This window comes from Microcaecilia unicolor, chromosome 9, assembly GCF_901765095.1.
Source record: "Microcaecilia unicolor chromosome 9, aMicUni1.1, whole genome shotgun sequence".
Taxonomy (NCBI): domain Eukaryota; kingdom Metazoa; phylum Chordata; class Amphibia; order Gymnophiona; family Siphonopidae; genus Microcaecilia; species Microcaecilia unicolor.
Genome location: NC_044039.1, coordinates 35931616 through 36075794, shown reverse-complemented (window position 1 = coordinate 36075794; position 144179 = coordinate 35931616). Strand labels below are relative to the sequence as shown.

The 144179-nt window shown below is 44.2% G+C and overlaps 1 protein-coding gene across 1 annotated transcript; it reads left to right on the top strand.

Annotated features, from left to right (window-relative positions):
• Nucleotides 1–33753: 33753 nt before the first annotated feature.
• Nucleotides 33754–121852, top strand: LOC115477651 (homeodomain-interacting protein kinase 2-like). Its single transcript, XM_030214668.1, has 2 exons — nt 33754–34321; nt 120762–121852. The coding sequence occupies exons 1-2, from the start codon at nt 34303–34305 to the stop codon at nt 121850–121852; spliced, it is 1110 nt and encodes a 369-aa protein (XP_030070528.1). The 5' UTR covers nt 33754–34302.
• The last annotated feature ends 22327 nt before the right edge of the window (nt 121853–144179 follow it).

Sequence of the window (144179 nt, the reverse complement as noted above, 5' to 3'; positions counted from 1 at the left end):
TCTATCTACAGTATCTAACTCTTGTTACTGTATCTTATCTGTCTATCACGTGTCCCACCTCTGCTTCCACCCTATACTGTCAATTAAAATGTTTTACTGTGCACTGTGTCAACACTGTAAGCAGAATACTGTACCAAAATGTGCATTATTATTTGAATATCTTCAGCTTAGTCTTGCTGTAAACCACCTTGGGAGAATTTCTTCAAAAAGACAGTGAATAAATACTAAGGATAGATAGAGAAATAATATATAGCAGACACCCTTTTATGAGAGCCTGATGGACTGGCAAGGCTCAGGGCAGTGGGAGGTTGGGAAAGAGTTTTCGGTGGATAGATCTAACCTCGCTGTTTTTTCTTGTTTTAGAGGGGTCCCTAGTCCTGTTCTAAGCAATCATTTCTCTGGAACCAGATCATAAGTGGAGGAGTGGCCAGATTGTAAGTGGGGGAGTGGCCTAGTGGTTAGGGTGGTGGACTTTGGTCCTGGGGAACTGAGGAACTGAGTTCAATTCCCACTTCAGGCACAGCTCCTTGTGACTCTGGGCAAGTCACTTAACCCTCCATTGCCCCAGGTACAAATAAGTACCTGTATATGTAAGCCGCATTGAGCCTGCCATGAGTGGGAAAGCGTGGGGTACAAATGTAACTAGAATAAGTGAGTTTTTAGACTGTATTTAAAAATGTGTGTTTTTTTGGTTCAGAATGTGATGGTGTTTCCTGATCTTTGCAAAACCACATGGATGAGGCGCAAAGCTTTTTTGGTCCACAAACTGCAGGTACTGGCTCTGGGATGGACATTCATCCTACAGTTTCCGTGCAAATATTTTCTAAAGAATGAGAGTAAATCACATGTTTTTTTAAAAAGATCTTGATCATGTGAAAAATGCTCTTGAAGTGAGGAAGCCTCCACCCCCCTTGGCAATGTCTACCTCATTACCCATGTTAGGACTGGATAATAAATAACTCATGGTATATTATTTATGGTTGCGGTACTATTTGTAAGAAATGTCCTTTCCTCAATACCAATGTCAATATCAATGCGTCTCTTATATATCGCATATTCCCGCTAAGATAGGTTTACATTTGTTCTGAAAACTCCTATAGTTCACTTCTGATTGTAAATTTCTTTTCTTGAGTAGGGGATTTTCACCCGTCATTCCTAGATTTCAAAATGGCCTCCTTCTGCTTTTTTACTTGGAATATAGAGGTTGAAAATATTTCTTGCTAATAATTTTGCCTTGTAATATTGACATTTGGGGGTCCTTTTAATAAGGTGCGCTAACAGAGTTAGTGTACGGTAAATGATAAGATGTCAATAGGAATATAATGGGTGTCTTACCATTCAGCGCATGCTAATCATTAGCGTGCACGAAATCCATTAGTGCACCTTAGTAAAAGGACCCCTCGATGTTTCAGTATTACTGCTTGTGTCCTTGATTTTGTTTTGTACAAGTTATATCTTTCTGTTTCAAGCTCATCCTTGATATTAAGTTAAAAATGTAATAAATAAAAAATAACAACAGCAACAAAAAAGTACATAAGTACATAAGTAATGCCACACTGGGAAAAGACCAAGGGTCCATCGAGCCCAGCATCCTGTCCACGACAGCGGCCAATCCAGGCCAAGGGCACCTGGCAAGCTTCCCAAACGTACAAACATTCTATACATGTTATTCCTGGAATTGTGGATTTTTCCCAAGTCCATTTAGTAGCGGTTTATGGACTTGTCCTTTAGGAAACCATCCAACCCCTTTTTAAACTCTGCCAAGCTAACCGCCTTCACCACTTTCTCTGGCAACGAATTCCAGAGTTTAATTACGCGTTGGGTGAAGAAAACTTTTCTCCGATTTGTTTTAAATTTACTACATTGTAGTTTCATCGCATGCCCCCTAGTCCTAGTATTTTTGGAAAGCGTGAACAGACGCTTCACATCCACCTGTTCCACTCCACTCATTATTTTATATACCTCTATCATGTCTCCCCTCAGCTGTCTCTTCTCCAAGCTGAATAGCCCTAGCCTCCTTAGTCTTTCTTCATAGGGAAGTCATTCCATCCCCGCTAGACTGGCGAGTAGCATTATCCCATGACCTAGAAATAGGAGGCAGATGACAAAAGTTCCTGATATTGTGATCTGAAGGGTCTTGCTGGAGCATAGAGAAATAAGATGATTAAATAAATACAAATGAAGAATAGTGACAAACACCTTATGAGTAAGCAAGAGAATTTCAAAGGGAAATTCTATAATTAACCAAGAGCCAGTGTTCCTTAGCCATAGATGAATGTCTCAGTAATAAAACACCTAATTGCAGACTATTAACTCATAAATATGTATATTGCTACACCAGTCACCACTGTGTAGTCATACATATTCCTAATTAAAAAGATTGTATTGTACCATCTAATGTAGAACTGGGTCTAAAATACAGAATATGAAGAAGAAGAAGAGATACCTGAGCAGGGGCAGACTGACCATTGGAACAATTACCTCAATATTGACTGGATAAATGTAACATCAGGGTATGCTATGGAGGTAAAGCTCCTAGATGAAATCAAGGACTGCTTTATGGAGCAGCTGGTTCAGGAACCAATAAGAGGGGGAACAATTCTAGACCTAGTCCTTTGTAGACCGCATGATCTAGTACATGTGGTAACGGTGCTGGACCCGAAAGCCTATAGTAGTAGGGGGACCCACTCTCCCCTAGCTTCCATCTAATTACTTTTGATAGGTGGTTAGGGGTCCGTGGCCCTTATTGCCTTAGGGCCCAACACACTGTCAGTCTGCCCCTGTACCTGAGAGAGACCATTGGAAGCTGGTTGTGGGATCCAAGAACAGTCTCTTCAAGGACCACAAGCAGAGATTTGACACTGTGAAGGGAGTTTGCATGAGTCTTACTTTAGGCTCCTTGGCCACATAAAAGGTAATTTTATAGCAGAGCACGTAATCAGCGAATAAGCACTCAAAGGGCACCTGATAGGTGCATATTGTATAAAGGAAAGTAGTCACCCACACTCCTTTGCTGGAGTGGAGTAGCCTAGTGGTTAGTGCAGTGGACACAGTGGACCTTTCTGTGGTTTTTGTAACTACATTCAAAGTGGTTTACATAGTATATACAGGTACTTATTCATACCTGGGGCAATGGAGGGTTGTGACTTGCCCAGAGTCACAAGGAGTTGCAGTGGGAATTGAATCCAGTTCCCCTGGAAGCAAGACAGGACAAGGTTAGCTGGAAGCAATGTAGGGCAAGGCTGGCAGAGGGCAAGGCAAGGCTGGCTGGAGGCAAGGCAAGGCTAGACTGGCTGGAGGCAGGACAAGGCAATACTGGCAGGAAGTAGGGCTATTCAGAAGACCTTTTACAAAGGCACTTGATGGAAATCAGGAGCTCCTTTAAATATCCCCTGAACAGGAAATGATGGCTTTGGCGGGCATCCTGGACTTCCTGTTTCTGGCCCTTTAAATGTACACCCTGAGCCCATGTGTGTGCCTAAGGAGACCAGCGTCAGCTGGCACAACATGGGGAGAGGTGCTGCAGACCACGGAGGTGCAGGAGACCATCGTGCAAGTGGCTCAGCGCAGCAAGGATGGCCGCCAGCGGCCTGAAGATGCCTCAGAGCCTGACCACCGGAGGCCAAGATGAGTAAGGACACGGGGACAGGGCCAAGGATGTGGAAAGTCTCTTAGTTCCAGTTTCCCAACCCCCTGGCACAATTTAAATCCTTCAGCTTCACCAGCAGTAAGCAGTGACACATACCCATTGCTCATGTTGGCCTTGAGCCTTCTCTCTGATGCAATTTCCTGTTCGTAGGACCAGGAAGTTGCATCAGACAGAAGGCTTAGGGCCGGCATCAGCTGCCAGCGAAGAACTGAAGGACTTAAAAGGTACTGGGGTTTGGGGCAGTGGAGTTAAGAGACCCCAATCACCTGGGGGGGGGGGAAGGAGGGAGAGAAGCCAGGCAGGTGGGGGTGGGGTGGGATGGGGTGCCCACCCACCTTGGGCTTAGGCCTGCCCAAAATTGAGTGGCTGGCTAAGCCCCTGCCTTGCACTAGTCCCTATATTGTATGACTAAATATTTTAAATTGATTGTTGTAATCTAGGTCTTCTTTTGTTCTGACCCCTCTGTCCCCTTGGTTTTTGGAAACCACTCAGCTAAGAGAAGTGATGGGTGGTATAACAAATAAAGGGGCCCTTAACACACAGTTAGCTCGCAAACTCAGGCTACCGCACAAACTCATTAAAGCGTTTTGTGGTATTTTTCCTGTTTCCATGCGCTAAACCATGCATTATTTAATTTTTAAGAATATTTCTCCTGAGGGTGCATGGCATAGGTGTAGCATGGGCACAGAAGCGTTAGCCAGCTAGCTAATGCATTATGATTAGTGCCCCGTCCTGCGTTCACTTTCTGCAGGTACCGTGTGCCAATAGGAAGAACATAAGAGTGGCCATACTGGGCTGAAACCCAAATTGTGGCAACAGTCCATACTATAAATCCCAGGGCAAGCAGTTGCTTCCCATGTCTGTCTCAATAGCAGACTATGGACTTTTCCTCCAGGAATTAGTCCAAACCTTTTTTAAACCCAGATACACTAACTGCTGTTACCACAACCTGCAAATAAAAAAAAAGAAAAAGCCCTACAAAGTGTCGCATTAAATACCACATTAAGGGGTCCTTTTACCAAGTCACACTACGAAGTGGCCGGCGCTGGTGTCAGATCGTGAGTTTTCCACTTGCTGCAGTCACTTTTAGCATGGTGGTAAAATGGCCGCCCTGCCATATTTATTTTGTAATGGCCATGCTCTAATTTCCTCATTAGTGTATGGCCATTACCGCAGGAGCCCTTATTGCCACCTATTTAAGAGGCGGTAAGGGCTCCCATGCTACTCCCATGTTTATTAGTTAGCGTGCGGTAATGTGCCCGCACTACGTGGTTAGCGCAGGCATGCCTACTCTCTGCCTATGTGCATGTTTCCCGCACTGGAAAATCAAAAAATATTTTCCAGCTTGGGATTAGCACGCGTTAAGAGGAACACTACTGCGGGATATCTCAGCGAGTCCCATGTCAGTGCCCTTTTAGCGCACAGTAGGCCCATGTTAGGCCTACCAGGCCTTAGTAAAAACCCAACATTTTATTAAAAGAGGTACTACTGACCAATGGAACAAATCTATTTAAAACCAGCACGTTCATCAGACTGATTTGATGAACCCCTTCTAAAGGACTGGCCGAACTCATGGACTCGGCTTGAATTTCTCCCAGAGTTGCTTGGGGAAATCAGATGGGAAAGATTCACATTTCCTGCCCAATTCAAAACGGCTGCAATCCACCTGGTTTGAGTTTCGATGCAGTTTGCATGTCTTTAGTGACATGGTAATGTTTAGATATGGCCGTATGGTGAAATGACCAACATCTGTGTGCTTTACACCAGTCCTGCCTTTAAAATAATGCTGTAATTTGTTCCCATTAGCAGCCAGTGAAAGCTGTTTACTTTCAGAATTATATGACAGAATTGGTAACGGGGGAAGGGAGGAGAGTGGGGTAAGACATGGAATGGATCTCAGCTCTGTGAGCAGGGTACTACGCAGGTTTGCACATTCTATCAATTGCTGAAACCTTAGCAATTCCAGCGTGTTTACCGAGGAGCGTCCTGAGCTGGAAACACAACCTGTGTAACGCGCCACTTAGTGCTCTCGCCCCGCCCACTATGTTGTGGCGAAGTAAGGGAGACAATGGAGAGGGCATAGTATTGGTGTCATCACCTCCCTTGTGTCCTGAATGGGGGTACTGGTTGCACATATCTCGCTTCGGCCCTGCATTTACTAGTGGGAATTATTAGCTTCCAAAAGATATTCTTGTCTATCGGCTGTTGCTGCCTTTGTAATGCACACAATGTTTACTTAGGAGTTGATATTCAAAGCGATTTAAAGGGCCAGAAATGGTTTTTGGCCATTTAAATGGATTGTCCAGAGCTAAGAAGACATATTCAACGGCATTTAACTGGATTCACTGGGCCCGATATTCAGACCGCAGAAGGTAGCCGGACTGCCTCCCGCGGTCAGTGCTGAACCTGTATACTCAATGCTAGGCTGCTTCTGGTGATCAACATTGAATATCTGGGTGTATTTTGGCTGGTTTACATTTAACTGGCCAAGCAGATAATTGGCGCTGGCCAATTAAGTCTAAACCAGTCATAGTAACATAGTAAATGATGGCAGATACAGACCTGAACGGTCCATCCAGTCTGCCCAACAAGATAAACTCATTTTACATGGTATGTAATACTTTATATGTATATCTGAGTTTTTGTTGTTGTTACATTTCTACCCTGCGCTTTCCCACTCATGGCAGGCTCAATGCGGCTTACATGGGGCAATGGAGCTGCCTGTGCCTGAAGTGGGAATTGAACTCAGTTCCTCAGTTCCCTAGGACCAAAGTCCACCACCCTAACCATTAGGCCACTCCTGACTTGTCCCTGCCTTTCTAAGGGCACAGACCGTAGAAGTCCACCCTGCACCAGTTTTATTCTCCAAATACCGGCATCGCCACCCAATGTCTGCTAAGATTCCATAGATCCATTCCTTCTAAACAGGATTCCTTTGTGTTTATCCCACGCGTGTTTGAATTCCATTACCGTTTTCATCTCCACCACCTCCTGCGGGAGGGCATTCCACGTATCTACCACCCTCTCCGTGAAAAAATACTTCCTGACATTACTCCTGAGTCTGCCCCCCTTCAACCTCAATTCATGTCCTCTAGTTCTACCACCTTCCCGTCTCCGGAAAAGGTTCCTATGCGGATTAATACCTTTCAAATATTTGAACATCTGTATCATGTCACGGTGTGATGATCACTATTACATAGGTGGGCACCCATATAGATATTGGAAACACTACCTCCATTCTTGAGCACTAGATCCAGCATTGACCCTTCCCTCGTGGGTTCCGTCACCATTTGTCTGAGCAAGGCACTTTGACAGGCGTCCACAATCTCCCTACTTCTTTCCGATTCCGCAGACGTCAAAGATATACCTGCTATTTTGCCAGCCAAATTTGGGGCCCTGTTTACTAAGGTATGCTAGAGATACCCATATATTCCTATGGGTGTCTCTAGCATTAGCGTGTGCTAATTTTTAGTGTGCTCTAAAAATGCTAGCATGCCTATAGCATGGTTTAGTAAACAGGGCCCTTAGCCAGCAATGCACTGAATATTGGTGGATAGCCAATGACATTGTGTGATATAACCGGTTATCCACTATAAGAGGTTGAGAAGAGCTAAGTATTCTTCTCCTTGTGCATTGCCTTCCCCTAAAGGAATAAAATGATTTAGTGTGTATACATAATTATTGGCCTACCAAGCCCTAGAGTTTGGAAGGATTTGGGTTTAAGTTTAGATTATTTCTATAATTATATGTTATTCAGAAAAAGGTAAAGACAACTCTTTTTAAAAGATTCCTATGTTAATTTTTGTTTGTATGAGTTTCCTGTAAATTCTACATTTGTTGTAATTCCCAAGGGATTGTCTCCGTTACTTAATATTCAATATTGAACATTTGGAAATCACTTAGAACTTGTTTTTGGTGCCACCACCATTTGAAAATCTACCCCTTAATGTTTTAGGGTTAACAGGTTTTTGTATCGGAATATTTTCTAAGTTCTTGATTATGCATGCAATTATAAACTTGTACAATGGATAGCTTTAGCAAAAATAAACCAAACACACTTAATTTCACAATAAAGACCCTTCCCTTTGCCTACAATTCTTCTAGAAGTGTTTTTTAAATCTCATGTTTGGCCTGGGACAGCTAACTTTCTGCTTTCTGTCAAGCAGAAGACCTGCAGCCATTGTACACTGTTTCACACCTTTTGCAAAATTAGTTTAAGCATTTTTCAGCATATCTGAAAAGAATGTAGCTGTGGTTCAATCCGTCTATCCTTGGGCAAGGCAGGGTCAATGGGCAGACGAACTAGACCCCAGTCCTCAGGACACACCTAGCCAGTCAGGATTTCAGGATACACACAATGAATATGCAAGAGAGAACTTTGCATGCACTACCTCCATTCGATGCAAATCTATTTCATGCATATTCATAGTGGATATCCTGAAACTGGGTTGAGAACTCCTGAACTAGGCACATACCCAGGACCCAAGGTCATGAGGGAACTCGTAGGCCTGCCAAGTCTCCCACCTAAGTATGGTAAACTTCTGACAAAGGTGGGATATTTCGGACCCAGTAACGGCGTTAATTAAGGGAGGCCAGTGGCTGGTACTGATAAACAAAAGGTCAGCATCCCTAGTAGTAGACATCCACTACTTCCATTTTCCCATCTATATGGCTCCAATCCATCCCTAGAATCCTTAAATCCGCATCTTCCCTCGCTGCTTGATTGTCCCTTCGCACTCTCCCTCCCCTCTTGCACAGAACTTCACACCATGCTCAGCTCCCCAGCTCATCTCTGCAAAGCAGCCCTGGGAAGCTGCAGGGGCTGGTCCTGAGTGTGGCAGCAGGTTGTGACAGAACGTACTTAACTCCAGAGCTGCCAAGATGCCCAGTTCCAAGAAGGAGAATTTGGGCCAGCCCTGGAGTTCTGACAATCCCATCTGGATGCAGAATAGGACCTGCAGAATCAATTTCAATGGATAGAATCAGAGACTACAAATGCTATACTACTTTGGGATATAAACTCAAAACCAGGGCTGACCAAAAAGTCTCTCTCCTAGAACTGGGATGTCCAAGCAGGCACTCGACCATAAACTGTGCAGTTCAGAAATAAAATATCCTAAGGCCGAAGGACTAAATAATTTATCATCTTTGTGGGTTCCAGCACTGCTTAAGTAATCCTAATCAGAGAGTAACCGTTTGGAGTTCAGCCCCCCTGGGTTTCAATCAACAGTATCAACCAACTGTAAGTGATAACTAACTGATAACTGCACTTATAACTATATTAAGGGAAATGCTAACCCTGTCTGCACCCTGCAGTGGGAGAAAGAACTGGAAAAACCATGTTTTAAAGGTAATGCGTTCCTTGATTGGGAGCCAGTGCAGTTTTAATTGAAGAGGTTTAGCGCTAGCGAATCGTGTTTTGCCGAATATCAGCCTGGCAGCTGTGTTTTGGGCTGTCTGGAGTTTCTTCATAAGCTGTACTTCTTCATAAGCTGCATATATTCCATTGCAGTAACCATAGAACTTATAGCACAAAAGGCCAAATTGACCCATTAGAATTTTGGCAACAGATATATGACAATGAATGGAAAGCTCGAACAGATTCTACACATTACCTTTCTGACTGGGATGATAAATGTAACATAGTAACATAGTAACATAGTAGATGACAGCAGAAAAAGACCTGCACGGTCCATCCAGTCTGCCCAACAAGATAAACTCATATGTGCTACTTTTTGTGTACACCTTACCTTGATTTGTACCTGTCCTTTTCAGGGCACAGACCGTATAAGTCTGCCCAGCACTATCCCAGCCTCCCAACCACCAGTCCCGCCTCCCACCACCGGCTCTGGCACAGACCGTATAAGTCTGCCCAGCACCATCCCCACCTCCCAACCACCAGTCCCACCTCCCACCACCGGCTCTGGCACAGACCATATAAGTCTGCTCAGCACCATCCCCGCCTCCCGCCACTGGCTCTGCCAAAGCGGGGTATAAATGTTCTGAAATAAATAAATAAATATCTTTATTCAATGATCAAACCTTTACAGTCAAATCTGAAACCAGAGTATTTAGGGGTCTTGCTTGATTCTTCACTCATCTTCTCTTCCCATACTAATCAGCTATGAAAGAAAACACTATTCAAAATGAGACTGCTACATTTAGTCAGACCATTCTTCGACCAAAAAGACTTCACACTACTTACTAGTCCAAATGTTAGTCCTACCTCACTTGGATTACTGTAACATTCTATTTCTAGGTATTAAGTGTCAATATCAGAAAAGAACTGTAAATCCTAGAGAATACAGCTGCAACACTAATATACAGATTGAATAGATATACTAGTGTTTCAACTCATCTAAACAAACTGCCCTGGCGTCCCATAGCAGAAGGGTTTAAAGCTGCCTGTTTAGTTTTTTTAAATCTTATAGGGCTTCACCTCTAACTACTGACTAAGACCACTTCACTATATCTGGTCCAGTCTAACAGACTGAAACAACAACTAATGCTAGCATCACCATTTCAAAAGACAATTCAAAATCAAAAGACTTTCTGCTCTGTATTCCCCGCACTTGGAGTCAAAATATGGAACTTTCTATCTATTCCCATCAGAACAGAGAACAGCTACCTCAACTTCAGGAACAGGCTAAAAACCTTTCTCTTCCCATGGACTAATTCATAATAATTCATTATGACTTCTACTTCCTAGTATCATCCATTATCCTTTCCTTTAATGTTTTTAGTCTCATGCATTACACCAAGTAGAGACCATTGGTCTCATACCTCATACTAACACTATCTGCTTTGGTCTCACCTACAATGTAAACCGCACTGAACTCTGGAAAGGGGATTATTAGCTGTATACAAGAATTGAATTTATTCTAATTAGAAGATGACTTCAGCTGGGCCCTCCTGGTCAATGCTCAGCTCGCACAGCTCCTTGGCAACATTCTAAGCTTTCCAATACCTCCTTGAAAAAAAGTGGGTGCTACCAGTTAAGAAAGATATCATTTTTATGATTCTGAATTGGTGACAATGATCAGTGCCACTGTTACCATCTGTGGCTAGAGCTTAACATTAAAAGACATAACTGCCAATTGCAGCAAATCATTTTTTTAGCTCAAAAAGTCATCGTTGATCTTCTAAATGCAAAATGTGTACATCATTTTGTTATGTTTTTTTTTCATGAACAGAGGTATATATAAAATTCAATAAAACAAAACCATAATCATATTACATTTTAACTAACTTTTCAAAAATAATATTCTCAATGTATGGGTTACGTATTAGACGAAATTGCTCCCCTTAATACAAGAATTTCACGAAGAGATAATGTTATCCATTGGTTCAATGATGAACTAAAAAAACTCAAAACACTAACCAGAAAACTCGAATGAGCATGGAAAAAAAAATCAAAGGACGAGCATACATTTAATGCATGGAAACAAACACAAAGAAAATACAAATATACAATAAGACAAACTAAAAGATCCTATTACAAATCTAAAATAGGACCAGACTACAAAAGATCTGCAGAAATTATTTCATCTAGTAAACAAGTTACTAAGATACCACTCAAATCACAACAAATAATACAGACATTTCCATCTGCAGATGAAATTGCCAACTACTTCAGGGAAAAAATAATAAAATTACGTAATACACTTCCTCAACACATCATTGACTTTGTTTACTTCATCAATGGTCTGAACCCAACCTATGAAGAATATCCAGCTGACCGCTACTGGTCTAAATTTGCTCTGATCACTGTTGAATCTGTAGCCTAAGCGATTCGGAAATTCTCCAATAAACATTGTAAATTGGATGCTTGCCCTAGTTACCTACTTAAATCTGCCCCGAAGTGCTTCATTGAAGACCTTACCTCTTATCTAAATTACATGCTCCAACAGGGTCTCTTTCCCCGAGGAACATGGCAACATCCTACTCACCCCAGTGCCTAAAGACACAAAGAAAAAATTGAAAACCTTACCAATTATCACCCAGTCGCATCCATCCCACTAGTAATTAAATTGATGGAGAGCATGGTGTCCAAACAGCTAATTGAATATATGGACAAGTTCTCATTACTACATGAATCACAGTCAGGATTCTGCCCCTTCCATAGTACTGAAACTGTACTAGTCACTCTTCTAGCTAAATTCAAACATGAAATTGCCATAGGTAAAAGTATATACCTCCTCCAATTCGACATGTCGAGCGCATTCGACATGATAAACCACAATATACCTTTGCATTTACTTGATCACCTCGAGATTGGAGGAAATATACTTAATTGGATCAAGGGTTTCTTAATCACTAGAACATACCAAGTTAAATAAAAAACCAAACATTTCATCAGTGTGGAATGCACATTGCGGAGTACCTCAAGGTTCTCCATTATCACCAATACTCTTCAATATAATGATGTCCCCTTTAGCCAACTTCTTATCCAGTCAAAGCCTTCACCCGTTCATTTACGCAGACGATGTCACAATTTATATCCCTTTCAGACATGACCTTTCTGAAATCTCCAATGAAATCATGCGTTGTCTGAACATCATCGATTCATGGGCTAACTCGTTTCCACTGAAGCTAAACACCGAAAAAACACATTGTCTTATCCTCTCATCCCCATACAATAATTATAAACCGACAACCCTAAACACTCCTGTTTATTCTCTTCCTATTTCTGATTGCCTCAAAATCTTAGGTATTACTATTGATAGCCATCTTACACTTGAGAGCCAAGTTAACTCCATTGTAAAGAAGATGTTTCATTCTATGTGGAAACTTAAACGTCTTAGACCTTATTTCCCCGAGGGAAATATTCCGTAACTTGATACAATCAATGGTTCTGAGTCACGCAGATTACTGCAATGGAATATATGATTCGATAGCGCTAAACCTCTCCGATTAAAACTGCACTGGCTCCCAATCAAGGAACGCATTACCTTTAAAATTTGCTCTTTAGTCCACAAGATTATCTATGGTGAAACCCCAAGATACATGGTTGACTTGATAGATCTTCTGACAAGAAACAGAACCAGAGCGTCACGTACCTATTTGAACCTCCACTATCCAATCTGCATTGGACTCAGATACAAATCAACCTATGCATCCAATTTCTCCTACTTAGGTACAAAAATGTGGAATGCACTACCAAAGAGTGTGAAAACGATCCATGACCATCTAAACTTCAGGCGATCATTAAAGACCTGTTTTGCAAGGCCTACCCTACTGACCCAACTTGAATGCCTCAGCTCTGCAATGCATCAAAACCTTACATTGTATTGGACATTATATATTCCTTATTTCCTTGACCCTTATTGTACTTGTATACCCTAACCTTACCTGACCCTTATTTTATACTGTATTTGTTTAACACCTACCGGACCTGGCGATCGCCTTTATGGTATTATGTAAGCCACATTGAGCCTGCTAATGGGTGGGAAAATGTGGGATACAAATGTTACAAATAAATAAATATTTGACCCCTGCTACCCTCAGTGGTAGGACATAGGATCTTACAGGAGCAAAGCACTGCTTAAATACTGAGGTGAAATACAGTTACTACCTTAAATATTACATGTTGATGCCTTGCCACAGTTGGTTATAATTGACTTTAAAGACATTAGTAAAATTCTGGTTCTGAACAAGCTTGCTGAGTTGACTGAGTTATTGAGTGTAAAGAGTTATAAAAGGCTGAACTGCTTATTTGGCCTATTGGCCCCAGCCTTGGTCCTGAAATCAATAAATTTGGTTGTGTACCTGGTTCCCATTCTATGGGCAAGCATTAGGCAGCCACCTATGCAGGAAATGTAAACCCAGGTTTACATTTGTATATCAAATGGGCATATGTGGGCCTGATCAGAACCCATCTCTATCTCTAGAGATGGTGAACGTGGCCCACCCCAAAGAGTGAGATTTACTCTTTGGGAAGATGCAAAGATTAATGAGGGAGAGAATGAAAATTTGCTTGCGAATCTTAGCTCTTCAGTTCGGTCCCACATGTTGCAGAAACCACTGAGAGGCTGATGCAGAAAGCTGCCACAAGACTAACTGTGTGGTTACTGCAGTACGCCCACGATACTTTCCAAATGCAGAGAGTGGTTGAGCATGGGTGTTAACTCACATGGAAGACATGACCACACACTCAAATAGATGGCAATAAGGAGGAGTGGCCTAATGGTTAGTGCAATGGGTTTTGGACTTGGGGAACTGGGTTTGATTGTTACCTAATGGTTGAGGTAGTGGGTTGAGACTCAGGGGAACTGGGTTCGATTTATTTATTTACATTTTTTATATACCACACAATCCCATGGCTCTCAGTGGTGTACAAATGTACGTACATAAAAAATCAAATACATATCATCATAAAATATAAGAACAAACATTAGCAACATAAAATTCTGGTTTAAATTGCAGAATATGACATATTAGCTTCCATTTTTTCAGTAAGTCCTTGTGACCCTGGGCAAGTCACTTAACCCTCCATTGCCCTGGAGTGGAGTAGCTTAGCGGTTAGTGCAGTGGATTGAGAACCTGGGAAACTGAGTTCAAATCCTGCTGCAGCCTAATAGTTAGTGCATTGGGTTGAGATCCTGGGGAAGCAGATTCAATTTCTACTGCAGTCCTTGTGATCCTGAGCAAGTCACTTAACCCCCCCCCCCCCCCCCCCCTCCATTGCCCCAGGTACAAAATAACATTAGATTGTGAGTCCTTTATGGACAGAAAAGTACCTGCAAAAATACTATATGTAAACCGCTTTGACTGTATTTACAGAAAGGTGGAAAAAACATAAAGCATTCTGCTGAAATGCATGGATGGAAGCAGTGGCTTTTGACACACTCCCAACAAAAGAAACATTCCTCCAGGTCCAGGGCAGCATAGAAGGGTTGGTGAGTGTCTAGCAGCCCCCTCCCTACCCAACAACTATATAAAACACAATTCCCTGGTATATATATATATATATATATATATATATATATATATATATATATATATATACACAATTCCCTCACCTCAATCCCTCAACTCTACCCCTCTCCCACCACTTAAAAAAAATCCTTGGTGTCTAGTGGCACCCCCCTCACCCATCTGACTCCAGGACTTAAATGAAAAGAGCCAGGAGCAACGCCCACTCACTCCTGCTTTCAGCACCACCATCTTGGCAAATAGTGACACCTGACCCTGCACAGTGCATCCTGGGATGAACTGAGTGGGATCAGTCTGCCATATAAGGAAAAAAATTCCCTTCTTTAATAGTGTGGTCAGAGACTTCTAAATAAAGGGAAACTTCACTGATATTGCAAACTGACCCCATTTGGTGCATCCCAGGATGCACTGCACAAAGTAAGGTGCTGCCATTTTCTAAGATGGCAGCATTGGAGGCAGGAGCAAGCAGTCATCACTCCTGCCTTTTTTAAGGTACACCCTGGGGCAGGGTCTGAGGGGTCTGGGGGTTGCGTTAGTTGGGTGGGGGTTCCACAAGACACCAAGTAATTTTTTTGTAAGTTGGGGAAGGGAAGGGGATCATGTCAGATTGGGTGATGGGGGGTTTGCCACCAGACACCAGGGATCGGGGACTCAGTTCACGAAGGGAGGCATTCTGATGCAGATTGCTTAGGTTTTTTTTAAATGTCAACCTTCTTATCAGTGCGTGAGTTAATCACTGCTCACGCACTTACAGGGAAGGGGACATTTGGCGACGAGCTGTGCATTACTTCCGTGTTTTTAATGCGGCAATAATTTGCATGCTCATTTCTTACTACGTAAGGCAGAATTTTCTTATCATTAATTTTGTAGTAGAATTCGCACACTGAGCTGGCTCTGTCACTGGGCTTTCTGCATTGGTCTCTGTGTAAAGCATGCTGGGATACTGGAGGAAAAGGCACTTATAGGACCAGTGCATAGTACACTGAGCTGTGCCCTGCTCCTTTTTCACTAAGGTACTGAAAGGCATGCAGTAACAAATTATTTCAGTACATTAAAAAGATTTCTTTCTTTCTGTGTTTTTCGTCTTTTGTTTCTGTGGCGCCGGATTCCCAGAAGCAGCTGCTTATGTCACAACAGTGAGGAGAGGTTGCAGAAAGAAGCTCTCAGCGATTTTACATGCTGGTGTCTTTTTAGGAATGAAACAATCAGAACACAAACAGTGTCATAAGTACATAAGTACATAAGTAGTGCCATACTGGGAAAGACCAAAGGTCCATCTAGCCCAGCATCCTGTCACCGACAGTGGCCAATCCAGGTCAAGGGCACCTGGCACGCTCCCCAAACGTAAAAACATTCCAGACAAGTTATACCTAAAAATGCGGAATTTTTCCAAGTCCATTTAATAGCGGTCTATGGACTTGTCCTTTAGGAATCTATCTAACCCCTTTTTAAACTCCGTCAAGCTAACCGCCCGTACCACGTTCTCCGGCAACGAATTCCAGAGTCTAATTACACGTTGGGTGAAGAAAAATTTCTCCGATTCGTTTTAAATTTACCACACTGTAGCTTCAACTCATGCCCTCTAGTCCTAGTATTTTTGGATAGCGTGAACAGTCGCTTCACATCCACCCGATCCATTCCACTCATTATTTTATACACTTCTATCATATCTCCCCTCAGCCGTGTCCTAATGGTTTCTGTGCTATAACTAACCAAAGTACCTTTTTGTCCTTGTTCTCTTGCTTTTATCTTTAGAAGTGTACACAGCTGTGTGTGACCAGAAAACACTAGAGTGATGCCAGTGTTTGGGAAACAGGTTTCAGTGATGGGGCCAAGGCGAGTGCAAACTCATTTGAGAAACTCTGCTTGCACAAATGGCTGAGCCCTTCACAGTTATGGTAAAGTTGATGGTGTAAGCCAGGGCTGGAGCTAGAAGTGACTGTGGGAGGTGATGGTAATGGTGGGGATGATGTTTCTACTGACAACAGCAGGGCTTCTGGAGCTACTGCCTTATACTCCAGCTTGGTAAGGCAGATCGAAACTTTCTAGTCCTAGGAGGGGCAGACTGTGGATATAGGACTCTGTGTCCGACTTCCAGCTAAACAACCTGAGTCACAGCAGCAGGAAAGGCTAGCTTAAACTAGCAACTTTTGTGAAGTTAACTGCAAGGATGGTAAAGCTGATCTTAAAATGGCCAGTGGTAAGGAGATCGAACAATCAATGTTTCAATCAATGTGGAAACTTAAACATGTAAAACCTTTCTTCCCGAGGGAAATATTCCATAACCTAATACAATCAATGGTACTAAGCCACGCAGACTACTGCAGTGGAATCTATGCGGGATGCAAAGAACAACTCACAAAGAAACTCCAGACAGCCCAAAACACAGCAGGCAGGCTGATATTCGGCAAAACACGATTCGAAAGTGCCAAACCCCTCCGAGAAAAACTGCATTGGCTCCCAATCAAAGAACGTATCACCTTCAAAATCTGCACCTTGGTCCACAGGATTATCTATGGTGAAGTCCCAGGATACATGATTGACCTGATAGATCTTCCAACCAGAAACAGAACCGGATCATCACGTACTTACCTGAATCTCCACTACCCAAACTGCAAAGGACTCAAATACAAAGCAACCTACGCATCCAACTTCTCCTACATAAGCACACAACTATGGAACGCACTGCCCTGTCAGTCTGCCCCTGGTCCTGTTGCAACTGTCTCATTCACTGTGCACTGCAAACTTCTCTGCAGCTCCAAGACTTCCCCCTTGATACTTGGGTCTCAGCAGAGGTGGGCAATCAAAGACCATGTTTTCTCAAAATCATCCTTCACATGTCCACCCACCAGAATAGCAATACCAGTCCCTGTTGTCTTAGTGACCCCCAGAAAGTCCTCCCACCTTCTGCCTGCAGCGAAGGCACTGTTTTTGGGGTGGGTGGGTGGGGGGGAATCACACTTTGGTGATTTTTGGAAATCTTTCTCTTTATGCATGTCCCTTGCTTGGTTTGTGGCTTGCCATTGCACAAAGACTTTGTGCATCAGTGATGCTTAACAGCTATGTCATTGGTAGGTTAACTACTGGTTGGGTTTCCAAGGTGGACAGGTCTCAGCTGAGATGCCAGCCCAAGACAAACCACCCATCTGGACAGTAGCCATATGGGATAGTGTTCATGCGCAAGGATCACATTTCTGTGACAACAGCAACAATGCTGCAATTACCTGCATGGGAAAAAAAACCTGGCAATCTTCTTCCCATATCTTGTCATGAAAACTCAATGGAAAGTTACAGCAAAACAAATTGTAATACAGTACTGGAAGATGAGCCTCTCAGGTTGGAAGGTATTCAATGGGCTACTGGGGAAGAGCTAAAGACTCTTCAGAATAAAACCAGCATTTATGAATTGACTGGAACACAGTCCTCAGACTGCTGATGTAGCTACACATGTAGTTAGTGTGAGAAGCTGCAAAGACACTTGACATATTAGGACATGGAACCTATGAATCATGAACCAAGCAAAGCTAGACATGATCAAGACTGGAGGAGTGGCCTAATTGTTAGTGTAGCAGACTTTGATTCCAACATCCTGGGTTCAATTCCCACTGCTTTTCCTTGTGACCCTGGGCAAGTCACTTAACCCTTCATTGCCTCAGGTACAAAAACCAAGATTGTGAGCCCTCTAGGGATTGTAAGCCACATTGAACCCAAACTCTGTTTGGGATAATATGGGATATAAATGTAATAAAAGAATACAATGGATGATCTATTTGGTGTCAGTGAACCGAAATGGACTGGCATCATACACTTTGTATCTGATGATCACATGGAGGCATATTTTCAAAGCACTTAGACTTTTTTACAAAGTTACATATTATATAGTAACCTATGAAACTTTGTAAGTCTAAATGATTTGAAAATGTGCCTCATAGCAGAGGTGTAGCCAGACCTTGATTTTGGAGGGGGCCTGAGTCCAAAGTGGGGGGGGGGGGAGCACATTTTGACCTACCTCCCCACTGCTCTCCACACCCGCTGCAATCCCAAGTACCTGGACTGGAGGGGGGTCCCCAAGCCCTGCCAGCCAAAGCTTTCTTGTGGCAATACTCAGCACCGCACTCCCTGCCCTGCTTTTCCGCCCTTGCACGCATGCTTGGTTTTAGTGAAATTGAGGATGCGTGAAGCTCTCGTATGCTCAATTTCATTAAAACCAAGCATGCAAGAGAGGGAGAAGGAAGCAAGGCAGGCAGCGCGGCAGTGAATATCGCCGCAGAAAAGCTTCTGCTGGCAGGGCTTGGGGATCCCCGCCAGCCAAACCAGCAAACTTCAGGGGCCTGAACCCAAATTGGGGGTCCAAGGCTCCCTTGGCTACACCATCAGAAATGAAATATACTACACCAGAAATGAAATATAAAGAAAAAATTATGCTGCATTTTAATTAAGAAGAAGTTTGCAAGAATTATAATGCAATACAATGCAGTCTGCGAACACTTAATTTCTATTTCTCTATGAGGAACACCAATTGATACAACTATTAGTTGGGAATATGTACCAACAACAGATGCAGACGAAGACAAAGTGGACCAGTTCTATGCACAAGTACAAGCTGAAATCAACAGAACATGCAAATAAGATATACTGATAGTTATGGTCAACTGAAATCCAAAATTTGGGAACAAAGAAGAAGGCCAAGTTGTTGGAAAATATGGGCTTGGCAAAAAGAATGACGCTGGAGAATGTTTAATAGAATTTGGCAAGACCAGCTATCTATCTATTCATTTCAAACACCTTCTTCCAGCAATATTAATGCCAACAGAAAACATGGACTTTGCCCAATGGATTATACAAAAATCAAATTCACAACATCTGTAGAAGTCAGCAATGCTAAAACTCAATAACATTAACAAAGAGAAACCCAGAGCCAACTGTGGTACAGAGGTCACCAGTTACTAGTATACAAACTCAAGCTAAAGCTGAAAAAGAGAAAACTTGTCATTCAAATAGCAAAGTATGATCTTGAAAATATGTAGTACTATTCAGATTTAAAGACCACCTGCAAAATTGATTCAACACATTGGATACTAATGACAAAGTACCAGAAGAGTTACGGGAAGATATCAAGAAAGTTGTTTTTTATAGGTTTATGTAACCCGTGGAAGCAGTTCAACGATGTATTAATATCTTATGATGTAAAAACTTGAAAATAAAGAATTGAAAAAAAAAACGTTCCTGAAAAAGATGAAAAAGCAAACATGGTCAAAATGAATAACTGACGAAACTCTCTAAATGGCTCATAAATGTAGAGAAGCTATAGCTAAAGGAGAAAGAGGGGCAGTCGTGGACCTTAGCCAGAATTTCCAATGTATTTGCTTATTTCCGATCTGACGAAGAAGGGCAACCTTCGAAAGCTAATCAAGAAATGTATTAAGTTATATCCAATAAAAAAGGTATCATCTTATTTTCTTTTCCATGTTTTATTTTGTTTGATTTCTATTGATAACCAATGTACCACAAGATGAGACAAAGAGAAGCACTACCACAATACAGGCAAGGAAATATAAGAAGAACAAGATCAACTTTCCTTTAACTATGAAAGTTTAAAAAAATGAAAATTCCAGTCTCAAATATACATGCTATAAGATGCTCAAAGATCGATGTTGAACAATGCTAAGAAGGTCATGAAATGATAGAATTAATACACTGAGTCATTATATCATAAAGATAATGTGAATCAACAGTTGTTACAATCAGGAACCAGTGGTGATGAAAGAAGCCGAAGCAGCATTTAAAGCTTTATCAAAGAACAAAGCACCAGGAATTGATGGCATTCCCATTGAAGCATTACAGGAATTCGATGCAGCTGTTACAATACTTACAAGACTCTGTCAGGAGATTTGGAAGACAACATCTTGGCTGAGTGACTGGGAAAGATCTGTGTTCTTACCAATACTGAAAAAGGTGATCCAACTGACTATGGAAATGATTGCACAGCAAGACTCTACTCAAGTCATTCAGTGGAAAACGAACTGCCTGAAGTTCAAGCAGGGTTCAGGACAGAGCAAGGAACAAGAGGCATCATCACAGATGTGAGATGGATTCTTCAAAAGGCAAAAGAATACCAAAAGCTGTCTACATGTGTTCCATTGACTTCAGCAAAGCCTTTGATGGCATAAATCATGAAAATCTCTGGGCCACATGCCAGCTCTCATACGCAAACTTTACATTGATCAAGAAGCAACAGCTCAAGTGGAACAAGGAGAAACAGAATGGTCAAAATTAACAAAGGTGTAAGACAAGGCTGCATACTTCCCCCATACCTGATCAATGTATATGCAGAACAAATCACCAGAGAAACAGGACTGTAAGAAGAAACCCAAGGTGTGAAAACTGGTGGAAGACTCATCAACGGCTTTTGATATGCTGATGATATCATGTTACAGGCCGAAAGTGAAGGCAATCTGAAACATCTCAGAATGGGCCTGCTTCTTAACATGAAGAAGACAAAGATCCAGACAACTTGTAAAATTGATAATTTTATCCTTGATGGAGAAGTAATAGAAATAACAGATATTTTCAACCTGCTTGGATTAATAATCAATAATTAAATAACAAGTAATCATGAGATCCAACAATATATTGCACTTGGTAGAACTGTTAAGAAGGACCTCAACAAGATTTTCAAGTGCAGAGATGTATCTCTGCATACAAATATCTGATTTGTCTAAACCATGGTACTTTCAATAATGTCATATGGATGTGATAGTATGCCTTTGAATTATGGTGCTGGAAAAACATACTGAGTATACAGTGGACTGCCTGAAGCACAAATCAGTTGGTATTGGTATAGATCAAACCTAAGCTTTCCTTGGAGCTCAAGTGACAAAATTTTGACTTTCATACTTTGGACACATCATGCAAAGAGAAAGAGTTTGTATTACAGAAAGGTGGTATATCAAATGCACGACCCATACCCATCTTTAGAGAAAAAGATATCATACTTGGCAAGGAAGATCAGCAGTACGATGGATCAATACAATATGAGCTATGGGTGCTTCTGTATCAACAATTAGCTGCTTAACTGAAAACAGTTCAGGGCAGCTATCCTGCTTATTTTAGAAGGAGAAGGGCGGCCATCTTCTGACACAAACCGGGAGATGGCCGGCCTTCTCCTAATGGCGGCCAAGTCGGTATAATCGAAAACCGATTTTGACTGCCCTCAACTGCTTTCCGTCGAAGAGCCGGCCAAAGTTCAAGGGGGCGTGTCGGCTGTGTACCGAAGGCGGGACAGGGGGCGTGGTTAACAGATGGCCGGCCTCGGCCGATAATGGAAAAAAGAAGGCTGGCCCTGACGAGCATTTGGCCGACTTTACTTGGTCCATTTATTTTCAGGACCAAGCCTCAAAAAGGTGCCCGAACTGACCAGATGACCACCGAAGGGAATGGGGGATGACCTCCCCTTAATCCCCCAGTGGTCACCAACCCCCTCCCACCCTAAAAAAAAAAAAAAAATTTTTTTTGCCAGCCTCAAATGTCTTACCCAGCTCCATGACAGCAGTATGCAGGTCCCTGGAGCAGTTTTAGTGGGCACTGCAGTGCACTTCAGGCAGCTGGACCCAGGCCCATCCCTCCTTATCTGTTACACTTGTGGTGGTAAATGGGAGCCCTCCAAAACCCACCTGAAACCCACTGTACCCACATATAGGTGCCCCCCTTCACCCATAAGGGCTATGGTAGTGGTGTACAGTTGTGGGGAGTGGGTTTTGGGGGGGATTTGGGGGGCTCAGCATCCAAGGTAAGGGAGCTATGTACCTGGGAGCAATTTATGAAGTCCACTGCAGTGCCCCCTAGGGTGCCTGGTTGGTGTCCTGGCATGTGAGGGGGACCAGTGCACTACAAATGCTGGCTCCTCCCATGACCAAATGGCTTGCATTTGGCCGGGTTTGAGATGGCCAGCCTCGGTTTCCATTATCGGTGAAAACCAATGCCGGCCATCTCTACAGGCGGCCATCTCTGTGGTCGACACAAATGTTGAGATTTGGCCGGCCCCGACCATATTATCGAAACAAAAGATGGCTGCCCATCTTGTTTCAATAATATGGTCATGGATGCCTCTTTACAGTGCCGGCCTCAGAGATGGCTGCCCCTGTTTGATTATGGCCCTCCACAGCACAAGGTTACCATGAGTTATTACTACTAATCATTTCTACTAGATGTATGCAGTATTGTACACATTAAATGCAAGTGCTTTCTCTGTCTCTAGAGGGCTCACAAGCTACATTTCTTGTACCTGGGCAATGGAGGTTACAAGGAGCTGAAGTGGGACTTGAACCCAGGTTGGTAAGCTCAAAACCTGCTGCACTAGCCATTAGGCTACTCCTCCACTCCCACAGTGACGCAAAGGCACTTAACAACAACATGGATATGTGTGTTTGTGTATCTATCTATGCACATAGAAGTATGATATCCAATTATGTTTTTTTTTAATTAAAGGATTATTTTGGGAGATGTGGTATTGGGCTTATCATGATTGTTGAATTGAATATTGATTTTATAAGTAAACCGCTTAGTTGTAACGATTTGCAGTATTTTAAAGAGAGGGGTCGGCGGCGCTGGGGGGGGGGGGGGGGTCTAAAATGTGCCCCCCTCATCTCGGCCTCTGGACCCCCTCCCGCTGAAGTCTGGCTACACCCCTGCCCAGAACACTTGACCCCCCCCCCCTAAAGAAAACACATCTCATCTGTTTCATCTATGCCTTTGAACCTGCAAATTCTTTCTAACTGTATGCCACATTGAACCTTCCACTAGGAAGGAAAATGTGGGGGTACAAATGCAATAAATAAAAAAAGAAATAAAAGTGAATTGTGAACTGTCTAATTCTCTGGTGAGGGATCTCAAAGTTAACTGAAGGGGATACAGAATGAAGGTTTTCCTAGGACTGGATTCAGAACTTCTGCATTAGAAACAAATATAGAAAGATGCAAAGTGCCAAAAATCTGGGTATTTGTATTAGAGCTGTACCAAATATTTTACTATTCAGCCAAATGCAAATAATGGAAAATATTATTTGGCCGAATACAAATACCTAATATGAATAATGGGCACTGAGCATTAACATAACAAATAATACAAGAAGCAATGTGAAGTCAGAGATCAAGTGCTTATTTTGGTAGCATTTAGCCCAGTAGAGTCCTGGATTATTCGTATATGAATTTCAATCACTATTCAGCCGATTACGAATAATATATTTGGGGCACTATCTGGGACTGAATCGAATCGAATATGAATATTCGGTACAACCATAATTTGTATGATCTTGACTACCCTGAATTCCTTATTAATCGTGTGGAGGTTTTTTTTTTTTTTTTTGGACCCACGCCTGTTGGTCAACCAGGACACTGTACCAGTGACTTCACAGTGAGAATCCTGAAAGGTAACTTTAAAACCATACAAGAACGTAAGACTTTTGAAGTCAGAATGATTGAATATTTTAACGCCCAACAGAAAGAACTTAACAAGGACCTGGGGTTCCTAGCCCATTATAAACCATAAAGCTGTATGTCTCTGTTGATCACCCTCCCCTCACCTATCCACACCCACCCTGTTAGAATATCAATGATATGCTTTGATGTCCCCATGCATACCTCCTACCCACCCCCATCCTCCCACCCTGTCAGACTGTCATAGTAATGCTTGAATGTTTTCACTTATATACACTGTCAGATAGCACATTTGCTTATTTCCGATCTGAGGAAGAAGGGCAACCTTCGAAAGCTAATCAAGAAATGTATTAAGTTATGTCCAATAAAAAAGGTATCATCTTATTTTCTTTTCCATGTTTTATTTTGTTTGATTTCTATTGATAACCTTAAGAGTGGACTAACACGGCTACCACACTCCTCTACTTTTTTGGACCTGGAAATTTCCTCCCTCTCTTTTGAACTCCAGGTTCTCCAGACCCAACTTCACAGAAAGGTGATATATCAAATCTCATCCCCTTTCCCTTCTCTTGGGTGTGTTTTAATTTCCCCCTCTTGGACCTCTTTCTGACTCCAGATCACACGGGGGACTAAAGATACCTATTTCACATAACAGGCTCTGTCTGATTTCTCCCACCTTCATTGTCACCCAATCACAAGGAGGTCTGCTCTGGGTTTGCATTAGGGGCTGTAATAGAAATCTAATTCCCATAACTACTGCTTTCTGTCTTCCTGGATCTAGGTATACTCTGGGCCATTTATGTTCCCAGATAATGCCTATTAAAATTCTGTCTAAGTTTCTCCAGAGACTGAGTGTATGTGATCTGCCTTGTAAGCTAAATGTAAGGTAAAGAGAAGATAGTATAAAGACAGAGATAGGTTTAAATAGATAGATACTATTTATTTCTTACCCAAAGACAAGTCTTCAAGTTGGTACAAATACAGACATCAGACTTTAATCAGGTACATTCAGCAGAGAGATTCTGAGTACAACCGGACAGAGCTTCGCCCTCTGAGAAAACTCCCAGTTAAGGCACATTTTCCCCTCTTTTATACACAACCTCTCCATAGAAGTCAATGGTGGGAAACCTAGCTCTCAATTTCTGAGATGATACGTTCCCACGCGGGCTTATCAGTATGTTTTGGGAACAAGTTCTTTTTTCACATCTCATTTCTGAGACACCTGTTCCCTGTTGCAATAGTTTTCACATACTTTTCACACCATCTTAAGAACTCTGTAATAGGCTCCATTTTGTTCATCTTAAGAACTATGTAATAGGCTCCATTTTGTTCATCTGAGCCATCCTTTTTGTTTTTGTTTTCCCCAGTACAGGAGCTGAATTTGAATTAAAAATTGTACCAATTTGTAGCAGGACTCATTATTCAGAACCGCTTTTTACAGATTCTCAAATATTAAATCATGTACTTGTTATTTGGCCTAGTCAGTACTTCTTCAGTTATTTTAGGCTTCATAGCTTTGGCCCTCACTATTCCAGTGGTAGATCCAAAGCCAGGCCATATATTAACATTCCCCTCTTCACCCTATCCCATAGGGTGACACCAGGGTTAACGTACCGTGGTACCATCCATTCCAGAAGGTATTCTATGAGGCCATCAAATTATCTGAGTCTTAAGGTCAACTGGTACAATTTGTTTTGTTTACGGTGTGAACTCATCATCCTGACAATACTTCAATTATGTCAATCCTACACAAACTTATAGTTAGTACACTAATAATTTTCTGCAACCTTTTCATATGCCGGTTCTATCTTATTCATATCTATGTGATTGAGGCTTACTGTAGTGAGAGAGGTTTTATGAATGGGGCTAATCCATGAGATCATTTACAAAATCCCATGAAATATAGGTATGCGGGTATATTAACCAAGGTCTGCATGGATCTTGACATATGCATAATGACCTGGAAGTATGGGAAGTATTGTATATATCCGTTACCCTCTTGGAGCTTAGTCAAACCTACAGAAAGACATGCAACGTAAGTAAGCCTACACCAGAGTTAAACAATTGCATAACTCTTGTATCTGAGCAATATCAACTTCAATTTGAGTTACATACAGAAATAACGGGGAAACTCTTAGAAAAACAATTAGAACAATAAAGGAAATAATAGGAAAATAAAATAAAACCTTTTCTAGACAGGATTACTGCTAAAACTAAAAATAAAACAAAATATGAATCTATAATGTCCATAAACAGCAACAGTAGTTCTCAAATTAAGTATCAGTTCATGGTTGAGGCGGTGGAAGCGTTGAAGAATCTGGAAGGAGATCTAACAGGGCTGGGTTTTCAGGCTGGCTTGCTGAAGGAAGTTGCCGGTCTTGAGATGGTTAGGCTTGTAACATCTGGTTCTGCGGTTGAGTAAACCCGTATATTTTTCACATGGACCCAAGACTTGTGGTCCAGCAGTTTGCAAGGTGTAAAGATTATTGCTACAACCTTGGGGGATCTAACATCATTTGGGCCTGGATAGATCTTTATTCTAGGCATACACCATCATAATCAGTCCATCAAGAGCCAGAGGCTGGCAAAGGAATAAGCAAATAACTGTATGCCTGAATGATATATTGCTATATCTTAGTGGGCATAGTCAGGGTGAATTGAATAGACATGAAAGACAATGTAAACATGGAGAAAACAGTGCTAATTAAGTGCAAAAGCAAAAGGGAAACCAGAAGGGTTCAATAATGAAAAGCCAATTTACATAAACAACAATAGTATATATGAAATTATATCTCCTGATTGGTAGGGGTCAGAGCTTCAACTTCAACCCTCTTAATACTAGGAATTGGGATTTGCATAATATATCTACATTTCTGGCTTGCATAATGTGCAAGACAGATTGGTAATTATTACAAAGACAAAGACATGATCAAATAACAATGGTAAAGTATATGGAACAAAAGAGAAGATTATAAAAAACAATTAAAATTTAGAGATGATGGTAAATGTTCAATTATTGATGTATGGAGGGCAATGCGTTGCAATCTATCGCCAATAGATATGGAATCTTCACCTACGATGACTACCATTCACCAAGGGTTGAGCCCTCAGCTGCAGGAGGCCAGCAGGACTTACGAGTGAGATGATTCAGAAGGGTAGATTAGCAAATAGTCATATTCAGAGCAGAAGTCTAATGTGCAGAAATTTAAAAACTCATAAGTAGTCCAAGTGATGGAAGTATCTTCTGAAATCACGGTCGCTGTCCGCTGTAATAGAGAGCTCATACGTAAAGTGACATGTAGGTTCTGAAAAAGATGAGAAGCCTGCAAAAATATTCAATACAACAAATTATTTGAGAGCATAACCAAGAAAGTCTAAATTAATGACATCATTTGGACAAAAGAAAATTCTCATTGGAGAAGTTGGTGCTTCTTTTTCTTGCCAGAAGTCAGTTGCAGTAGAAGTACTAAACTAGAGGCGGTAGATCAGAAATTGGATTGACAGTCTTCACTCAACCTACAGGACTTAATAAATAGAGGTGATATAAGAAGTAAAATCAAGTGGTCAAATCTTAGCATAGGACCATTAGAAAGAATAGATTATAAAATGCATTGTTAGTTCCTTTGCGCATCAGTAGGTGGAGCATAGTGTCAATATATAATATCACAAATTACCAGTAGGAATAATAAAATGTTCTTTGTAAAGTTGATGTTGCTGGCACGGGAAGTAAGCAGAGTCTGAGGAAACATTGTGGTCAGAGTCTGTTCCAGGAAAATGCAGCTTTTAATATGATATTTAGAGAGATAGAGAAAAGCTAATATCAGAAATGTAAAAAACTATATATTTCTATGAGGCCTCCTCACGTGACCTTTACAGCACAGCACTTGATTTGCAACAACAAAGATTATTTCCCCTGTTGTTATAACCTCTCCTAGCCTAGCCAGTGTAGTGGTAGTCATTGGCCATGAGTCCTCTGAAATCTGCCAGGCATGCACTTAAATTCTAGCCAGTAGGTGTCACTACTGAGGAATGGCTGGAGCTCCCCCTAGTGGTATTGTGCACAGCACTGCCACTGAGGCACCAGGCATCCTCAACAACTTATACTTCTCAAGGCAACCTAATTTTCTTTCATTTTCCATGCAGTGTGTTGACACAAAAGTATTCTTATTTTAACTAAGTAGCTTAAATAATGGTAATTTCACGTGGGAACTAGCAAGTAGAACAGTAAGCAGAGAATTATATAATTATAACAAGCAGGTTGTAAAACCACATACCAAAATACAATAGTCCAAAAATGACCCTCCATTGGGGAAGGAGTACACAGCTCCAGATAATTGCTGAATGCTATCACCACCTGGAAAAAAAACCACTTCCAAGATCCAGAATAAAATTATACACATTTCACACTGAAGAGATTATTCTTTGAACCTGCCCACAGGGTAACTAAGCTAAAGGCTAAGCTACTCTTCTGCAAGGATACTCCAGTCTGCAAAACAAGGTCTCCTAACAGTCCCATCCTTTCGCCAGGTTTTTCTGAACACTGTCAGAACTTCATGCTTTAGTGTGGTTAGTCCAACTTTGTAGAACATCCTTCTTCTCTAATTGAGATACTTGAAGTATCTTTTAGCAAGTCAAGTCTCAACCAAGGACTCAACCCATACATCTATGCAAACGATGTCACAATATATATCCCATTCAAACATGATCTAACAGAAATCACAAATGAAATTAAACACAGCCTCCAAATAATGAATTAATGGGCGGATGCATTCCAACTAAAGCTAAATGCAGAAAAAACACAATGCCTTATTCTGTCCTCACAATATAACACAAACAAACAAAGCACCATAAACACCCCAGATTACACCCTTCTGGTCTCAGATAGTCTGAAAATTCTGGGAGTCATAATCGACCGAAATCTAACACTCGAAGACCATGCAAAAAATACTGCAAAGAAAATGTTCTACTCAATGTGGAGACTTAAAAGGATCAAACCTTTCTTCCCAAGGGAAATATTCCGTAGCCTGGTACAATCGATGGTGCTAAGTCATCTAGATTATTGCAATGCCATCTATGCCGGATGCAAAGAACAAGTCATTAAGAAGCTTCAGACAGCTCAAAACACAGCAGCCAGACTCATATTTGGGAAAGCGAAATACGAAAGCGCCAAACCCCTAAGAGAAAAGCTACACTGGCTCCTTTTAAAAGAACGAATTGCGTTCAAAGTTTGCACTCTGGTCCACAAAATCGTTCATGGGGAAGCTCCGACCTATATGTCAGACCTCGTAGACTTGCCTACTAGGAATGCAAAAAGATCATCACGAACATTCCTCAATCTCCACTACCCCAGTTGCAAAGGATTGAAATATAAATCCACATACGCGTCCAGCTTCTCCTACGTATGCACGCAACTATGGAACGCATTACCGAAGGCCATAAAATCAATACATGACCTAACAATCTTCCGTAGACTACTGAAAACGAACCTGTTCAAGAAGGCTTACCATAATGTTCCATCTTATATACAAAATAAATAGACTTTACATGAACTAGACAAAACCGAACTCTTGACACTTGACTGTTTAACCTCACTGCTATTAAAGAAAGCTAGACAATACGCACTACCAATCTATTTCCTAAACTGAAGATGACATCTCTATAGTCGACGACCTAACTTATGCTACAACTCATTTTATCACTTAGAAACCTCTATGCAATGCCACAATGTATTCCTCTTTACCATGTATGTATACAACTAAATGTATTACCATTTGAAATTCTGTACCCGGAAATGGTGATCGCTATCACGGCATAATGTAAGCCACATTGAGCCTGTAAATAGGTGGGAAAATGTGGGATACAAATGCTACAAATAATAATAATAATAATAATAATTTGAAAGCTTATTGTTTTTCTTTGGCATTCCCAACCAACACCTAGAACTATTTGACCTGCCTACTATCCCAGTCATACAGTTAACCAAAATTTCAATGTCAGCAAAAATAACGAGGCAATTTACTAAGCATCCCACTTGTGTTTCCCTTCCCGTCACTTACCCATGTTCAAATTGTAACCTTTCCTCTCCCCATCACCTTTACGTACCTCACCTTGTGCTGTTATTCATCTAAATATGTCCTGTTGTATTGTTTGTTGCTCCCATTTCCCCTTATAGTTTTGAGCTTGTAAACTGCTTAATTTCTTTTTGAGTATATCAAATAAATTGAACCTTGAACCTAGCATAACTAGACTTGAATGGACCCCTATAATACCATGTTTGGAGGTGTGGGGATAAGAGTGGAAATTGATGGATATCTGGGGTAAAGTATATGTGGGTCGATATTGGGGTAGGAGTGAATGTAGGGACAGGATTTTGTTGTGCGGAGTGGGGGAGGAGGTATTTTGTGTAGTATGTAGAAGGGGACATAAGACAGTAGGAGTTATTGAGGATGTCTGCTATGAATGAGAAGCTGAGGTTTGGGAGTAGGGGCTTGTGTATGTTGAGACACAGTGAGGCGTATTTTCAAAGCATTTAGACTTACAAAGTTCCATAGGTTACTATGGAACTTTGTAAGTCTAAGTGCTTTGAAAACGGAAAGGGAAAAGAAGCTCTAACGTTTGCTCAGCTGCCAGTTGCAAAGCTGACACAGTTATGCACAGGGCCCCTAGGAGCACGGGGCCTTAGGCAGCTGCCTCTCTTGCCCCTGCTTAAGGCCAACCCTGTGAGTTGCGAGGTTGTGGGATTTCACAATTCAAACCATGAGACTGACCCTAAGCAGAAGAGAAAACAGCATTACTGAATGTCCTCTTTCCTGCTGACAATGGGGACGGAGTCACTGGGGTATTGGGTAGGGCCCTCCATGAGGGCAGGAACTATCAAAGACAGGATTTAAATTACCTGCCTGGTGCCTTTTACCCCTCCCCAAAATAATATTGGTACGCTAGGCAACTACCTAATTCACCTAATGGAAGTGCCAGTCTCCCCACAGGTAACAAGATGTCACAGCAGAACCATCTGTATTGGTACTTTCAGATTCTGCACTGTTGTGGCACTCTAACTTTCAAAACGTCTCATGTATTTATGTTAATACTTTCATTTCTGGTATCTTCCTTATTGGTATGTTTGGCCATATTCAGGTTTCTGGTAATCTGTTTTGTTACCAAGCACATATATGACAGGACTTGTATTGGGATGACCTTTAACAAGGATGCCTATGGCTTGGGGAGGATTGAGCCTGGCAATATGTTTTCACAGCTCACTGACAACATCCTTTTGCTGCTGCAGAAGGATGGGGAGCTCATTGAACCCTTTGCTTCCCAGAGGATGAGTAGCTGAAACCAGGGATATCAGGTTTGATTTCCACTGATGCTGCTTGCGATCTTTGGCAAGTCACTTAACCCTCCATTACCTCAGGTACAAAATTAGAGGATGGTGAATAAGACTGAAAATATTATAATGCCTCTGTATCACTCCACGGAGTGACCGCGCCTTGATTATTGCATTCAATTCTGGTCACCGTGTCTCAAAAAAGATATAGTGGAATTAGAAAAGGTTCAAAGAAGAGCGACCAGAATGATAAAGGGGAGATGTAACTCCTCTCGTATGAGGAAAGGCTAAAGAAGTTAGGGCTCTTTAGCTTGGAAAAAAAGACGGATGAGGGGAGATACGATTGAGGTCTACAAAATCCTGAGTGGTGTAGAACGAGTAAAAGTAAATCGATTTTTTACTTGTTCCAAAAGTACAAAGACTAGGGGACACTCAAGGAAGTTACATGGAAATACTTTTAAAACAAACAGGAGAAAATATTTTTTCACTCAATGAATAGTTAAGCTCTGGAACTCTTTGCTGGAGGATGTGGTAAGAGCAGTTAGCATATTTGGGTTTAAGAAAGTTTTGGGCAAGTTCCTGGAGGAAAAGTCCATAGTCTGCTATTGAGACAGACTTGGGGGAAGCAACTGCTTGCCCTGGGATTTGTAGCATGGAATGTTGCCACAATTTGTGTTTCTGCCAGGTACTTGTGAGCTGGCTTGGCCACTGTTGGAAACGGGACATTGGGCTAAATGGACCATTGGTCTGACCCAGTATGGCTACTCTTATGTTTTTATTATAAGCCCTTTGGAGACAGAAAAATATCTACTATAAATGAGTAACTCATCTAAACTACTACTGAAAACATAGTGACATAGTAAGAGATGGCAGATAAAGACCTGAATGATCCATCCAGTCTGCCCAACAGTCACATTCATTATCAAGATTTAAATCAACATGTGAACTAAACCCAAATTCCCACTATGTAACTCAATGGAATGCATCAACTTAGGGTCTGCCAAAAGGGGCAAACAGGCAAAATATTGTAATGTCCCAACCCTTTGAAAGAAGAAATTACAAAATAAAGTAATGAACATAATTGTATTGTCTGATTTGGTTTAATCTTTCTATGTTGGGGTCTTTCTTGTCTGTAGGTATGGGCACGTGCACTGTGGAATGACAGATTTGTTGGAGTGATGCTGTACAGTTAGATAAGTGGGTAAGAGGAGAGGGAATGGGGCTGAGCCACTGGAAAGCATATAGGTGAAAATGTGGGAGAAGAAAAGGCAGGTAAGCTAAGGGTGAGGGAGACACAGATTAAACAGGAGAGTGATACTGGGAGTCAGGTGTGAATGACATGAATATGGAGGGAGGGGTTAAATATGGGGCAGGGTGGAATATGGAAGAAAGCATAAGGGAGGAGTGAGGGAGCAGATGCTAGCTATTCAGGGTGCCACCTGACTACTCCTATTTTATGGAATGGCAAACCTCTAGACACTATATAAATAGAAAACAAAAACGTTACTCCTGCTTGAAACCTTAGAAAGGAGTAATTGGTTTGAAGAATGGTTATTTTCTGTGCAGTCTAGGGGACAAGTTGGGGCATTAAATGAACTATGGGGGCTCCAGGTGCTGTGTGTCAGAAGTGAACTTGATACGCTATCAATAAATAAACTCCCTTGACCCCCCCAAAGTCTATTTTGTAGGGTATCAGCTGTAGGCTGAACCATTTCCCGGTTGTTGTTCAGTTAGGCGCCTATACGTTTTCCAGAAGTGCTTATCATTACTTTCCTATGGGGATGGGGGAGGAGATTATTTTCAATATTCGCACAGCACTTTAACGGTGGGGGATGGGGCCACTTTAGTACATAGGGCGCTAAGCAGGTCAGCCTTCATATACCGAAACATCTGTATCGTTTTGAGTAAGAATGGCGACGGTTCTTCTGCTATACTGTCGCTGCTTTTATTGTCTACTGCCATGATCAAACGCAGTATCTTCGTGCATCGTCTTTACTCGCACAGGAGAGACAGCTGTATCGCTGTAAAGGAGCTTCTGGCTTTTACCTGCGGTTAGATTGAGCTGTTTCCCCAACATCCTCTTTCCTTTTTCCTTTTCCCCCAGCCCCTTTGATTGAAATGTGTTTGTTAAACAAGGTTTCCGCATAATCTGAGCAGAGGAGGCTTCGCCTGGCAGCATTACCATTAGAGCCCATTACCTGACATTACCTTGAATTGCCTTTTCTTCTCGCTGACAGCCCTTCAATCCGTGCGATAGGCTTTCGATTACTTCGCACACTTGGAGAGAGAGAGAGAGAGAGAAAAGAAAGGCGCTTAGCCCCGCCCCCTCCGCTTCTCAATGCAACTTTTTTTTTTTTTTTTTTTTTGGTGGCCAGAAAGAAGCAGCAGAAGCAGCAGCAGCTCCCCTAGATGTGATCGCGGACGGGGCAGAGGGAGCACCGGGGGGAGGGTTTGCATGTGCCGTCCAGCACCCCCGGCCACAAGTGCAGGGCGGCGGGGTCCAGCAGCCTGCAGCCAGCCCCCTTCGGCTCGGATCCGGGCTCCGAGGTCTGCCTCCCTCCCTCCCAGCCCGGATCGCAGGACTAGGAGGATGCAGGCGGCGGAGGCAGCAGCAGCATTAGCGGTTGTGGCGGCCGGGCTCTGACTGCTCCATGCAGGAGGCAGTCCGCGGCTCCCCGGAGGCTGGCAGGGGCACCCCGGATCATCAGTGCTCGGAGGGCTCCCCGGACCAGGAAGTTGGCAGGGGCTGCCCGGAGGCTGGCAGGGGCTCCCCGGACCAGCACCCCACCCCCCCTCGAAGGCTGACAGGGGCTCCCCGCTTCATCATCCATTCAGGAGGGCTGCAGCCCAAGATGGCAGCGCAGGGTCGCCACTGAAGTCCGGGGCTGCAGCAGGGATCCGGCCGTCTCTCTCTCTCTCTCTCTCGCTTTCTGCCATGAAGCACCGACTGCCTTGCACCGATGGCCCCTGTGTACGGAGGTAAGGACGTTCCCCCTTTCATCCCCACCCTCCCTTCCCTAGAAAGCAAAGGGAGCCGAGGTAGAAGCGAGGACGGAATGATTTACTGCTGTGCTGTGGCTTCCTTCAGACAAGGATTGGCTATAAAAGTCCCCAGGGCACAGCAGCTCCTCAGGCACCGGTTTTAATTCTCGGTGTCCCCCCCCCCCTCCTTTTTTTTGTCACGCCAAAAGAGGACGGGAAATTAATAACCCTGAAAGCGATCAGCCCAACGAAACAATGAAAAACTCCCCGGCAGTCGCTGCCTCGAATCTCTTTCCTCTCCCAGAGATATTGATCTTTCGACCCCCCCTTTCTTCCGGGTATTAAAGTGCTGATTTCCTTACAGGAGGGATAAAAAAGAAATCTGACCTGCCTTTACTGGGAAAGAAAAAAAAAATTGGCAGCTTTTGTCTGGCTGCAGAAAAATAAACCAACAACAACAGAATCCCCCAATGGCTGGGAATAAAGTGCTTTTGCTTTCTCACCTCGCTCCCATCTGTGGCCCTGAAAAAACGAAAAGTTCTGGCTTTTGTAGTCGCGTCTAGGTGAGGGGAGCAGTACCCCGACCCCCCCCCCCCCCCCCCTGTTTTCTAGCTGAATCCGCTGCCCCAGCACTTAAGGTTTTCCTCTCCAGCGTCTGCGATTGCCACTTGCTCTCGGTTTCTATTTAGGATCAGCCTTATAGAGAAACTATTCCTATGTTGCTGATCAAATTAGTTTTCTGTTATTTTGGACAGTTTTTGATAAAAGAAGTCGTTTTTTGTGGGTTTGAAATATATAGGTATACATTTATACACATTTCGCATTTGTTAACAAGAATTAAGATTTAAAGAATGAAGCCTTTCTAGACGTTTTATCTGCCGGAACGAAAGTGATAAACTTCTCAGCGAAGGGAAAAAGCAGTCTGGGTCTCGAGGTTAAACATTAACTCACTTTATGCGTGTCACAGAGCTGCCAGTGTGCGTATTTCTTTTTTATATGTGTACTTCTCGGTGGACATATTTTAAGGTGCCCTTATCAAAAAATACTCTCCTGTAAAAACACGGAGCTGTAGAAAGAAACAGAGTCTAGTGGGGGAGGGACGGACAGAAAAGATCGAGATGATTCTAGACGTTTATTCTCTCGTTTAATGCTGGACGCCGATTCCTGGCTGCCTAAAATAGCCGAAAAAAGGGCTCTTTCATTGTGAAGCTTCTGGAGTGGCCTGACTTGAAACGGCGTTGGTAATTGAATTTCTCCTGAATTCGCCCTCTGCTGGGGATTTGACTGAGGGGGGGGGGGGGGGGGGGGGAGGGATATGCGAGGTTGAAAGAAAACTTGCGGTGGAGATTTGTTCATGTAATACACAAACTTGCACATTTTCTCATGGGTTTTGGTACAGGAATAGGCTCTGTTCCTCGGTAGGCTTTGCTGGAGACCCGCAGTGTGGCTCGAGTGTATATTTGCCCCCATTTCTGCAGGATAACATGTCTGAAATGTGTCTTGATGACCAGTACAAGCTACTTAAGACATGAGCTCTAAATGGGGAGTAATGGTAAAGCTTTATGGAATGCTGCTTAAGAGCCTTGAATAGATCTTAGCATTCGCCATGCAGGACAGTCACTCTGGGATCCGAATAGCCGGGTGTGTTATAAAGAGCAAATGACCCTTTCAGCGGGAATTATCAGGCATGTTTGCAAAGATGTGTATTATGCTGTCCTGTCTTGATTTTAGCCTCGTCTCAAGTTTTACAGAAGATGTCAGATCCTTTTTACATTCTGCCCATTTATCATCACACAAACCGGGGTGTGATGATAAAGGGCTTGTAGGATTCACTGTGGGGAGCAGTGCTTAGGGTCAAGAAGGCAGCAGCAATGCGGTGGTACTTGGATTTAATTAACTGAGTGGTGAGCAAAACAATTCTCAAAACCCTTCACTAGGTTTACTTCTTAGGATATCTATAATTTTAACATTTATTTATTTAAAATCATTTCTACTCTAACGAAATAATATAGGCAGCTTACAATCAACATACATAGTAAAGTACATTAAAATAACATTAACATATACTCTTAACAAACACAGTCAAAGTTTTATAAATATTCAGTTCTCTTTGCATGTGGACGCATAACCAGATTAAATTAGTCGGCAGTCCACTAATAATGTGTTGCAGGACACTCCGACGAGGAGCTTCTTGTCAAATTGTTTTGTATACAGGGTACAGCAGAACTTGCAAAAGTCCCTGGATAGGAATCTGGCTACAAACATAGTGGACCTGGATGTGGCTTTTGAGAACGGACCTGGGAATCATTGAATGAAGTTTGCGTAGCAGAGTTTCAGTTACTCAGTGCAGAATTTGTTCTCACTTTTTAGTTTGGAAGAACTGAATGGTTTCCAATTACTAGTTACAAACGAGTTTTCATTCTGATGTTGAAAGTCCAGTTGTAGTGAAGTCATCTTACTGGGCCACAGTGTTCCCTAATGGAAAGGCCCTAAGGGGTTAAGGGGATAACGTGCAAATTTGTGTGCTCAAATCCCTATCGCACATGTGCGCCAACTGTTGGCATAGTGTCATGCTGGTTAGAGTGGGCAAATTTGCATATTGCATGTTGTCATAGGTGCAGAAAGTAGGCAGGAACTGCATTCACAGCGGACGATACCACGCGCTAACTGGCAGGTTTACTATTAGTGCAGGGTTACCCCCAGATTCTGTATAGCGTGACTTAAGTTGCATTCACAAATCCGATGTATTCTGGATTTGGACGCGTAACTTAACAAGCCAATCAGCGCCGATAGTGCCTGTTAACAAGCAGTTATTGACACTAATTGGCGTTAATTAGAATTTATGCGCGCAACTGTTTAAGCGTATTCTATAATGTGATGCGTGTAAATTCTAAGTTGCATAGTTGAAAAGGGGATGTGGCCATGGACGTGGAATGGGCGGATCATGTGCGTTTGTAAAATCTATGAGCGTTGTTATAGAATACACCCGGTCCGCGCATAATTTAGGCATCAGCATTTACACCAAATTTTCATGGCGTAACTGCCTGCAACTAACCCCCCCTATTTACTAAGCCATGCTAGCGGCTGCCGGACAGCAGTGCCAAACCAGCCCATTCAAAGTGGATGGGCGGTGTTGGCATTAACGCATGGCAGCCGCTTGCGTTGCTTAGTAAACAGAATAAATTTAGTTATGCTCAGCATATTCTATAAACTGTCTGGAAATTTAGGTGTGCTTTATAGAATATGCCTAGGTATATATTTTTTTCAGTGCCAGTTTTTTTAGGCGTCATATATACAGAATCTAGTCCCAAGTTCCTTCATGCTAATTGAAATAAAGATTACGTGTACATAAGTACATAAGTATTGCCATACTGGAAAAGACCAAAGGTTCATCGAGCCCAGCATCCTGTTTCCAACAGTGGCCAATCCAGGTCACAAATACCTGGCAAGATTCCAAAAAAGTACAAAACATTTTATACTGCTTATCCCAGAAATAGTAGATTTTCCCCAAGTCCATTTAATAATGGTCTATGGACTTTTCCTTTAGGAAGCCGTCCAAACCTTTTTAAAACTCCGCTAAGCTAACTGCCTTTGCCACATTCTCTGGCAACGAATTCCAGAGTTTAATTACACGTTGAGTGAAGAAATATTTTCTCCAATTCGTTTTATCTTTCAATGATTTTTATTGAAGACTTAGCCAATACAAATGTGAATGGAACAATCATTTCCAGAGAAAGAATATAAAATCACAAAAAACAATGAATTCTTCCACATTTGTTTCCCCAGACATTATTATCAACTTTTTCATTTTATATCCCACCTCCCCCCTCCCCTTATGCTGGAGTCTGTTTTATTCAGATAAGTTATCACATCGAACATTTGCAACATAGCTCAAACAAAGGTACTTAAACATCAATTAGCTATCCAGCCTCTATTAGAAAGCAATACTTTATAAATTTCCTCTCCTATGTTACCGAACAACTATTAACTGACCTGATAGCTACTATAACGGTAAGCATACATTATCAGTGGTCCATTACCTATATTAATCCCTCCATCCCCCCTCCCTCCCCCCTTCTCCTCCCTTCCCACCCTCCCCCCTCTGAGATCTGATTTAAAGTCTGATGTCACTTCTGTGATGTATCAAAAGGTGTCGCTGGTGTCTCCACACTCCCTTTCAATCTGTGTATAATCCTCTTCCTGATGTTAGGCTGAAGGGTAGTCCAATAATGTTCCCACACCCTACAGAATGCGTTCCTCTCCTGCTCTGAGTGAGCAGCCTTAGTGAGTCCACAGAGTTCCAGGTGTAACTGTTCAGTCATTTTTGTTCTCCACAGCTCTTTTGTAGGCGCCTGAGTCTCTCTCCAGCTGAGCAAAATCACCTTTTTCCCTATTAACACTGTCCTTCTAAGAAAGCCTGTGCATCCCACAGGGATCGGTTTGGCGATGATATAAACGTCGAATAATAACAGCGGGGTATCTCCCACTGTCCGCTTCCAGTACTGATTGACCTCTGCCAAAACCCGCTTCCAAAAAGTTCTAATCTGTGTACATTGCCAGAACATATGGCCCAAAGTTGCCTTTTCTTCTCCACATTTGGGGCAATTTCCTGTTCCAAAACCTGCCTTTCGTGCTCTGGCTGGTGCGATGTAAGCCCGCGTGGCAAACTTATATTGCTGCTCCCATTGCCTCATGAATGCCGCCCTATGCAGAATGGATAGCAGGTAGCCTTGTAACATATCAGCTGTGATCTCAACTTTTAGATCCCTCTTCCAATCCCGTGCCACTTTGCGATATCCAATTCGTTTTAAATTTACTACATTGTAGCTTCATCGCATGCCCCCTAGTCCTAGTATTTTTGGAAAGCGTGAACAGACGCTTCACATCTACCCATTCCACTCCACTCATTATTTTATAGACCTCTATCATATCTCCCCTCAGCCGCCTTTTCTCCAAGCTGAAGAGCCCTAGCCGCTTTAGCCTTTCCTCATAGGGAATTCGTCCCATCCCCTTTAACATTTTCTTCGTCCTTCGCTGCACCTTTTCTAATTCCACTATTTTTTGAGATGCGGCGACCAGAATTGAACACAATATTTGAGGTGTGGTCGCACCATGGAGCGATACAAGGGCATTATAACATCCTCATTTTTGTTTTCCATTCCTTTCCTAATAATACCTAACATTCTATTTGCTTTCTTAGCTGCAGCAGCACACTGAGCAGAAGGTTTCAACGTATCATCAACGACGACACCTAGATCCCTTTTTTGGTCCGTTACTCCTAATGTGGAACCTTGCATGACAGCTATAATTCGGGTTCCACTTTCTCACATGCATCACTTTGCACTTGCTCACATTAAACATCATCTGCCATTTAGCCGCCTAGTCTCCCAGTCTCGTAAGGTCCGCTTGTAATTTTTCACAATCCTCCCGCGATTTAACAATTTTGAATAACTTTGTGTCATCAGTAAATTTAATTACCTCACTAGTTACTCCCATCTCTAGGTCATTTATAAATATGTTAAAAAGCAGCGGTCCGAGCACAGACCCCTGGGGAACCCCACTAACTACCCTTCTCCATTGAGAATACTGACCATTTGACCCTACTCTCTGTTTTCTATCTTTTAACCAGTTTTTAATCCACAGTAGAACACTACCTCCTAACCCATGACTCTCCAATTTCCTCTGGAGTCTTTCATGAGGTACTTTGTCAAACGCCTTCTGGAAATCCAGATACACAATATCAACCGGCTCCCCTTTATCCACATGCGCTATTGACCCTGTAATTGCTGAGTACATGCACCTAATAATTAGCACACAGCCTTTGCACTTATCACATTTTCATCTTTGCTGTTAAGGTGTGCTGAGTGCAAAACCTTAGCAAGCTTTTGTAAAAATGCCCCGTAGACATGTATGCATCGTTGTAAAATACCAGTGCAAAAGCAGTTCGAAATTTGGCTGAAATGGGCAGAGGTAAATGTATGAGATTGAATAACATGCATAAAACCTGAAGCAAGGGTTTCTCAGTCCATTCCTTGGGACACACCTAGCCAGTCAGATTTTCAGGATACCCACAGTGAGTATGCAGGAATAAATTTGCATACAATGGAGGTAGGGCATGCACATCTCTGTCTCATGCATATTCATTGTGGGTGTCCTGAAAACCCGGCTAGCTGGGTGTGTCCCAAGGACTGGGTTGAGAACCCCTGACAAAGGACATGCTTCATGACTTTGCCAATGCTCCACCCAAACTTCTCTTCTAAGATGCCTACACCTGGGTTGCACACCAGCTTGGCATAGTGCATACAGGTTTGTGGGTGTGTATATGCTCTGTGGTGATTTTATAAGAAGCATTTTCCCCTTTATTTTGTAATTTTGCATGCACAATTTTATGCTTTAGAGCATAAAGTTGTGCACAAAAGTTATAGAATGTCAGTCTCAGGCATAACTTAATTGCATAATTAGCTGCTAATTGGCATTAATGACCAATTAGTGGCTGTAATTGGTCTTAATTGATGTTTGTTGGCACTAATTAGAAGTATGTGCCTAATTGCCATTTATTCTATAACTTGTGCTTGCAGAATCCAGAGCGTGCAACTGCAAAGAGGGTGTGGACCTGGGAGGGGCATAGGAAGGTCAGGAGCACTTATGTACACATTTTATAAAATATTAGCATTTATGTGCCTAAGGGGTCCTTTTACTAAGCTGTGGTAATAAGGACCTTGCGCTAGCGGTAGGAACTTTTTTAAAAGTTCGCTGAGGCCCTTTTTACTTCAGTGGGTGAAAAAGCTGAAAAAAAATACAGCCATGTTCAGAAGGAATGGATCCCCAGAAGCTTAGTAGAGATTGGGTGGCAGAGCCGATCGTGGGATGCGGGGCTAGTCCTGGGCAGACTTCTGCGATCTGTGCCCTGAAAATGGCAGATACAAATCAAGGTCAGGGTATACACAAAAAGTAGCACATATGAGTTTATCTTGTTGGGCAGACTGGATGGACCGTGCAGGTCTTTCTCTGCCGTCATCTACTATGCTACTAAGTAAGATTTCACTTAGTGAACGGCCATGCTGGGGGAGCACTTAACGCTACACATTGAGGTGATGGTAAGGGCTTTTGTGCTAACTCGGCGGTAACCAGGAAGCACGTGGCACTGCCCGATTACCGAGGGGTAACTGCTGCGCTAAAAAATAGGGATCTGTTTTCCCTAGCGGGGGAAATGACATGCACTGGGGCTGGAACTACCACCAGCGCCCACATTGGGCTGGTGGTAGCTCCAGATTAGCTCATGGTAAGCCTTTACTCCCACTTTGTAAAAGGGCACTTGAGTTGGTGCAAGTGTTCACGCCTAAAGTTAGACATGCAAATGTGGGCTTATGCCAGCTTTCTGTTATGGCAAATTGTGCAAGCAGTTGCTGTTACAGAATGCGTGGTTATTTATTTATTTAGATTTTGCTCACACCTTTCATTCAGGTACACTGGATATTTCTCTGTCCCAGGAAGGCTCACAATCTAAGTTTGTACCTGAGGCAATGGAGGGTTAAGTGACTTGCCCAAGATCACAAGGAGCAGCAGCAGGATTTGAACCGGCCACCTCTGGATTGCAAGACCGGTGCTCTAACCACTAGGCCACTCCTCCACTCATACTAGTTAGCAAACATCATACCAGTGCCTAACCTTACGTGATCTATAGAGACTTACCCCCCTATCCCCCGGATTCTGTAAGTAGTGCGCCAAATTTACATGTGTAAAATTGTGCACTATTCTGAGATGAATGCAAAACTAAGGGACCCTTTTACAGAGTGGGCTTACCGCTCGCTCTTTCGGGACTGCCGCCGGGCCAACGCAATCACCGGTGGTAGTCCCACTCTGAGCACACCATTTCCAGGGGGAAAAAGAAAACCCCTAGAAAAGGCTTGTGCGGCAATATCAAACGTGTGGGAGAAACACAAAGGAATCCTGTTTAGAAGGAATGGTTCCGCGGAATCTTAGCGGAGATTGGGTGGCGACGGCTGTAATTGGGAAACAAAATGAGAGCTGGGCAGACTATGCCCTGATTGTGACTGAATAGATAGGGATGGGCTGGAGTGTATATTTTAAGGGGCTTCGACGTTAGTTCCAGAACTTAGTACAAGAACAGTGTTGGGTAGACTTCTGCGGTCTGTGCACTGAGAAAAGCAAGGACAAATCAAACTCGGGTATACATACAAAGTATCTCATACCATGTAAATGAGACTGGATGGACCGTACAGGTCTTTATCTGCCGTCATTTACTATGTTAACCCGGCAATAGTCGGGCATTGCTGCTCGCTGCCCGATTACCGCCGGATTAGTGCGAGAGCCCTTATTGCCACCTCAGTGGGTGTCGATAAGGGCTTCCCGTCAATGGACTTGCGGTAAGAGTTCTTTTACCACATGGCCATGTGTGCTGGAGGCTTTTTTACTTGCAGTAAAAAGGGCCCTGCTTAATTAGCTGCTAATTGGCATGAACAGCCAATAATTGGCTATAATTGATTATAATTGGAACTAATTTGCAGTTACATGCGTAATTGCCCCTAGTCGGAATTCTACAAATTATTGGACCCAAGCTCAGAGCTCCCACGGTAAAGCCAACAGCGCAGAAAACTAGCTCGTCAGTGCTGCAAGGAAAAGATATTCAAATTATATGCGTGCTGTAAAAGTGAAAGTAAGGGGGGGGGGGGGGGAACATGCTTGGTGCATTCGCAGAAGAGTTCTGCGGTAAGCTCAGCTCTAGTGTACATGCGCCAGGCAAACCCAAAAATGAAGTACACATTAGTGCCTGCTTTCTGCGCCTTTATATGTAAGCTTTTCAGTTTTTTTTTTTTTTTTTTTACTTGGAAGGCTTATATTTAAGTACAGGAAGCGGGCGCCATTGTGTGCTTTCACTTTTGGGTTTGCTCGGACTTGCACACATTTATTTCTTAGTACCGGCGCTTACAGGCTTGCGCGGGCTTTCTTCCACTTCCAAAAGAAATAAAAAAAACGACAGATTTTAAAGAAAGAATTGTGAGAAAGCCTCTCTTCAAACACCTTAACGCCTGCTCCAAGCTGGCATTATTTTTTCATTGGTAAGGGTGGCTTTGTTTTGTGCGCTGTTCTCTGAGTATTGGGCGGGAATAGGAAATGACCTCATTAACATCCATTCGAGTACATTTGCATGCTATTTGCGCTAATCTTTGGCACGCACATTATCTCCTGTGCTAGAGCCCTCTGAGGTAAAAAAAAAATGTGCTTAGGTATATTCTCTAAAGTACACCTTAATTTTATAGAATCAGCTTAAATTTCTACGTGGAATATAGAATACACCGAGCGCCTCTTCACACGACCAGATTTGGTCACGTCTATTAGGCTAGTTTTACTTGTCCTAAATCCCAACGCCTAAATTAAGTGCAGAGCAGGTGTATTCTGTAATAATGTGCTATACAGCATGCTATACACCCCTAGTGCGCTGTTATTTCTTGCGCTACAAAAATTTGTTTATTTTTGTAGCACCGGAGTGTACCCAGCGGTAATCGTGCTTTGTGCTGCCCGGTTACCTCTAGGTTAACAAGTCCTATTTCCCTTTCCTTCCCCTTAACTCAGTGGTGAACAAAACAGTTCTCAAAACCCTCAACTAGGCTTGGTTCTTAAGATATCTGGAGGACACCTTTGTGAAAGGACATTTCTGTAGGCAAAGCACTGCTTGTAGCTGTGGAAATGCCTTGAATAATTATTCTCTAAAACTGTTTCTCAAACTGGTGTTGTAGTAATCCCCTCCCTTACAGTCACTTTGGTTTTCAGCATATGCATTCAGGGCCGGTCCAACCCTTAGGCAGGACTTGGGGGCAGCTTTCTGGGAGCAGCTTTACTCTGAGCAAAACAATAGATCCTGACAGCTACTCAAATTCAAAGAACCATCATAGAAACATGACAGCAGATAAAGGCCAAATGGCCCATCCAGTCTGCCCATCCTCTGTAACCCCTAACTCTTCCTTTCCCCATGCGATTCCATGTGCTTATTCCATGCCTTCTTAAATTCAGACACAGTCCTCGACTCCACAACCTCCACCGGGAGGCCATTCCACGCTTCCACCACCCTTTCCGTGAAATAATTTTTATTTATTTATTTATTTATTGCATTTGTACCCATCATTTTCCCACCTCTTTGCAGGCTCAATGTGGCTTACATTACATTGTGAATAGTGGAAATTTATAAGAAAACTAGTAAGGAAGGCCCGTTTCAAATCACAATGAAACGGGTGCTAGCAAGGCTCCCCTCCGTCCCTTTGTGTCTCCGTATGTCGCCGGCCCCCCTGCAGCCTCCATGTGAATGTGTGACCCTGGCCCTTTTGGCACGCCCCCTGTGTGCTCCGCCCTCGACATCGCGTTTTGACGCGAGGGCGGGGCCCACAGACTGTGATTTTCTGTGGCTTCAGAGCTTCGAACTTACGAACCTGGCTTCAGTGACGTCAGTGCAAATAGAACGTTGAGGGTGAGTTTTATATATATAGATATACAGTGGGGGAAATAAGTATTTGATCCCTTGCTGATTTTGTAAGTTTGCCCACTGACAAAGACATGAGCAGCCCATAATTGAAGGGTAGGTTATTGGTAACAGTGAGAGATAGCACATCACAAATTAAATCCGGAAAATCACATTGTGGAAAGTATATGAATTTATTTGCATTCTGCAGAGGGAAATAAGTATTTGATCCCCCACCAACCAGTAAGAGATCTGGCCCCTACAGACCAGGTAGATGCTCCAAATCAACTCGTTACCTGCATGACAGACAGCTGTCGGCAATGGTCACCTGTATGAAAGACACCTGTCCACAGACTCAGTGAATCAGTCAGACTCTAACCTCTACAAAATGGCCAAGAGCAAGGAGCTGTCTAAGGATGTCAGGAACAAGATCATACACCTGCACAAGGCTGGAATGGGCTACAAAACCATCAGTAAGACGCTGGGCGAGAAGGAGACAACTGTTGGTGCCATAGTAAGAAAATGGAAGAAGTACAAAATGACTGTCAATCGACAAAGATCTGGGGCTCCACGCAAAATCGCACCTCGTGGGGTATCCTTGATCATGAGGAAGGTTAGAAATCAGCCTACAACTACAAGGGGGGAACTTGTCAATGATCTCAAGGCAGCTGGGACCACTGTCACCACGAAAACCATTGGTAACACATTACGACATAACGGATTGCAATCCTGCAGTGCCCGCAAGGTCCCCCTGCTCCGGAAGGCACATGTGACGGCCCGTCTGAAGTTTGCCAGTGAACACCTGGATGATGCCGAGAGTGATTGGGAGAAGGTGCTGTGGTCAGATGAGACAAAAATTGAGCTCTTTGGCATGAACTCAACTCGCCGTGTTTGGAGGAAGAGAAATGCTGCCTATGACCCAAAGAACACCGTCCCCACTGTCAAGCATGGAGGTGGAAATGTTATGTTTTGGGGGTGTTTCTCTGCTAAGGGCACAGGACTACTTCACCGCATCAATGGGAGAATGGATGGGGCCATGTACCGTACAATTTTGAGTGACAACCTCCTTCCCTCCGCCAGGGCCTTAAAAATGGGTCGTGGCTGGGTCTTCCAGCACGACAATGACCCAAAACATACAGCCAAGGCAACAAAGGAGTGGCTCAGGAAGAAGCACATTAGGGTCATGGAGTGGCCTAGCCAGTCACCAGACCTTAATCCCATTGAAAACTTATGGAGGGAGCTGAAGATGCGAGTTGCCAAGCGACAGCCCAGAACTCTTAATGATTTAGAGATGATCTGCAAAGAGGAGTGGACCAAAATTCCTCCTGACATGTGTGCAAACCTCATCATCAACTACAGAAGACGTCTGACCGCTGTGCTTGCCAACAAGGGTTTTGCCACCAAGTATTAGGTCTTGTTTGCCAGAGGGATTAAATACTTATTTCCCTCTGCAGAATGCAAATAAATTCATATACTTTCCACAATGTGATTTTCCGGATTTAATTTGTGATGTGCTATCTCTCACTGTTACCAATAACCTACCCTTCAATTATGGGCTGCTCATGTCTTTGTCAGTGGGCAAACTTACAAAATCAGCAAGGGATCAAATACTTATTTCCCCCACTGTACATTTAGTATTGCTTAAGGATCTTGGGTAACATGATAATAGTTAAGCAGGATAGTAGAGTAACGAGCTAATTGTTAACTTCATCGTATGCCCCCTCGTTCCAGAGTTTTCCTTCAGTTGAAAAAGGCTCACTCCCTGTAAGTTAATGCCCTTGAGATATTTAAACATCTCTATCATAGTTTAACCTGTATTTTCATAGGATGTTTGGGTGATGATCCTGTTGAGTTTGATTATCAAAATCTTGGGGTGGGGGCTGCATGCTAGGGGCCTGAAAGTTAATTGAGAGGGTTGTAGGGTTGAAGGCTTGCCTAGGGCACCCACTACCTCTGTACTGGCTTGCAATTCTGACTCATCTATATCCTTCTGTAAACTGTTTGGCCTCACTGTCCCTACAAGATCAATGAGCTGATGGAACCAAATAATTTTCTGGGTACAGAAGTATTATTGTTAGGGTGATGGTGTAATAAGGAAGTTTCTCCCCCCCCCCCCCCCCCCCCCCACTGTTGTTCTGTGCTTGCATTCCTCAGAGATTATTAGGGCTCTTCTAGGAGGGATGAGGAGGAGGAGGGCATTGACCATGTCATTCTCATTCACACTCCCTGCAAAGATATCTTTCACTGCAGAATGATTGACTGGATTGTTTCACCCTCTCTAGCAAATGATAGTTTCTCCTGCTTTCTGGAGACTCCTCTTTGTCCTTGGAATGTTAAGTGATCACTTTAGTTTTTGAGGGGGGGGGGTTTGGAGGAGGGAAGCAAAGGGATGGGAAAACAAATCTAGACTATAACATAAAGTGATCTGTACTGCAATTCCAGGGGTCCTCTTACAAAGTCACGCTGAAAAATGGCCTGCGGTAGTGTAGGCGCAGGTTCTGGGCACTCGCCGATCCATTTTTCAGCGCGCTTGTAAAAAAGGCCTTTTAAAATTTTTGATCAACAAAATCAAAATTGGCGCGCGTCCATTTTGGGTCTGAGACCTTGCCACCATCCATTGACCTAGAGGTAAAGTCTCACACGGTAACCGGATAGTAATGACCTACACGCATCAAATGCCACTTGGCACGCGTCTGAAAATAAAAATGATTTTTTGGACGTGCATATCAGATGTGCGCCAAAAATGACATTACCGTAAGAGCCATTTTGGGGCACGTTGGGCACGCGTAGACACGTGGCTTAGTGAAAGGGCCCCCCCCCCCCCCCCCCCCCGGTGTTTTAAGAACAAATGCATTCTCTGAAAGTACAGATTTCTAGGAGAAAATCGGGTCTCTTTGGGTTTTCTGTTAGAGATAGTTTTGTAACAGAAAGAAATCTGTATTCAGACAGTAATTATAACTGCCTTCCTGGGGTTCTTTCTGCTTTATGCATGTAATAAAAGGGGGGCTGTAGTTTCTCTGGGGGGCTTCTCTCTCTGAGATGGCTATTATGAAGGGACTGATTTTCTCCAGTCACCACTGATTATCTTGTAAACTCACAAACCAAGTTTTCTAAAGGCGAATACAGATATTCACCAGAAATGTGGGTTAAGGTAAATTAGATCAGAAAGGATGCAGTGGAACCTTTGTTTGATAGAATATCTAGCAGAGAAGCAAATGCAATGAAAGACGAAATGGAAAGTAACTGCGTCTAAAAATAAAATAGATTGTTTTATACCCGCACTGCCAGTCAGAACTCAGAAATAAATTGGCATAGTAGGGGGTCTGTGTAGAATTATAGGTGTGATATTCTGGGATCAGTTTACTGTTTGGGGCTAGTGATATTTGTCAAATTGTTTCCAGTGGGTACAGCAGACATGGGAGCACTTTCTATAGAAGATTGAAAGTAAGGAAAGAGTTTGGGTTTATGCTATGTACTGGTTTCAAACCCAGCTTGAAAGGCGCATCACACTGCAGTGTTGTGTAGTTGATGGGGAGAGGGAGGGGAATTTAGGATCAATATCATCTCCATTCAGCTGCCCATTGATATGAGAAACTCATAAGTATTTTGAAAGGAAAATTAATCTCCAGATTTTTTTTTACTGAGTGTAGCTGTTTGTTAGAGATATGCCCTCTGCATAATGTGCCATATGTAAGATATGAACAGAGCAAGTAATAACACCCTGAGATAATATTCAACTGTGTGATGAAAATATTATTTGAAACCTCTAACTTAAATATTTTCAAACTGTATGAATATTTAAAAGCACTCTCCATTTAGGTGGGGTCACCGAGCGAATATACATGTATAGCTTGAAATATCTAAGTTAAGCATTTATGCGAGTCACTTTATTGATGTTAATTGGTATTAATTGGCACTAATTTGTACTTAATGGGGCAAATAATTCTGGACATATAACAATTCATATGTCCAAAAATATCAGCGGAAGTGCCTCAGATTTACCAACAACCCCCCCCCCCCAAAAAAAAAACAAACAAACAAAAAAAACAAACCCAAAACAAAATGAAAACAAACAATAAACTTCTTTATGCTGTTGGGTCATCATGTTCATAATCCCTTAAGAAGATCTGGGGCAACCATGTTTGGAACTTAGGTATAATTTATTTCATATGGAGCAGGAGCTGGCTGGTTTATGCAGTGTGTAATATAGTCTATGACCTTATTAACAATATCTACCAATCAGATTCATTAAACATTTGACAATGTCACCCTGATGCTAATATGGATGCCTCCAGGTACTCAATTAAAATACAGGGTGGAGGGGGGGGGGGTTACGAGGATAGGATATAGTATAAGATTTTGCTGCTTGCTTTGCGTATTTTAAAAATACTCATATTCTGAAATAGAAACTCAGTACAGGTTAATAATAAAGTTGACTTTGTTTCTAACAATTCCTGTTCCCAAAACAAGTTCCATCCAGAAATAATGGAGCCTGTTTTTCAGAATGCACCAGTGTGTCCATGGTCTGTGCATTTGTACGGATACGCATTTAATCACCTCTGTCAGAGTCCTCATGTCCCACTTGACATATTTGGGATACAAACAAACACACAGAAATGCAATGATCTCAGAACCCCCCTTTCCCTTCAGGAAGCAAGCTAATAAGACTATCTGCAAACATTAAACGTTGCTTTCTTTATGGAAAATATTTTTTAACGAGATGCATCTCTCAACTCAGTTTTGAGTTAACTCAGAAAGGAAATGTGTTTGGAAAATTCTCAGTCCTTTCCACATTCGGTTTCTGGTGGGGGTTGCCACTTGACCCAGTTGGCTGACCCAGTCTGGTTTTGTCCCACTCCATCTATGGACATCTATTCCTGTCTTTTCTAGCAAAGTTGGATCTAGAACTGGATTGGCCTATAGTAACCTTTCCCTAGGCTTGAGACACACCCAGCTAATTGGGTTTTCAGGATATCCACATTGTATAATCATGAGAGAGTTTTAGATTTATGGCTAGCCGTATCCAAATCCTAGCTCAAGGTGAGGGAGTTACATTCAGGTACATGAGTTGTTTCTTTGCCAAAAGCAATGGTGGGTAACGTGGCTCACCCAAGGTCACAGAGTTTTGGTGGAATTTGACCCCTGGCTTCCCTAGTTTTCAACCTGCTTCTCCAACTGGCAAGCTACTTCTGTACTGTCTCCATTGTATGTAAATCTGCCTCATGCAGATTCATTGTGAATATCCGGAAATCCCATCTGGCTGTGTCCTGAAGTCTGGTTTCAGAACCAATGTGTTATCATCATTGAACTGAGTTATGTGGACAGATAAGGGGGTCTTTTACTAAAGTATGCTAAGAAGTTAACGAACGAATTAGTGCATCTTAACCAGATCCGCACAAGCGTGCCGACTGTTTACGTGGTGGAATGGCAGTTTGTGTGCTAGAGACTGATTGAATTTTGTGGATCTACTTGTGTGTTATTCTGTAAAACCATGTGTCTAAATTGTCTCGTGAACAAGCGTGGCCATGGGAGGGGTATGGGCGGGTTAGAAGCGTTCTTAAAATTTGAGTGCAGTGTTATAGAATACTGGGGTTATTCTGTATAGCATGCCTTGAGATTTTTGCCGAAATTCAAGCGTATTCTGTAACAACCCGCGTAAGTTAATTGGCTTAACAAGCCAGTCAGTGTTAATAGCAACAAGCAATAATGAGCACTAATTGACAATAATTAGAATTTATGCGCACAACTCCCTAAGCGTATTCTGTAACGCACTGTGCCCACATTTTAATGTGCACAAGCAAAAAGGGGCATGGTTATGGGTGGAAAAATGGTTGTTTCAAAATTTACACGCATTGTTATAGAATATTGCTCTCTGCACCTAAATCTATGCCACGTTTTCATTGGCGTAAATGGAGGTGCGTAGTTTTAGGCACTGTTATATCAACTAAGCATATTCTATATACTGCGCCTAAATCTAGGCGCCAGTTATAGAATATGCTTAGGTGGAAATGTTTTCCGCGCGATTTTCTAGGCGCCGTATTTAGAATCTGGCCCTATGCGCCCAACTTGCGTGTTTCAGGTTTCAGCAGGCATAAGTTCTTGTGCAGGAATCCATGCTAAGCCTATTCTCTAAAGGGTGTTCTGGTACGCCCTTTATAATAGCGCTTAGCCCAGATTTTCCCCAGTGCCTAAATTTGAGCGCCATTTTTTTGAATCTGGCCGTAAATGAATATAGCATATTTCTTGGTGCAGAAAATCTTTCTACCATATCCATGTAAATGGCTGTTAAAATATTCTGGGATCAAACATACTTTCATGATCCACAACATTTGACAATCGTCTTTGAATGATAAGACATCTCCTAATGTGGTGGGGGCAAAGGTTAGTTTATTGTACTTGATATAACAATTCTTAACATTCGAAGATCAGGTCAACGTCTTAGTAACTAAGGGGTCCTTTTACTAAGGTGTTCTGAAAAATGGCCTGCAGTAGTTTAGGTGCGTGTTCTGGCCATGTGCAGAATCATTTGGGCCAAAAATGGACGTGCAACAAAATGAAAATTGGCGCGTGTCCATTTTGGGTCTGAGACCTTACCGCCAGTCATTGACTTAGCGGTAAGGCCTCACAGGTTAACCGGGAAGTAATGGTCAGTTCGCATTCAAATGCCAATTACTGCCCGCGCGCGTAGTGGACGCACGTCAAAAATGAAATTACCAGCTGGGCCATATGGTAGCCAGGCGGTAACTCAGAATTGTCTTGCGTTGGGTGCGCGTAAGTGCTTATGCAGCTTAGTAAAAGGAACCCTAAAGCTTTTAAGTCTTTATGGAGGTTGTAAAGGATCAGACCTTTCTCCCCATCTATTGCTTTCCGTTCACTTGTGCAAACATTAATCCTATCTCAGCTGGACCTACTGTAACGCAGTTTATTTAGAGAACAACAAATCTCTAACCCAGAAGCTTCAAACTCCCTTAAATACAGTTGCTAGATTTGTATTCAACGCTTCAAAATTCACCAGAGCCTTCTCCGTTACTCTCCAAATTACATTGGCTTCCGATCAGAGCTACAATCATCTTTAAAACGTGCACATTCACCTATAAAATAATTTATGGTATGACTCCGGATTACATGCTGGATTTGATAGATCTTCCAGCCCGTAATGCATCTATAAGAGGAAGACAATATCTCGTGCTACATTTTCCCAGCTATAAAAACATCAAATTTAAATCTGCACAGTATAGAGATTTTTCACACATAGGTTCAAAATGGTGGAATTTCATTCAAAGTGAAATAAAATGTATTACCAATTACTTAAAATTTTGCAAATTTCTAAAAAATTTGCATTAATTGTACAACTTACTGAATAGAAAAAATATTATGACCTTTACTCAACTCGTTACTGTAAAATTTCTATATCGATACTGCTTTTCATCTTTCTTGAAATAATATATTAATTTACTTGTTTCTTTGTTATTATAAGCCACGTAGGACTGAATAATTGGAATTCAGATTATGTGGGATATAAGTACCAATAACTAACTGAAGGGCTCTTTTACTAAGGCGTGTACTGCATGCCCTGGGCGGTAATTCCCTTTATGACGCGCGTCCAAAGCACGCGTGACGCTTACCTGGTGGTAATCGGCAGTGTGCGTGTGCTGATGATTACCGCCCAGTTAACGTGGGAGGCCTTACTGCTAAGTCAGTGGGTGGCGGTAAAGTCTCGGGCCGAAAATGGACGCGTGCGTATTTAAATTTTGCCGCACATCCATTTTTGGCCACAAAAAAAGGCCTTTTTTGCAGGTGTGCTGAAAAATAGACCTGCGTGTGTCCAAAACTCGCGCCTACACCAGTGCAGGCTATTTTTTGGCGCACCTTAGTAAAAGGGCCTCCAACTAACTAACCAACCAAGGACCCTGTTTACTAAGGTGTGCTAACGTTTTTAGCGCATTCCAAAAATTAGTGTGCTTAGCGCGTGCTAAAAACGCTAACGTGCTTCTATAACAGCTTAGTAACTAACTAACTAACTAACTAACTAACTAACACCTTTCTTAATAAGAAAGGCAAATGGTTAGATCCTGGACTAGGTGATAAGCATTATACATATCATTTATTAAGAATGCGAAGCTAAATTTTACTGATTTAAACCTTATTTTTTGATTTTGGCTCCTTTGTTAGCTGTGTTGGAACGTCTTTTCACATTCATTTTTATCTTTGAATTAGTGGATCACAATGCAAGCTTGCTATGGTTTACAAAATTTCTGGAGTATAGAATCATTAAATACCATTTCGTACCTTTCCAATATAATCAGTAAACTCAATAGCAGCTGAACATTATTCATCTTCTTATATGAAGCATAACCTAAAATCAATTACAAATGTCAAAACATCAATTCCCATGAAAGCCCACTTTTACACCACTAATGTGGTTTAGTAAATGGGTCTGGTAATATAATCTAAATTCTGTAGTCACTTGTGCCAATGTAGAACACAGTTTCAGTGCTTATAGGAGCCCTTTTACTGAGCCATGTAAGCGTCTACACCAGCGGCGTACCAAGGGCGGGGTGGTGGGGGCGGTCCGCCCCAGGTGCACGCTGCTGGAGGGGTGCAGAGAGCAGCCGCGCTCCTGTCTGCACCGCTGGTTCCCTGCTCCCTCTGCCCCGGAACAGATTACTTCCTGTTCCGGGGCAGAGGGAGCAGGGAACCAGCGGTGCTGACAGGAGCGCGGCTGCTCCCAGCAGCCAAGAATGCACCGGGGGGGGGGGTTGATGCGCTGGGGGGGTGTCGTGCTGCACCCGGGGGGGGGGGTGCGCATCAGCGATCTGCCCCGGCTGGCAGCCGACCTAGGATCGTCACTAGTCTATACGTGCCCAACACACGCCAAAATGGAGTTACCGCCCGGCTACCGCGTAGCTCTTGCGGTAATTTCATTTTTAGGGCGCATTCCGATAAGTGCGGCCGAAAAATAATTTTTATTTTCGGACGCGCGCCAAGTGACATTTGACACGCGTAGGTCGTTACTGCGCGAGACTTTACCACTAGGTCAATGGCTGGCAGTAAGGTCGCAGACCCAAAATGGTCACGCGGCAATTTTGATTTTTGCCGCATGTCCATTTTCGGCAAAAATTTTAAAAAGACCTTCTTTACAGGCATGCCAAAAAATGGATCGGCCCATTTTTCAGCGCACCTTAGTAAAAAGACCCCATAATTTTATATGTACAGACATTTGTAGAGGCTTTGGTGACGACAGTTTTTGCAGATCTGCTTTTCTGTAAGTTAATATTGATATCTAAATGAGCCCTTCAGAGCAGAAGCGCACCATGTCCATATTTTCCATTATTTTATCTGTGCACCGATTCATAGCCTCTATGGCCAAATCAAGCCATGTCCGTACCTACATACATACAGTTTTAAGCGGATTCAAGCATTGCTTGTTCTTTGTACTGAAATATATATCTCACAACTTGGATGGCAATATTTGCCATTGCAATAAAGTGGACTTGACCCGCTTTTGTGCTCAGAGGCTGAAACGTGTCACCGAAATACCAGTTTTTGGTTGCAGAAATTTTAGATCTGGGCTGCAGAATATTAAACATTTTTCTGCACATACCCATAACATCTAGTTCACCAGGAGATCCATATCTGGGCTACCTGGTTGTTCACATTCACTGCATTCAGTAATTCCCTTTCTTCCATTTCTACTGTATCTTACCAAACCCACCCGGTAAGACACACATATGTGTGTTGTATGTTTGTAAGGGAAACAAATAAGAGAAGGATGCAAAGATAGAAGGAATGGTGATGACCGAAGGAAGAGATGATAGTTGACTCAGGTGTCAACCACGATTATTATTCTAAGATACTGTAATTAAATATTATTATTCTAAGATACTGCAAATAAACATAAGCTGTTCCAAATATTTAGCCGATTATCTCCACCATTGAATCCCACTTCGTATACTAGACCAAACTCTAATTTAATAATCCAGGTTTGGTGAAACAAAATAATTATTCTTCGACAGACTGTAGCGCAGTGGCGTAGCTGTGTGGGGCCACGGGGGCCTGGGCCCCCCACATTTCTTCTGGGCCCCTGCAGGACGTGAGGGGCAGGCAACGCAGCGGCACCGGAGACCGGCGCTGGACAAACACTTCAGCTGGCAGGGGTTGGGGACCCCCGCCAGCCAAGGTATTTGCGGCGGCAAGGTGATGGGTAGCGGCGAGGTGGCGGGGGGGGGGGCAGCAGACCAAAATATGCCCCCCACCTCGGGTTCTGGCCCCCTCCCACCTCAAGGTCTGCTGTAGCGTAGCAGTCCTCTAATTCTTCAACTTTTCAACAAGAAGGTGTTTCGCTGTCTAGCAAATTTTCAATCTTTTAACATATGTACATTGCATGACATTACAGAATCGTTTCTGACATGCAGTCGTTACTCCCATCCTCAAAAAGTCAGATTTAGATCTGAAATAAACTTTGAACCCTCGCCCCATCTCTAACTTACCTTTATTCTTCAAACGTCTGGAGAAAGTAGTACTTAATCAGCTCTCTATATTCTCCGATAAAACACTGGCTTTGCTCCCAACACGGGCAGGCTTCAGACTAGCCCTTACCACAGAGACTTGTCTTAGATCATAAATCATCTGTAGTGGTAGCATCTTTAGACCTTTCATCGGCCTTCAACCTGGTTGATCTCGACTGGCTACTATTGGAATTGCCTCTATGACAGCGATTTGGTTCTGATCATATCTATCTAATTGTAGTTACCAAATTTGGGACAATGATACTTTTTCAGGCGCAGTTCCCATTTATAAGATTTGGTTGTATATTTGTGAAACATGTACTACATCATTTCACATTATGAGCTGTTCATGTGTTTCTGAAGGGTGTCTCTGTTGGATATTTGCTATGTCGAATCAGCTATAAGAATTCCCTTTGGGATGTGCAATATGAGCAGGAAAACCAGTTTGTATACGGCCAGGATCATAATCCAACCCTTTTACGGAGGGTGGATTGGGAAAGAGGATTTGGAGTAGTCAGATTCAGACTGGGACCAGCTGCAAATTGGCGCTGACAAATCAAAGGCAAAGCCCAGTCAGGTATGAATGTCTTCCAGACTCCCGATTACATTTGAAATATACAAAAAGACACAGCATCTTCAAATTCTGAGGGTACTCGCATAGGGGCAATTCAATATCTCGATGGTACAAGTTAGGCACCTTGATGCCATGCACTGATTGTCAATTCTGTAATGGCATCATGGTGCCAAGATTCCATTGTAGGCATCAAGGTGCCTACATTTAGGTGTGTCGACTCAGGCCAGGTCTGTGGGAATTGGGCCATTCCATGGCAAGTGGTCTAAACCTTCCCACCATCATATCTCCAATTTTGTTCAAATTTTATCTGTTGCGCGAGTCAGGTGTTAAACGAAGTTTCCCAAAATTTGAGGTCTCTGACTGCAATAGTTGCAGATCTAGACCCCCTTTTCTGAAAGGTTGTCAGACCATGAGCGCGCGACATTTACCAAAATGCCATTTTGGGGGGTCTAATAAAATTCAAATCCTGTACATGCTAATTCCGATGAAATACATTTTAACATTATGGATGCAAAATCCAGTCAAACAAGTTGACTCAAAGTGTGCATCAAAATTGGGCGCGACTCATCGGAACATATTTGGACCAATAGGATTTGAATTTTTTAGCCATTCTTATAAATGTGTTTGGATTTTATTAGACCCCAAAAATGGCATTTTGGTAAATGTCGCGCGCTTATGGTCTGACAACCTTTCAGAAAAGGGGGTCTAGATCTGCAACTATTGCAGTCAGAGACCTCAAATTTTGGGAAACTTCATTTAACACCTGACTCGCGCAACAGATAAAATTTGAACAAAATTGGAGAACATGATGGTGGGAACTTTTTTTAATTTTAGATCACTTGGAATGGAATGACCCAATTGTAAGGGTGCGCCGAAGTGCGCCATGCCATGCATGCATGCAACTTATAGTATTCTATAGGGGGCGCATGTATGTAGGAGGCATGCCAGGTTTCCAGGTTTATTTAGAATTTACTATCCCGCCTTTGGGGGAACCATAAGGGCAGCTTATAATCTAAAAAATGGTAAAAGGTTAAAGTGCTAAATAAAAAAAGAAAGGAACATGCAAACAAAGAAAAGCTTGGGAAAGGAGGGAGAAACTACATAATTTCAATAGAAAAGTGTGTGTGTGTGTGGGGGGGGGGGGGGGGGAACATAAGAGAGGGAAGACTTCTCAGGCAATCAGGGCCCACTGAGCCTCTACTTCAGCTATTGTAGGCACCTATAAAAAGATACGTTTTGAGCGCCAATTTAAAGGTATTAAGCTAATTATTAATTGTTAATGGCTCATTATCTAATTCATTTGCGAGCGGGGGTTAGTGTGCTTATAGGCATAAGAGCCAGTGAAGGTACTACTTATGCGCAAGGCGCTTGTAACTGCATGCACCCAGGTATAGAATTGGCTAAAATCTGATACTGATTAGCAGTGGCATAGCCAGACCTCGACATGAATGGGGTCTAGAGCCCAAAGTGGAGGGGGGGGCACATTTTGGCCCATCTCCCCACCTCTGGTCCTCCGTTGCCAACCCACCCCCACCGCGACCTCCTCACATACCTTGGCTGGTGGGGGTTGGGGTCCCACGGCAGCTGAAGCGTTTGTCCCGCACTGGTCTCGCATTTCACTGAAATGAGCATGCACTCGATGTGAGGGGAAGAGCAGGGCAGGCAATGCGGCAGAGACCAGCGCTGGACAAATGCTTCAGGTGGCTGGGGTCCCATCCCCCGCCAACCAAACCAGGGTCCCCAGAGCCAACGGGGGGGGGGGGGGAGGCCCCCCTGTAGCTGTGCCACTGCTGATTAGCATAGAGGGGCATTTTTGAACGGGGACAACCATCTCTAAGGGCGCCTATTTCTGAGGACGTCCCCGTGAAGGGGCGGGGCATCCCGTATTATCGAAACAAGATGGGCATCCATCTTTTGTTTCGATAATATGGTTGGGGAAGCCCAAATCACAACATTTAGGTCGACCTAAATGTTGAGATGGGCGACCTTAGAGATGGTCGTCCCCGGTTTTCAGCCATAATGGAAACCGAGGACGCCCATCTCAAAAACGACCAAATCCAAGGCATTTGGTCGTGGGAGGAGCCAGCATTCGTAGTGCACTGGTCCCCTGACATGCCAGGACACCAACCGGGCACCCTAGGGGGCACTGCAGTGGACTTCAGAAATTGCTCCCAGGTGCATAGCTCCCTTACCTTTGGTGCTGAGCCCCCAACCCCCCCCCCAAAAAACCCACTCCCCACAACTGTACACCACTACCATAGCCCTAAGGGGTGAAGGGGGGCACCTACATGTGGGTACAGTGGGTTTCTGGTGGGTTTTGGAGGGCTCACATTTACCACCACAAGTGTAACAGGTAGGTAGGGATGGGCCTGGGTCTGCCTGCCTGAAGTGCACTGCACCCACTAAAAACTGCTCCAGGGACCTGCATACTGCTGTGATGGAGCTGGGTATGATGGAGCTTGGGTGGGAGGGGGTTGGTGACCACTGGGGGAGTAAGGGGAGGTCATCCCTGATTCCCTCCGGTGGTCATCTGGTCAGTTCGGGCACCTTTTCGAGACTTGGTCCTGAAAAAAAAGGGACCAAGTAAAGTCGGCCAAATGCTTGTCAAGGACGCCCTTCTTTTTTCCATTATTGGCTGAGGACGCCCATCTGTTAAGCACGCCCCCGTCCCTCCTTCAGTACACTGCTGACACGCCCCCGGGCACTTTGGTCGTCCCCGTGACGGAAAGTAGTTGGGGACGCCCAAAATCGACTTTCGATTATGCCAATTTGGGCGACCCTGAGAGAAGGTCTTCCATCTCCCAATTTGTGTCGGAAGATGGGCGCCCTTCTCTTACGAAAATGCCCCTGATAAGAGGCAAATCTGTTTCAAACCAGTCCAGGAGAATCTTATCCATACACTGGCTTAAAAAAAAAAATAATTTATGCGCATGGTTTGTCCTCAGTTCAACACTGGAGAGCAGATGAGGAGTTTTGGAGTAAACAGATGTGAAAAAGAAGCTCAGGAAACAGAAAACTGGAGAGAATTTGCTTTCCAGGCTGCCTGTGTAATGTGCAAGGTGCAAGACATCTAAGTTCATGGATTTCATATTTGTCATAAGGGATGCAGGAACAGTTCCAAAACAAGCTCAAACAGACTGCTCTTACGTCCTGCTCATTTCTTTGTGACATCACATTCCTTTCCATGGCAACAGTCTAAGACACTGTAATAGTAAAGCAGGATGAGGAACTAAGGCATGTATGTTTATTTGTGTATACTCAAAGTACTGCCTTCCGTATCTTATGTTGCCTTGCAAAATTTTTCAGGATGTGTTTAGTGTTAATACAAAAGTGCTTTGGGTGGTATTTTTTTCAACATGAAATGAGACAGTCTAACAGAGTATAATTAATGATCCCTGATCTCCCAGAGACCTACACAGCTTCTGCTGATTTTCTAAGATAGTTTTATGTTTGTAAGCAGTAAAGTGTGGGTGGCTATACACAGAATTTAGGGACCCTTTTTACAAAGGTGCGCTGAAAAATGGCCAGCGGTAGTGTAGACGTGTGTTTTGAGCGCGCACAGAATCATTTTTCAGCACACCTGGAAAAAATGCATTTTTAAAAAGTTTTGGCTGAAAATGGATGTGCGGCAAAATGAAAATTGCCGCGTGTCCATTTTGGGTCTGAAACCTTACCGCCCGCCATTGACCTAGCGGTAAAGTCTTACACGGTAACTGGGCGTCCAATATGCGCGTCTGAAAATAAAAAGTATTTTTCGGACGTGCATACCGGATGCGCTTCAAAAATGAAATTACCGCAAGAGCCACATGGTAGATGGGTGGAACTCCATTTTGGCAGCGTGTAGATGATTACACAGCTTAGTAAACTGCAAACCAGGGGCGTAGCCAGACCTCACGTTGAGAGGGGGCCAGAGCCCAAGGTTGGGGGCACATTTTGAGTGCCCCACCCACCGCCACGCCTCGCCTCCTCGCACCTCCACCGCCACGCCTCACCTCCTCGCACCCCCACCGCCTCGCCTCCCCCCCCCCCCCCCACTGCCTTGCCTCTCCTCCTTGCCGCTTCCCCTCACCTCCTTGACGCTTCCCGTGCAAAAACAAATACCTTTGCTGGAGGGGGTCCCCAGCCCCTGCCAGCCGAAGCCTTCTTCAGCACCGGTCTCCGGCGCAGCCGTATTCGCTGCCCTGCTCTTCTTCTTGCTCCTGTGCACGCTGACGCTCCTCAGTTTCACGTAAAGGAGCGTCAGCGTGCACAGGAAGAGCAGGAAGAAAGAAGAGCAAGGCAGCGAACGTGGCTGCGCCGGAGACCGGCGTTGAAGAAGGCTTCAGCTGGCAGGGGTTGGGGACCCCCGCCAGCCAAACTAGCAGCTTGGATGAAATTGGTGGTGGCCCAGGCCCCTGTGGCCCCCCCATAGCTACACCCTTGCTGCAAACACTTGTGCCAACATTGGTGCACAGTTCATTTAAGTCCCATGGTAATGGCAGAATTAATGATTAAGCACAGATGCAAAGTGCACAAAAGAAGGGATTTCTAATGCCAAGGTTTTAATGCAACGGCTGAGAAGGAATAAAAAGTTAGCTCATTCTTTTGAGGCCAGCGTTAGAGAGGATTTCATGCCTGTTTCTCCTCTTTACTGTGGCCGTGAAGTACCCACACAACTTATTTCTGGCTTTGTTGAAGGGGATGGAGAGTTGAGGGGGAGGTGTAGGTAGAACAAACAGTAGAGTGCTGACATAACACAATACAGTATTTCTGTGCAGAATAATATTGATGTTTATGGGTAAAATGGTTTTCCAGCATATTAGCATAATGTTCACAGATACAGTTTTTTCATGATACCAGCAATATTTATGTGGAGAGCAGCATTCCAGCACATGTGCATGAGTGACAATACAATTTTTTTCTACTGCTTAAAATTTAGGGCCAGATATTCAGCCGGTGTCACTCAGTGTTTGATGACCTCCACCAGCTTTATTCCAGGACAAGCAACAAAGCCCGTTTCGTGAAAAATGAAACGGGCCCTAGGACGGCTCTCATCTAAACGATTTCTTCTCTCTCCCCTGCCCTCCCCTGCCCTCCCCTCCGTGTCCAGCGATTCTTCCCTCCCCTCCCATCCCCTCCGTGTCCTGTGATTCTGGCCTCCCCTCCATGTCCAGCGATTCTCCTCTGCCCTGCCCTCCCCTCCGTGTCCTGCGATTCTATCCTCCCCTCCGTGCCCAGCGATTCTGCTCTGCCCCACCCATCCCATCCCACATCCAGCGATCCTCCATCCATGGCCAGTGACTCTGTCCTTCCTGCCGCCCTGCCTTTAAGCCGTTCATCTTGCCTCAGGTCGCAGCGGCGGCAGGCTCGGCTTGAGTCGCCTCCAGCCTTCCCTTGCCTTCCCTCTCAGTGTCCTGCCCTCCTCTGACGTCATTTCTTCTTTCCGCGAGGGCGGGACACTGGAGGCGAGCTGACGTCAGCATGCTGTTACGAACCCAGCCAGCCAGCCATCCAGGGAAGCAGAGTTACCAATTATTTTATAGATATTTCAGTGCCAAGTCATGTCCAGGCACCGGCATTGAATATCTGGGCATATATGACTAGATAAAACATGAGAGGTTAAGAGCCCTTTTTCCAAAGGCACGCTAGCATTTTTAGTGCATGCTAAAATGAGCATGCACTAAACACTACGGCGCACATTATATTCATATGGGTGTCTTAGCATTTAGCGCACACTAATTTCTGTGTACGATATTTAGCACTTAACCGGCTACGATAAACTGCATAAAGTTAGGACCGTGCTTTATGGAGTCCTATTCTTGTGGCTGTCATAACAGGGAAGTACTGAATATCGCGCTAAAAGGTCCTTCTACTAAGCCGTGGCAAAAAGTGGCTTGCGGTAGTGTGGGCGCATGTTTTTGGCGCGCGCCAGGCCAGATTTTACTGCGTCTGGGGAAAAAGGGCTCTTTGTCAATGGGCCAGGGAAAAGGGCCCGTGGTAAAATTGAAACCAGCGCATGCCTAATTACGGCCTGAGCCCTTAACGCCACCCATTGATCTAGCGGTAAGGGCTCACGCACTGCAGGCGCAGTGACTGGTCAGTGCGCGCCAACTGCCGATTAATGCAGAAACGCCGTACATGGGTAGGAAATTAAAAAAGCAATATGTCCTGGCGCACGCCAAATCCGCAATTACCGCTAGGGGATGCACTAGCCTGGCGGTAGTCTTGTTTTGGTGCACACTGCACGCATGTAGAGCCTGCCATGCCTTTGTAAAAGGACTTCCAAACTGGCTAAGTGCCAACTCTGTCCCCAGAATGCCCACAAAATACCTGGTTTCGGCTTACGCGTTAACCGGGCATTTTCATCGGCGTCATCTGGGCATTAACTGAGTAGACCCAGTTAGCCCTGGAGAAGTAAGTGATTTAAATGGCCAGGAGCCATTTCTGGCTGTTGATCTGAATCTGCACTGGCCAAGCTGCAAAGGTCTTAAATATAAAACAACTTACGCATCCAGCTTCTCCTACTTAAGCACACAACTGTGGAACGCAGTACCAAAAGCCTTGAAAACGACACATGACCATCTAAAATTGCGTAAAGCACTAAAAACCAACCTGTTCAAACAGGCATACCCTACTGATCCAACTTAAATGCCCGATCTCAGCTACACAACAAAACTAAAGAATGTAATGGACGTGACACAACTCTTCCGTTGTACAATTCCCTAATGTGGCTGTGCCACATGAACTTTATCTTACCACAACATCACCTTGTATTTGTTCAGTCTGCAAAAGTCTCTCCGGTACTATGTAAGCCACATTGAGCCTACAAATAGGTGGGAAAATGTGGGATACAAATGTAACAAATAAATAAATAAATAAATTGCTTTTTAATATCGACACCATAGCTGTTGCCAGTGCAGATGTGTGTGCATGCTTCGGGCACGCTCTCTCATGTTAGTGCACGTCTTTTGCATATTGTTTGGTTACAAGGTTGGGGATCAAGAATTTTTTTCTTTATGTTTGAAGTAGGAAACTATGCGCTGAGCTTTAGTGCATGGCTGTAACGCAAGGTTACTGCATTGGCTGCAGGGTGGGTTGTTAGGATTCCTGCAGTGGTCCCGCCCTTCCGGAAACAGGAAATGAGGGCGGGACCAGAGGCAGAGCTGAGACAGAAGGGAAGGCAGGCTGAAGTGCCGTGCCTGCTCGACTTTCACTGCTGCCGCCGGACCCCAAGGTAAGACCTTTTAAATGCAGGCTGGCATGCAGGAAGGCGAGGGGCAGGCGGAGGACTGGGAGAAGAGGGCAGGCAACGCAGGTTGGGCTGCCACTCGGCGGGGGGAAAGAGAGGGAGGGAGGCACAGGGGTCTGGAAGTCGGTGAAGAGAGGGGGGCATGGAACTTGGAGGAGAGGGAGGGGGGCCTGGACCTCGGAGGGAAGGGGGAGCCTGTAACTCGGAGGGGAGGAGAGAGAGAGGGAGGGAGGCGCTGGGGTCTGGAAGTCGGAGAAGAGAGGAGGGTATGGAACTTGGAGGGGAGGGAGGGAGAGGGGCCTGGAACTCGGAGGGAAAGGGGGCCTGGAACTCGGAGGAGAGAGAGGGAGGGAGGCGCAGGGGTCTGGAACTCAGAGGAGAGGGGGGAATGGAACTCTGAGAAGAAGGGAAGGGGGCATGGAACTCAGAGGGGAGGGGGAGGGAGGGGGCCAAGCTGGAACTCGGAGGATAACCTTGCTAGTGCCCGTTTCATTTGTGTCAGAAACGGGCATGTTTTACTAGTTTTCCATAATTCTCTTAGGGATGTATTTACTAAGGTGCATTAGCGTTTTTAACGCGCCTGTAAATTTAAGGTGCATTAAACTCTATCGTGCCTATACATTTCTATGGGCACGCTAGTGTTTAATGCGCGTGAACCATTTACATGCATTAAAAATACTAACACGCCCATAGGGCCTCTTAGTAAACATAGGCGTTAAGGTTGTAATCCCAATGCTTTTTTGGTATAATGATGTTGTAATGTTTACAAAGGTTACAATGGATGAGACCTACCATCTTATTGTGCCTTTTCATGTATAAACCCTCTCCCATAAGCTTTGAGGTGCATAACCATTTCAAGCTCTTCCTTAGTTTTCCCAGTTTTTTCTAAACCATCTCATGCATAATCCATTGTCCGGGGTTACAACTACCAGTCTCCCATCCTTTGGTTTCAGTTCACTTCTCTATAACCATTCATTTGATCAATGTATAGTTCCTGGAGTAATGCTTTATATTTTCCACTGTAAGTGTGCATTTGCTTCATGCTTGTATTTTAATAATTTCTTTGATATCAATAGATTGTCCCTTTATATAGGCTTTGGCTTTATTCATCTTACTTATCATACTTTTTACTTTGGGTGTTAAATTCAATTTGGGTAACCTTTCCTTCTGCCAGAACTCTTCAATTGACGTTGTAGCCTGTCCTTCATTTGTTTTGCTTTCTTGTGTTTCTGGATCTCCTCCTCTCCATCTCTACTTCACCCTTCCTTGCAATGTTCTGTTCTACTCTCTTTTTCCCTTTCAACATTTTTTCTGATGAGCAAACATCAACATAAATACAATCAATGAGATAAACTTGGAGATGGCAAATTGAATCCAGAGCACGATTCTCATCATAATATCATAATATCCCAGTGAGGGGTTATGGGGATGTACTGAGCACCTACATATTCATATATTTCTATATTATAATTAAAATAAAAAAAATGTATAGAGATTTTTGTGGTATAAATATGAAATGTTAAAACAGATTTAAAAAAATTAAGATCAACAATAGTTATTAGGATATTTAGTTTATATTGTTGATGTGGATCATATTCCTAGTTTATCGTTATACCCACACTAGCCCACTCCTCAAGTCACTTCACTGGCTCCCTGTCCCCCTGTCCGCTTCCGCATGCAGTTCAAACTTCTCTTACTGACCTTTAAATGCATCCATTCTGCAGTCCCCCATTACCTCTCCACTCTCATCTCTCCCTACATTCCTCCCCGTGAGCTCCGCTCATTGGACAAATCTCTCTTGTCGTCCCCCTTCTCCTCCACTGCTAACTCCAGACTTCGTTCCTTTTCCCTCATGGCACCTTATGCCTCGAATAGACTTTCTGAGCCTGTACGTCTAGCTCCATCTCTACCTGTTTTCAAATCTATGTTGAAAACCCACCTTTTCACCACTGCTTTTGACTCCTAGCCACTACTCAATTTGCCCTCCCCTTGTTCCTTCTCACCCAGTACTTCCCTTGTCCTTAATTGTTTTGTCTGTCTGTCTTATTTTTAGATTGTAAGCTCTTTTGAACAGGGACTGTCTCTCTCTATGTTGGATGTTCAGCGCTGTGTGCGTCTGGTAGCGCTATACAAATGTTAATAATAATAATAATTTGAATAAGTTTAGTAGCCCTATCGTTATTAAATGAATGAATATTCCTAATAGAGATCTGCATACAGGAGGCGATTCTTTAAAGAGTGCCAAAAATTAGGCACCCAAAATCAATTCGTTCAGATAGTACTTAATTACGACATCTGGGTGGCTAGTTTCCATTATAGAATAAAGCCTAGGTTGGTATTTGGGTGCCAACACCTACACCATGTAAAAGTCAGGTGTAAATGTTATGCCTAAATATTGACACCTAGGTGCCTGAGTGTATGCCTCGCCCAGGCCCCACCCACGTGCACACCCCCTTTACAGTTACATGTCAGAGGTGTAGCCAGACCTTGATTGTGGGGAGGGGGCTGAGCCCAAAGTGAGGGGGGGCACATTTGCCCTGCCTCCCCAGTGCTCTCCGCCCCCTGCTGCAACCCCACATACCTAGGCTGGCAGGGGTCCCCCAGAAGCCTTCCTGTGGTGGTAATCGGTGCCTTGCTACCTGCCCTGTATTCCCACCCTGGCATGCATGCTCGGTTTTAGTGAAATCGAGCATGTATGAAACTCATGCAACTCAATTTCATTAAAACTGAGCACATGCGTGAGGGAGGGGGAAGCAGGGCAGGCAGTGCGGTGGCAAATATCGCCGCCGTAAAGCTGATGGCGGGGCTTGGGGACCCCTGCCAGCCAAACCAGCAGAGTTTGGGGGTCCTGAACTCAAATTGGGGGGGCCCCAGGCCCCCCCATAGCTACGCCACTGGTGCTAACATAGATTACCACCCAAGTACAGATAGTCGCCTAACTACTGTGTACCCCTGTTTGGGCACCTAATTTCCATTTGCATGCTTAAAGTTAGGCACCTAACCTGTGGTGCATTATATAGAATTAGGGGGATAATGAATATAGGGGGGTCAGTGGATATGATAATCTTTCTCATGCACATTCATTAGGGATATCCTGAAAACTACCTGCTTGCAGCCTTGAAGGACTGAACTTGGACATACCTCGTGTAGAAATTTGCATATAGTTATGACTGCTGACCAATAGCGGGGCAGCTTTCAAAATGTCTGATGTCAGCCATTGGCAGGACAGCATGGAAAGTATGTCAGCACTTTTGGTCACTTGGGCAGTATTTGTTGTAATAGTTAAATTCTTTGACACTCAATCCATGTGTCAAAGAATTTAACTATTATAACAGGTCTGACACCTATTTAGTTAGCTTGAAGGAAGGCCACAGCAGGCCCGGATATAGTCATAGCAGACTGCCTAGGGAGTCAAATTTAGAAGGTATCAAATAACTGGCCTAAACAGGAGCTTGATTGTGTTTGTTTTAGGGCTGTATTTTCCAATCTCTGGAGGAGAAACCCCCCCCCCCCTTCCTACTGCACTCTAGTCCTGCTTATGTGTGCAAACATCTTAAATCCGGCCTTGGACTTGTGGTCCCCTATTTTCAGTCAAACCTAGAAGCCTAAGGCGGTGATATTCAGCTCACCGCGGTCAGCAGTTTTTATCTGAGCCCAGATATTCGGTCCCAGGCCATGTCTGGACACCAGCATCGACTACGCTTATGTTTAATCGATGCTTGATATACTGCCTCTCAGATCAAGAATCGAAGCAGTTTACAATGCATTTGGCAGGGCCGTCGAGAGGGGAGGCAGGGCCCGGGCCCAAGCCTCCAAGGGGGGACCGGCGCTGCAGTCCCACCTGCCCGCCCTCGGCTCCGTCGACCATCCACCACCGGGCTGGGCCCCCTGCATTGAAATCGCAGCGCCTCACCGCCATGTGAAAGCGCAACAGGCAGTGGCAGATCGCCTCCCTTCGGGCCTTCCCTCCCTGTGTCCCGCCCTCGCAGAAGTTACATCAGACGAGGGCAGGACACAGGGAGGGAAGGCCCGAAGGGAGGCGATCTGCTGCTGCCTGCTGCGCTTTCACACAGAGGTGAGGCGCTGTGATTTCAATGCAGGGGGTGGGTGGAGGGGAGGGGGGCGGCAGCAGGGGCGGGGCCCTGGGGTGGCCTTGCCCCGGACGCAGCCCAGTCTTTCGGCGGCCCTGACATTCGGAGGCTAACCAGCCTTCGGCTTGCTGGCCTGGATTTGCTTGGTTTCTGGGGATTGATAGGAGTGCCTCTGCGTATCTGTTTTCTCCTTATGTAGCTGCTCTCTCTACTTGGTGAACCAGAGAAACAAGAAAAAAAAAGTACTCCATTCATGCAGCTAGTTCTTCAACAGTGAAACATGGCAGTTGACCTAAATCCCTGCAGTGTATATCATCTTACCCACCAATCCTACTGAGGGCTTGTAGAATTTTATCATGTCAGGAGACTCGTGTCATAGTGCAGCATGACTATGACGGAAGGTTTCATCATAGTCTGTTTTTAGTGAGCTCTATTAAACTGCTGCTTTTAATGGGACTTGATCTGGCGTCTCATACAAGATAATGTTCACTCCCAGAGCAGCATAAATAAAGTTAGCAGGGCAAGCTTCACAGGGCCAGTCTGACTTCTGTAGGTGTGAACTGTAAAATGGATGTTCAGGCTCGGTTGAATAAAAAGCATGGTTTTCATATTTGGCTCCGCCAAAAGTAAGTTGGAGGATATAGGCTTTCATTTGAGTTTAATTATCTCGCCACAGAGTCGAAGAGATGGACAGTTTCAGGATCTGCCATAAAGGCATCGTCCGCTCTGTTTATCTGTGGATTGGTCTGCAAATAGTTGCTTTCTCTTAGCTGCTCTTTGTTGCTGTTTTAAACACTCATTTATCACTAGCTTTTCTCATATTTAGAGGATATGTTTGTTTTAAGGGTAGAACCCTGTGGGTAAAAGAGTATTCCTGAAACTGTAATTTGGCTTGAGGGATGCAGAACAGAGTATACTAGGCCTTGCTTGTGCATCTGTTGATTGCCTTCAGGGGGGGGTATGGAGCTGAAATAATGCTAGGCTTTGTCTCCAGGGATCTAGATTCCTTGGTGACGTTTAGCTGGGCCACATCTCCAAGTATGTGGATCTGTTGGTGACATGATTCTGCTCTTTATCTCCAAACATACAAAGTTCTTGGTGACATTGTGCAGGTTGATGAATAACGCCAGGCCTTGTTTCCAGGAATGCAGATCCTTTGCTGATGTTTTACTGGGCCTATGGATCATGGCAGGCCTTGCCCTCAGGGATATAGATCTCTTGGCATTAATATGTTAGGCCTGGTCACTCCTAACGTAGATTCTTTGGTGGCTTTGTAGAATTCAGTGTCCTGAGCGTTGGAGCTAAAGGTGGTATTTGAGTCTTTTTTGCCCAGGGACTAGTGAATAGCACAGTCGGTGATGCAGAAGACCTTGTCCCCTTTGGTACGCCGCCGCCGTGGAAATAGAGCTATTACTGTAATTATATTCTTTTTACTATAATATTTTAGTGCTGCTGGCATTATAAGTTTCAACTTTATTACAAATTTTGATATACCGCTTAAGAGAGAGTTCTGTTGAAGCAGTTTACAGCAATCAATTCAATGAGTCAACAAAGGAAAGAAACTCCAATAATGACAGGGGAGAAGGTGCACTTAAGAGAGGCAGAGGAGTGTCCAGGATGTAAGTAGAGAGGGCAACATCATGAGGCCCCTGTTGAATCAGAGGACAGCGGAACATAGTCCTAGCCGTAGGCCTAGGAAAACCAATAAGTCTTGGGTTGGGATTTAAGTGAGGACCAGAGGCGTAGCCAGACAACAGATTTTGGGTGGGCCTAGGCAAGAAGTGGGTGGGCACCAAGTGTTCCCTTCACCCCACCCCCCACCACCAAAAGAAATGATCTCAGCTGATGAAAAAATGCTCCTTTCCACCTTGGCAGTCTGTAGCAGGCATGCGCTGAAAGCTGAGCATGCGAGGGTGCCGGTATTGTGGACAGTAGCGTTTTTGTTACCATCAGGGGGAAGTCTTCAGCTGGCAGAGCTTGGGATCCCCATCGGCTACCGCTAAACGTGTGCTAATGTTGGGTGGGCCTGAGCCCTAAGTGGGTGGGCCGGGGCCCACCCAGGCCCACCTGTGGCTACGCCACTGGTGAGGACAGTGAAGATTCCAACCAAAGAGGTAAGGGAGCAGAATTCTAGAGATTTGGGCCTATCACGGTAAAAATACAAGAACACACTGAAGGGAGGTGGACAGTACGGAGAGACGGAACCTGGAACAAGTGCTCCTGAGAGGACCTTGTCTTCTGAGGCTGTTGGAATCATTCTCTATTAAATATTTTTTAGATTAATTATGTGGTTCCATTATACAGTGGTATTGTTGTTTTGTGTAATATTTCCTCTCTTTATTTGGTTGCTTCATTCTCTTTGCTTGTTGGTACATCTGTTTGGATTGGTGTGTGTGCAATTCCTATCATGCAGCATACAGATAACAGTGAACCACAGGAAAAGAAATTAGCATTTTTGGTAAGGAACATAGTATAGGAACTAACCTCCGCTCACAGGACAAATCCCTCCAGTAGTAAACATGCAATGTAGTTCTACAGTTTATAGCTCAAGTTCTGTTATAGTTTCCATCTAAATCAGTCCTCGAGGGCCACAATTCACTTGGGTTTTCGGGATTTCCCCGAATGAATATGCATGAGAACTATTTGCTTGCACTTCCTCCATTGTATGCAAACAAATCTCATGCATATCTATTGGGAAAATCCTGAAAACCCGACCTGGCGAGGGCCGAGGTTGGACACCCCTGATTTAGGTTATCATTTACTATTTACTGGTTTCTGTTTTTCTAAACTGCTGTTCAACACTGCCCCCCCCCCCCCCCCCAATCAGTTCCTACTGCAGAACTTTTGTGTTGATGAAAAGACTACAACTCCCAGAATACATTTGAGTGACAGGCCATAGTGAAACAGGCCTAGAGAAAAATGTGGCACTATCTAGGTAAACTGTTAAAGAATATTAACTCTGCAGTTTTGTGAATCCAGGATACATAAGGGCATTTGTACTAAAAAAATAAAGTGAACAGCCATATTTCACTATGGCCAGACACATGGGAGTGAAAATTTGAAGAGTATTTCATAATCAAACAATAAACTGGCTAACTAGAGCAGTGTTTCCTTGATCTGATAAACAACAACTGAAAACCTTATAGAGGCTGTTCATAGTAACATAGTAATATAGTAGATGACGGCAGAAAAAGACCTGCACGGTCCATCCAGTCTGCCCAACAAGACAACTCATGTGTGCTACTTTTTGTGTATACCCTACTTTGATTTGTACCTATGCTCTTCAGGGCACAGACCGTATAAGTCTGCCCAGCACTATCCCTGCCTCCCAACCACCGGCTCTGGCACAGACCGTATAAGTCTGCCCAGCACTATCCCTGTCTCCCACCACCGACTCTGGCACAGACCGTATAAGTCTGCCCAGCACTATCCCTGCCTCCCAACCTCCAGCCCCACCTCCCACCACTGGCTCTGCTATCCAATCTCGGTTAAGCTCCTGAGGATCCATTCCTTCTGAACAGGATTCCTTTATGTTTATCCCACGCATGTTTGAATTCCGTTACCGTTTTCATCTCCACCACCTCCCACGGGAGGGCATTCCAAGCATCCACCACTCTCTCTGTGAAGAAATACTTCCTGACATTTTTCTTGTGTCTGCCCCCCTTCAATCTCATTTCATGTCCTCTCATTCTACCGCCTTCGTATCTCCGGAAAAGGTTCGTTTGCAGATTAATACCTTTCAAATATTTGAACTTCTGTATCATATCACCCCTGTTTCTCCTTTCCTCCAGGGTATACATGTTCAGGTTAGCAAGTGTCTCCTCATACGTCTTGTAACGCAAATCCCATACCATTCTCATAGCTTTTCTTTGCACCGCTTCGATTCTTTTTACATCCTTAGCCTGATACGGCCTCCAAAACTGAACACAATACTCCAGATGGGGCCTCACCAACGACTTATACAGAGGCATCAACACTCCCTTTCTTCTGTTGGTGTCCTTTAGTATTATTTTTTGAACCCAGCCATTTCTTTCTGCTTTTTTTATATTTCCAGTTCAGTCAGAACGCGGGCTGGTCTCTCGTGCCATTAACCATCATATACAACTACCCAGGGAATTTTATCTTTTAAATATATTCCCTCCTAATTTATTTTAGTCCAGGTATTAAAACGATACTGTTGGCTAGGGGCTACACACTAGAGTTTGTTCCAGGGCCCTGCAAGCATGAGTCCAAATTCCTCCATTCCCTGGTGCTGTGAATGTTGCCTGGGAGAGTCCCCCCCCCCACCAGCTCCAGGTGACCCAGGGAGTGGACGACGTGTCTTGAAGATTGAACCGGAGACCTTCCATGTGGCAATCAGCGTTGTTAACAGCACTTAACAAGCAATAATGAGCACTAATTGGCAATAATTATAATTTACACGCACAAATCTCTAGGCGTATTCTATAACACACATTACACCTAAATTTTAATGCATGTAGGCAACAAGTGGCGTGGTTATGGGCATTTCGTGGGTGTTCCAAACTTTAGATGCGTTGTTGTAGAATATGGTCCTCTGCACCTAAATCTGCGTGCTGTGATTTACGCCACATTTTCATTGATATAAATGGATGCTCGTAGTTTTAGGCACTAGGAAATTAACTAAACGTATCCTGTATACTGTGCCTAAATCTAGACCCCCCTGCTGCCGCCACCTCCAACAATAACTTTGCCCCCCCATGCCGATGACCCTCTCGACTCCCCCCTGCCGATGCCAACCCTCCCCCGCCGTCACCTACCTTTGCTGGCGGGGGACCCCCAACCCCCGCCAGCCGAGGTCCTCTTCCGGCGCAAGGCTTCGTTCTGTTTCTTTGCAGGACGTCAGACTCACAGAAACAGAACAAAGTTTTGCGCCAGAAGAAGAGGACCTCGGCTGGCGGGGGTTGGGGTCCCCTGCCAGCAAAGGTAGGCGGCGGCGGGGGAGGGTTGGCGGCGGGAGGGGGGTCCAGGGCCAAATCTGCGGGGGCCCAGGCCCCCGTGGCCCCACGTAGCTACGCCACTGCCTCACATTCCTGTTTACTCCCTTGTAAAATGTAAACTAGGCCCCCCTATCATGTAACTCTCTGTACTCTCTACCCAAACGTATTGATTTTATTTGTAAACTGCTTAGATGCTTTTATTATTTGCGGTATAGTAAATAAATGTGAAATTTGTCTTTTGACTTGTTATTTGAATGGACAGACATCCTAGCTTACCCTATATCCAGAAATATACTGCACATCCTATATAATAATTCTCACCTCCAACGTTCTGTGCTTGGGACCGTGGCTCCCTGGAGGTGGTCTGCTAGGCAGACACGCACTGACGTCATAACAGCTGATTCCAAGGCAAGGGGAGGAGTAGCGTGTTTCCCTACTCCTCCCCCTGCCTTGGAATCATCTGTCACCCCCTGCGCTACGGCCCCCTCGACCCCCCCCTTCCGCGAACCTGTCGACCCCCCCCTCGGCCTGCCGAAAACCGACCCCCCCCCCCACCGTTGTGGACTACCTGTGCTGACGGGGGACCCAAACCCCCGACAGCCGAAGTGCTATTGTGCTTTTCGTGTTGCTTCCTCAATCATCTTCTCAGCAAGTTTCTCTGCGTGCGTCTGACGTCAGACGCACGCAGAGGAACTTCCAGAGAAGATGATTGAGGAAGCAATGCGAAGGGCACAACAGCACTTCGGCTGTCGGGGGTTTGGGTCCCCCGTCAGCAGAGGTAGTCCACAACGGCGGCGGAGGGCGGTTTTTGCCAGCACGGGGGGGTCGAGGGGCCGTAGCGCGGGGGGGGGGGGAATTGTCTGCCTAGGGCCCGTTTCCTTGCCTTCAGAAACGGGCCTTTTTTAACTAGTTTTACATATTATCGCTTAGGAATTATCCTAGAGCTAGTGCTGTTCAAGTCTCGCATGCCCAAATTAACTATGAGCACATGGACATTACTAGTTAGCCCAGACACTGTTACATACATCAAGCTCCCCACTGAGCAGAAAAGGTATTTTTCAGTTAAAGCAATTTCAAACATCTGCCTTTGCCTGTGCGACCTTCTGAGAGTCTCTTTCCATACTAAGGAGATGACTTATAAGCGTCTCATGCTTTATGGAGACTTTGACATCTTTCCAGTAACCCAATAGACATAAGATTGGCAATAAGGATGTGTCACCTCTAGAAATAATTTTCATCTTAGCTTCTTTTTCCCCATGGAACTTGGCCTTAATGAAAGGCAGCATCTGATACAGCCATAATAAAAAAATATAGGCCACCATCATATGTAAGGATGGCTCAAAATGAAATTAGCTCCCATGCCTGAGACCTCTTCTGTCATGCTCAGTAACCTAGCATATCTCACTTGTGACCCTTAAACCCAGAGAAATAACATCTTTTCAACAAGATAAGAATCTGAAAGTAGAATTTCTGTTGGCTTCAAGTGTAATGATCCTACACAGAACGTGGAGTGTGGGGTAAGCTGGGTCAGCTAGTGTATATGGAACGCCTCACAGTACAGTGTAGGGACTGCTTTTACCAAGTGAGATTGGGATAGATTTCAAAACTGTTTAGCTCGTATTTGAATATGGGGGGGGGGGGGGGGGGGGGTTGAGAGATTATATGATGAAGGTTATTTTGGTTGGTGGGAGGGAGGAGGATGGCGAGATTGGCCTGAAGAACCCAAAGAACCCACTGGACAATCCGATAGAGTTGGGGTTAAGGTGCGGAGAGGGAGGGAGAAATGGGGGAGATTTATTTGGGTAGATGTTGATGTGTATTAGAGGGAATTTAACTGTTTATATACTGAGGTATATGAGAGGGGGTTACTTAATTTGTGACTCCATATTCATATCTTTATTTTGCTGTTGTTGCAGTGGTATTGTACAAGTTATTCCTATGCATCTTTAAAATACAATAAAATATTCAATGATAAAAAAAGATAGGGCCTGACATTCAAAACCATTTAAGCAGGCAGGAGAGGCTCTAGTGATCTGTTGTGGTTCAATTGGATAGGCGAGATATTGACTATCAGTTCTTAATGTGGCAATACAAAAGTAGATTAAAACAGGTTGAGAATCTCACCTATTTAGCTCAAAATACAAGGCACATGCTAAAAAGAAAGTAGAGTGTGGGAGTGGCCTAGTAATTAGAGCAGCAGACTTTGATCCTGGGGAACTGGGTTCAAGTCCCACTGCAGTTCCTTATGACTCTGGGCAAACCACTTTAACCCTCCATTGCCCCAGGTACAAATAAGTACCTGTATATTCTATGTAAACCGCTTTGAATGTAGTTGCAAAAAACACAGACAGTATATCAAGTACCATTCCCTTTCAGCAGTATGTAGGTGGAGGGTACCGATGTTACATATGTAAATGCCATTATGGCACCTAAGTGCAATAGTGCATATTTGAAGGGGGGCAGGGCACACAATTATCATGTAAAGTACAGAATACTATAATTTGTGCATGTGTTTTAGCAATCAAGTTGGGAGTATTTACACTATCTCTGTGGTCTGCGGTTGGTGTAAGTGCTCGTACATAAAAATATAGACATGCGTTTGACCTTTTAGAATTCTTTCTTTTACAGAATAACCTCCAGATTGGCACCTCGGCTACCATGTGCCCCAGGCGGTAATTCCATTTTTGACGCGGGTCCAAAACACGCGGTAGAAAATCTTACCTGGCAGTAATCGGCAGTGTACGTGCGCTGACAGTCACCGCCCTGTTTACACGTGAGAACTTACCGCTAGGTCAGTGGGTGGTGGTAAGGTCTCAGGCCGAAAACGGATGCATGCTGGTTTTAAGTTTATGGCACGTTCATTTTTGGCCGCCCCCAAAACGGCCTTTTTTGCAGGCGCGCTGAAAAGTGGACCCACGCGCGTGGAAAACACGCGCCTACACCAGGGCAGGCCATTTTTTGGCACACTTTAGTAAAATTCCCCTAAGCTAGTAGTATTCTGCAATGGATGCTCGCCTATCCAATTGAACCACAATCTGCAGCCCCCCTTTACCTCTCTACCCTCCTCTCCCCATATGTTCCCACCTGTAACCTCCGCTCTCAGGACAAATCACTACTATCTGTACCCTTCTCTACCACCGCTAACTCCAGACTCCGCCCCTTCTGCCTCGCATCACCTTATGCCTGGAACAGACTTCCCGAGCCCATATGCCATGCGCCCTCCCTGCCCATCTTCAAGTCCTTACTCAAAGCCCATCTCTTCTCCCTTGCTTTTGGCGCCTAACCACCTTCCCTACATAGCTTATAACCTTTAGATTGTAAGCTACTTACATTGACTACATAAGTTGTAAGATACCTACACTGACTACATAGTTTGTAACCTTTAGATTGTAAGCTCTCTTGAGCAGGGACTGTCCTTTCCCATGCTAAAATTGTACAGCGCTGCGTAACCCTGGCAGCGCTATAGAAATGCTAAGTAGTAGTAGTTTACTGAATCTGGCCCTTAGCGTGTAAGAGTGCTAGTGTTCTGTAACGTCACTCATGCGGGTTGTGTGTAAATGCAGGTGCCCTGCTATGGAATTGCCATTTTATTATTATTATTAGCATTTGCATAGGGCTACCAGACGCACGCAGTGCTGAACACCTGACACAGAGAGACAGTCCCTGCTCAATAGAGCTTACAATCTAATTTTAGGGGAGAAGTTACCAAACTGGGCTGGCGTTAAGATGGTTGAGTTTACCACAAGTCATGCTGTTTTAGCATAAAATGGGACCCTTAAAACACATGAGAAGACGGTCCGCAAAATCCAAGAATGGCAGCAAGACAGCAGATCAATGATAATAAAGGTCCAACTTTATTCACCACATAAAATCATAAATGAATAAACACCGTATATACTCGAATATAAACTGAGATTTTTGGACCAAAAAAAAATGGCCCAAAAATGGGGGTCTCGGTTTATATTCAAGTCCCCACCCAGTGACAGGCACTTTTGTCCTCTCCTCCCCACCTGATAACTGTTACTAAAGTCCGGGGCATCCACCGTTCCCTCCCTTTCCCAGGATGGCCTTCCGCAGCTGTCTCTGCCCCCATCTCCTCCCGAGTGGCCTAGTGGCTAGAGCACCAGTTTTGCAATCCAGAGGTGGCCGGTTCAAATCCCACTGCTGCTCCTTGTGATCTTGGGCAAGTCACTTAACCCATTGCCTCAGGTACAAACTTAGATTGTGAGCCCTTCTGGGACAGAGAAATATCCAGAGTACCTGAATGTAACTCACCTTGAGCTACTACTGAAAAAAGTGTGAGCAAAAATCTAAATAAATAAAAAGTGTAAATAAAGTGGAAACTCAGTCACTCCTCCATTATAAAGAGGACACCCTACCTCCTGGACCCAATGTAGGCCCCTCCTCAGGCCTGCCTTACAGTCCTAGTGGTCCAGAGGTGAACTGGGGCAGGAGCAATCCTCCTACACTCCTGCCTGTGCAGTTTCTGTACTGAAAATGGCTACCAGAAGTTTCAGTGGCATTCTTGTGAGATTGCCGTGGGAACTTATGGCAACCATTTTTGGTATGGAGACTGCATGGGCACAAGCATAGGAAGATCGCTCTTGCTCCAGCTTGCCACTGGACCACTAGGGCTGTTAGGTAAGCCCAGGGAGGGGCCTATAGTACATCGGGGGGGGGGGGGGGTCCTCTTTACAATGGAGGGAGTGAATGAGTGGGAGTTTCCAGTTGAGGGGGAGGGGGCTGGGGACAGAGCCAGCCAAGGCAGGACACCATGGGGGAGGGAGGGAAGGAAGGAAGGAAGGAGAGAGAGGATTACTTGAAGTTAAACCATTGGTTTATATTAAAGTTAACATTCCCCCCCCCCCCCCCCCCTTTTAGGGGAAAAATGTTATCTTGTTTATATTCGGATGGGTTTATATTCGAGTATATATGGTACTTAAAAGCCCAACACGGCCATGTTTCACCCTGGCTGCGTCAGGGGCTAATAAAGACTGTTAGGTACTAAAGAAATACATGTTAGTATAAATCATAAGAACCCATAAAACAAATAACTGAAAACAAAATCATAAATCACAGACTGAAGCCAAAACATATAACAATACAAAATCAAAATAACTACTGATAAAAACATAAATATTACTGAATGTGTATGCTTTTAGCAGTAGTTACTATGATTTTGTGTTTATTGTTTTTTTTTGGGGGGGGGGGAGGTGGGTTATGATTTATACTAACAAGCATTTCTTTATAGGGCAAAACATGGCTATGTAGGGCTTTTAAGTATTTATTTATTTATTACATTTGTACCCTGCTCTTTCCCACATACAGCGGGCTCAGTGCGGCTTACATTGTAAAAGAAAGCATCTTACATGGTAGAAAATAAAGCAAAACAAGAAAATGTAGGAAGAGTATTATAAACTGTGATGATCATAACTACTTACATAGTGAAAAAGCATTACAAAGGATATGTGAAAAGAATATTAAGAACTGAGAAAAAACACTGGCAACAGCGCACAGGAATATATGAGTAGAATAGGGAAGGTAGACAAGGATAGGATAGGTAAAATGGAAGGAGATTGGGAGGAAAATGGTAAAAGGATGGAGGGGAGAAGATAAGGGATTGAGTATAAGAGGATTTGAGAATTATTATTATTATTATTTGTAGCATTTGTATCAATAAGGTCAAATGTGTCATTGGGGTCAAAGTTAGTGTCGACGTCGTAGCAGGAGTATTGTAGGTGGGCTGGTAGAATTAAGTTGGTCCATTAGGGTAAGCTTGCTTGAAAAACTGGGACATTTTCACCTCTCTCACCCATATTATGTAATCTGATGATGATCCCCCTTGCTCATGCCCTATACAAGCATAATCTTAATCATTTTCTGTATGCGGATGATGTCACCATTTACATACCGTTCAACTGTAATCCAACAGAAATCACTGTTGCAATAAAGACTAGTTTAAGCTTAATGGATGCCTGGGCATTGGCATTCAAACTCAACAAGGAAAAAACTCACTGCCTTATTCTCTCTTCTCACCATAAAACAAACCTCCTTTCATCCATAAAAACCCCGGAACATACTCTCCCAATGTCGGACAAACTGAAGATGTATTTATGTGGTGAATAAAGTTGGACTTTTATTATCATCAATCAGAGCTGTCTTGCTGCCGAAAATGGGACCCTGTGCTAAAATAGCACAACGTGTGGTAGAATAAATGACCTGTCTCAATGGTAGAACACGTTGATAACTTCCCTCCTTAGTATGAAGAGTTTCAGTCTCTGGTAACAGAGCTGATATTGTGATGTCATAATGCCTCATTCCACCAATGCCTAAGAGCCAACCTCATCAGTGATGTCACAATGCCACTTTTATTACATATAGCAGTGATTCTGATTTCTAGAGACATTTATTTGTTTCTTTAATTAAGAGGGTAAGTCATCAACATGGGCTACTGTTAATCAGGGTTATTTTACTGCAAGTTGTGCTATTTTAGCACAGGGTCTCATCGCATAAAATGGGACCCTGTGCTAAAATAGCATGACTTGTGGTAAAATAATCCATCTTAACGGCAGCCCATGTTGATAACTTTCTCCCTTAATCAGCAAGGAATTAATGATGAACTGCACAGCACTTTAGGTGGAAGAATTATAAACTGCCCTGAAATTCATGAGTATGTCTGCTTGCTGTGGGGAAAAGAGCTGTTTCAAAAGCACAGAGCTACAAAGCTGAGTAAGAAATCGTGGAGGTTGGGATAGTTTCAAACTGTGTGGAGTTGAAGGTCCTTGCTCACAGGAGGAAGGGAAAATAGGAAAACACAAGTTAGCCACAGAGGAAATGGAGATAGGAATGTAGGAAATGTGAAAGCAGCAGGCGAAATTATGTGTACTTGGATCTAATAAAGCTCTGCTACAGAAGCTTCTATCATGAAGTCAGTCCTAGACAGAGTTAATTGGCAGCAGAGCAGCGGCCAACATCAGGGCATGCTAGAATGATTTAAGGAGGATATAAGAGGTGGCATCCAGTGGCAGGCGGACAGTCCAGCAGATGGGGTAGAGCTGGGGGACCAAGTCAGAGGAGCAGGGACGGAAGGGCGCCTTCCTACCTTCCAATTATAGGGAACTGCTGATTAGGATAGAGAGAACACGCTGCCTGGAAAGACCTGAAAGTCTAGTAAAATGTTAAATGAAGACAGCGATATCTCAAGGCATGACATTTCTTGTTCACTTGCACTAGTCTTTCCAATTTACCAGAAATTCTCCTTCCTCCTAGAAAAATAACACTGGAAAGATCACAGTATTTGGGAGATTTGGGGATTTTCTTACATACATAGTAAAATAGTAGATGACGGCAGAAAAAGACCTGCACGGTCCATCCAGTCTGCCCAACAAGTTAAACTCATATGTGCTACTTTTTGTGTATACCTTACCTTGATTTGTATCTGCCATTTTTAGGGCACAGAACGTAGAAGTCTTGCCCAGCACCAGCCCCGCCTCCCCCCACCGGCTCTGCCACCCAATCCCGGCTAAGCTTCTGAGGATCCCCTTGGTATTGCTTTTACAGCACACATATAATTTCCTAGTGCTTAGTGGATTGGGGAGGGGTGAGGGAAGAAAATTCAATCTGCATTCTCTGATACAAGAGATTGTGCCAGAAACTGCAGTGGTGGCCCAAAATGGCTTGTAGTACCAAGTAAGGTTGTGTTTCCTTCTTCTCTCTTAGATCTTTCTTCTCTACCTCCTATTTTTCCCTTCCCACCTCCCTCCTGTCTGATAGGCCCTGCCACTTCTGCTCCAGCTGCCACCCTTTGCTGTTTGTCTCCTCCCCTCCTATTTCCCCACTTTGCTCTCAGTCTCTCGTTCTTTCCACCCCCTTGTTCTTTCTCTCCCATTTTTTTCTTTTCTGTTCCTTCTTTCTTACCTGTAATCTCCATTCTCCTCCTTTGCTGCCAATCTCTGTCCTTTTCCACTTGCTCTACCTTTTACCCGTTTCCCTTTTGCTGTCTGCTAATCCCCTCCCCTTTATAGTGCGCAGCTGGCTTTGCAGCTGTTTGGTATGGGGGCTGGCAGGAAGCCCTTCTCTTCAGCTCTCCTACTTCTGTCTTTTCCTCCGGTCAGCTGCTTATGAGCTTGTTTGCTGGTGGTGGAAGGACAGGGTCAGCAGTGCCTTTGAGGAGTGTTTGTTTTCTGCCCCTGAGGCCTACCGCTGCCATGCAGCTGGCACTGCAGTAACAGTTCCCTCACTGACCTTCACTTCATGGTTCCTGTTGAGGAACAGGAACATTTGGATTGTAGTATGTATAGCCATTTATATCTGTCTATATGTGTGCTTGAAGTAACCTTCAAGAGCTGCAACTACTATTTGGAACAGCTACACTGTCCCTGTCCTTGCATTGAGAAGCCATGATAACATCAAGACTGGATTACTGTAACGCACTCCACACTGCTCTGACTACAAAGGGTCTGCACCAGCTCCAATTGATTCTGAATGCTGCAGCAAAACTAACAGAAGGTTGCAAGCGATGTACTACTAACTACTACTTAACATTTCTAGAGCGCTACTAGGGTTACGCAGCGCTGTACAAATCAACAAAGAAGGACAGTCCCTGCTCAGAGGAGCTTACAATCTAAAGGACGAAATGTCAAGTTGATGCAGTCTAGATGTGACCACATCACACCATTTTTGCAAAACCTTCACTGGCTACCAGTACAGTTCAGGGCTAAATTTAAAATTCTGTGTCTGATCTTCAAGGCCCTTAAGGGAAATGGGCCAGAGTACTTGAAGAACAGAATGACTCTCTGCACAACTCCAAAGGACACTAAGGTTCTTCCAAAGGATATCCCTAACCGCACCCTCTCCAAAAGACATTACAGCAAGCGAGCCTTCTCCAGAGTAGCCCAAACAGTCTGGAATGCACCTCCTGAAAGGCTCCGCTTAACACAAGACTAGCTCTACTTCAGGAAGCAGGTGAAAGCTTGGCTCTTCAACCAATCCTTTAATGGAAGAAGTAACTAACTTGTTAGTCCCACTCACACACTCAAGGAGTGACTCGGGCTGCACATAACTGCAGCAGGACATGTTTATCTACTCCTACCCTAGCTGAGATAATATTTAACCATCTCTCTGACCTCATGTGCACCTTTCTTTAAGTTAGTCACCTTATTTTCTTATTCTCTTCCCTATCTTTATGTTCCATCTTTGCTTATATCCTACACTATCAATTAAAATGTTCTATTACATATTGTGTTGACATTGTAAATTGTATACTATGCCATACTTTGTATTGTTATTTGAATATTTTTACTGCTGTAATTTTCTGTTGCTTATGTTTGATTTATTTTTACTGATACACTGCCTTGAGTGTATTCTTTCAAAAAGGCGGTAAATCGTAATAAATAAAAATATTGATGCATTGTAAATTAAAACATGCATGATTTCTTTTGAGCACTGGCCCCCTCATTCTGTAAAGGTTGCCAAAACTTGCGCATGTAAATTTAGGTGCGGCCCTCCATCTGCACATGCAATAATAGAATAACGAGCCAATTAGTGCCAATAATTGGGTCTGTAACAGAAATTATTGGCATGAATCCTTTTCTTGAGTCTGCCCCCCTTCAACAGACTCAAGGAAAATGTTCAGGAAGTATTTTTTCACGGAGAGAGTGGTGGATACTTGGAATGCCCTCCCGAGGAGGTGGTGGCGATGAAACACGGTAACGGAATTCAAAAATGCGTGGAATAAACATAAAGGAATCCTGTTCAGAAGAAATGGATCCTCAGAAGCTTAGCAGAGATTGGGTGGCAGCACGGTGTTAGGAGGTGGGGCTAGTGGTTGGGAGGTGGGGCTAGTGCTGGGCAGACTTCTACGGTCTGTGCCCTGAAAATGGAAGATACAAATCAAGGTCAGGTATACATATAAAATAGCACATATGAGTTTATCTTGTTGGACATACTGGATGGACCGTACAGGTCTTTTTTCTGCGTCACCTACTGTGTTACTATGATCTGCTTCCTTTTTGTGTATCCAGTCTGGATTTGGCAGATTGCCAGCCTGCTTGTTTTTTGGAATTATAAATAGATACATACACGTGGAAGAATGTGTAAAAAGTCCGATTTTATTCACCACAAAGATAAAAGCACTTATCTAAAAGCCCGACATGGTCATGTTTTGCCCATAAAGGGCTGCGTCAGGGACTTAAGGTACCAGTAGTGTTGTACAAAGATTCCTCTTATAGGACACACAATAGTCCCTAGAACTACTTCCTGGAGAAGGAGTATTGTGTATCCTATAAGAGGAATTTTTTGTACAACAGTGCTGGTATATTAAGCCCCTGACTGCAGCCCTTTTTAGGGCGAAACATGGCCGTGTCGGGCTTTTAGACAAGTGTTTTTATCTTTGTGGTGAATAAAATTGGACTTTTACACATCTTCCACAATCTGCTTCCTTTTTGTGCTATTCTACTATTTATATACGTGCATTTCACATATGTCTTGGAGTAATTTATAAAAGTATTTTTGTTTTGTATTTTCTGTTTTTTGCATGAATGACTGCTTTCCTTTTGCAATTTGTACTTCCTTTTCCTGTTCCTTTTTGTTTTGTTTTTATTATAACCGCTCTGATCTGAACGCCAGCTAAGATTGTATATCAAATACATAATAAACTCAACTTTACATATGGAAAAAACTGTGATTAAAATTTCCCCCTAAATTTGTAGGTGAGGCAGCATTAGTGGGAGGATTTGAACTCGGGTTTCTTTGATTTGTTGCCCATTGTTCCAACCGCGAGGCCACACCTCTCAATTCATAAAAGCAAAGGTTTAAAACAGTGGGAACCAACTATGTTGGATGCTACAGAGAGACCTGGGGGTAAGTCTAATAGTACCAAGCAATTAACCCTTCAGAGATTTTTAAAATTAGATTAAATATATAAAGGTCTCAAGTGGATGTTTGGAATCCAAATATAATTGTATGATTCTAAAATAAAATCTGCATCACGCTGTTTCTCATCCTGGCTCCACGGTACGAATCCATCTGAGGCTGAGCTGTGTGGCGTACTGCACTGCCCTAACCTTAGCAGTTACAAAATATTTCCATTTAACTTGATATACGAAACAACTGGATCTCCTTGCATCTGGGTTCAGATAATCTATTTTTATCCAAGTTTGGAAAACCCCAGGACATTCAGGTGGTCAGTTCATGATGAACTGCCGCACAAGGATCTATTTTGTAATGCCGCAGTCTGCAAGGCCACAAACACACAGTCACATTTGTGTGCCTTCGTGGTGCGTGATGACAGTGCAGAGAATGGTCCATTGTGGAGCGGTTCATGTGTTCCGATGAGACACAGGGCCGCCAAGAGACTGAGCCGGGCTTGGGGCGGGGCACGCCCCCCCCTGATCGCCACCGCCCTCTAGGATCGTTGCCACTCCCACCCCCTCAACCCAGGACCGCTTCTGCCGCAACTGAAGTACCTTGGGGCTGGCGGGGATCCTGAGGCCCCGCCAGCATCCAGTGTTGCTCTTCATGCCTGCCCTGCCCCTACGGCTGCTTTTTTTCTCTCGTCGCGCAAGCTCGCTTTCAAAACTGAGCATGCGCCTGAGGGGGAAAAGCAGCCACTGGGCACGGCGGTAGAGGCGAGCGAAGAGCAGTGCTGGAGGGGGGCCCCGGCGCCGGAGTTTTCTCTCTCCTGCTCCTGTCGGGACCTGATCACTCGGGGCCCGCCAAGAGCAGAAGAGAGAGAGAGACCCCGGCACAGGCCCCCTTTGGAGGCTGGACCCAGGGAATTCTGCCCCCTCCCCCTCTCTGCATCCCTGATGAGACATACCGGTACCAAGTCCTGGGACAGCCAGCAACCTGTATAGCTTCCTTTTCTCAAGGGCTGCCCAAAGGTCAGGTTTCAGGATACTCCTAATGAAATGCATGAGAGATTTGCATACAATGGAAGTAGTAGGTATGTAAATCTCTCTCATTCATATTCATGCATATTGGTGTTCACTCCCCTCGAGGACTGGGAGTGAACACCAAGGGCCTAATGTAAATTAGGGGTGGTTAGCCACGGTTCTCGAGGGCCAAAACCCAGTCAGGTTTTTAAGATTTCCACAATGAATTTGCATGACATTGATTTGCATGTACTGCTTCCATTGTATGCAAATAGATCTCATGTATATTCATTGTGCAAATCTTGAATTCCATTAAGTCCATGAATTCAATTCATTGTGGAAATCAAACTCGGGTATACATATAAAGTATCGCATACCATGTAAAATGAGTTTATCTTGTTGGGCAGACTGAATGGACCGAACAGGTCTTTATCTGCCGTCATTTACTTTGGTACTATGAATACCTGACTGGGTTTTGACCCTCCAGGACTCTGGTTGTCTATCCCTGATGTATCCACTAGTTCTGTAAAAGTGCTAAGTAGTAGTAATATCTCAAGGGGCCTGAGATCTTCCTCACCATATTTCTTTCTCCTCTCGCTCACCCACCTCAGGAGAGAAAAGAAAGCTTATATAATTGTTCAGAAATTATAGCCGGAAACATATGTTTTTCTTTTGGAATGTAGTAGGGAGGCTTTGCTACTCTGCCTGAGCGCTCAAAACACAAAAACAGATGCATTTTATTTCATTTAAAAGGCAGAGGAAAAAAAAAATTACAATCTTGGCTTCTTTCTTGAATGCAGCTTGCGCAAGGAAGGGTGACTGCAGCCTGCTCAGAATCCAGCAGCTGTGGAGCGCTGCATGAAAGAAACCCTGTAACACAAATTTGGATATTGAAACACTGCCACAGGTGGTGCATAGAAAGCAGGAGACACAAGGGTATTTTGTGTCTTTTTCTCTCTCCCTGCCTGTCTCTAATAGAGAACAAATAGAAATTAAGTTTGCGATTTTGAGTGTTAAGATTACATGCTCACATTTGAAGACTCCTAAGAGGGAGAGTTTAGGATAGAAAAAAAGGCCTAATTTCCTTTTGAACCATATTGTGGAATGGGAAATTATTGGAGGGATGGTTTATTTTTTTTATTGTTTTGTAGGTGAGAGCAATCAGTAGCAATATTCACCAAAGCAACACCAGAAGATACTGCCTTCGACAAGCATGAGCAGTCAATTTAAGAGACTGAGATCATGGTCCATAAACCCTGGCTTAGGAGTGAGGTTCATTACTGTCATGTTGTGCTCAAAATTAACCCCTTTGGACACATCGTTCCAGAAAGGAGCAGTTACTCTGTGGAAATACCTTTTTCTAGGGAGAAACCTGGAACAAGGAAACAGAATGGACCATGTAATGCAGCTTTAAAAACATGATTCAGAAAGTGTTGCTTAAGCAGAGATCTGTACCCTTCTCCGCCACCGCCAATTCCAGGCTCAGCCCTTTCTGCCTCGCCTCACCCTATGCCTGGAATAGACTCCCTGTGCCCATACGCCAAGCACCCTCACTGTCCATCTTCAAATCTCTACTCAAAACTCACCTCTTCAATGTCGCTTTCGGAACCTAACATTGTACCTAGTAACCTAGACTGTTCCAATTATTGCTTGTCTGCTCTCCTTGTCCGTCTTGTCCTCTAGATTGTAAGCTCCTTTGAGCAGGGACCGTCATTCTTTGTTTATTGTACAGCGCTGCGTAACCCGAGTAGCGCTCTATAAATGTCAAATAGTAGTAGTAGTAGTTTTAAGTAGACCATGATATTTGCAATACACGTGGACATTTTCAACTCGGGTACCTTGCAGCCAAGCTGCAAAAGGAAGGCGTGTGGGTTGTTTCTCTTTGAAGATCAGCAGTGGCAGCTTGGATGCCCTGAAAGTGCCTGCGTATTTCACACCTGCTGTTTGCACAGGCAGCTGAGTGAGGACAAAATAGGGTACTTGCATTTTGAAAATACCACATTCGCTTTCTGTTGTGACCCTCAACCTAACCCAGGGGACAAAACAGCCAGGGGAGCAGCTCCTTTTTTTAGCCTAGCTAAAATTGTGGAGTGGAGGAGTGGCCTAGTGGTTAGAGTATCAGTCTTGCAATCCAGAGGTGGCCAGTTCAAATCCCACTGCTGCTTCTTGTGATCTTGGGCAAGTCACTTAACCTTCCATTGCCTAAGGTACAAACTTAGATTGTGAGCCTTCTAGAGATAGAGAAATACTCAGCATTCCTGAATGTAACTCACCTTGAGCTGCTAGTGAAAAAGGTGTGAGCAAAATCCAAATCAATAAGTGTGTGTTTGCTATGGAAGCTGGTATGTCTGTCCAGCCAGGTACAGGATGGCAGTTTTCAGACTCGTAGTTTTGAAATTGTTCGCTCTCTTCCCCCCCCCCACCCCCCATGTTATTTTTTTAAGATTCAAAACATGGACATTTGAACCAGTACAGAAAGCAGAGTGTATTGGTCTTGCTGGGTAGGATAACAGTGTGCATAGTAGGCTGAGCAGTAGTAATATGATGGCATCCTATCCACAACCTCTTGTCCTTACTTTGAAAATATGTTACAGCTGGTTTCAAACAAATGCTATTAATGCTGTGCCAGTTTGACCTCCAAACGGAAGGTACCCTGGCTCAGGAAATTCAGTCAGCTCTCACTTTTGGCCTCTTTTGAACAGTAGGGGCTTGATTTTATAACAGGGTGACTATGTGAGAAGACCAAAAAAAAGTGGCTGTTTTAAGCCGGTCTTACAAAGCCATCATACAAGTCTACGTGTCTTTAGGCTTCCAGAAGCAGCCCAGATAATGTGTGAGTGGTCATGCGTGAGTTTACACCTGCGTCAAAGAAGATGTAAGTGAGTGTGGGGGAAATTCTATAAACCACGCTCAAAAATGGACACCAGGAAAGATTGGCGCTAGGCGCGATTCTATAAAAAGCAGATACCCTTTATAGAATCATACTAGGGACCAATTTTTTTTCTGCCGTGCCTAAACTTTGGACGTCAGACGTACACCTGCTGAAACCTCATGTAAATGCTGGCGCCCGAGCTGGTTGTGCTGACCCTGCATTATATAATACTTGTTTGGAATGCCTAGGGTTACCATACGTCCGGATTTCCCGGACATGTCCTCTTTTTGAGGGCATGTCCGGGGCGTCCGGCGGATTTTGCCCCCGCCCACGTTTGTCCGGATTCTGGACAAACGTGGGCGCGGGTGCGGGCAGGCGCGTGCGTGCGGTGGGCGTGTGGGCGGAGCGATCGGCGCCGTGGGTCTGGTGACCTGGTCTCCCGTCCCCTCCCCTTCCTTACCATGTTCCCTGGTGGTCTAGTGACGTCTTCGGGGCAGGAAAGAGCCCCCTCTTTCCTGCCCGGAGCGCTGCCTCCCCTGTCTATCATCCTTCTCGGTCTGGCTGGGGATTCAAAATGGCCGCCGAGAGTTGAACTCTCGCGAGGCCGCTTCAACTCTCGGTGGCCATTTTGAATCCCCAGCCATACCGAGGAGGATGCAGCAGGCAAGGGCAGGCAGCGCTCCGGGCAGGAAAGAGGGGGCTCTTTCCTGCCCCGAAGAGAAGACGCTACTAGACCACCAGGGCTAGACAGTAAGTGAGGGGGGGGTATGTGATGGGGGGGAGGGGACTATGTGACGGGGGGGGGGGGAATAGGGGCGGAACCCGGACCTGAAGGGGGCGTGGCAGGGGCGGGGCATGAGGCGTGGCGGGGGCGGGGTAGGGGGGCGTGACATGTGTCCTCTTTTTCAGAGGACACAAAATGGTAACCCTAGGAATGCCTCTGACACGCCTATGGCCTTCCCATGGCCACACCCCTTTTTTAGATACATGCTAAGGAAGTTAGGTGCCCTGCCGAATTCTGAGTTCCAATAACCTCAATAATTGGTTGTTTGCGCCTAATTATTGATGGCTTAGAGTTTGTTCAATTGATTTGCACTGAATCAGTTCCCAGTATCCAGTGCCAGGTCTAATCTAGGTACCAGTAGGGCTGCTGGAGGGAAGCAAAATTCCCCAGGGCCCAGGCTGTAAGGGGGGTCTCAGGTGAGATCCATCGTCTTTCCATCCCTTCCAACCCCCCCCCTCTTGTCCTCCATTTCCCAGAATCATTGAATAGAAGGCATCAAGAGAGACTGCTCTGCCGTCCAAAGGTCCTACTTCCCACCTGCCTTTGCGTCCTGCCTATGCAGAAACAGGAAGTTACTTCATAGGAGGCGGGACATAGCAGGAAGAAGGACCCATGGCCAGCAGAGCAGTCTCTCTCAATTGCTGCTGACTGCCATTCAATGACTCTAGGGAAGTAGAGGATGGGGGAGGGAGAATGCAGTGGTGGTGGTGGAGCCCTTATCATTTTTTGACTTGGGCCCAGCTGTGTCTCTTGACAGTCCTGGGTACCAGCATTGAATATGTGGGACTTTCATGGCTGCCAGTACCAGAATACCTATTTGGGTAAGTTAGGACTGCGCTAATCAGTGCATCTACATTACCAAGCGCTAACTGATTAGAACAGGATTAGCGCAAAATAGGTGGCGGTAAGGGCTCACACACTAATATTTTTTAATGGACCTGTGCTAAAGGCAAAATTAGTGCATGGTCATTAATTCAAGAAATAGAAAATTGGCCATTTTAGTGCTGTGGTAAAAATGGCCTTAGTGCGCAGGAAAGACTCGCGAAAGAGTGTACTAAGGCCACTTTTTACTGCAGTTTGGTAGCTCCCAAGTTTGTACCTGAGGCAATGGAGGGTTAAGTGACTTGCCCAACATCACAAGAAACAGCAACAGCATTTGAACTGGGCTTCCTTGGCTGTCTGCCCCAGGGGCGTAGCCAGACTTCGGCGGGAGGAGGGGTCCAGAACCCGAGGTGAGGGGGCACATTTTAGCCCCCCCCCGGCGCTGCCGACCCCCCCCCCCCGCCATTTTTAACCCCACCCCCTGCCATTTTTGACCCCTCCCACCGCCACCACCTTTAACCCCCCCCCCCCAGCGCCAATCCTTTTGACCCCCAACCCCCGCCAGCCGAAGTCCTCTTCGCTGGCACGGCCGTGTTGCTGATCTGCAAGGGCAGGCTTCTGTTTCTGTGAGTCTGACGTCCTGCGCCGGAGAAGAGGACTTCGACTGGCGGGGGTTGGGGACCCCCACCAGCAAAGGTACCCGACAGCGGCGGTAGCAGGGGAGAGTTGGCGGCGGGGGGGCCAGGGCCAAATCTACGAGGGCCCATGCCCCGGTGGCCCCACATAGCTACGCCCCTGGTCTGCCCAGTGCTGTAACCACTAGGCCACTCCTTCACTGGCACTGAATTCGGGTCTGACCCCCCACCCCAAACCTCTCTGGCTCTCTTCAGTTAAGCAGTGCCGATTGTTTGTTCCTAAGTCACACATGCCCCGATGATCAATTCCCCGCACCGTTCCGGAACAGCGCCCTAAAAATAGCACCGAAACAATATGGGGAATTAACTCCCCAATGATCGACGTTAATAACATGCAAATTCAGTGCTATATCACTGGGTCTTAGCCTCTCCTGGCAGGTTAAATAATGACCATCTCTGGGAAAAGGTGACTAAAGTCTCCAGAAACAAAAAAATGAGGTTTTAATGAATTCTGTTAGAGCAAACAATTTGTAATACAACAGTCCGAACCCCATCCCTTTATGTGACAAAAGTTCAAACGTACCTTTTGCAGACTGCTTATGAGCCCATGACATGAAAAATTGACCGATCTGCTACTTTTGCCACCGTTTCCCAGAGATGGTCACAAATAGTGCTGAACATCAATCCATATTTGAAAAAAATACACAGGTACATCTGATCCGTGCCTCTGCTGTATTCCTGGACACGCCTGCATGCAGACCGCATAAATGTAGGTGCCCACTTCTCATGTGTGTACTTTTTACACGCACATGTAGTCACACAGGGGCCCTTTTACTAAGCTACGGTAGGCTCTGCACGCATGCAGCACATGGCAAAATGAGACTACCGCCAAGCCAGCGCGCCCTCCTGGTGGTAATTTCAGATTTGGAGCGCACCCATAACGTCTGGATTAATCATTTATTGATTTTCTCTATGCGCGGTAATCGGCACTTGGCGTGTGAGCCTTTACTGCTAGATCAATGGGCGGTGTTAAGGGCTCAGGCCAGTTTTGGGTGCATACTGGTTTCATTTTTACCGCAGGCCCTTTTCCTGGCCCATTAAAAAAACCCCGTTTTTTGTAGATGCGGTAAAAACTGGCCCGGCACGTGCCCAATAGATGCGCCTAGACTTCCGCAGGCCACTTTTTACTGCAGCTTAGTAAAAGGACCCCACAGTTTTATTAAAAAAGCTCTTTTCTGTATATAAGACAGGCTGTATGTAGAGCACTGAGCTGACAATCAGGGAAGCCAGGGTTCAAATCCCACTGCTGCTCCTTGTGATCCTGGGCAAGTCACTTAACCTTCCATTGCCTCAGGTACAACTTAGGGGCTCTTAAAGCATAGAGTATACTAACGGACATTTGTGTACACCAAGGTCTTCCTTTTACAAAGGCACGCTAGTGTTTTTAGTGCATGCTAAAAATAAGGTGTGCTGAACGTTAAGAGACGCCCATATATTCCTATGGGCGACTCTAGTGTTTAGTGCACATTAAAAACGCTAGTGCACCTTTGTGAAAGTACCCCTGTCACATGGCCCATAGGTATAAAATAGGCCATGCAGCATTTAGCATGTGCTAAGCTTTAGTAAAGGGGCCCCTTAGATTATAAGCCCTCCAGGGACAGGTGAATACCTAGAGGGGCATAATCGAACGGGGACGGCCATCTCTAAGGGCGCCCATCTCTAAGGACGTCCCGGCGAAGTGTCAGGGAAACCGCTATTATCGAAACAAGATGGACGTCCATCTTTCGTTTCAATAATACGGTCGGTGATGCCCAAATTTCACATTTAGGTCGACCTTAGAGATGGTTGTCCTTAGATCGTCCTTACAGATGGTCGTCCTCGGTTTTCGGCGATAGTGGAAACCGAGGACGCCCATCTCAAAAATGACCAAATCCAAGCCATTTGGTCATGGGAGGAGCCAGCATTCGTAGTGTACTGGTCCCCCTGACATGCCAGGACACCAACCGGGCACCCTAGGGGGCACTGCAGTGGACTTCAGAAATTGCTCCCAGGTGCATAGCTCCCTTACCTTGGGTGCTGAGCCCACCAACCCCCCCCCAACCCACTACCCACAACTGTACACCACTACCATAGCCCTAAGGGGTGAAGGGGGGCACCTACATGTGGGTACAGTGGATTTCGGGTGGGTTTTGAAGGGCTCACATTTACCAGCACAAGTGTAACAGGTAGGGGGGGGGATGGGCCTGGGTCCGCCTGGCTGAAGTGCACCCACTAAAACTGCTCCAGGTACCTGCATACTGCTGTCATGGAGCTGGACATTTGAGGCTGGCAAAAACAATTTTTTAAGGTTTTTTTTTTTTAGGGTGGGAGGTGGTTGGTGACCACTGGGGGCGTAAGGGGAGGTCATCCCCGATTCCCTCCGGTGGTCATCTGGTCAGTTTGGGCACCTTTTTGAGGCTTGGTCCTGAAAAAAAAACGGACCAAGTAAAGTTGACCAAATGCTTGTCAGGGACGCCCTTCTTTTTTCCATTATCGGCCGAGGACGCCCATCTCTTAAGAACGCATCAGTCCCAGCTTCTCTATGCCTCCGACACGCCCCAGTGAACGTTGGTTGTCCCCGCGACGGACTGCAGTTGAGGACGCCCAAAATCGGTTTTCGATTATGCTGATTTGGGCGACCCTGAGGGAAGGACGCCCATCTCCTGATTTGTGTCGGAAGATGGGCGCCCTTCTCTTTCGAAAATGCCCCTGTAGTGTACCTGAATGTAACTCACCTTGAGCTGCTACTGAACATGTGTGAGCTAAATCCATACCAATAAATCAAATAAATGATCTAGACAAGTAGGACCACAGAAAAAGAATCTTTCTAAAACGACCCCTCTATACGTGAGGCTCCTACTCCATAAGTGCATTTTTGGCTGAGGCCAAAGGAGCCAACTTTTCAAAATGATTTGAGGTGCTAAACTCCCTAGACACAGTTAAGGAGTTTGCTCATTATTGGGGGTGCTCAAGCACCCACATAGCTGGCTGCTACGGCGAAAGCTTGAATCTGGTCATTTCTCCTGTCTGCCCAAAATGTGCCCCCCCACCTCAGGCTCTGGCCCCCTCCCGCCATGAGGTCTGTCTAGGCCCCACAGTCTGCCTAGTACTCTCACTTAGCATTCAAACAATGAAACAGCAGGCCATGGTATGTTTGGTCTTCCTTTCACCATAACAGCTATACTAGAAAAAAAGCACAAACCGTTTTCTGTGTGCTTAATATATCATCACCCATTTAAAACAAAAATGGGGGGATTTTTGTGTTTTGAAGGAAGGGGAAAAGGCAATGGATGGGTTTTTGTTTTAAATGAATAGTTGAGTTCCACAAAGCACAGACAGGTGTTATTTCTTAATAGTAGACAAGAGTCTTGTTGGAGGAGGAATAGCGACTCCTCTACTGACCTCATCATTGCTTCAGCCTTCAGAGAAGAGCAGTAGAAATCTCTGGCAGCTGTTTATCGTTTTGCGGAGGGCTGTGGATGTGCCTGACAGATTCAGCACCAGGCCACAGTTGCCAGGTGTGTAGGTGATTTCAACTAATGTTGGGTAAAGCAGAAACACTGAGACATAAGTTCCCTTCACTTGGTAACCGGGGTTTCCTTACTGCATTTGTGGCAAAGGCTCGGGGGTAAATTACCAGATTGCACTAATGCATGTTAATGCACATTGTTAGGACATGTGGAGGGGCATAATTGAACGAAAACGTCTATCTCCATGGGCGTTTATCTCCGAGAACTGCATTTTGGCAATCAATTTACGACAATTGGTCTATTCCATCTGTTTCCATCAACTATCTTGCAGATTGGGAGGGGCGGACCGAACCGTATTTTCGAAAAAAAATAGACGTCCATGTTTTATTCGACAATTGGTGAGCTGGGCGTTTTTGTTTTTCAGCGATAATGGAAAATGAAAGCGCCCAGCTCAAAAACGAATAAATCCAAGGCATTTGTTCATGGGAGGGGCCAGGATTCGTAGTTCTTTGTCCCCCCTCACATGCCAGGACATCAACCGGGCACCCTAGGGGGCACTTTTACAAAAACAATAAAAAAGGTAAAAGAGCACCCAGGTGCATAGCACCCTTCCCTTGTGTGTTGAGCCCCCCAAATCCCCCTCAAAACCCACTGCCCACAAGTCTACACCATTACTATAGCCCTAAGGGGTGAAGGGGGGCACCTACATGTGGGTACAGTGGGTTTGGGGGGTTGGACGACTAATAAGCATTAAGCAGCACAATTGTAACAGGTAGGGGAGGGATGGGCCTGGGTCCACCTGCCTGAAGTCCACTGCACCCCCTAATAACTGCTCCAGTGACCTGCATACTGCTGCCAGGGAGGTGGGTATGACATTTGAGGGTGAAAATAAAAAGTTGTGAAACGGCATATTTTGTGGTGGGAGGGGGTTTGTGACCACTGGGGGAGTCAGGGGAGGTCATCCCCGATTCCCTCCAGTGGTTATCTGGTCATTTAGGGCACTTTTTGGGGCCTTATTCGTGGAAAAACAGGGTCCAGGAAAAGTGCCCTAAATTCTCGCTAAAAACGCATATTTTTTTCCATTATCGGCGAAAGGCGCCCATCTCTGATCAGCAGATAACCACTCCCCAGTTCCGCCTTCACCACGCCTTCGACACACCCCCGTCAACTTTGTACGCTTCCGCGATGGAGTGCAGTTGAAAACGTCCAAGTTCGGCTTTCGATTATACCGCGTTATTCGTTTTGGGGAGATAAACGCCTATCTCCCGATTTAGGTCGCAATATAGGTGTTTTTGTCTTTCAATTATAAGCTGGATAGAGGGGCATTTTTGATATGACGTCTAAGTCCGACTTTAGACCTTTTGCAAAAAACGTCCAAAATCTGAATAAGAAAGAAGTTCATTTTCCAAAAAGAAAAATGTCTGTCTTTTCTTTTCGAAAATACTATTTCTAACAAGGTTTTGTGCTTTGGACGTTTTGTTTTTTTGGTCCATTTTCAAAAAAAACAAAAAAAAAATGAAAACCGTCCAAGTGAAAAGCCATTGGGATATAGGAGGGGCCAGCATTTTTAGTAGCCTGGTCTCCCAGCATTTTTAGTAGACTGGTCTCCCAGACATCCCAGGAGATAAATGGTGCACCCTAGTGGACTTCGAAAACATGCTCCCAGGCACACATCTCACCGTTGCTCCCTTATTTTGTCTTCTGAGCCTCCCAAACCCCATTGCCCATAGCTGAACACAATAGCCCTTATGGGTGAAGGGGGTACCTATCAGTGGTGTAGCTATGTGGGGCCAGGGGTGCCTGGGCCCCCGTAAATTTGGCCCTGGACCTCCCTGCCGACGGCCCTCTCGACCCCCCCCTCCCGCCGCCAACCCTCCCCCGCTGTTGCCATGGGCTACTTTTGCTGGCGGGGGACCCCAATCCCCGCCAGCCGAGGAGTTCCTCTTCTTCCCGCGAAGGCTTCATTCTGTTTCTGACGGCCTGCACGTTCTGCATGTTCTGTTTCTGTGAGTCTGACATCCTTGCACGTACAACGTGTAGGACGTCAGAAACAGAACTAAGCCTTCGCGGGAAGAAGAGGACCTCCTCGGCTGGCGGGGATTGGGGTCCCCCGCCAGCAAAGTTAGCCCACGGCGACAGTGGGGGAGGGTTGGTGGCGGGAGGGGGGGTCGAGAGGATCGTCGGCAGGGGTCGTCAAAGGTGGCGGTGGCAGCAGGGGGGTCGATAATGGCTGGGGGTTGGCGGCACTGGGGGGGGGGGGCTAAAATGTGCCCTTTCACCTCAGGCTCTGGACCCCCTTCTTGCCGAAGTCTGGCTACGCCCCTGGTACCTATATGTGGGTACAGTGGGTTTCTGGTTTGGATGGCTCACAGTTTCCACCGCAACTGTGACAGGTAGAGGGAGGGAGATGGGGACCGGAGTCCCCCACTCCATGGTGCACTGCACTGACCACTACACTACTCCAGGGACCTGCATGCTGGTTTAATAGACCTGACTGACAGCTGAGGCTGTCATACAGGCTGCTAAATCATATTTGTTTTCACATTGGTGAGGGATAGGAGTGGGGGGGGGGGGGGGGTCAGTGACCACTGGGGGTATTGGGGGAGGTCATCCCTGATTCCTTCCAGTGGTCATCTGGTCATTTAGGGATCCTTTTTGTGCCTTATTCGTTATAAAACAGGTCTAGCTCAAAATATCTTAGTTTTAGTCCTGGACGGTTTTGTTTTGTTCCATTATGACTGAAAAATGTCCCAAGTGTTAGGATCGCCCAGAGCCTGCCTTTAACACGCACCTGACACGCCCCTGTGTGATTTCAACGCACTTCTGATGGACTTCATAGAAAAACGCCTAACAATTGTTTTTGAAAATACCAATTTGGACGTTTTTGTGAGAAAAACGTCCAAATGCAGATTTATGCCACTTTTTGGACGCTTTTCTCTTTTGAAAATGAGCTCCATAGTAACATAGTAAATGTACGGTCCACCCAGTCTGCCCAACAAAATGAATTCATTTTACATGGTATGCGATACTTTGTATGTATACCCAAGTTTGATTTGTCCTTGTCATTCTCCGGGCAAGGACCGTAGAAATCTGCCCAGCACTGTTCTTTGCTAAAAGTTCTGAAGCTAACGGCGAAGCCCCTTAAACTCTACGCTCCAGCCCATCCATTTCTATTCAGTCACAATCAGGGCGTAGACCATAGAAGTGTGCCCAGCACTGGTATTGCTTCCCAGTTATCGGCATTGCCACCCAATCTCCGCTAAGATTCTGTGGATCCATACCTTCTAAACAGGATTCCTTTGTGTCTATCCCATGCATGTGGGATAACACGGTAATCTCTGCAGCATGGTAGCACCATTCAGTAAATATAGAAGGCATATCTCATAGTTTCATCATGTAAATGTAAAAAGGTCAGAATTATTGTTTCTGCTTTTATTTTTTTTTTCATAATGAGCTTGCAGGAAAAAACAGTCATTTTCCAGTAAATGAGTTTCAGCTTTGAGACTGTATGGCAGAGGAGGAAAATATTACAGTGTAGAGGACGCTGGTGCAGAACAATCTTAGGAAAGTCGCACCTAGGTTGTCAGGGGTAAAGAGCATTTCAGAAGGGTCAGAGAACATAGATAGAAACATAGAAACATGACGGCAGATAAAGACCATATGACCCATCCAGTCTGCCCATCCTCCGTAACCCCTAATACTTCCTGTTCCTAAGCGTTCCCACATGCTTATCCCATGCCTTTTTAAATTCTGGAACAGTCCTTGACTCCACCACCTCCACCGGGAGGCCATTCCATGCCTCCACCACCCTTTCTGTGAAATAATACTTCCTTAGGTTACTCCTAAGCCTGTTCCCTCTTAACTTTGTCATATGCCCCCTCATTCCAGAGCTCTCCTTCATTTGAAAAAGGCTCTCTTCCTGTACATAAATGCCCTTGAGATATTTAAACGTTTCTATCGTGTCTCCTCTCTTCCGGCGTATACATGTTGAGGTTCATAAGCTTGTCCCTATAATTTTTGCATTCAAGACCGCTTACTAATTTCGTAGCCACCCTCTGGACCAACTCCATCCTGTGTATATCTTTCTGTAGGTGCGGTCTCCAGAACTGCACGCAGTACTCCAAATGAGGCCTCACCAGAGACTTATACAACAGCACTATCACCTCCTTTTTCCTGCTGGTCATGCCTCTCTTCATGCACCCAAGCATCCTTCTGGCTTTGGCCGTCGCTTTTTCTATCTGTTTGAAAGCTTTAAGGTCGTCCGACACAATCACCCCCAAGTCCTGCTCTTCCTTCGCACACTGAAGCACTTCACCCCCTATACCGTACCGATCCCTCGGATTTTTGCGACCCAAGTGCATGACCCTGCATTTTTTTGGGATTAAACCTTAGTTGCCAAATATCGGTCCATTCCTCTAGCATCGCTAGGTCCTTCCTCATGTCATTCACACCCTCCAGGGTATCCACCCTGATGCAGAGTTTAGTATCATCCGCAAAGAGACAAACCTTACCAGACAGCTCTTCCACAATATCGAGAACAATTCTACCAACAAACTCCTTGGGTTTTCTGGTTTTAAACCGTACGTTGCAGGGTAGTGTTGATGGTGAAAGACTGGAGGTGCAATACTGGACACTCCTTATTCGGTTCTCTTGGCTTGCTGTCTCTCTGTATGACCTGCAGCACATTTATTGTTCCTGTGCTCAGGGAACATGCCGTATAATTACAAGAACTATTTTTACAGGGCTGATATTAAATAATTGCCTAGAACAGTGTTACGGATGCTGGATGTCACTTGAGAGGAATCTGACTGATGTATAATGTAACATGGTGCTGGCAGCATGATGAAAGGAGTTGTTAACTTTGACCAGCACAGAAAAGGAGAAATGTAAGCTGATAATGTTTAATCCATATTGAAAATTTACATTGCATTAGCAAACAGGAACCTTCAGGGTATGTTTATCTTCAATGCAAAATACTATGCATAATCTAATGGGGACAGCATAAAGAGCATGGCTTAAAGAATCCTCTCCAAACCCTGTTCGTGTGTGTATCAAAAAAATGATAATGAAACTAAGTGTGATAATATATATTACTGTTGTCACCATCAACAGATATTCGTGGATGAGTTTTACAGTTTATCCACAGGGTGTCACTGTGCCAAGACAGCAGATGTTAATGTACAACTCCACTATTTGGAGCCAGTACACACAACAACCAGTAGTAAACTATACTGCTCTGCCACTAGGTGTCGCCATATATAGCTACCATTAAGAAAGCTGTATAGTTCACCAGGGAGCAATGTGTAACTGACCTTGTAGGCACCCTGCTAAGATGTTTTAGAATGATTCTGTGGTATATCAGATAATCTTGACCTTGACCTATTCTATAATGGCATCTGGGCACCCAGAATCAAACATATAAACGGCGAGTGACCGACTCACTCGCAAATGCGCAGTAGAGACTTCCCTCTCTGTCCCGCCCCCCTGTCAATACGTGATGAAGGGGTCAGGACAGAGAGGGAAACTGCGCAAAGCCGCCGAGGTCGCTACCGCTCCCCCCCGCCCCCCACCCGAGGTCGCCGCTACCGCCCCCCCCCACCCGGTGTCGTCGCCGCCGCCAGCCCTCCACCCGGCCCAGGCCCTCTCTCCGCTACTGAACTTACATCCATTCGCCGGAACGCAGCAGGCACATCAGCTGAGCTGCCGTCCGCCTTCCTTCCCTGCCTGTGCCCAGCCCTCGCTGACGTTACGTCACACGAGGGCGGGACACAGGCAGAGAAGGAAGGCCAATGGCAGCTCAGCTGATCTGCCCTGCTGCGTTCCGGCGAATGGATGTAAGTTCAGTAGCGGAGAGAGGGCTTGGGCCGGGTGGAGGGCTGGCGGCGGCGACTCCGGGGGTAGGGTGGGGGAACGGTAGCGGCGACCTCGCGGGGGGGGGGGAGCAGTGGCGACCACGCGGAGGGGGGGGGCAGCGTCGACCTCCGAAAACCCCAATACCAGCCCGTTTTAACGGGCTCAACGGCTAGTACTAGCATAAACCTGCATTGGCTGCCTAAATGTGTTTGTACTTATTTATACCAACAGGCTTATTTTCGAAAGAGAAGGACGCCCATCTTTCGACACAAATGGGAAGATGGGCGTCCTTCTCACAGGGTCGCCCAAATCGCCGAAAATCAGAAACGACCAAGTCTAGGGTGACCATCTCTAAGGACGACCTAAATGTCAAGATTTGGGCGTCCCCAACCATATTATTGAATCAAAAGATGGACGTCCATCTTGTTACGATAATACGGGTTTCCCCGCCCCTTTGTGAGGACAATTTGCGAGGACGTGCTCAGCAAAACTTGGGCGTCCCCTTCGATTATGCCCCTCCACGTCAACAGTATTCTGTCATTTGCATGTGTAAGTAGCAGCCCCATCCATTCCTCTTCTGTGTTCCTCCTGTAAGTATGCCCCTTCTTGCAGTTACACACTATAGCACTTATGTGTGCTCTTATAGAATTGTGGGTAGTGCACTCGTGCGTAATTATGCATGTTTAGTTATAGAACTGCCTTTCAGGTGTCACAGTTGAACTTACAACAAAGAAAATGATATACACATCTGAATCACTAAGACCCAGCCCAGCAGAGATAGGGGTACGGCAGCAGGGAGGGTGCATGGTGGCAGGGGATGGGGCACTGTTTAAAAGAAATCGTGTGTGTGTGGCCAACCTGTGGTAGAATGGATTAGCAGCTGTCTGCAAGACCTCACAAGATGCAGATAAAAGTCAAAACACTTTCTTTATGCATACAAGGGAAATATCCATCCTTGTTTCATCACAGGCTTGAAACTTCTAAAGAAAAGTCTCTTCAAGCAAAGTCCCAGTTTCAGTGGCCTGTCCCTGACATGGCTTCATAGTTCGAGCAACCAAGGGATAATTGGCCTACCTTGGCAGTCTTCAGTTACCTCCCACTCAATCCCTGGAATCAGAGCCCTCCTACAACACAGGGTACAAGTGTCTGAGCCTGTGTCGGTCCTCTTTCCTGAAACACCTCTTAGGTGCTGAGGAGGTCTGTTACGGGTGGAAAGTGGGCGTTCCTGAGCTAACCAGTTCGTGTATCTATATTACCATGCGCTAACTGGTAGCGCATGGATATCGCCTACAAAATAGGAGGCAGTAATTGCTCCTGCAATGCCTGCTCGCTAATGGCAACATTAGCTCAGGACCATTGATAGAAAAAAATGGAAAATCGTGGTTTTTACAACCGCGGTAAAAATAACCTTAGTGCTAAGGAAAAGTCCGTGTAAAGGGCATAAGGGCACGATAAGGCCCACCACAGCTTAATAATTAAAAAAAACCCTGATTTTTGCATTTCACTCAAGGTTTTGCTTGCATGCTATTTATTTATCCCTGTTGAAAATTTTTAATGGATGTATTCTGTTTACATAGTCCACATATGGAAGCCTTTCTGCAGAGTGGGTCAAAACGAACAGCTCAGATGCCACCTGCAGTCTGTTTTTTCCTTCTCTTAAAGCTTAGTGGTAGGAAACTGACATGGTACAACCTCTGTGGGATCAGAATACGCTAGCAGAGTGTTAATGAAATCTCAGCAGCCGCCAGATGGCTAATCTCCTGCTGGTCAAACATAGGGAGGGACCCAACTATTAGAAACATGGCCATAGCTGCCAGCATAAATCATAATTCTCATTTCTCCCTTTTCCTGAATAAATATATCAAAATAAGCTTAGCATGAAAAGAAGAAACCGGTAATAAACACAGCAGACTGGAAAAGCACTTTGAATATAAAAGGATATTAAAGATTTCAACGACAGAGCTGTTTTTTTTTGCTACTTCATAGCTCTTGGCGCTAATTGACATCGGTTAACGTGTACGCGTATAAATTTCTTTGACACGCATTCCAGAAAAGGGGACATGGAAATGGGAGGTTCATGGGCATTTCGGCGTAGAGTGTGGGTCTGGATTTGAGTTACTGCTGTAATTGTCTATTGTTTATGGGGTCCTTTTACAAAGGCGCTGAAAAATGGCTTGCGGTAGTGTAGGTGCGGGTTTTGGGTGCACGCCGATCCATTTTTTAGTGCGCCTGTAAAAAAAAAAAAAAGGCCTCTTTTTTTCTTTGCCAAAAATGGACGTATGGCAAAATCAAAATTTCCGCACGTCCATTTTGGGTCTGAGACCTTACTGCCAGCCATAGAGCTAGCGGTAAAGAATCTGTGCAGTAATAACCTACGTGCGTCAAATGCCACTTTGCGCGCATCCGTTACGTGCGCCAGAACATAAAAAGTATTATTCAGTTGCATGTAGCGAACACACGCCAAAATTGAAATTACCACAAGGGCAATGTGGTAACTGGGTGGTAACTCCAATTTGGTGTGCGTTCGGCGCGCGTAGGCGCCTATACGACTTAGTAAAAGGGGCCCTATGTTTCTTATTTTTGCTATATATCACCTTGAGTGAATTCCTTCAAGAAGGCGGAAAATGAATCCTAATAAATTATAGAATAAGGAGATTCCGTGCATAAATTTAGGTGGGGTATTTGCACCATGTTTATTTTCAGCGATGATTTATTAGACACGATTTATAGAATTCACCCCTTATTGTAAAAAGCCAGAAAATGACCTCAACTTGAAATAAACCCCTCCAAGATTGACAGTGGTTTGAAAGACTGCAGCCCACAAATTATTCCCAGCCAACCTAGAAGAGTTTGACAAATTTTGATAACAGAGAATGAGTAAGATGTTAGTTTGTATAACCCAGGCTACAAAATTGGTAAGCGGTCTTGGACATAAAAAGGACAGGGTTATTATGAACCTCAACATGTATAGGCTGGAAGAGAGGAGGGAAAGAGGAGATATGATAGAAACATTTAAATATCTCAGGGGCATTAATGTACAGGAAGAGAGCCTTTTTCAAATGAAGGAAAACTCTGGAATGAGGGGGCATACGATGAAAAGAGGAAATAGGCTTAGGAGGAATCTGAGAAAGTATTCATTTACGGAAAGGGTGGTGGAAGCGTGGAATGGCCTTCCGGTGGAGGTTTTGGAGATGAGGACTGTGTCAGAGTTTAAGAAGGCATTGGACAAGCATGTGGGATTCTTTAGGAAAAGGAGCATTTAAGGGTTACGGAGGATGGGCAGATTGGATGGGCCATTTGGCCTTTATCTGCCGTCATATTTCTCTGTTTCTCACATTTTTTGGGGGGGGGGGTGAAGCCCACTGTAGGGATGTACATTTGGTTTGGAAAATTTTATGTGCATAAAAAAGATGCATTAAATTCACTGTACATGCACACTGAAATAATGCAAAACACTTGATTTATACACATTAAAACCTTAATCAAATTCAATATTACATTTGTATCCCACATTTTCCTGCATAGCAGTAGGCTCAATGTGGCTTACAGGTTCCGGAGAGGAGAGTACCAACTCCGGGAATATATACAGAGTGGTAAATAGAGTAACAGTAGGTGCAAGGAAGCTGATAAGGTTCCGGAAAAGAGAATACAACTCTGAGACAAGTATATAGTAGCATATAGAGAAAAGTAATCCCAATGAGGCTAAGTCTCCGGGGATGGGACTACAGCTTCTAGTGAGCAATACAGAGTAGGATAAGGGTAGGAGTACACTTAATTATAACTGGAGTGGTAAAATTCGTAGAGTTTGAAGTAATAGGATTATGTAGAAGGGGTATTGTTCATTTCTTAGTTCGATAGATGTGATGCATTGTTCATGAATTAGTTTGGGTCTGCTGGGTAGGCTTTCCAGAAGAGGCGAGTCTTGAGGTCTTTTCGGAATTTTAGATGGGTGTTCACAGTTCTAATGTTTCTAGATAATGTGTTCCAGAGCTGGGTGCAAATGTAGGAAAAGCTGGGTGTATATGTTGATTTGTATTTTAGGCCTTTACAGTTTGGGTAATGCAGGTTTAGAAACGTTCTTGATGATTCGATGATGTTACTAGTTGGTAAGTCGATACGTTCGGTCACGTAGGTTGGGGCCAGACCATGGATTATTTTGTGGACCAGACTGCACATTTTGAAGGCTATTTGTTCCTTGATTGGTAGCCAGTGCAGTATTTCACGTAGGGGTTTAGCACTTTCGAATCTTGTCTTTCCGAAAATCAGTCTAGCTACCGTGTTTTGCGCGGTCTGGAGTTTCCTTAAGATCTGTTCTTTGCATCCTGCGTATACGGCGTTACAGTAGTCAACATGTGATAGTACTATTGTTTGAATTGTGATACAGAAAGTTTCCCTTGGGAAGAATTGTTTGATCCGTTTGAGTTTCCACATTGCATGGAACATTTTCTTCGTGGTGGCAGAGGCTTGGCTCTTCAGGGTTAGGTTGGTGTCAATAGTAATTCCAAGGATCTTCAGTTTGTCCGATATTGGGAGAGTATGTTCCGGGGTTTTTATGGATGAAGGGAGGTTTGTTTTGTGGTGAGAAGAGAGAATAAGACAGTGAGCTTTTTCCTTGTTGAGTTTGAGTTTGAATGCCGATGCCCAGGCATCCATTAAGCTTAAACTAGTCTTTATTGCAACAGTAATTTCTGTTGGATTAGAGTTGAACGGTATGTAAATGGTGACATCATCCGCATACAGAAAAGGATTAAGATTTTGCTTGTATAGGGCATGAGCAAGGGGGATCATCATCAGATTAAATAATATGGGTGAGAGAGGTGAACCCCGGGGTACTCCGCAGTCGGTACTCCATGATGATGATATGTTTGTTTGCTTTTACTTGATAAGATCTCGTGGTTAGGAAACCCTTGATCCATTTGAGTATATTCCCTCCTATGCCTGTCTTGTCGAGTATTCTTAATAGTATATAGTGGTCAACCATATCGAATGCGCTTGACAAGTCGAATTGCAAGAGGAGTATGTTTTTACCTAATGCGATTTCCTTTTTGAACTTGGCTAGGAGAGTTACCAGGACGGTTTCCGTACTGTGGAGAGATCTGAAGCCCGACTGTGATTCATGAAGGATTGAGAAATTGTCAATGTATTCAGTAAGTTGTTTAGCTACATTGCTTTCCATCAGTTTGGTTGTAAGTGGGATGGATGCCACAGGTCGGTAGTTGGTGATATCGTTAGTTTCCTTTTTGGTGTCTTTTGGTAATGGTGTGAGTAGTATATTACCTTTGTCTTTGGGGAATATGCCATGCTGGAACAAGAAGTTGAGGTGGGAGGTAAGTTCAGTGATGAATCGAGCGGGGGGGGGGGGGGGTCATTAGATAATTGGGGCAGGTGTCCAATTGACAGTAGGCTGTAGAGATCTTATTGGTTGCTAGTGCTATTGTTTCTTGTGTGATCTGGGCAAAATTTGTCCAAGTTCGGTTGGCTGGGTATTCTTCTGAGCGTGGGTGTAGCTCATTAAGGAAGGTATCAAGGTTGGTGTAGTCCTGCATAGATTGACAATTTTGCCTTTGAAGTAATTAGCAAGTTCGTCTGCTGTTGGGATTCCTGATTTTGTTGAGGACACTGGTTTTGTGTCTAGTAATTTATCCAGCAGTTTGTATAACTTTTTCATGTCTTTGTAGTCAGAACTAGAGAGCTGCACGGCTTCCGTCCCCGCAGGAATCCCGCGGAACCCGCGGGATTCCCGCGGGGACGGAGGCAGTTCCTGCGGGGTTCCCGCGGGGATGGAAGCAGTTCTGCGGGGTTCCCGCGGGGACGGAGGCAGTTCCTGCGGGGTTCCCGCGGGGATGGAACCAGTTCTGTGGGCTTCCCGTGGAAGTGTAAGCTGCACCTGCACCAGCCTCTCATCTACCGAATACCAATTTATTTGAGTGCTGTCTCTTCCTCCTCTTCTTCCTTGCTTTAACAGCATAAATGTGGAAAGTCTTCCATTAAGGAGGTGGTAGAGTCACAAATGATGACGGAATTCAAAAAGGCGTGGGATGAACACAGAAGATCTCTAATTAGAAAATGGAAGTTATATAAAAGCTAACCTTAAATGGCTGCATGTGTGTGGATATGTCAAGTGACACTTATATGGCGACTCTGGCTGTGATGAACTAGAGCTGATACCTGGCAGACTTGTATGGTCTGTGTCTCATACATGGCAATCTGGTGTAGGATGGGCTGGAAAGGGCTTAGACAGCAACTTCAGTGGCTGGAACATAAGGACAGTGCTGGACAGACTTTTACGGTCTGTGTCCCACAAATGAGAACATGAATAGGCTGGAGTGGGCTTCGATGGCAACTCCAGCAGTTGGAACATAAGGATGGGGCCAGATAGACTCCTGTGGTCTTTGTTCCAGAAACACGAAAGAAAGACCATAATCAAGTATATAATATCACACTCGTTGATTTAATGATGAATTGATCATGAGTGTGACTATTGGGCAGAGTGGATGGACCGTTCAGGTTTATTTGCTGTCACTTACTATGTTACTGTTAATCCTCTTTGCTCCCAGGCTGGTGCACAGACCTCAGCTCTGACACAGGCACGAGAATCAGATGTCACCTGACCTACTGGCGCGTGCATTTGGCGTGAATGGACTCATCCTCAGCACACACTGCCAGTGAATCAGAGACAAATCTTACATGTGCGCACCAGAGTGTTCCAAGTTCCAGCTTCTATTCCTTCCTTGCCTACAGTGCTGTGGCTCAAATCCAGAAAGGGAGCTGACTGGAACTTTCTTTTATGTACTATTAAATTCTTACGGGGATGGGTGGGGATGGGTTAAATTCTTGCGGGGACGGGTGGGGACGGGTTGGAATGGTTTTAATTTTTGCGGGGATGGGTGGGGACGGGTAAGATTCCAGCGGGGATGGGTGGGGACGGGTAAGATTCCAGCGGGGACGGGTGGGGATGGGTAGGATTTCTGTCCCCGTGCAACTCTCTAGTCAGAACCTAGTTGTTCATTATAGCAGTTCTGTTTGGATTTTTTTATTTCATATTTGTATTTTCTATGTGATTCTTTCCAAGCGTTTAGATTTTGATCGTTTTTGTTTTTTCTCCAGGCTCGTTCGAGTTGTCTGGTTCTAGATTTTAATTGTTTCACATTTTCGTTGAACCATGGGGTCCTGTTTGGTTTGTGAGTGGTTTTTGTTTGTAAAGGAGCTAATTCATTTAGAACGGTGATACATCTCGATTCCCAATCTGCAAGATAGTTGATGGAATCAGATGGAATAGACCAATTGTCGTAAATTGATTGCCAAAATGCAGTTGTGTCCACTTTACCTCTGGTTTGGTAAGATTTCTTTTCATCAGATTTGAGATTCCCATCCTTCAGCCAATGTAGGGTCAGATTTAATTTGAAGCGATCTGACCAAGAAATTTCTATCCATTTGTGGTCAATGACTTTAATGATTTGGTCTGAAGCAAATTTATGGGTTAGCAGGTCAAGTGTGTGGCCTTTTCTGTGGGTGACATTCGGATGTGGCCATTTGAAATCCCATAGTTGGAAGAATTCCTTACAATCCTGGACACCAGTTGAGTTTGGGTCTTCTAAATGAAGGTTTATGTCCAATGACTAGTATGTTTGAGTTAGATGTACAAATGGCTGATATGAAATCAATTAGGGTTATATATTCTTCGCTCCAAGTGCCTGGCGGTCTGTAGAATAGGACGCAATTTAGATTGCCGGCTACACTTTTATGTTGCAATCTGATTGAGGCAATTTCTAGTTGAGGTGTGATTGATTCAGCAGTGGTTTCTAAAGTGAGATGGGATCTGTAGATTATGGCAATGCCTCCGCCTCTTTTACCTATTCTGGTCCAGTGTGTAATGTTGTGTCCCGGAGGGCAAAGGTCCAATATTATGGGATCTTTTTGGTCATGGATCCAGGTTTCGTTGATGAAGAGTAAATCTAAGGTTTCCGATGTGATACAATCTTTTATAATTTCTGTTTTGTTTACTGTTGATCTGGCATTGATGTAACCTATTTGAATTGTAAGGTATGGATCTTCCGTAATGGTGAAAGTGGGAACCTTTATTAGTTGTCGTTTGTATGTCAACTTGGGCATTTGTATGTCGATTTGCTAAAACAAACTGAAAAATATTAGAAAATCTGCCAAAATTCTGATAATGAACTCAATATTTTTCATAGTGTTGGTGATAGTCCCCAACATTGTTCTGAAGCCACAGAAAGAAATGGGGGAATGGTCAAGGCAGTGTTTCACTAAGGGCTGATTTTGCGAGCAAGGGCAAATAGACGGGTCGTTTTACCAAGTGTAATAAAAAGGGCCCCCTGTGCTAGTGACAGGGCCGTTGTTCCCACGTGCCAGGGCCCTTTTTATTGCAGTATGTAAAAAGCCCCCCCCCCCACTCCAAATGGCCATTCGGTAAGATTATTCTTACTGCATGGCCATGTGGGGGAGGGGAGCACTTACTGCCACTCATTGAGGTGATGGTTAGGGCTCCTGTGGTAACTCGGTGGTAACCAGGCAGTGTGCAGCACTGCCCAATTACCGCCAGGTTAGAGCTGTGCTAGAGATTTGGGAATATTTTCCAGTGCGCCGGAAATGGCATGGGCTCAAGCCGGAACTATCGCTGGCAGCTGCGTTGAGCCGGCGGTAGTTCTGGGTTGCTGCGCAGCAGCTGTTTTGTAAAATGGCCTCTGAGTTAGTAGGTGCAAAGATCTATACTAAAGAGCAGAGCAGCAGGGGGCAATGTGATTGCTTTTCTGAGCAATGAACCCGCTTATCCTTTCTCTTCTTTGCATTGGAGGAGTGGCCTAGTGCTTAGAGTACTGTTCTTGACAACCCAAGGTGGCTGGTTCAAATCCCATTGCTGCTTCTTGTAATGTTGGGTAAGTCACTGAACCGATTGCCCGGTACACCTTGAGCTACTACTGAAAAGATGTGAGAGCAAAACCTAAATAAATAAATTAGATCTGTGGCTGGAAGCTGGCTTCGTGAGTCTTCAGCTGCAGCTAGCTGCAGCCTCATGGTACTATCTGATTTCAGCAGCCCAACACAAGTGATTTAAACTAGTCAGCATTTGTGGGGGTTGATACTCAAAGTAATATTGATAAAGGTCTAGTAAGAAAAAAAAATCATGGATCATACCCTCCAACTGAAGCCTCTGGGATAATGTCTATTAAATCTTGGCCAAAGGGAACCCAGGAAGTGATTCTGTCCCACCTGACCCAGGCAAACACATGTCAAATGGCACCTTTTTTGAGATATGCTCAAGCCAGTTTGGTGCCACGGAATTATAGCCTTCCCCAAGCCTTCCAGGGGTTTGTGGCAATGTAATTATTGTCATAAATCTGTCTGTGTGGATAATCTATAACAACAAATCCCCAAACCTCAAAAGAGAGGCTGTTTTTCTATCCTCTTACCGTTAAAAGAAAAGTAATTAGAGGGGAGTGCCATGTGTGCCTGTATGTTTCTTTTACAGTGGTTATTGAGAGAAAGGAGGTAGGCAGAGTAATTCACTGTAAGAGGAGAATCCAACACAGCACACAGAGGCCCAGGGTAGCAGCAAGGATGAATCAGTTTGCTTTTCTTATTATTAAGATGAGAAAGACAGGCTGAAAATCTGTGAATTTGTATTTTAAAAGGTGTTCACTGCTGGACTCTCTATAGTGATTTTATGCACTTATCTCTTTAGGCATTCTGCTCATTTTGATTTCTGCTCTACTGTTGAGGGGCTGGTTAGTCAATGGTGTAGCATCACAGAAAGACTAAAGGGATGAGTAACATGGAGTGGCATTTTCAAAAGAAACGTCCAAGTTGCGATTTGGACGTCTTTGCAAAACGGCAAAATCCAGGGGCGGGGAAACCCGTATTTTCGAAACAAGATGGACATCCATCTTTTGTTTCAAAAATACCGTCAGAGACGTCCAAATCCTTAAATTTGGACGTCCCTAGATTGGATGTCCCTAGACATGGACGTTTCTGACTTTCGGCGATTTTCGAAACCAAAGACATCCAAGTCAAAAACTTCCAAATGCAAGCCATTCGGACATGGGAGGAGCCAGCATTTGTAGTGCACTGGTCCCCCTAACATGCCAGGACACCAACCGGGCACCCTAGGGGGCACTGCAGTGGACTTCATAAAATGCTTCCAGGAACATAGCTCGCTTACCTTGTGTGCTGAGCCCCCCCAAACCCCACTCCCCACAACTGTACACCACTACCATAGCCCTTACGGGTGAAGGGGGGCACCTATACATGGGTATAGTGGGTTTGTGGTGGGTTTTGGAGAGCTCGTTGTTTCCGCCACAAATGTAACAGGTAGGGGGGTATGGGCCTGGGTCTGCCTGTCTGAAGTCACTGCAGTACCCACTAAAACCGCTTCTGGGACCTGCATGCGTTGTCATGGACCTGAGAATGACATCTGAGTCTGGCACGACATATTTTTAAAGATGTTTTTTGAGGGTGGGAGGGGGTTAGTGACCACTGGGGGAGTAATGGAAGGTCATCCCCGATTCTCTCTGGTGGTCATCTGGTCATTTCGGGCACCTTTTTGTACCTTATTTGTAAGAAAAACACGTCCGGGTGAAAATGTCCAAGTGTTCATCAGGGACGTCCTTGTTTTTTTCGATTATGGGTCAAAGACGTACAAGTGTTAGGCATTCTCAAGCACCACCTTCGACACACCCCCTTGAAATTTGGACGTCCTTGAGGCAGACCGCAGTTGGAGACGTCCAAAATCGGGTTTCCATTATATCAATTTGGACGTCTCTGGCAGATTTATGTCGAAAGATGGGTGTCCTTCTCTTTCGAAAACAAGCCCAATAGTAACATAGTAGATGATGGCAGATAAAGCCCTCTATGGTCCTTCCAGTCTGCCCAACAAGATAAACTCATTGTGTGTGCTACTTTATATATATACCTGACCTTGATTTATTCTTGCCATTTTCAAGGCACAGACTGTAGAAGTCTGCCCAGCACTAGCTTTGCTTCCCAATTACTGGTGTTGCTAACCAGTCTCCGCTAAGCTTCTGTGGATCCATTCCTTCTGAACAGGATTCCTTTGCGTTTATCCCACACATACTCTTCTGCAGCACGGTCCCTCTGTCCCACAGGAGATTAAAGGTAGAGGGCATGGAAAATCTGTGAAACATTCTGTGCCATTTAGGGTAAGGTGTTTTCTTTTAAAAGGAATTTGAAAGAAGTCTGCAACATATCCCTTAGATCAGGGGTTCTCAACCCAGTCCTGGGGTCCACCTAATCAGTCAAGTTGTGGAGTGGAGGAGTAGCCAAATGGTTAGTGCAGCAGTCTTTGATCCTGGTAACCTGGGTTGTTTTTTTTTTTGTTACATTTGTACCCTGCACTTTTTCCCACTCATGGCAGGCTCAATGTGGCAGGCAATGGAGGGTTAAGTGATTTGCCCACAGTCACAAGGAGCTGCCTGTGCTGGGAATCAAACTCAGTTCCTCAGTTCCCCAGGACCAAAGTCCACCACCCTACCCACTAGGCCACTCCTCCACTCCGTTCCCACTGCAACTCCTTGTGACCCTGGGCAAGTCACTTAACCCTCCATTGCCCTAAGTACAAAAAACTTAGATTGTGAGCCCCCTAGGGACAGAGTAAGTACCTGCATATAACGTGTACAGCACTGCATATGTCTAGTTGTAGTAGAAGTCAGGATACCCATATTCATGACAAATACGCATAAGATAAAATTTGCATGTACTATTTCCATTGTATGGAAATCTATCTGATGCATATTCATTGTGGGTATTGTGACAACCTGACTGGCTTTGTGTCCTGAGAAACCTTGTCTTAGATGGATAGTGAGAGAATACAAGTGTATGTCAAATAATAAATGGAATTTGAATATTTATACTCCCCTTATTGAAAGGTTTGAGAGGGATTACAAAAGAAACAAAGTCATGAAATAGAAAATTAGGAAAAGAAACCCATCAACTGTCTGTTATCCATCACTTATCTTTACCACTAGATAAAGAGATGTGATGTGCTCTGTAATGCAAGGGAAGGGACCAGAAGCGCCATGGCTCAGAGAATGCAGTGGCACCTTTTTAGCCACAAAGTAGGTTAAGAGTAGTGTGATGGAACACGAGGTTTTATTCAAGGGAACAGCAGATCTGATGAGAGTATAATGATGAAACAACCTTAAGGCCTTTAGCACGGGCTACGCATTTGCCCCTTCTGCTGATCTACAGACTAGGGAGGTCATCGCTCTGACTCGTTAGAGGCAATCACACAGTGGCACAAATTTAAGCTAAGAGCAATTTGCATTCCAGCGCAGTTTTGCATTAGACCAAGAATAGTTCAGCTCACTTTTCCAGTGGGCAAGTCTGCCAACTCTAGAATAAATACGTCCAGAAAAGGCAAATAACCATTGGCTGCTGGTTACAGATTGCTGGACAAGTTCAGTGCGTATCTTCATGTTCTGATTTATGTAACATCTCGAGTTTGGTGTTATTGACTCTCCATAGACTACTTGAATGATTGCACATGCAGTGTTTTCCCAATGAAAGTTGCTATGGCTTCCATCCGATGCAGATATGGTTTTAAAAGAATTTCAGCTTCTGTTCCGGATAAAACACTAAGTAAGGGCTAATAAATCCTCTTCATTGTACCAAGACAAAGTGCAGATTAAAGAGGCAGTTTTGTAATGGGTTGCCTATGGGTTAAGGCAACATGGAGGGGCATAATCGAATGCGGACGACCATCTCTAAGGACGTCCTGGCGAAGGGGCAGGGAAACCGCTATTATCGAAACAAGATGGGCGTCCATCTTTCGTTTCGATAATACGGTCATGGATGCCCAAATCTCAACATTTAGGTTGACCTTAGAGATGGTCGACCTAAATATTGAGATGGGCGACCTTAGAGATGGTTGTCCTCGGTTTTCGGTGATAATGGAAACCGAGGACACCCATCTCAAAAATGACCAAATCCAAGGCATTTGATTGTGGGAGGAGCCAACATTCGTAGTGCACTGGTCCCCCTGACATGCCAGGACACCAACCGGGCACCCTAGGGGGCACTGCAGTGGACTTCAGAATTTGCTCCCAGGTGCATAGCTCCCTTACCTTCGGTGCTGAGTCCCCCAACCCCCCCCCCCAAAACCCACTCCCCACAACTGTACACCACTACCATACCCCTAAGGGTGAAGGGGGGCACCTACATGTGGGTACAGTGGGTTTTGGGTGGGTTTTGAAGGGCTCACATTTACCAGTACAAATGTAACAGGTGGGGGGGATGGGCCTGGGTCGGCCTGCCTGAAGTGCACTGCACCCACTAAAACTGCTACAGGGACCTGCATACTGCTGTCATGAAGCTGGGTATGACATCTGAGGCTGGAAAAAATTAAAAAAAATTTTTTTTTTAGGGTGGGAGGAGGTTGGTGACCACTGGGGGAGTAAGGGGAGGTCATCCCCGATTCCCTCCGCTGGTCATCTGGTCAGTTTGGGCACCTTTTGAGGCTTGGTCGTGAAAAGAAATGGGCCAACTAAAGTCGACCAAATGCTCATCAGGGACGCCCTTCTTTTTTCCATTATTGGCCTAGGATGCCCATCTCCTAATTACGCCCTAGTCCCGCCTTCGCTACGGTGCCGACAAGCCCCTGTGAACTTTGGTCGTCCCCGCGACGGACTGCAGTTGAGGACGCCCAAAATCGGCTTTCGATTATGCCGATTTGGGCGACCCTGAGAGAAGGACGCCCATCTCCTGATTTGTGCCCCTGATAGCTACCTATTCCTAGCCTCTATTATGAAGACACGTAAATCTAGATTCTCTAAATGGTGCCCACAGGTAGGTGCCGAAATGATGTGCGCTAAGCTAGTATTCTTTAAAGGGCGCTGTATGTGGAACGATCTTTGCAGAATACTAGCTTAGCGTGCATTTCACGCCTACTTTAAATACCTCAATGGCGTTAATGTACAGGCAGTGAGCCTTTTTCAAATGAAGGAAAACTCAGGAATGAGAGGGGCATAGGATGAAGTTAAGAGGAAATAGGCTTAGGAGGCATCTAAGGAAATACTGTTTCACCATAGGGTGGTGGATGCGTGGAATGGCCCTCCAGTGGAGGTTGTGGAGATGAAGTCTGTGTCAGAATTTAAGAAAGCGTGGGACATGCATGTGGGATCCCTTAGGAGAAGGAGGAGTTAGTGGTTACTGAGGAAGGGCAGACAGGATGGATTTGGCCCTTATTTGCTTTCTTGTTTCTACATCACTCAACATCTTCTATATATGGATGCTGGCAATATATACAATGGAAGTGCCAATTTTCGACACTACCATGAATAAGCATTTCAGCAAACATGAGGACAGCGAGCACATATGCACAGTGTGGCACTGGTGTCCACTGATTACTATTACAAAAATAAAGTGGACAAGAGCAAATTTCTGAACATTGGGTGTGATAGAATCGCTGGATGCTCAGCGATGATATTTTCAGACTTTTGGAGTGATTCCCGATTCTTGGCGTTATTTGATGGCTTATCAGTCTCAGATGATAGCAAGCACGAGAGGTAATTGTAGATCACTGATTCTCAACCCAGACAGAACGGAACTTGGAGGAGGGAAGTGGAGTGGATTGAATCGCTAACAAACAATCATATACAGGGAGGTACGAACATCAGTGGAGGCAAATGCACAGAACGGAAGGGAAGACAAACATTTAATCACTTTGTCACTCACACACACACACACACACACATAGACATCACACACACACACTCAATCACTCTGTGTATCTCTCTCTTACACTTTCTGTAAAACACACTGTCACTCTCAGTCTCTCACATGGGCAACTGTATGTTGCATTCTCAGGAATAAGGAGCTCTTCTGATGTGATTGTTAGTAATTGAAGGGCCTGAACAAGGAAAACTTTTACCACATTGTAACACAGAGTACACAAAAACTATTGTATATAAAGAAATCTTACACATGTAAACAACAATTATATTCAGAATACAACCGTGGAAACATTAATGGCAGGAACTCATTACATTGCTAGCGCCTGTTTCATTGCATTAAGAAACTGGCCTTTTTTTTACTAGTTTTTTTTATAAAATATGCAAATACATGCAGAGAGTACACTCACTGGAGCAGGTGGAGATTTGAGCATTTGAATTTTGGTGCCGCTAGGGCTGCTTCTTGCTGTGTGATAAAAGCACATAGGCCCCTGTTTTGGATTTATAAAACATTCCACTTGCTGGCTGTTAATTTATAGCCCCAACCTTGCTAATAACACATACACTATATTACAGTTGAGCTTGCTTCGAAATCTGTGAATTTTAAACAAAACTTATATTTTCATAAAAGACCTCAGCTGTGTCACTCGATAGACTACAGTCATGTCGCCAAGTCTTCTGCACTGGTGCCTTCATCGGCCTTTTAATTAATTAATTAATTAATTAATTAATACTGTATCTGATGTTTTAATCTTAGTGTTAATCCTCTGTTGGCATGGGGGCACGTTCAGGACAACTGCGATTCAACTAGCCAGAAACGGCCGCTGACCAGTTAAATCACTTGTTTTCAGTGGCACTTAACTGGCTTTCGCTGCTGAAAATTAGCGGTTAGTGCCTACGTGAAAACCAGCCGGGGGTTGAGTCAGGCACTAAGTGGCCAGGTTAACCGCGTAAAATTCAATCCTATCTTTATGCGGTTACCTAGAGCCGCTTAAGTGCTGAATATCGACAACCAGCTATGTATTAGCCGGCTCCGCAAAAGCTGGGTAATCAGTGCTGAAGCTCAGACATGGGCTGGCATTGAATATCCAGAAATAATGCCAGCAGCTGTCATCAAAACACTCGCCGCTTCAGGCTGAATATTGACCCCCTTAAAATGTAAAGAAATTATGTTGTTTTCAGCACTTGATATACCACAGGTGATCCCTGAGGTGACTTTGTGGTTTACAGTTTCTATTACAGGTACTTTGCACTGTCCCTAATGGGCTCACAATCTAGGTTATATGCACTGTCCCTAATGGGTTCACAATCTAGGTTATATGTGGTACCTGGGGAATGGAAGATTATGTGACTTGCCCAGGGTCACATGGAGCTGCAGAGGGAATTGAACCTGGTTCCCCGGGATCTCAACCCACTGCTGGCTGTTAGGCAGCAGCGGGAGTCAAACCTGATTCACCGGGGTTTGCAACCCACTGCACTAATCATTAGGCCACTTTTCCCACTCCAGTTGAAAACTCCATCTGTTGTACACTGGCCGGATTTCTTGTTTATTTTTCTTTTGGTAGCCGAATATCTGGTTGGTGAACAGCCAGAGCTGGTGTAAGGGTAGTGGGCATCCTAGGCAGACTTTCAGCTTTCCCCCCTCCCCCTCAATTAATTTTCAGCCCCAAGGGTTTGATAATTAAATTCAACCATCTTGATCTTTACACAAACATCCTATAAACGTGCAGGGTATAAAGCCTGTTCTGATGGTTCCTTGAGTTTGTGTGATTATCAGGACCTATTGTTTTGCTTTGACTGAAGCTGCTATTTGCTGCGCCCAAGAAGCTGCTGCCCTAGGCAACTGCCTAGTCATGCCTAATGGATGCGCTGCCCTGCGAGCTGTTTTACCTGCCAAAAGACAGAGAAGCTAGAAGCAGGGGAAGCAAAAGGCTTTTCTTGTGTGGCTTCACGCTCTTTAATTTTATGTTCAGAATAATTTCATTTAATATAAACATGTTGCAAATTGTTTAGCTCTGGAGGACTAGATTCGAGGGCAAATATTCTGAAATGCACTAATATGGTTCATTATCATTCATAAACCCAGTTTTTATCATACGTACTAACGGCTGATGTTAATGAGCTGCAAAAGAGGCATGTGTTCCACAGACATGAAAGTATGCATGGACTTGTTGAAAGTATCACAAAGTTCTTGTTACAGTTTCCTGAGCTGCAGATAAGATTTTTGTGTTGCAGCAATTTGCATGCATGTATTTTCACTGATAGGTAAGGAGCTCTTTTGCATGACTTTGCCTCTCAGCATAGATTTTGTGTTAAAGCTATTGCAGGTGTGCAGGTTAACAGATCTCTTAATATATTTTAACTGTTCATAAAACCGTTTTAGCCCCTCAATTATTTACAGAGTTTGCATGAAGTGAAAAATAGTGTGCTTGTGGGCATGCAGACTGGACAATTGCCCTTGACCCCCATGCTATAGGGGCCCCTAATCTTGCTTCAAGCTGAAGAAGTTCCATCCTGTTGGTGGGCTTTGGGGCCTCCTTCTCCCTAGTTTCTGCCTGGGGCCCCCAGCATGTTTAACACTAGCCTTGCTTATGGCTAGAAGAGAAGCTTTAGAAATCCAAAGGGATCATGAACGGTTTCTGGTGAGCGGAGCTTCTGGCACCTTCAGAGGACAAGATGCCAGTAGAAGAAAAGTACATTATATTAACACTTACCCCTCCCTCCCAAGAGCAGCACATGCATGATGTCAGCATTTTCCCCCAAGTCCCCAGGTGTTGATATAGCTATCACCCTACCACTGCAGGGTAAAATGACTACTCCCACCTGCAGCAGGGACCTTTCCAAAACTGAGCCATCTTAGGACGCTGGGCTTTGAAACGTGTCCAGGCTGTCTTTTACACCTGGCTGGACAATAAATAGCCCTGAGTCCTGAACATGACAACTCACCTTTAAAGGGCACCTTAGGGCATGACTTTCCTAAGTTACCAAAAGCTACATAGTACCGTGCAGGGTTGAGAGCACACAGCCTACTCCTACACTTTCTTGGAATGCTGCTTCATGCTCTAAATCTGCTACTATTCAGCTGTAGAACTGGTATTAGAGAGATTTTGTTGTTTGCTTGAATTCTCTTGACTTGAGCAGAGAGGGCCAGAACTTGACTGTGTCATACAGCTTGTGATAGTTTGACCAATATGTTCATCATCATTATTTCTGCAGATGTGAACTCACTGGCATGTCACAGGCTGGTGATTCATGGTGACATAAGTCAACTTTCTGGTACAGAAGGAGGAGGGAGGAAAGGAGGGTAGAGCAGCTTCGTGGCTGAGTCACGGAGGCCTCAAAGCAGGGTTAGAGATAGATATATTTCAGACTGGAGCACATACAGGGAAGACCTTTTACAACACAAGAAGGCTCGGCTCAGTCTCCTGGCTGCTGATTTACTGATACAACTATGGGAATTTGGGTTTGGGGTATGGCAGCATTTTATTTGTGTGTGTGTGAGTGCGTGTGTGTGGGGGGGGAGGGGGTTCAATGACATGGAAGTTTTTGATAAAATCATACAATTGGATATAATATCTGTTAATAGAAGACTTTCTAGAAGAGAGTCACAATACAGTGGAAGACAGGGAAGATGTCGGTAGAAGAGATGACATTCAGTTAAGAGGTACCCTTTTGGGGTTTGTTTTTTCGGAGCGTGCATGCGGAGCAAAGGATCAGAGAAATGGCATTGGGTCTGGTAACATATTTCTCTATAATCCTCAATTTTGCAACAGGTGTGAGAGAATCAAGGAAATGATAGATTTTTCTTCTTATACCCTCCTCTCATACACTCCTCCTGTTCTTCCAGTTGGAGTGTTTTAATAAACCACAGAGCTTGCTTTCTTCCTTCTGCTAAAGGAGTTGCCATTGGTTTCCCAAATCAGAGGTCTCCTGACGGTTTGGTTTCTTCAGTAATCTTTGCAAAAAGATTTTTTTAAACATTTTCGTAGAAATGCCTTATAGGCTATGACTTACAAAACCAATGGATATTTCCATGCATCTTTTAAAGACTAGTAAAAGATTGTTTTAAATTATCCTGTTTGGGGCCGGTTAGAACGATGGGCTGAGAGTCAAGGATGTGTCAGGGTTCAAAACCTGCTTCTGCCATGGACACTCCTTGTGCCCTTGGCCTAGTCACATTGTTTCAGGTACCCACTTAGATTGTAAGCTCTTTAATGCTAGGACATATTGAACATATCCAGTAGTGGTATAGCAGTGGTAAGCATTGAGTTTTAGCTGCTACAAGACAAACAAAGGGTGGATAGAAATGTAAAGTATGGCATCAGATTGTATCTCAAAGTTATTGGAGGTCCTGAGGTCCACAACTTATGAAGAGTCTCTTCTCATTTTCTTGGTGGGCTTTGATTTTTGGTAGCTCATTTCTTTATGAACTTCATATATTAGGGATCAGCTAGATAACTAGAGACAAAACACCAGTATGACACACAAAAATAAGTTTGTTGGCCAGACCTTATGCGGCCATGTTTCAGTGTACGTTTGCATCAGTAAAGAAAAATGGACTGTCATATATGTCAATGATTGAATGAATATAGGCCTTAGTCTCTGGTGCAACTCAGACCCGATTTGATCGGCAGATGCATGGAAAGCTGGCATAGAGTGATCGACTTGAAAAAGCTGCGCCGAGTTTGTTCAATAAACTTCTTTTTTTGTGCCATACTGGTGTTTTGTAGTCTTCTGGTATCTTTCTTCTGTCCCTGGTTACCTTATACTAGGTCATTTTGCTGATCACTGCTCGTGTATCTTTTGCCTCTCTTTTGCACCTTCATATATTAGGGCTGACTGACTCAACATTTTTTTCTGAAACTCAGAATGAGAAATAAGCCTTACTGCCAAGCTTCTCAAACCTGTCTTGGAACTCCACTTCTATACAGCCACTTTCATTTCAGGATGCCCCCAGTGACTGTGTATGAGGTACTGGGGCTCTGAGGCATGTAGCTTTATCTTATGCAAATTCATTGTGGATACCCTGATTGGCTGTGGGAAGTCTGTGACTCAGACCCTTAATCCAGGAGGGTCACTGCTGACTGCAGATAGAGGAGAAGACCCTAGAACTGGTGGGAAGAGGCTTCCCCCCAAATTCTATATATTGTGCCTTAATTTCTGTGTGCAGAACTTAATTGGTTAACTAGCTAATCAGCGCTGGTAATTGGATGTTGACAAGCAATTATTAGGAATAATTGGCATAAATTAAGATTTACGTGCACAACTTGCTAAGTGTATTCTGTAATTTGGTGTATGCAAATTCCAAGTCGCATAGTTGAACAGGGGCGTGGTTATGGGCATGGCATGGGCAGGTCATGGACGTTTCTAAAATCTATGTGCATTATTATAGAATACACCCGCTTTGCTCATAATTTAGGGCTTCTTTTACAAAGCCGCACTAGCAATTCCTGCGCGGCAAATGAGAGGTAGCCAATAGGAAATGAACGGGCTTCCTCTCATTTGCCGCACCAAGAATCGGTAGCGCAGCTTTGTAAAAGAGGCCCTTAGGCATTGGGGTTAAGTTAAATGTTAAGTTAAGTTAAACGTGGCCTAAATGGATGTGCACTGAATTCGGGTTATTAATCAGTTTTTATAAACTTATTCACTAAAACAATCTTTATTTGAAAAATATATTTTTTAAAAGTTATTTTTTTGTGCACAGAAAACAGTCTTGACCTCCACCATATGATTTTTGCCATGTCCAACGCATAAGCATATAAGATACGTGGTTTTGATAAACATTTTCAGTTGTGGTTGTGTTGGATTTTTCTCTTAAGAACATATTACAATTTGTGGACTTGTGCGATGATAGATAACAATGACCACTGGATATGGTGGAATTCATATGGTGGAGGTCACGACTTTCCAAGCACAAAAAAATAATTTTTTTAAAAATACATTTTTTCAAATAAAGATTATTTTAGTGAATAAGTTTATAAAAACAGATTAATAACCCAAATTAAGAGTACAAAAGTTTGAAATTGTTAATTGGGGGCTGGAATGTGAATCAGATGATTTTTTGATCCAAAGAATTTTATTATAGATTTTCAGCTAAGTTGATGTGACCAAATTTGGTCGTGTGGACAGGCGCTAGGTGTATTCTATATACTGCATGGAAATTTAAGCCTAATCTATAAAATTTAGGTGTACTTTAGAGAATACTCCTAGGCGTATTTTTTTACCACACAGATTTTTCAGGCGCCATGTATAGAATGTAGCCTTTTATGCTAAAAGTGGTCAATGAGTTTTTAGGGGGAGGCTTTTCCATGTGGAAGGGAATTCTATAACAAGGCGCCTAGGATAAGGATGTAAATAGGCACCTATTTTAAGCCTATTCTATAAAGAACAGTAGGCACCTATTTCTTTATAGAATACTAGCCCAAGTGGCTGAAAACATGCTTACATTTACCCTCTAATTCTATAAAAGATTCCAAAAATTGCGTATGCAAATTTGGGTGCACACCCATTTTGTGAGCACAATTTAATTGAATAACAAGCCAATTAATGCCAATAATTGGCTTCTAGACAAGCAATTATTGGTTTTAATTGGAATTGATTAAGATGTACGTGTGTAAATTTAGGCATATGATCCACGCCTAAATTTTACACATGTCCTGAAAAATGAGGCACAGAAATGGGAGGGTCATGGGTGGTTCAGGGAAGATCGTGGGCGTGGTTGTGGGTTACATAGAATAAGGTGGGTCCATGTTTAAATTTAGGCGCATCCATTTGCACCAACGTTTTCATTGGTGCAAATGGACACGCCTAAATTTACACATGTCCCCCGGGACTTAAGCACTATTCTATAAACCATGCCTAACTTTAGGCTTGGCTTATAGAATAGCTCTTAAGCATTTTTTTTGGTGCCTACTTTTTAGTGTGATCTATAGAATTTATCCCTTATGGTGGGAGTACTTATACCAACCCTATAGCTGGTGCAAGTGCCCACACCTAAATTTTAGTCAGAATGCACATAAAGTATAGCTTTCTATAATTTATGCATGCATTTGCATGCTCTGCTCAAACCCTGCCAATATGTATGCCAACTGGCAAACACCATCAAAACATGGCAACTTGCTATTCTGCTAGTCAGTAATCTGTAAGAGGCCAGTTCTGCTCCTAAATGATTAGAATAACGCTGTCTGTGATGTTCCTGCTGTCTAAAATTACGCAGCTTCTTCTTGAATTACCCCCTAAATATCTGCTAAGGCTTAAGAAAGCAATAATTACAAATGCCTTCCATTTTTCTTTGATTTCTTTTGTATGTACATGTACAAGTTGGTATTGGGGGAGGTAGATTTGCTTAGATTCTCATTAAGGTGAATTGGTTTTGTATGTGTTGTAATTAGAGGGGAAAATTATGAAGTTTAGCACGTTTTCCTGCTTCCTAAATGTCTCTGGTCACTGTGACATGTTTATCTTAGTCCCTGCGAATCTTTTAATCTTAGGTGTTGTGTTCATGATATCCTTTCAGCTTTAGTGACTTTCTGAAAACTTATTTCTTTGCAGGAATGGCCTCGCAAGTGCAAGTATTTTCACCTCACACCCTTCAGTCAAGTGCCTTCTGTAGTGTGAAAAAATTAAAAGTAGAACCGAGCTCAAACTGGGATATGACTGGGTACGGCACACACAGTAAAGTCTACAACCACGGCAAAAATGTGCCAGCCAACCAAGTAGGCGTCAACACCTCTCTTCACGTTCCCAACCCCAGCCTCCCTTACGAGCAGACCATCATCCTGCCAGCAACCACTGGGCATGTTGTGGTGACATCTGCCAGCAGCACATCGGGTGTGGTTGCCTTGTCTGGGCAAGCACTGGGCGGACCACATAACCTAATGCGTCGAAGCACTGTGAGCCTCCTGGACACCTACCAAAAATGTGGACTGAAGCGCAAGAGTGAGGAGATTGAGAACAACAGTAGTGTTCAGATTATTGAAGAGCATCCACCAATGATTCAGAACAATGCCAGTGGGGCCACGGTAGCCACAGCTACCACTTCCACTGCCACCTCCAAAAACAGCGGCTCTAACAGTGAAGGGGATTACCAGCTGGTGCAACATGAGGTTCTGTGTTCTATGACCAACACGTACGAAGTACTTGAGTTTCTAGGTCGAGGGACTTTTGGACAAGTGGTAAAATGTTGGAAACGTGGCACAAATGAAATTGTGGCGATTAAGATCCTGAAGAATCATCCTTCCTATGCTCGGCAGGGCCAGATCGAGGTGAGCATACTGGCCCGGCTGAGCACAGAAAGTGCAGATGACTACAATTTTGTCCGAGCTTATGAGTGCTTTCAACATAAGAACCACACCTGTCTGGTATTTGAAATGTTGGAGCAAAACCTTTACGATTTCTTGAAACAAAACAAGTTCAGCCCTTTACCTCTCAAGTACATTCGACCCATTCTCCAGCAGGTGGCCACTGCTCTAATGAAGCTGAAAAGCCTGGGGCTGATTCATGCAGATCTCAAGCCAGAGAACATCATGCTAGTGGATCCATCCAGACAGCCATACAGGGTCAAGGTCATAGACTTTGGTTCAGCCAGCCATGTGTCCAAAGCTGTATGTTCAACGTACCTGCAATCCAGATATTACAGGTAAAAAAAAACTGGGTCTGGGGAAGGGTTGATGTAACACTTTTCACAGGAAGTGATTGCTGTGTTGGTGGAGTTTATGGAGTACTGTAAGGCAGGGTGAGCAGGTTTCAACAGAACTTCTCTTTTATAGGTCTGAATTTAATTGAATTTGGGTTGTTATATTGATTAACTTTATACACTATGGACTAGGTTCAATAGACGGGTGCCAAAAAAATGAGCACTGAGTGCTATTCTATAAACTGCGCTGTTAATTGAGCCTTTAAAGAATAGCGCTTAGCGCTGGGATCTGCACTCATTGGGTGTGAGGATTTACACCAACAACCCTAGTGTAAACCCTTGTTCCTAAATTAGGAGCGGATCTCCCATATTCTCTAATACTGAAAAGGGGGCGTGGTCATGGGAGGAGCATGTTCACTAGTTCTTCCCGTGCTCCTCCCACGACCACGCCCCTTTTCAGTTTTACGCTGAAACATTTATACGCGCACCTTTATAGAATAGGGCCTAGCAAGATGCACACGTAAATTCAAATTGTTGCCAGTTAGCATCAGTAATTGATTGTTAGTGCTCAAGTATTTGGTGCTAACAGGCTCGTTACTCAGTTAAATTGCACACACAAATTTAAGCGCCATTTACAGAATTCCCTTGCACAAGGGCAATTGTGTAAAGTACATGTTCAGAGTTATCTGCCAATTACGCATGTGTTTCTTTAGAATGATAGAACATATGCATGTATTTTCCATAGTGCATATTTCACAGGTACACCCAGGCAGAGTCTGGGTGGAGCAAGGGTGGGACTCATGTTTATGCGCATAACTTACAGGTTACTATGTTTCTATTTATTATTGCTATACCTCCCTTTCTGAACAAGCAGGTCAGGGCGGTTTACAAAAAAAGCTTTAAAAAAAAAAAAAATAAAAAAAACACAGAAAAAAGAATTCCATTATGACAGGAAAGACAACAACCAAACCAAGAGCACGCAGTACTTACAATTAAATATGAACAGTTGAACCCTAGTCAAGAGAAAATCACTGCTGGGATGTTTTAAAAGCAACAGAGAAATAATAAGATTTGAGTAGGTGACGTTTCAGAGCGGAATAAAAGGGGGGGTAGGTCGTTCTAGAGTTTTGGGCCAAGAAAATAAAAGGCAGTGTGTGCCGTGTATAAGGTTATGTGAATATTTCTGGAACTTAGGTGCACATACGCCTGTTCTGTGGCCAATGCAAGGGTTTATGCTTAACACAGGCACATATTTTCATGGTTCTCCTAGTAATCTATAAAGGAAGGGTAGACACATATTTCTTTATAGAATAGTCTCCTACGATATGCCTGTGGGCACCTATTGATAGTTGCTTAGTTATAGATTTGGCCCACATTGAGGTCAGTATTCAGCAGTTTGGCTGTTGTAGAATTGTTTGATGTGTAACTGGCTGTTCAAAGTTATGTGTATTTTCATCAGCAGAACTGGGCCGCCGAGAGACTGAACTGGGCCTGGGGTAGGGCTGCTGCCGCCAGGCCCGGGTCAGGGCCACTGCCGCCCCCCAATTCACTGATCTCTGCGCCCCCCTCCCATTGCTGCTGCTGCCCCCCCCAATCGCTGCCCCCCCCCCAATCGCTGTCGCTGCTGAAATACCTTGGCTGGCAGGGATCCCAGGCCCAGCCAGCAGAAGACGTCTTTTTCCTCCAGCGCTGACTGCCTGCCCCTGTGGCTGCTTTTCCTCGCAGGGCATGCTCGGTTTCAAAACCGAGCACGCGTGCCTGAGAGGAAAAGCAGCCGCTTAGCAATGGGCAGAAGAGCAGTGCTGGAGGAAGCTCAGGGTCCTCCCCAGCCTCCAAGGGGTGCCCGATACCAGTTTTTTCTCTTCTGCTCCCGTCAGGAGCAGGAGAGAGAGAGAGACTGCGGCGCCGGGCCCCCCTTGGAGACCTGGGCCCGGGGAATTTTGGCCCCCCTTCCCCCTGTCTCGGCGGCCCTGCAGCAGAAATCCATATACGTACTGCTCTGAAAATCCATATATACTTTATCTGGCCATTTGTATATTTAAAAGTTATCAGTAAATACCTAAGCAACAAAGAGCTCTTCCACAATAATAGCCCAGCTAATAACTTCAAATGCAGAAAATTGTACACCAGCCCAACAAACTCATTAGTGAATGCGTTTCTAAAGCATTGTACCCAGAACATTCATCATTTTTTTTCTTTTTTAAAAACGGAGGAAAGAAAGGTCTCAGCAGTCAAAGGTTATCGCTGTGGGATAAAGTCACTCTTGACATGACCCACTTGATATAATTTTCAAAGAACCCACAGCTCCTTATGACTCGAACCCATCATCAGCCAAAAACCTCTAACTGATTTTGCTTTCGTCTACTCAATGCCACTTCATTGCTTTACTCAAAATACATATTTTGTATCAATTCTGACTTTAAAACTTATATCACGCAGCAAAAAAGCACAACTTGGCTTTGTGAGAGATCCCAACGGGAACCTGTTTCACCAATAGCGGGCAATTTCAAACCAGTGGCGTACCTAGGTTGGTTGCCACCTGGGGTGGGTCACCGCTATGCCTTCCTGGTGCATTGCGCCCCCCCCCCGGTGCATCACCCCCTCCCCCCCCCCCGAAGCACATCATCCACCCTTCCCCCTGAAGCGCATCCTTCTCACCACCTGGGGGTGCACGGAGCAGTCGCATGGCTGTTGGCTCCGCCGATCCCCTGCCCCGGAACAGGAAGTAACGTCAGAGGGGGCAGAGAACTGGCGGAGCCAACAGCTGTGTGATTGCTCCGTGCATCCCCTTGCTGCTGCCCTTGGTACGCTACTGTTTCAAACTTTCAATTTGAGTGCTTCCAAACAAAAACATGCTTATGACCTACCCACTACTGCCCCCTCCTTCCACCCTTTAAACCCTCTATCCCTATGGTTCCACAAGTTGGGCTGTCCTCAAGTGAACATGATTTATGAAATACACGTTTGGGATTTGGGACTTGGGACGTGAAGGTCTAGATGGTGTCTCAAAGTGCATCTGAGGTTTCTATCTGGGAAAGTAATCAAATCACACATACGTGATGAGGGAACCTGACCATATAATGTAGAAAACACCAGGATGCATAGCATGAAAATAGCCCTAGCTTCAACTGGGGGCCAATCTGAATTTTTCTACGGATTGTTTCTTTACAAACCACATAGTTTAGCTGTGATAAAATAAGGGCCTGAACCACCAGCTTAAACTGGATTAATTCTAAATAAGCATGAATACTCTTCAATTTGATCAATATTTCTAAGACTCTCTGGGTTACTGCGTGTATCTGAGGGAGGAAATCAGTTATGTAGCACAGGAAGGACAGAGGTTAAAAACGAGGTTTTGTGCCGAAAAGAACGAAGCAAAAAAGAGATGCTGAGGGCATAACTTGCTATTTCAAAATTGGGAAAAAGTACTTATTTTAAGCATATCTCATAAAGACAACATTGGAACCTATGTGTCTTTGCATTTCCTTCTCTTCTGTCCCCTCCCCCCACCACCATGTTAAAAATCATACCTTTACATGTAGGGATGCCCAAGCCTCTCCAGCTGAAGAAGTCCACTGCCCGAGCCACCTTCATGCTTTTTTAGCAGCGAGGAAGTTGGTGGCATGCTTCCAGACACCGACATTCCTCGCTTATGCTCAGTTCATGGGCATAAACTGAGCATGTGCGTGGAATATTGGTGTTGGTGGCTAGAAGCATGCCACCAACTTCCTCATTCTGAGGCAGCATGAGAAGAGGGGCAGCAGACCCCTTCAGCTAACAGGAATTGGGCATTCCTACCAGTCATTCAGTAGGTGCAGAAATGGGGGGGGGGGGGGGAGAGGGGATTTGAGCCAAAAGTGGAGGAGTCGCAAGCCCCCTCAGTCTGTAATTTTGTGTGTATTTTTTCACACTAGTGCATATAGATTATAGACTAGTGCAGTTACACATGTAACTTCATTGCCTAATTAGCTGCTAATTGACACTATAACAACCAATAAACGGTGATTATTGAAGTTAATTGACACTAATTAGCCCTAATTTTCAATTATACACGGAACTCCATTTAAACGCTATTCTTCAGTGCTAGTTTACGTTTATATTTATTACAGCTTGATGAATCACGTTTTTTAAACATATAAATCAAAGTGATGTAAAAGTAAAATATGAAAAGAATGCCAGTCATAAAAAGAGAAAGAGTCCATTCAAAGCAGAAGACAATCAACCAAGAACAAACAACTCCTTTTGTTGCCTCACCCGTCTGGTGCAGCCGCTCTGCACCACAGAGACACATTATGAAATGAATCTATTAAAAATATGTTTTCAAAACAGCCTTGAAAAGAGGTTCTGAGAAGGGTGAGAATTTTCCTATAATCCTTTTATGCACACATGCAAAATAAAGTTTCATATTTAAAAGCAGGCTGTCATGAGGTGGATTAGGAATCTGAAATGATGGGAGGAGTAAGGTTGAAGGTTTACCTAGAACGCCCAGTACCCTTGCATAGGTTGTGCTGGTGGGCACTTTTGAACTTCTGTGCTCTATGCCACATGGCCATCCTTATAAATCTTGGGGACACAACATTTCCGAATAGACCTGTTGTAGGTTAAATTCCAGCCTTGCTGGACATGTCTTTCTTTCTCACTATTCAGATGTTCTGTTTACAGCATGTAGACAGGAGGACGTTTTGTGATGAAGAGGATTTTTTGCACGTTCCTGTGTGTGTGCATCATATATCATGGAAGAGGTGTTTTTTTCATGCTTGTCTTGAGTTATTGAAAGGACAAGGCTGGTTTTCTTGGTCTGGTGACATGGGCAGAATTCCTTAATGTCTAGACAAAGCTGCGTCCTCCACTCCCTAGGCTTGCTGAAAAATTGGGCGAGTGTGAAGCAGAGAGAGCGTCATGACCTATCACACAGGCCCTGTGCCTTTGTTATTGTAGATGTTTTTCATTTGAGCAAACCTGTTCCTAATTTATTAAAAGCCTTCCTATGGTACGATGCAGTTCTTGTGACAAATCCATATAAATCCATCTGGGAATGCTGCCACACCTTACACCTGGTGTGACTCTCATACCTCTTACAGAAGCAAGACAGGCATACCAATCCAAAAACATAATCCTTCCATTAAGAAAACGTCCAAAACACTTTGTAGACTGCAATTAAAGGTGTAGGAGAGATCAGTTTTAGCACATTAAGGGATCCTTATACCAAAATGAATTAAGCTATTGATGCGTGAATTAGGGGATGTTAAAAGCCAGATTCAATGAATGGCACCCCAAATTAGACGCTGTTAGGATCCCTGCTGCACAGAGCGCTCTTTACCAGGGGCGTAGCCAGACCTCACGGTTGGAGGGGGCCAGAGCCCGAGGTTGGGGGCACATTTTGAGTGCCCCCTAGCCGCCTCCTGCCATACCTCGCCCCCCACCGCCACGCCTTGCCTCACCCCCCACTACCTCACCCCCCCCCCGCCTCGCCTCCTTGCCGCTTCCTCTCACAAATAAATACCTTTGCTGGTGGGGGTCCCCAACCCCCGCCAGCCGAAGCCTTCTTCAGCGCCGGTCTCCAGTGCAGCCACGTTCGCTGCCCTGCTCTTCTTCTTGCACAGGAGAAGCAAGAAGAAAGAAGAGCAGGTCAGCGAAGGCGGCTGTGCTGGAGACCGGAATTGAAGAAGGCTTCGGCTGGCGGGGGTTGGGGACCCCCGCCAGCCAAACCAGGGGCCAGGATGAAATTTGCGGGGACCCAGGCCCCCATGGCCCCCCCACAGCTACGCCCCTGCTCTTTACACAATTCTGTCTAAGCACACTTCTTGTACCTAACCGGGTGTGATCAATTAGGCCTGGCAAAATCTGGTGTAAATGCTCACACCTAACTGAGGGGCCCTTTTATAAAGTGGAGGTAGGCCCAAAACGGGTTTACTACACGCTAATCTGGAACTTCGCAGGCCCAACGCAGGCGCCGGCGGTAGTTCCATTCCCAGCACGGGCCATTTGCCTCAGTGTGGAAAATTGTTCCGTATTTTGCAGTGCGGCGCTAACCTGGTGGTATTCAGGCAGTGCTGTGTGCTATTTAGTTACCACCAGGTTAGCTCAGGAGCCCTTACTGACACCTCAGTGAGTGGCTGTAAGTGTTCCCCCTCGCATGACCACGCGGTAAGAGCATTCTTGCCGCATGGCCATGGCTATTTTGAGGCATTTTTACCCGCTGCGGTAAAAAGGGCCACAGCGCACGGCAAAAACAGCCCCTGTCGCTAGCACAGGGCCCTTTTTACCGTGGCTTAGTAAGAGGACCCCTGAGGGCAGTTAGGTGTGCAAATGCAGGTATTCTATAACCTAATTTCTGAGACCCGTGCCCCTCTCATGGCCACAGCCTCTTGGAGTTGCGCAACCATCAGACTCATTTTCAAAAATGTCCAAAAAGTGACATAAGTGATGTTTATCTCACAAAGACGTCCAAATCAGTATTTTAGAAACCTATTTTTAGACGTCTTTCTCTGAAGTCCGTCAGAAGGACGTCTGGATCTCAAGGGGGCGTGCCAGGGGTGTGTTCAAGGCGGGACTTGGGCGTTCCTAAGACTTAGATGTCTTTCAGCCATAATGGAACAAAACAAAAACGTCCAAGACTAAAACTTAGATGTTTTGAGCTAGACCTGTTCTAATAACAAATAGCTGCAGTGGGAATTGAGCCCACTTCCCCAGGATCACAATCTGCTACACCAACCACTAGGCTACTCCATACAAGAGGTGCCCCAAATGACCAGATGACCACTGGAGGGAATCGGGGATCACCTCCCCTTACTCCCCCAAATCACAAAACATTTTTCCAAACAGCATTTTCAAAAGGAAAAGATAGACTTTTTTTTGTAGAAAATGACCTTTCCTCTGATTTTGGACCCTTTACAAAAAATGTCCAAATTCAGACTTAGATGTCATATCCAAAAATGCCCCTTGTGCATTTGTTTTGCCCAAAGTCACATGGAGCAGCAGTGGGAATTAAACCCATGTTGCCAGGATCAAAACCCGCTGCACTAACCTTTAAGCCACTCCTCCTCTGTTTTGGATGACTTGCATTTGGACATCTTTTGTTCGAAAATGGACCAAAAAAAAAAGGACGTCCAAACCACAAAACGTCCAAATCACAAGATGTGTATGGCATTTTCGAACACAAAAGATAGACGTCTTTTTCGAAAATGACCTTCTTTGTAAAACTTCCAAATTCTGATTTAGACGTTCTTTCGAAAATGCCCCTCCATGAAATTTAGGCACACATTATAGAATAGAGCATAGGGCAGATCCATGCTTAACTCCTAATTACTGCCAATTAAGTGCTTGTTAAATGCAAATGCAGTGCAATCCGCTTAAGTGCAAGGGTCTGGGACCAAAGAAATACATGCAGTTAACGGAGCATGCACTTAACCGTTGTGACCCAAAGAAGCTTGACATCTGATAAACATATGTACAGTACTGTTTATTATACGTACAGTATACAGTCTCCATTAACTGACGTTAGGCTTACTTGAAGTAATCAGGCATAGTCCTCTGTACACTCTTGTGTTTGTGAGTTCCATAGACTACGTCTGCCAGACGATAAAAACTGTCATAGCACTGACATCCAGTGGCCTCCAGATAGGCCCGCATGGTGTTGAGACTCTCCAGCTCTCTTGCAAAAGTGACAGGAGGTTGTTGAATTTCATCAGCATGTGCCTCGCTGCTCATTTCATCATCAGCCGTTGCTTGCGTGTAGGCGCATATCTCAACATCAGTGCTGTCGTCAGCTGTTTGTAGATCATAATCAACAGCTACGTAGTGATGAAACTCCTCTTCAGTAGCACCGGCTGGGATGTCAATAGCCTGTTCATCTGACGCGTTTGCAACATCTGCATCTGTTTTGTCCCTCTCCACATCCTTAACAAAGCTTGCCCGCTTGTAGCAGTTCACAATGGTTGCCTGTGTAACATGATTCCAGGTTTCTTTCTGCATATGTAGGGAATCCAACAGTGACAGATTACGAGCCAGTTCAACAGCACGTTTATCCTTTCCAGTCTGGTCATCCATGAATTTGCGTTAGCCTTGTATGACACAGGAAGTTGCTTAACATTCTTGAAGCAACGGGGCTGTTTGCTCTTTCCAATGATGAGTGGTTCCAACTTCTCACTCCCATCCATATTGCAGCAAAGGAGGATCGTTTTACTTCCTGTAGTTTCGGCTTGTTTGAATGCAAGTGTTCCATCAGGAATCGCTCGCCAGTAGAGACCATTTTCATCAGCATTGAAAATGTCACGAGGTGCAAACTCGTTCAAGATAGTAGGAAGAAATGAAACAGCCCAATTTTCAGCACCAAAGTCATCAGCGTCTTGTTTTTCACCATGCTGTTTCTTGAATTTTATGTTGTTCCTCTCCTTCCATCTTTCCAACCATCCAACAGTGGCTTTCAGCTAGCTGATTAGCTTTCTCCATAAGCAGTGGACCACTGACAGGAAACTGTCTGCTCCTGACTTGAGAAAAACACTGAAGAAGAGCATCTTCTACATCCTCAGCTTTTCCCGCCAGTTTACGTTTCCTGTGTGGATTTGTATTGTTTTGCCAGTCTTCCAGAAGCTGATCTTTCTGCTTCAAGATACGTGAAATTTGACTGGGATTGATACCATATTCTTTAGCAATAGATGCTTGACTTTGTTTTCTAATTTTTTAAGAACTTCCATTCGTTTAGCTAGTGTTAAAGTCTTACAGTTGCACGATGATGACTCCGACTCCAGTGTACACTCTAACAGCTTTCTTTTGCTTATTCTGCCTGTGGCAGTTAACCAATGAGATTTCAAATTTATCGCCCCTTTGTCATGTGCCAATCGGCTTCCATATTCCGCGTGTGCGTTTATGCGGAGTCTTTCCTGTAGAGGAGTGGTCTTAAACCATGCATATAAGCGAATCTTTCACTTATCAGTGGTGCACTAAACCAAAGTTTGTCCCCATAGAAATTGATGGCGCCAAAAACGGGACAGAAGTACGGCATGCAGTTAAACAGAGCATGCGCTTATCTGACGTGCACTTAAATGGAGTGCACTGTAATTGATTGTTAACACAGAAATTAAGTAATTAGTTTACACGCAGATCTAGGGTCTGCACCAAAATTTGGGAACCTATACAGAATCTGGGGGTAAGTGCAATTGCAGGAGCATGTTAACAGCTACCGCAGTGGCGTGCGCTAATTCGCACATTAACTTCATATTGTGTTGGGGGCAGGGGCAGGGACTAGGTAGGTTGTGGACGGAGAATGGGCGTGGATTGCACAGTGAGGTGAGTGCACGGTAATTCACACAAGCTAACTTTCATTTGTGCAGTGAGCGTGACCTCATTTAGCATTTCCTGCAGCTGCACTAATTGTGGCCAGGTTCCACATGCATTAATGCACATGTCCATGTATTAACTGCAGAGGACCTTCTGGGCATGCCCCTAACCGTGGGGGTGCAGCCGTTGCACCTAAAATGCACTGATTTTTGCTGCTAGGGCATTTTAAATTCAAAAGCTTAACACACTTGAGTAAAGGACTCCCTGAGCTACCAACAGAAAGGTCTGAACTAAATCTAAATACATGAACTGCAGACCTTCTCTGTCTTCATCAATCCATTTATCTGCTAGGAAAAAAAAGCACACGGAATACAGAAAATGCCTGCTGCGATAGCGTCATTCTCTGTTCTTTTTATAGATCCTTTACAATGACAAAGGCTCAGGCTTTGTTAACAGTGGGGTTATAATTAGGATAGCCAGGAGTACAAAGATGAAAATGAGAAACAGGAGAGCATACTTGGCCATAATGGAGAAGTCTTCCCTCCTGGGCTTGTATGTTAGATTTGATTATATAGCCTGATCTCAAAATGAGTTACAGTCAGGTTTACAAGATACTTCCTTGTCTTAGTGGACTTACTTTGTACCTTTGGAGAGTGGAGGCTTAAGTGAGGTAGACTGTGGAGAGTTAAGTGATGTGTCCGAGATGACAAGGACCTTAAGTGGCAGAGGTGGGAGCTTCCCTTGTTCTCAGCCTGCTGCTTTAACCGCTAGGCTCCACCTCCACTGTTTTTCTGCTTTGAGGTCCCTAAAGCCCAGTTCTCCTAAAAATGTACAAGAAATGAAATATCTCATGTGCTACATGGAGTTTGGAAGCTTTAAGCTATGTATGCTCTAAACTTTTATTGTAATCACTATGGGTGGTGGGTGGTGGTGGTGGAGTGAAGTGACTGTGGGTGGGAGGATTTAAACAGATTCCATCAAAGAATTAACCCATTAGTGGCCAGTGTTCCCATACGGGAACAAATCAATTTGTTCCCATATGGCTTATTATGGGAACATTGGGCACTAATGGGTTAATGAGTTGCATGTATAGATTGGGTGCTAAAATTTGCATAGCACTTTGTCCAGGCATTATAAATTCCTGCCTCTTTGTTTTCATATGACGTGAACTGATTTTAACACTTTTTAGTTATAATTTATATTTCACCTTAGATTTCTTTTTCAAGTACTAAAGATTTGTTTGATCCCTATTTGTCTTTCAGCTCAAAACCTTAGAGGGACATAAATCTTCTGGAATATATATGCACATATGTGTGTGTGTGTTTTCATTACAGAGGCGGTTCTATAACTGGGTGCCTCCATTTTTATATCCTGAGGATGTGAGGTAGAAGTTTATTCTATAACAGAACCTAGGTGCCTCTGTTCTCTCTAAGCTGAGCGGGAGTCCACCTATAGTTCTGCCAGTGGGTGGCGCTGTTTCACTGTCACATTTCCAATAGGGAGGGACAGACAAGCTCTGCAGGACTCCAGGGAACCTGCCTGTCCCTAGTGATTGAAAACACAATATTGAAGCACTGCCACCCACTGGCAGTAGTGCAGTTGGAGGACTCCCGCTCAGCTTAGAGGGATCAGCGCTAGGCGCCACCATTCTATTTTAGAATTCTAGTGTAACCCAATATCGACATTACTAACATTTCGGCACCCACAGTTGAATGAGCTCTAGACCTGGTGTAAATCTGGGTGCCTAACTGTGGCAGGGACATACGTAACTTCCAGTATTCTGTAGTTTACATGTGTAAGTGGGAGCCGGGCTTGTGTGCCACCCATGCTCCGCCCCTTTGTACGCCACTGTTCCCTCTAAGCTTAGCGGGAGTTCTCCACCTACAGTCCTGCCAGTGGGTGGCGCTGTTTCACTCTCACATTTTCAATAGAGAGAGATAGGCAAGTTCTGCAGGACTCCAGGGTTCCTAGAAATTGAAACACAATATTGAAGCACCACCCCCTACTGATAGCAATGCAGATGGAGGACCCCTGCTCAGCTTACAGGGAACAGTGATGTTCACCCCCTTGCAAATTCATACTGTTCCCGAAATTCTGTATAGGTCACCCCAAGTTAGGCACACAATTTTGCACTCGGATCGCAGATTTGCATGAAAAGTAATTGGTAATAGCAACCGATAATTGGCCTTAAGAAGGGCTAATTGGCACTAATTACTGGTTATGCAAATATCTGCTCTCTGACTCTATTCTGTAACCTGCGCATCAAACGGCAGATGATGTTTAATGTGAGCAAGTGTAAAGCGATGCATGTGGGAAAGAGGAACCCAAACTATAGTTACGTGATGTAAGGTTCCACATTAGGAGTCACCGACCAGGAAAGGAATCTAGGTGTCATCGCTGATGATACGTTGAAACCCTCTGCTCAAAGTGCAACGGTGGCTAAGAAAGCAAATAGAATGTTAGTTATTATTAGGAAAGGAATGGAAAACAAATATGAGGACATTATAATGCCTTTGTATCGCTCCATGGTACGACCGCACCTCAAATACTGTGTGCAGTTCTGGTCACTGCATCTCAAATTAGAAAAGGTACAGAGAACGGGATGGGACGACTTCCCTATGAGGAAAGGCTAAAGCGGCTAGAGCTTTTCAGCTTGGAGAAAAGAAGCCTGAGGGGAGATATGACAGCGGTCTATAAATAATGAGTGGAGTGGAATGGATAGATGTGAATTGCTTGTTTACTCCGTCCAAAAATACTAGGACTAGGGGGCACGCAAAGAAGCTAGAAAGTAGTAAATTTAAAACAAATCAGAGAAAATATTTCTTCACTCAATGTTTAATTAAACTCTGGAATTCGTTGCCAGAGGATGGTGGTAAAAGCAGTTAGCTTAGCAGGGTTTAAAAAAGGTTTGGATAATTTCCTAAAAGAAAATCCATAAGCCATTATTAAGATGGACTTGGGGAAAATCAGCTGCTTATTTCTAGGATAAGCAGCATAAAATGTATTGTACTGTTTTGGGATCTTGCGAGGTACTTGTAACTTGGATTGGCCACTGTTGGAAACAGGATGCTGGGCTTAATGGACCTTCAGCCTATCCCAGTATGGCAACACTTATGTACTTATTTGCATTTATCTCATGTTCAACTCCAAAGGGGGTGTGGCCAAGGGTGGGGCATGGATGTTACTACTACTACTACTACTTAACATTTCTAAAGCGCTACTAGGGTTACGCAGCGCTGTACAGTTTAACAAAGAAGGACAGTCCCTGCTCAAAGGAGCTTACAATCTAGGATTTAAGGGTGGAGTTATAGAATGCTTCCATTTTTGCGCCTAACTAACACTAGACGCGAGCAATTACAGCAGCTTTTGGCAGGCATAAATGCTCGTGCCTATAGTTAGGTGCAAAAATGACTTAAGCTAGTATTCTATAAAGACAGTTCAGCTCGGACCTGTCTTTCTAGAATTTGTGCTTACCGTGCACCATCCTGACCCCTGACGTTGGGCAGCAGAAGAGAGGGTTCAAAATTACACAAATAAGAACAGCAAAAAAGAATGGGTCTTCAAGAGTGGAACAAATCAAGAGTCCTTTAACGAATAGACCCGACACGGCATTTCAAGATGCGGTTGATTCTGTGTTTTTTGTCCGTTATCCCATTGGATTTATTTGCTGCGTCTGAGCTGACATATGTAACCAGTGCGCTGTGGCGCTGTTAGTTGCTCTGCTTATGATTCTGTTTGCATGGTTTATTGAGGAACACTAATTTTTGGTTGTGTGGTTTTCAAAAGTTCATACTCTAATTGACCCCTGATGCAGGCATCCACACACCGAAACACGACCCATGTCGGGATAGTTTACAGCGGAAGAAACAAAAAACTACACCCAACGGCAACAGAGAATCAGGCATTTTGAAAAGATGCCTGCTTAGCCAATTATTACCCCGGGAGCAGGTATCTAGCTGAAACAACTTTGATTCTCTGTTGGCGTTGGGTGTGGTTCTTTGCCTCTTCAGCGCTGTAAACTGCAAATGCAGACAAGTGCTCATTATTTATATTTATAAATTTTAGATTTTTTACATTTTGAATGAAGGTTATTTTGTTCACAAGTAGCGTGGGTAGGAGAGAAAAGTGACCGGAAATAAAATTTGAAGTCCAAATTTGGAATAGCTTTGTGCTATAGCAGGTCCAATGACCCTTTTGTTAAATTTCGGATTTCCTCCCATTTTTATTTTAATTTTATTATTTTTGTTTATTCTATGTGTGTAGTTTGTTGACATTTTTTTTTCAGTTAGTGCCACGTATTTCCTTCACCTTTTTTTGATAGTGTTTAACATTTTGGGAGGTTCTTTGTTCCCTTTTTTGAACGTATATTTGTAGCGTGAGCAGAGTGTCCAGTAGAGAGGTGACTTCGGACTTTTAAAAAATAAATACCTTTCAAAACACAAAACAAGTCTGTGAGTGGTCACATAGTTGAATCGAGACAATGAATTGTGCATGGCGATACTTAGCAAGCCTTGACTGGCTGGGGTGAAAGAAGGAATACAGAGGATAGCATGAGATGCTGCAGCCATTTTCCTGCCGTTGCCAGTTGTCCTCATATGGAGGTACTTAACTGTATTTGGTTTTTAAATTATTTAAGTGAGGAAATGGCTATTTATAAATGACACTGTGCCTCTTGCTTGTTCCCCCCCCCCCCCCCTTGCTTGATGTTGCTGTCACGGCAGTTCTTAGAAGCTGAGAGCGAGCCCCTGCATAAAATGTGTAGCTGTTGCTTACAGTGTGAATATTTCATTAGCCCGGTAAATTGATGGTTATGAGAAATCTTTGCTTCTGGGTTTGTCTCTCTGCGGAGTTTCTGTCTCTGAACTATCAACCACCGTGTTTAAATATTTGGACTGTGCAGTTTCCAGAAGGTTTAGAAATAAAATTGAGAAAGATAAAAGGAGGAGAGGAGAAAGAAGTGAAGACTCTTTTGTTTCTTGTGAGCTGGCTGGAATTTGTGTCACGTTCATGGTTTTATCACTTGCTGGTTGCAGACTTTAGATCAGTTTAGTGTATGTTCTTTAATTCTGAATTACTCACCAGCTGCCCATAGATACAGTTTATATTTTTCACTCCTTGGTATTCCCCAACCCATATGACATGCTTAAGCGGCAGGGTTGGTGTTAGACATTCAGGGGCCCAGAGAGAAGAAACTGGGGAGGGAACCCAAAAACCGGTTTTCAGCCTATGTCTTCTTTAGCTTGAGGCATGTTTTGGGCGCCTTATGGTATAGGGGCCCAGGGCAATTGCTCTGTTTGACACCCCCTAAAGCCGGCCCTGTCAAGCGGTACTGGGAACCCTTCTCCAAGATGATCTCTCAGTGCCATCCGCTGCTGCCAGCAAGGATTATTATTGCATCCTCAGTCTTCCCAAGATCAAGCATGTTGCCTCTTCAATAAACCCAACCCTAGTCAGCTGTGATGGACACCACACTCAAACCTGAGTCTATGTCGCCAGGGCTAGATTTAGCACAAGGAAGACAGAGCAATTGACCAGGACCTCTGCATCACAAAGGACCCCATTGGTGAAGCTGAGTGATTGTTTGTCTGTTGATTTATACCTTTCAAATATTTGAACATCTGTATCATATCACCCCTGTTTCTCCTTTCTTCCAGGGTATACATGTTCAGGTGAGCAAGTCTCTCTACACGACTTGCTACTCAAATCCCATACCATTTTTGTTGCTTTTTTCTGAACTGCTTTAAGTCTTCTTACATCCTTAGCAAGATACAGCCTCCAAAATTGAACACAATACTCCAAGTGGGGCATCACCAATGACTGGTACACATATCTATTAATTGGCTCTAATTAGTGTTTTAAGAACAATTAATAGATCCTTAGCAACAATTTAGTACTAGTTAACATAAGAACATAAGTATTGCCATACTGGGACAGACCGAAGGTCCATTAAGCCCATCATCCTGTTTCCAGCAGTGGCCAATCCAGGTTATAATGCGTTGTATCATTCCATGGTGTGACCGCACCTTGAGTATTGTGTCCAATTCTGGTCACCGCATCTCAAGAAAGATATAGTGGAATTGGAAAAGGTGCAGCGAAGGGCGACGAAAATGATAGCGGGGATGGGACGACTTCCCTATGAAGAAAGACTAAGGAGGCTAGGGCTTTTCAGCTTGGAGAAGAGACGGCTGAGGGGAGACATGATAGAGGCATATAAAATAATGAGTGGAGTGGAACAGGTGGATGTGAAGCGTCTGTTCACGCTTTCCAAAAATAGTAGGACTAGGGGGCATGCGATGAAACTACAGTGTAGTACATTTAAAACAAATAGGAGAAACTTTTCTTCACCCAACGCGTAATTAAACTCTGGAATTCGTTGCTGGAGAACATGGTGAAGGTGGATAGCTTGGCAGAGTTTTAAAAGGGTTTGGACGGTTTCCTGAAGGACAAGTCCATAGACCGCTACTAAATGGACTTGGGAAAAATCCACAATTTCGGGAATAACATGTATAGAATGTTTGTACGTTTGGGAAGCTGCCAGGTGCCCTTGACCTGGATTGGCCGCTGTCGGGGACAGGATGCTGGGCTTGATGGGCCTTTGGTCTTTTCCCAGTATGGCATTACTTATGTACTTATGTACAAGTACCTGGCAAGATCCCAAACACAGTTCAATACATTTTATGCTGCTCATCCTAGAAATAAGCAGTGGACTTTCCCCAAGTCCATTTTAATAATGGCATATGGACTTTTCTTTTGGGAAGCTAGCCAGACCTTTCTTAAACCCCGCTAAGCTAACTGCTTTTACTACATTCTCTGGCAACGAATTCCAGTGTTTAATTACACGTGAATAAAGAATATTTTCTCCGATTTGTTTTAAATTTACTACTTTCTAGCTTTATTGCGTGCCCCCTAGTCCTAGTATTTCTGGAAAGAGTAAACAAGCGATTTACATCTACTCATTCCACTCCACTCATTATTTTATAGACCTCTATCATATCTCCCCTCAGCTGTCTTTTCCCAAGCTGAAGAGCACTAGCCACTTCAGTCTTTCATCATAAGGAAGTCGTCCCAGCCCTTCTCTGTATCTTTCTAATTCCACTACATCTTTTTTGAGATTCGGTGACCAGAATTGCATACTATATTCGAGGTGCGGTCGTACCATGGAGCGATACAAGGTATTATAATGCCCTCATTTTTGTTTTCTATTCCTTTCCTAATAATACCTAACATTCTATTTGCTTTCTTAGCCACCGCCTCATACTGAGTAGAGGGTTTCAATGTATCATCAACGATGACACCTAGATCCCTTTCCTGGTCGGTGACTCTTAATGTGGAACCTTGCATAACGTAGCTATAGTTCGGGTTCCTCTTTCCCACATGCATCTATTTGCACTTGTTCACATTAAATGTCATCTGCCATTTAGATGTCCAGTTTCCCAGTCTCGTAAGGTCCTCTTGTAATTTTTCGCAATTCTTTTACGATTTAACAACTTTGAATAACTTTGTGTCGTCAGCAAATTTAGTTACCTCACTAGTTACTCCCATATCTAGGTCATTTATAAATATGTTAAAAAGCAGCGGTCCCAGCACAGACCCTTGGGGAACACCACTATCTACCCTTCTCCATTGAGAATACTGACCATTTAACCCTACTGTCTGTTTTTTATCTTTTAACCAGTTTTTAATCCACAATAGAACACTACCTCCTATCCTATGATTCTCCAATTTCCTCTGGAGCCTTTCATGAGATAAATTGTCAAATGCCTTTTGAAAATCCAGATACACAATGTCGATCAGCTGACCTTCATCCACATGTTTGTTCACCCCTTCAAAGAAATGTAGTAGATTGGTGAGGCAAGATTTCCCTTCACTAAATCCATGTTGGCTTTGTCTCATTAATCCATGCTTTTGAATATGCTCTGTAATTTTGTTCTTTATAATAGTCTCTACCATTTTGCCTGGCACTGACGTCAGGCTCTCACTGAACCTCTGGAACCTTTTAAAAAAATTGGCGTTACATTGGCCACCCTCCAGTCTGCTGGTACCATGCTTGATTTTAAAGATAAATTACATATTACTAACAATTGTTCTTCAAGTTCATTTTTCAGTTCTGTCCGTACTCTGGGATGAATACAAATTAAGTTACGCACAGAAATTCATACTGTGCACAAAATTCTGAGCCTATCTTTAGGCGCCATTATAGAATCTGGGAGATAGTGGGTAACTTGAGAACTTCTGTCTCAATGCAACTTTCACGTGATAAATTGGCAAATCTGGAAGAGGTCAGTAGGGTACGAATGATAACCAACAAAGAAATAGATAGGTTTTTCAAAATATTGCCCCTGGAGGTTAATGTTTCTTCCTGTGGGTTCAATATGTTTTCAGCATCGTTTGAATGATGGTTTATATTTATTTGAGTATATGCAAAATGAACCTTCAAGACAATCGCATGTGGCTCATTCATGGCTACTAGAGCAGGTGATTGCGCTAGAGGGCAATATTCATTTGAGATTGGATCATGTGAGTTTAGAAACAAACAGAGGTTCTGTTTATTTTGCAAATACTCAGTGATTTATTACAGAAAAGAAGATGGAAGATCGTAAATCAAAAAGAGCTTAGCATTGATTTTCCGCATTAAGGGTTATAAGTTAGACTTGCAAATTGAATCAAATGAATAATACACCTACATTTTTATAAGCATAATTTTAATTTCAGCTTAAAATGTTGTTACGTGTTTTCTATATTGTTTGCCCACAATATTGGGATGTCAGATGCAGGTTAGTGTGGTATGAGAACGCCCCAACATTAGAGGAAATCTTTGATCTCATTTATCTCAAGCATTTTTCCATTCCTCTTGTTACCTTTCCTCTCTCTCTCGTCCCTCATGGTCTTTTCTCTCCCTGCTTTGTTTTTATTAAATATGTGATGGTAAAGAGTTGAGGTCAAGTAAAGTTCATCAGTGGAAAAGTCTTTCCATAATCCTGTTCGCCGGACCCTTACTATAAACGGATGGGGTGTCAGACTTGTGAGTTCTTGTACCAAGTAGAGCGCTGCTGAGGCCTGTACTCGGACCAGGTTCTGCTTGGCGGCCTGGTTTCACCTACAACCCCGGGTTTCACCTGCGCTGACCGCCGTTCCCCAGAGGTTGAACCTCTAGGTGCGGGCGGCCTGCAGGGCTTACGAGACGGAGCAGGAATCGGGTGGTGAACCTAACGGCCAGACAGGCAGGAGGCAAGAGAGTGATCCAGGTACAGGCAAAGTCAATAGGGAAAGGGAAATGGGACTTGATATACTGCCTTTCTGAGGTTTTTGCAACTACATTCAAAGCGGTTTACATATATTCAGGTACTTATTTTGTACCAGGGGCAATGGAGGGTTAAGTGACTTGCCCAGAGTCACAAGGAGCTGCAGTGGGAATTGAACTCAGTTCCACAGGATCAAAGGCCACTGCACTAACCACTAGGCTACTCCTCCACTAGGCAGGCAGCAGACAAGGGGCTACTCCTCCACTAGGCAGGCAGCAGGCAAGGGAGTAATCCACGAACAGGCAATGTTAACAGGCAGGCAGCAGGCAGGGGAGTAATCCAGGTATAGGCAATGTCAATAGGCAAACAACAGGCAAGAGAGTAATCCAGGCACAGGTACAATCAGTAGGCAGGCAGCAGGTCAAGAGAGTAATCCAGGTACGTGCAAAGTCAGTAGGCAGGCAGTAGGTCAAGAGAATAATCCAGGCACAGGCAAAAATCAGCAACGAGGGACAAGTAGAGAAGAAGCACACTACTGAGCAAGTAACACCTACCAAAGTAGAAGCCGAAGCATGGAGTCCAGGAAGACCTCAGCTGATAAAGTGCTGGCGTCTGACGTCAGCAGGGACCAGCAGGGAGAAGGAGCACAGCCACAGGACAAGAGCAGGGGAAGGAGGAACCAGAAGACCAATAGGAGAGAAGCAAGGGAAGCCAGGCAGAGAGAGAGAGCAGACTCAGGTGTGTGGAAGCAAAGCAATCAAGGAGCCTGCAGCCAGAGAAGAACTACACACACATGGCTCAGGGCTGTGCCAGCCAAGTGTGCGTGTCGACGGGACCCCGCACAGGTATGACATGGGGCTACTTACATGCACACATGAATGAATTACAAACCTGCTCTAAACAATGCCTTAGAGTACTAAAAACAATTTCCGTTCTTTTGTGACAGGAGGAACTTTTCAGGTCTTTTGATTTACTAGGGGGTAGATTTTTAAAGGGATCTAGTTGCCCAATTGTGGAGTTAATCGTCTAGATCCTGGGGTGGGTGAAAATTTGTCTTGCAGTGAGCAACTAATACTAGTCTCTTATTTTGACTACACTGCTAGCTTAAGCCACTGAAGAAACGGAAATATTTTGGAGGTGATTTTGGATCAGAGGAAAAACTTACTGTTGATACTTGCCTATTAAAAGCTGAGATGCAAAAATTTGACTCCAGCACACTTTAATATAATGGATAATTGTATTGAATATTGCAAAAAATGTTTTTAAAATCTCTTTCAAAACCTTCTTCTTGTTCAAAGTCTGCAAGGTTCTTTGAGAAATTTTGGTATGTTGTTGCAAGCAGGAGACCATATTGTAAACACAAAACCAGCTGATGCAGTGAAAGAACTAATACCCCAGTCTGGTACTTCCCTGGCTTTGTCATTTGAAGTCATAAATGAATAGCTTTCCGAAGGTACAGTACTGCCGTTTTGGTGGCACTTTGAAATCCAGCTGTTCAAATCACTCTCAAGAGAGGCAAATGGCGGAGCTCTGTGCCGACATGATTTCTTAGATTTTGGCATCTCTTTTAATTTGGATTTAATTTTTCTTCATTCTCTCACTTGTTCTTTGTGGGTGTTAAAATCTCTGTTAGTGACTGAGTTGTTTGCTTCCTCTGCTCTTTGAATAACTTGTAACTTAAATGCCACGTCGTATGCTGATCTTTTACATTTTCCAGCAAGACTCTTCATTCTAAAGCTTCATAGCAGTGGATAGAAAGAAATAATTGATTAATTTTAATTGAGGTCCTAAAAGGCTAGATTCTGCGGGCCCTGTTTATTAAGCAGCGTTATAGGCGCATTAACATTTTTAATGCACGTGCTAACCATGTACGTGCCTACAATATCCCTATAGGCAGCCTACATGGTTAGCGTTTGCGCTAAGTGAAGGTGCGCTAAAAACACTAACACACTTTAGTAAACAGGGCCCTATATATGGTGCCAAAAAAATTGACACTGAAAAAAAGCGCTATTCTATAAGCCGCACTTAAAGTTAGGCGTGGTTTATAGAATGGTGCTTACAACCGGGAATCGTACCTAACCTTAGGCACTGCCATTTGCAGCAACTGAAACGTGATGCAAATGTACGCATTAAATTAGGCACGTATCCCCGTTATTTTGTAACAGCAGGTGTTAATTTAGGAACACCTCCATTACGCCCACACCCCCTTTTCAGATCACACCTAAATTTACAACACAGGTATGTTAATTAAATCTAATTATGCCAATACTTGCTTGTTAAAATGCAGTTATTGGTGCTAATCAGCTCATTTTTCAGGGCCCCTTTTACCAAGCTGCGACAAAATGGGGTCAGCGCTGGCATTGGCGCGTGTTTTACACGCATGCCGAGGTCCCCTTTACCACAGCTGGTTAAAAGGGATGTCTCGTTTTCCTTCAGGAAATGGCCGGGAGCGGCAAGTAAAGCACTTGCCGCACGGCCATTTCGGGGGGGGGGGGAGCCCTTACTGCCTCCCATTGAGGTGCGGTAAGAGCTCCCATGTTAACCCGGCACTGCTCGATTATCGCCAGGTAGAGACTATTATAAAGAGTAAAATTACAGAGCATAGTCAAAAGCATGGATTAATGAGACAAAGCCAACATGGATTTAGTGAAGTGAAATCTTGCCTCACCAATCTATTACATTTCTTTGAAGGGGAACAAACATGTGGATAAAGGTGAGCCGGTTGATATTGTGTATATGGATTTTCAGAAGGCGTTTGACAAAGTACCTCATGAAAGACTCCAGAGAAAATTGGCGAGTCATGGGAAAGGAGGTGGTGTTCTATTGTGGATTAAAAACTGGTTAAAAGATAGAAAACAGAGAGTAGGGTTAAATGGTCAGTTTTATCAATGGAGAAGGGTAGTTGGTGGGGTTCCCCAGGGGTCTGTGCTGGGACCGCTGCTTTTTAACATATTTATAAATGACCTAGAGATGGGAGTAACTAGTGAGGTAATTAAATTTGCTGACGACACAAAATTATTCAAAGTAGTTAAATTGTGGGATTATTGTGAAAAATAAGAGGACCTTACGAGACTTGGTGTCTAAATGGCAGATGACATTTAATGTGAGCATGTGCAAAGTGATGCATGTGGGAAAGAAGAACCCGAATTATAGCTACGTAATGAAAGGTTCCACGTTAGGAGTCACCGACTAAGAAAGGGATCTAGGTGTCGTCGTTGATGATACGTTGAAACCTTCTGCTCAGTGTGCTGCTGAGGCTAAGAAAGCAAATAGAATGTTAGGTATTATTAGGAAAGGAATGGAAAACAAAAATGAGGATGTTATAATGCATTTGTATTGCTCCATGGTGCGACTGCACCTTGAATATTGTGTTCAATTCTGGTCGCCACATCTCAAAAAAGATATAGTAGAATTAGAAAAGATACAGAGAAGGGCGACGAAAATGATAACGGGGATGGGACGACTGGGCCTTTTCAGCTTGGAGAAAAGATGGCTAAGGGGAGACATGATAGAGGTCTATAAAATAATGAGTGGAGTGGAACGGGTAGACATGAAGCGTCTTTACGCTTTCCAAAAATACTAGGACTAGGGGGCAAGCGATGAATCTACAAAGTAGTAAATTTAAAACGAATTGGAGAAAATGTTTCTTCACTCAATGTGTAATTCAACTCTGGAATTCGTTGCAAGAAAATGTGGTAAAGTCGGTGAGCTTAGCAGAGTTTTAAAAAGGTTTGGACGGCTTCCTAAAGGAAAAATCCATAGACCATTATTAAATTGGACTTGTGGAAAATGTTTTGTACTTTTTTGGGGATC